A 118818-nucleotide genomic window follows, 5' to 3' on the forward strand; every position below is an offset into this window, starting at 1 on the left:
TTCCAGTACTGATACTTAAATATAGCAAAAAATATAAGGTTGCCAAATGTCTTACCATACATGGGTTTTGAATATCAAAAAAGCCCAGTAGAATTCCTCCAGCTTGAAGCAGCTAATAAAATTAACTTCTTAAAATATGTGCAATCCTGCTGCACTCATGGGTGATTACTGAGCACCTACGTGAACTGGACTGGTTTCCACTTGATCCCAGCAATGATGGCTTAAGTCATCACCATCTCGTCCTTTAAAAGTTGCTTAACATTTTAAGAGATTTAATACAACCCTCAGGAACTCACAAATCTTAAAAATTTTAAGTGCTTTCTGGTTCTATAACTGTCCACTTAACCAAATCACAGTTCAGAAGTGTTTATATGCATGTGTAGTCCTTGCTTGAACTCAGCGAGGTTTCACTACATATTTAAAACATAAGCACTGTCCTGAATAGCTAAGGACAGGAGTTCCAGTTTAGAAAAACATTTGTACATATGGTTAAACACTTCATTTTAACCACATGTCCTCATTCTGGCCTCTCTGGAACTGCTTCTGAGATGAAAGCCAATTGCTGAGGAAAAGATAAGTGTGTATGCATATATGTTTCCAAAATTTGGGCTCCACTGAAATCAATGAAACATGATGTTGACTTCAAAGGCCACCCAATTTTACCTCAGGTGTTTTTTGGCTTTAGAGAACTGCATATCCCTGTCAAATATGTTAATTGCATACTTTATTTATTTAGCTGTTATTGTTTCCTCTTATAGTAAATTTCATGCAGTCTAGGGAATTAATTCACTTAACCATATCTCCTTCATTATTCTTGTATCCCTCATCTCTGTGTGCTTCTTCAACTTCAAACCATGCTGGAAGGAAATAGTTTTAAGACTCATACAGCACTTTATCTCTCAGTGGAGCCTGTGATGGTATGTTCAGTTCCTACTAGCTTTTATAAAGTTCTTACAGTGATACATCAAAGCTTAGGGGGGGAAGTTCTTGATTATGAACCTCTCTTTCAACCTTGTGTGGTCACAAAATTAATTTCTTAGGATTAGTTTAAATTTTAATGTAACTCTTAAAAAATGCTTAAAATTTGAAACTCTTCAGTCCAGATCAACACAAAAGGGATGAATTAAAATGATAGATACATACATATATGTTAGTTCCCTAAGAACAGCTACCTTGAGAATGTTGGTGTCCTGGATCTTTAGGGATTTTGGGTTTCTGATAACCCTGTGTTTTACCAGGTTCTTGCTGTCCCCTTTACTCCTTTGTTACCAATTCTTGAAGGCAATGTACCTACTCCTATTTGTCTCCTGGCACGGTTCCCTCTCGTCACTCGCTGCAGCCCTTTCCAACTTCCGTAGTATTTTTTCAGAGCATCACATGACCTTTTCATTGACTGAAGGTCATAAGCAACTTGGAGAACAGATGGAGTGTGGAGGAATGAACCTTTGCCACCTGCTGAGCATTAACACCTGCTTATTTGTTATATCTGTCCACTGCAGCTCAGAGGCTCCTGAAGATTTTACCCAAAAGATTTAGGACTTGCTATTGGGCTGAGTGCAAATGCAGTCTGTGAAAGAGGTGTTGTTTTTACCTTTTTACTCAGGCTGCACATTCTGTGGGCTTTGGATGGCAATTTACTCCAGATGCTTAGACTCTAAAAGGCATTATGAATGTGTTGAAATGCTGCTGCAATAAATTTTTTTTAAAAGAGCAACATTGAGACAGCTCTGAATGCAAAACATGAATGTTTTAAAGGCACAGATATATTTAGGATTTCCATTTATTTCATACAACAGTGCATTTTCTCACCCATGAGACTAAGTGCACATAGCATAGCTTTCTTTGGGACTTCCAGAGAAGGTGGAATAAGAATAGTTTGTCTTCATCTCACCAGCTCCAAGTGAAGGGCATTTCAACCACACAGTCAGTGGGGAATGACCCTTTTTTTCCTGCCCTCTGTTCGTGGTGAGAGACCTGTGTCTTGTCTTTCTGCAGTAGCTCTTAGATGCTTACTGGGGACTGATGTGACACTATATCAGGAGTTATTCCTGTGTTTCTCTAGAATCTCCCCTGGATTTAGGTACTTGTATTTGGAGTAGTGGCCAGCTGTATTTCAGCAAGAAATAAGGAAATTCATTATTATACTGCTCTAGATCAGGAAACAGAAGAATGGTATTATGTACCTTGAAGAAAAAAGCAGGAAATGAATAGATGGTTTGCTTGTATCAGCTGAATCTGAGCAGAATATGCAATATAATTATCCTTGTTACCATGCATTTAAAATTAGAAACATGGGTTTTAACTTTATGGAACATAGTTCATTGGCCTGATCCAAGGTTTAGTGACGAGGGAGAGTGCTGTGAACTTTCTTTAGGGCTTGTGCCCTCAAGGACAAAATTCAAGAAGAGTAGTTTAGAGAAATATTTTCTTGTGCTGTGTATATTAATCCTAAATATGATGTCATGATGTTCTAAACAGTACAAATGGAAAATTATGTGTATGTGCATTTCTTTCTCTATTCATCAAGAATGTGCTGAGCATCCTTGTTGCAATCAGGAAGGGTGGACAAATCACAGGAGAACTTTTGTTCAGAAGCCGATCTCTATTCCATGTGTGTCCTTAATGATGTAGAGTAACTGGCTCATGCCATAAAAAGCCAGCCAGATCTGGTCATGATGACATATTTCCACCTTTATTTCAAGTTCTGCAAAATGATGACTCTGCTAGGATATAACCAAGGTTCCTTTCTGGTTTCCTGCAGGCTGAGACACAGCAATTCTAAAGACATGCATCGGAGGCACGCGACCCTTCGGGAGAAGGGCCGGCGCCAGGCCATCCGCGGCCCTGCCTACATGTTCAACGAGAAAGGCACCAGCCTCACGGCAGAGGAGGAACATTTCCTCGACTCTGCAGAATATGGCAACATTCCCGTCGTGCGAAAAATGCTGGAGGAATCCAAAACCTTGAACTTCAATTGTGTCGATTACATGGGACAAAACGCCCTCCAGTTGGCAGTAGGGAATGAGCACCTGGAAGTGACAGAGCTGCTCCTCAAGAAGGAGAATCTTGCTCGAGTCGGGGACGCGCTTTTGTTGGCCATCAGTAAAGGATACGTGCGCATTGTAGAAGCAATACTGAACCACCCAGCCTTCGCACAAGGACAGCGCCTCACACTCAGCCCTCTCGAGCAGGAACTGAGGGATGATGATTTTTATGCTTACGATGAAGATGGAACTCGGTTCTCCCATGACATTACCCCCATCATACTTGCTGCCCACTGCCAGGAGTATGAAATTGTTCATATCTTACTTCTAAAAGGCGCACGGATTGAAAGGCCACATGACTATTTTTGCAAGTGCAATGAATGTATGGAAAAGCAGAGGAAAGACTCCTTTAGTCACTCTCGCTCAAGAATGAATGCCTACAAAGGATTAGCCAGTGCTGCTTATTTGTCTCTGTCCAGTGAAGACCCTGTCCTTACTGCTCTAGAGCTTAGCAATGAATTGGCCAGGCTAGCCAACATTGAAACTGAATTTAAGGTAACTCACCACTGTGCCTTTTTCCTTGGGCTGAGTGTTCAGCCTATTGTGTAATTTACATGTTTGATCAAATTTTGGGTTGCTGTTTGAGGGGTGGGGAGTAAGACTGGCAGAGAGACTGCCAGATGTGTTAGCTATGCCTAGATTCAGATCACTGTCATTCTCCAGTTAATAAATGCTTGGAACTGAGCATTGTGTATTACAGCAGAAGCTTAAGTTTCTGTGTTGCACACTGTGATTGCTTAGAATCTCTAGTTTGCAGCAGGAATAAAAATTAGATTATTCAAAAAATGGAGACTCATTTTTTGTAAGAAAGGTAAGTCTTTTAATTGAGCAATCTATTTTAGAGGCAGAGTTCTAGAGACTGTTTTAGGAACCCAGTACATCTAGTTCTGCCGCAATGATGAAAGGTATAAATCAAGAATTTTTGGTCCTCTGTAAAATAATTTAAACTGCATTGCATCTTAATGGTTTGGTGCTGCATCTATACATGATGAATTTCATGAAAAAGGAAAAGAGAAACAATCAATAAATTGTTATGAAGTTTATCATCATGCCAAATGTAAGACTAGAGCTTGTGGAAGTCTTAAAGTTATTTGAGATTTCCATTATCATAATGACTTTGTAAATGTCCAATGCCATTTGCAGTATTTCTCTAAGTCATTTACATGACATAAAGAGCATTTTCTCCCTTTCTAATATAAATTCATCACTGAACCCCTCATTTTCAGTGGCTCAGCCATCATCATAAGACTTTTTTCTGACTTATGGCTATTGTGCAGCTACAACCATGATCAGACTCTAGGGTAATAAAGTCTACATTGTGAGTGCACTGCAGCAGGATGCTCACCAGGAATCCATTGTTTTAATTTAGAAAATTATTCATGTGTTAAAGCATCTGTTTCAGGATTTGTAGCTCTATCCTGCAGAGGACTAGGGAGATCATCCCCCTGCACCAGGCACTGGTGAGGCCACCTTGAATCAGTTTTGAGCCCCTCACTCCAAGAAAGTCATGGAGGTTCTAGGGCAGGTCTAGAGAAGAGCAACAGAGGTGGGGTTGGATCTGGAACAGAAGTTTGATGAGGAGCACCTGAGGGAGATGGAGGGGCTGAGCCTTGAGAAAGGAGATTCAGGGGGCACCTTCTCACTCCCTAAAACTCCCTGAGGGGGGTTGTAGCCAGGTGGGGATTGGTCTTTTCTCCCAAACAACAAGCAACAGGAGGAACAGCCTCAAGTTGTGCTAGGGGAGGTTTAGGTTGGATATTGAGAAAAATATCTTCACAGAGAAGAGGGTGAAGCCCTGGAAGAGGTTCCCCAGAGAAGTGGCTGTCACCATCTCTGAAGGGATTTAAGGGATGTGTAGATGTGTGGGACACTGGGGACATGGTTTAGTGGTGGCTTTGGCAATGCTGGGTTTAAAGCTGGATCTTAGAGGGCTTTTCTGACCTAAATGACCCTATGAATCTATGCTTTCCAATTTAAAAGTAAGAAGAAAACATATTCTCAGGCTTTGCAACCATTTAATAACTCTAACAGGAAAAACTTCCCACTGAGATCACTTGGGCAATAAAAACAGGGTAAAATTTTGCAAACTCTTTTCCCTCATGTGCATCAGACTGCAAGAACACAATAATGTGAAGGGAAAGTTTTATTTTCATTCAGTCTGACTGAAGCAACCTCTGTGGGCTCAGTGAATCTGACTGAGAGAGGGCTGCTCCAGTGTGAAAGCAGTGGCGGCTCATGCCACACTTAACAACATTAATATCTCATTAATGCTCCAGCTTCTTTTCACAGAAAGCTGCATGTTGAGGGCAGCGTGAGCAGCCTCAGCATTGCATGCCTGTCAGTCCTGATAAGTGTCTTGCTGCAGAAGAGTAAATATATTTCTACCAGAATCTGTCCTTTTACTCCTGGAGCTGCCAGCAGGATCTAAACTGGCACTGGCAGCTACACCAATCTTCCAGGAGCAAACCAACAATCAAATGTTGAAGAGTTTCATGGTGGCTATAGCTCTGCTCTGGCAAATGGATGGGGATAAATCAATACCAGGAAAAAACCCAAAACATTAGAAACCATTTGCCAAATGACTGCATTTCCAGGTTTCTCAAGTTCATTGTGTTATTGGAAGGGCCTGTGCAGCACACATCCATATATGTTAGTGAAGTACCCACCCATACCATTAGTTTGCTTCAAAGATTTCACATTCTTTAAGTATATTAATTCATCCAGAAATAAGAAATTTCTCAAGATTCTAATGTATTCTCACTGTAACAGAAAAACCCCCAGAGATATGTATTTATGTAAAAATATTTATTCTTATTAACATAATCAGTGTGATGTGAAATAGGGTATTAATAAAACAGTGGGGGGTTTTTCACAGAACATGACAATTTAAGGATTTATTTTGAGGAAAGAACACAATTGCTGAAAATGTATTTAAGAGGCCCAAAAATGAAGAAAATTTTTGAAATTAGACAAGTTCTAGAGAGCTTTTTTTGTGACTAAAATAGTACTTTTCCAGAATCTTAATTTGTTTGATTCCTAAAGTTCTATAATTAAATTGGCACTCAACAGATTTATAAAATTATCATTTGGGATTATTTAAGAACATTATTTAAAAATTATGTGCAATTGCAGAAATGCAGTTTTCAGGAGGTACAAAGAGTCCTTGAAATTTTTAATAATGTAGGTGGACAAATAATAATTTAGTAACCTCTGAAAAAACTGCTAGGATGAGCTAATTAAAATATAAATGCAGTGCCTCTTGCCTGCTGCTTGCTGCCCCAAATCTCTTATGCAATAGCACCTTTCAGCACATCAAAATGAGAAGCCAGTACATGTGCTATTTTTTTAGAGAACATGAAATTTTTTAAGCAAGTTGCCTCTTTGTGTAGAGAAATGTGAAACAAAACAGCCACATGGATCACTTTAAAGAAGAAAACTTGTGTTACCTGTGGTAGGCCAGTTTTTTTGGCTTTTATTGTGGCAGAAACTGAATAGACTTTTTATCCCCCTAAATTGCTGAGATTCAGTAATATGCTGCAAATCGGATGAAACAGCTTTGCAAAATGTTGCCAAAAATAAAGTTTTCTTATTAACTGTAGAAGAAAAAATGCCATGAAATATGTAGTCTATTAGTCTAGAAATAAATAAGGGTCCTTCCCCAAAGTAAAATGGAAAATATGGAACCAGCTGTTTCTATGAAAATTCATGTAGAAATGGGGTGGGTGGGAAACCCCTAAGAGATGGATTTCAGAAAAGAGAGAAGTAAACTTCAGAGTCCCTGTGTATGTTTGCAGGTCTTTATGCAATGATATTCTCCTGTAGTGGAGGCAGCCCAAGCTGAAAAAAGATAACCTTAATTAATTGCTTTACCATTTTTGTAATCCCACTTGAAAGCTCAGAATTAAGAACCAGTTCATAACTTCCTCTCTTCTTCCAGTTTTAATTTTGTGTTTTAAAAAACCAAACCAACACCAACTGGAGCAAAGGCAGTACAGACTGGGGGCTCATTTAGTCCAGTGGATGGGCTGCCCTTGGAAGCACAGAGAAAGAGAGGATCCTGTGTGGACTGAAGGGTTCCAAGTGATCATGCTTCTGAAGAGTGTAGGGAAAACTGAGTAGGAAACTGAGGGACACAGCAATTACAAATAAAAAGTACAATTAAAACAGAAATCTAGGACAAAGTTACTATGCTTTGCCAGTTTTCCACAAAGGGTGGAAAACAGACATTAGGCTAATGATTAGTATGTGAAGCTGTTTTGAGGGAAAAAGCATTTCTTGTCAACCTAGCAGAGCTAGGATCCCTCTACTCCACACAGGAAGAATTCTCCCATCTCATTTCTCCCTTTTTTACTCAAAAAACCCATCTGTACTTTCCAATTTCTTTAAAAGCTTGCAGGTATTGGACCTCAGTCATAAAGCAAATAATCTTTCTGCCATCTACAGGAGAATCCTGTTTGTTTTGCTCATATAAATTAGTCTGATGTCACTTGCAGTCTGAATAACATGGCCAGGATTTGTCTGTCTGATCCAGCGATCACCCCTGGGCCAGGCTGATGAGAATTGCTCTCCTCTCTGTCCAGAGAAATCCATCTCCCTCGTGGCAGCGTGGTGTGAAAGCATATGCAGATGATGCAGTTACCAGCTGTTCACAGCCAGGTGACTCATTTCTAATACTCAAATATTAAAAGCAGAGTCAACAGAAGAGTTTTTATATGTCCATCAAAAGCCTTAGGAGATCGAATTTCTAGCAAACAGCCTGCAGGAAATGCCTTTGCAGCTGTCTTTAATAGCAGCATCAGCTTAATATAACTGTCCACACTGTGGAAACTGAGTGAAGCCCAGAATAATAGTTGTGTTTACTTTTCCTAAGGCAGTGACTGTGTACTCCTTTTTCTGGTGAGATCCCACTCCACAGCCAGGACTGTTTTACAGCCTTGCATGCTCTCAAATTAGACCACATGCTTGTGTATGTCAGGAAGCATCCTTGTGATGAAGTAAATCAGGCAAATCATTCCATTTAGCAATCCAGACAAATCAAATTAGAGACTTGTAAAGGAGGCTTAGGAAAGATCTCACCAACCATAAACGGTAAATCAGATCTCAGCTCCTCTTGATTAAAATGTTACTAAGAGCAAGATCAAAATCACCACCTGGAAGACATATGGTGTGTGGTCTTTGTTTGCTGCTCCCACCAACACTGTCAGTGTGTTTACTGCAGCGTAACACGTTTCATTTCTCACTGATATGTTTCTTATTGTCTCTTTTCCTCTAAAACACTTCCTCTAAAAGCTGTTTGAATCCAAAAGCACGTCCTGGCAGTGAGCCTGCTCTCATGTGCAGGTCCTGAGCATCTGTCCAGGCTTATCTGGCTGAGGGACTGTGAGTGGCTGTGGGATGGGGGCTGGTGAGGCAGCAGTTCAAACCTGCAGGGATGAACCTGCTGGAACTGTTCCATGGGGCTGCAGCCGTGCAAAGCAGCTGAGGCTCAAATCCCTCCATTCTCAAGAGGTTTGAAAAAGTAACAAAACAGAGTTATGAGTAATGACTTGTAGCTGTTAGGGATGATCTGACATTCCTCTTGCCACAGTAAGACAGCTCAAACTTTCATTCTACCTAACTATAGATTGTTAACTTCACAGGATATGGTTAACTTAAACTTTTTGTCCATTTTCTCAGTATTTCTGGCTCCATGGCCCAGGGAGTTTAAAAAATCATTATTAGACTCTTGGTCCTTTGAAATGAGTGATAAAAAAAGATAGAAAATGGCATAAAACATTGAAGAGTGAAATAGTAGGAAGGGGAAATACTTTGAGAGAATGGAGGATAGCAGTGAACTTGGAAAGAGGAAAAACACTTGAAAACCCTCAGACTGTAAACCAGCAAGGCTGCACTTAGAAACTCTGCTTCCTACCCAAGCTGAACAGACTGTGGGATTTGTTTGTTCTCAGGACTGACTAATGGGAGCCAGTGCCTGCAACTTATCTCCCACTGAAACCAGAAACTGGAGTGGGAACCTCCCTAACTAGCCCCATGAACATTCTTGTAAATCCATCACTTAATATTTCCGCTCTGACATATTCTTCCTTGAGAGATCTTTTAATCTTTTCTTAATCTCTGCCCTCAACATATTCTCTGTCAGACATCTTGCTTCTGTTTGAGAATACTTTTTATTACTCATATTTATTCTTTCATCAATCTGCACTTAAAGGCTTTAATGTGTTTGTATGACATTTGTTTAAGTTTTCATTTAATTTATCAGACATTCTGTTCTTTTCTTTATTTTTCTTCCAGACAGGATTTGCATATTTTAAAGAGATGTATTTTTCACTCAAGCAGCTTTCATTTTTTTTCCTCATGTTTCAGTTTGCTGGGTTTTAAGAAGAGAAGGCAGAAGGGAACTTCAGAAATTTGGTCTGGTAGGCAGAATGTATTAATTCCCTTTTACTACTGTTTTTATTTTCTCTTGCACAGATCTCAATCTTACCTAGTGCCTTTTTTGAAAATGAAGCATCACCAACACAGATATTTATGAATATATGAAAAGTCACTATTCCCAAGTGGTTGTTTTTTGATATTAATTTTTCTAGGTCAATCTTTAGTGAGAATATTATTTTTTTCTGAGGGATGGAGTCAGGGATGGGGTTTGGTGGTTTTTAACCTTTAAAAAGAACTGATCCTTTTTTCCCCCCTCTCATCTATAAGCCTGTTTTCCCCACTGCCATGACAGCATGCACATTTAGAACCTATGACTTTTTTATTTTAATTTTCACTTGTGGAAAGCAAATGCATAAACAGATACAACCAATTACCCAGCTCATAATACAGGAAAGAATCAAGTCCCAGTAAAGCAGGAAAACAAATTTCCTATTGCTAGAAGTTTAACTTCTTGTTGGAACAAATTAGGTATTAAAATAAGAGAGGAAATTAAAAGCCATAATAGAAATAGCCTGGGAGAAGGAGAATATATTTAAACCTTGTAGTGAAATTAGTGTTTGGCTCACTGAGTGGGACTCGGTCCGTGCAGAAGGAACTCATTCTCTTTGCTGATCTTTTTCTGAGACATATTCACCAATAATAAATGCTACACCAGCTTTGTCTCGAGAGCTAAATTAATTAATTGCAGTTACATTTTTCCATGGATATGTAGCAGAGACTGTGGAAAAAGGATATATATAGTCTTTCTGGCCTTAAAACCCAGCAAATTTGTGAATCTCGTGTTGCTCTCTTTAAATATTTATAAATTAAGAAATATCATTTATATTTTGAGAGCTGTTATGGTAAGTGCTTTTTTTAGGTTCTGTGATTAAATCATTTTTTGCCTGGCACATTGCCCAAGAAAAATGGTTTTAAAATGTTGCATGTGAAGAAAATCTTCAAAGCTTTTCAGAGGGGTGTAGAACCGCTGCCAAAGCTGTGATGTCTAGAGATGTCTGGAGAGATCCAGATTTGTATCTCTGTGTCTGGAGGTGTGTTATCATCTGTCTGTGTCTGCTCACAGTCAAGCAGAGTAGTAGGTGCTGTGATTCATAGTGAAGGGTATAACTCATTCATCTACAAACCACACCTGTACCTGGAAAAATTAAGACCATTTTTCATGGAAGTTGTAACTCTGTTGGCAGCACAAGCCACTGAGCAGTCACATAAAATTGAGTAGTGTCCACTGCCCATGAGGTTATTTCACCTCCCTTAGGAATGACATTGCTGCTAAAATCTCCTAGCTAAAAGAAAACCTCTTTAAAGTTATCAAAATACCTTATAGGCAGGAAAAGGTTTTCTTGGCTTTCCTGGGGAACCAACCCATTCTCTCTTTTGAAAGAGTGAAAGGGGAAAAAAGGACTCTTTCTACAAATCAAAGCATAGACAATGCACCAGTGTAAGAAAATGTAACATTTGAATTAATGCCTCAAGGATTTTGCTCCCCTAAAAAAAATCTCCAAAAATTGAAGGAAACTTTCAGCATTTGAGGATGACAAGACAAGTGCAACCCTGGAAATATTTGACTCTCCCAGAGAGTATAGATGGGATACTTTTGTTTCCCATGATGCTTCTGCAAGTGAGATTTTTGGCAATGCCAGTGAGCACAGCATCAGTGCAATGTTTATTACCCTTTACAGCTCCCTGGGAAGTGATTTTTAGTCCTACTCAGTTAAGGATGAGCAACATTGCAACTGCAGCACTTACATCTAACTGCTTCCAGCCTGATTGAACACATCCCTGGAGCAGGATTTTAGTTTAGGTGAGCAACACTCATGGTCATAAAAATATAAAATAACATGGAATCCTTGTATAATCTTTAATGGCAGAAAACATCTGAGAAGTAGAAACCAGTAAAAAAGCATCATATAAGGAAGTAGCACAGCAGTTTCCTAACCACTGCCAAACAATTTAGAAGCATTTTTACATATTTTTAGCTTTTAAGCCAAACACTGCGATGCTTTAGCCAAACAGGTTGAAAAATAAGTGTAAAATCTGGAACCATTTGAAATTGCTTTAAGGTAATCTTACTCCTGGGATTTCAGTGTTTCCTTACAAATTGCTGTGTTTAGGGGGGACCTGTGAAGGCAAGGTTAAATACATTTATATTAATTTGTGTTACTATGGTATAAAGGAAGTGAAATAAGGTCAAATTAAATTAATATAATGTCGTGTGTTGTGGAGTCATGTTTACAACATATGGCTGAGCAAAGGTCAGTAGGTCACTGTGTGAAGATTTAAGTGGCATTTAACTGGTTAATGGGAGCTCTTGTAGCAGAAGTGATGCTGATACCTGTTCCTCAGCCAGTTTCTGCTTCTTAGAGACAAGGAATCAAGAAAATTCTTTGGTTTTAGAGATTATTTTGAGTTTAGGAATGATGACCTACCTGCATTGTGTTTTTTGTGTGCAAGCACTGCTCTGCAGCAGATTTTGAGTACAGATGCTTGGAAGGTTGACTCTAACAGATGCAATGACCATCACAAACCCAGCAGAGAAGAAACAAATAATTTAGAAATACTTTCAAAATTTAAACAAAAAACTTCAGCTCACCACAATCTTATTATTGTCACATTTTGATATTTATAACAGTTTTAACATGGGAGAAAAACTCAGTAGCTGGCAAAATCATGACCCATTTGACAATTGAGTCATCTTCAGATTTGCTGAAGCCATGATTTCATCCTCACCCTTTGAAAGAATGAGGTGCAGTGAAGAAGTGGGGTGACAAGCAGGTCTGAGGCTGACCCCTGCTCATGGATTCCTCTCTTTATACAAATGAGAAACAACATATCACATCTCAGAACAACATATCACATCGAGGTGTGATCGGCTGGTGTATCAGTAGGTGGGATTTATCCCTACCACAATCTCTCGCAATAATCTGGATTTTCCCACAGAATGAACCCTTGTCTCTCCAGTCTCTAAGCAATAAAGGTGAGACAAAGTCCTCTGTGCCACCTGCTGCTGCTCCTTTGGCTGCCCTGTCCCAGTGCTGGGGCCTTTCTGTGGTGCTCAGCCGGACCCTCGCAGCCGCTCCAGGGCGGAGCATCCCTCATTTCCCTGCCAGCTCTGCTGCCAGATGCTCAGAGAGCTCTGATCAGTAGGGAGAACGATTTGGCCACTTGCCTATGTTTAGTTAACAGTGACAGAGTGTTTTCCTTTCCTGCCCACTGAGTGTGGAAGCCCAGATGAGTCCTGGTGCTCAAACTGGTGCATGCACTCGATGGCAGTGCAGTGAGGAGGGCTCCTGCTGCCCTGAGCTGGCTGTTGGAAAGGAAAGACTTATTGGGCCTTTCCATCCCAGTCTCTGGGCCCTCTGCAGGGAGTACAGAGCTTGTCTGACTTTGAGCTTGCCCTTACACACTCACCATTCATCTGAGAGAATTTTCTCAGCGCACTTACTGATGTGAAATTACACAGCAACACAGTTTCCCTTCTTCTTCCTCCCCTCAGCAATGAGTGGCACCAGGAGGGTCCACCTTAGAGCACCAAAGATGAAGATATTTTTTAGAAAGCCGAAATCCAATTCTTGTTGAGGAAAACAGACAGAAAAGGCTGTGATGACTACTGTAATATCAGTCCAATACAACATTGGTAAGCTTTGCATTTAATTAGAACCACCAAATGGCCAAGCATTCAGCTGGTATCAGCACTGGGGCTTTGGGAATAGTTAGGAGCCGGGAGGTTTATTATGAGCAAGATGACTGCTTTCCAAAGAGTGCTGCTCATTATTCACGTTGGGAAGGGATATCTACTGGAACTACAAATGAGAGTAATTAGGATGATTGCTCCGAATAGAATAATGATGTTAGATCAGCAGATGGGAGAATGCAGTCAGGTACGTTTATCCAGGGCACTGTAGGGAATCAATATCATATTAATGAATGTAAACGAAGTAACACATTCTGAGGATCTCAAGTCTGACATCAAATAGGATGCAGATGGGAAGTGATTTAGTTTATCCCTCATTATGTTGTTAATTGTTGTTATTGTGGATAATTATGATGAACTTATCCTCACCGAGTCCAGGCAGACTATTCAGAGAGTTGTGGATAAACAGTAAGGGTATACAAACAACTTCATATTGCTTTAAAATGGTGCTAGGTACTGTAGTATCTATGGGTTTTTTGGCATTTCCATGATCAAAAATGGCAATTTTCAATATCATTTGTTGCAGGGAAATTGTCACCAGTGCAGCATGGAAACAGCTCATTGCCCACTGGGTGTCATTTCATTCTCACTGTCCAAACCCCAGGATCTGAACTCATTTCAGAACAAAGAGATATAGTTATTCACTTCTTATATTCATACTTCTGCTCAAGAAGGTTCTGCAGCACGACTTCTAAGTCTGCTCTTCTTAGAGAGAGGACAATTTCCATATGGTCAAGAGTGCTCTGTGCCAGGACTCAGCAGCTGGGATCACATTTTTCCAAAGTGCTTGGTTGCTGCTTGAGCTGTGGGAACCAGAATTTCACTCACTCTGATGCTTGTGACCAGTTTTATAAGAGGCTCTCCTTGCTGGACATTGAGAACTGTGGTAGTTGTCTGCTTGAGACCTTGAAAACATAAGGTTATTTTAATTATGAATATCACTTGCATTGTGGCTCACAGTTAAGTCACCATTCACTTGCAGGATGGATTTAGGAGGAGCCTTTTCTTTTCAGCCTTTCTTGACCTGCATGTGCTGCTTGTAGCCAAAATTCCTATGAGAGGAGAGACTCATAGCACCTTTGAACATATAGGTGTGCTCCTTAAGCAAGTTGAAGGTGCCAAAGTTACCCCAGCCTAAGGGATAAATGAAGCTGTCTTGAGCAAATAATTAATTGTTTTGAATTTAAATCCATTATTTTCTCATTTTTTTCCCAGCTGATTTTCAGGAAACACAGAGATTTCAAGCAGCTGAGATCAAAGCCATACAATTGAGGGAGAGCAGCTAATTCTTTTAGTGCAAGGAAGCTATGTCATCTCAGATTGTATAGGAAATAGAAATCTTCCCCAGTGAAGTTTGAAAATACATCAGGAATATAATATACATGGGAAAATGTCAGAGAGAAAAAGTATGGATGGCATGAGGAATGAGAAGCTTGGCCCAGAGGTAACTTTGTGTTTTGATAAATCTCTCACATCAGAGCTGCAGAATGACCTGAAAGGAGGTTGTGGTGAGGTGGGAATTGGCTTTTTCTCCCAGGTAACCAGTGATCCTCAGTGTCACATCCCCACACAGGGAGCAATAAATATCTGAATGTCGTGCAGAGGTTTTGAAGCGTTGCTCTGCATCATCATGAGCTTGGTTTTACTGCTGATGTGAAGAGATCTTAAAGTCTTCTTTAACCAGAAAATTATCAGAGTATTATTTTGAAATATATAGTTTGCATTTAAGGAGAAGCTGTTGACAGGACACAGGAGAGAGACCCTCTCCTTGGCCAAATTTGTGTATTCCCCACATTTGGCATGCACATTTCATTAATACCTGTCTAGCCTGCCCTGTTTATGTGACATCCAGGGACTTGACAGTTTATCTTCTGAAAACAGATGTTTCAGCATAAACATTCAAATGAGCAAGGGAAAATCTGCAAGAAAAAAAACACCTTTCACCTAGTTGAGGAATCAAAAGCTGTGGCTTATTTGTGATGTGTGTTTGAAAACAAGCTGAGGTGACAGGAAAAAGAAGTACCTCAAGCATCAAATGCCATCTTATGTTGAAAAGCTGCTATGCCAACCTTGAGACTTAAAATATTCTCATTTTTTTAAAAAATTGTAAACCAATATAATTTCTGTTCTAGGTTAATTAAATATTTTCAGAGACTTGGAGTGGGGTGTTAGATCTCTGCTGAATAGCACTGATGTTCCTGAGCAGGGATGCTCAGTAATGGTACCTGTCAGGCTGAAGGTGACTTTGGGGAAAGGAGGAGGAGAGATGGAGGTGTTTTTCTGGCAAGTCACTAGGTATGAAAAGAAAAACTGTATTCAGGGTGAGAACTTTGTCATCCATTAGTTTCAGTGTAGAGGGAGTTCACACATACAGGAAAATTATTTTAAGTTTCATATAGTAAAGAAAATCAATAGAAGTCATAAAAAAGGCTGAGAGTGGACTGATTCTGAAATTTCTTATGCAAGGGAATCTAAAACTTTGGTTGAAGAGTCAGGAATTGTGCTCAATCTCTGTCCTTAACTTCCTTTAAAGATTATGTTTGATTCCTGCCTTTGCTTCCCCAAATAATCCATCCCCTAATTTTCGATTAAAAAAAAGCACCCAGACACCTTTAAAAGGAATTGTTCCAAGGGGAAGTCAAAGTAAAGTATTTTTCCTTTTCTAATGTTTTTATTGATAGAAAAGTGGCTTCCAAAATTTATTCATTAGTTTTGGTCCCAGAGAAGCTCCATTTATCCAAAATATGAATACATTCCCAGAAGAAATTATTAGTAGAATTGGTAAATTTTTAAGAGCTAGAGCAGAAAAGAGCTGAAGTGAAAAAGAGTAGGAACAAATCAGGGAGGTGCAAACCTGTCCTTTCTGCTGCTTTTGACAGCTCACACTTCAGAGTTCTTGGAATGTTATTGCTGAAGATTAAACATATACCTGGACCTGCAAATGATGTTGCAAAAGCATGGTAACAAATTCTAAAGGATTTTCAACTCCACAACTAGAATCATTACCACCATCTCATTTAGATTCTTTAAGGATTTGATGTATCTACCAGCCAATAGCTATAAGGTGAAATCCAAAGTCTGTGGTTTGCTTGATTCCTTACTGCTCTATCTCCTCAGTGGAGGGATGTGCTCTCTTAGAGATGAGTTTTGGCAGTGTAGATGAAGAGATGAGGAGAATAAAGAGACACCCCAAAAAAACAGTCTTATTTTAAATCAGTCAGTGCAACTGCCATTGAAATCCTTGTAATGATGCAAGGGATGTTATTTCCATGGCTTCTTGGAAGTCAAAAAATATTTGGTCCTCAATCAAATGATCCTGTTGTTTTCTGGGCTTTTTTGGAGAAGAATAATGTCAGCACAAACAGCACTCTGTTTTGTCCTTGGGTTCTTCTATTGGCCACATCTCTTAGTGTCTCCCGGCATAATCTAAAATCCTCCTCTGCCTGGAGGCCCCTCTGCTCTGCCATGCTGCAACCTGGCACTGCTCAGAGGACAAACCACGGCCAGGTTTGTCTTGGTTCCATTTAGAAGGGTCTAAATTGCTTGGAAAGCAACAGAGTCACACTTCTGAAATGTCAAACTCTTGTATATGAACAGATTGCTTATTATATTATGCTCCCTGGAGATTAAGAAGTCAAGGTCTGGATCATTTTAAAAATGAACTGGGACATCTGTTCCTACCTCTAGAAACATTTAGCAATCTGCACCTGAGTAGGGAAATGTTTTAAATGAGCACTGGACTTTAAATTCAGAGACATGCCCACGGGTATGGCACAATATACGCAGAGCTCCAATAATTCTCTGATGTGCTGCCACTTCAGAAGCAAGAGAACATAAACAAACTGAATGTGCTTTCTGGAAAATTAACTGTACAGCCTTGGCATACAGCCTGTGCATGTAGGCATTCCGTCTGCAAACAATAAGAATGCACTCAACTGTATTCAAAAGTGTCAGCACTTGGCAAAGCTCTTTGGGAGGGGTGCTCAGTGCATTTTAAAGGATAACAAAGTTACATGGTCAGGATCAGGGCAGGGCCCTTCCTCAGCATCTTCTCTCATCACCTTCCCTCCCACAGGCCTTGTGCTTCTTCTCAATCCCAAACATATGGCCAGCCAAAGACACTGTAAATACCCAGAAGGAAATCTGTCCCACAGCTTTTCTGTACAGGTTTGTGCATATTTCACATGGTATCTAATTGGTAAATATTTATAAGCATTTTGAATATTTGACATGATGGTTTATTTAAAAATTTCATTTCAAATCTTGCATGAAATATTTCTGCTTTTTGTCCCCCCTCCTTTCTCTCAGCTTTGTTTTCTTTCTACAATAATCTTTACTTGGGGGAGTTTTCTGTTCGTATTTACAGAATTATCTCTCCATTTTTTTTCTGCTGTCCCTTCTCAAAATGCTAATCTAAGCAATGTAATATTTCTCTCTTTGATATATGTTTATGTGTGATGGAGATTAAATACAAAGAGCCAAGAGCTCAAAGAAACGTAAAAAGAGACTCCATGCAATATGCCTACAGCTTTCACTTGTACAGCAAATTTAATGCTACCCAGAAATGCCAGATAGGTCTCTGGACTTAGTTTTTCTCATTTCACTTAACTTTTTACTCAAACTCCATCTCTCTGACCTGAAACAGCTTTTTTCTGAAAAAATCTGGTTGGTTTTGAACAGATGTGGAGACATGACAGAGTTCATTTAGAACATAATCAACAGATAATAATAGGGTACTCAGAGAAATTGCAGTGAATGACAAGTACCATCAGCCTTTTCAAAACAGCAAAATTAGAAATTTTTAACTCCACATGCACAACAGGGTTAGAAGAAGCAGGAAATGACTAATTTGGAATACTTTTATTATGTTCTAGTTTTTAAAAAATGATATTGTCACATTCTCAGGCATTATCCTGATCCCTCTGTGCTCACCGCCTCTATTGGAAATAAAATTCTCTTCCATGTGTCATTTGAAACAGGATGGCTCTCTTGCCTACTTTTATCCCTCATCTTCCTCCCTGAGGCTTGACAGCGCTCAGCCTGTCAGGATGAGGCCCCAGCATCTCTCATGTGTGATTTGCAATTTTCATTACTGTAAAAATCCATCTGGTTTATGAGCCTCATAATCCTCAGACTTCCATAATACAGCACCTAATTGGGGTGCTTGGGAAGGTTTGGGATGTTGTCATTGCCCATGTCTGCTTCTGCTGCACTGCCAGGAGAACTGAGCTGGATTTTGTGTCTCCAGCCCTGAGTTTCTTGCTGTGGTGCAAGTCTGATCTCACTTGCTCCCACTGCCTGTCCAGGATGGTTCTCCACAAAATTCACTTTGACAGGAGGGCCATGGCATGCCTGGTTTAGGGGTCAAACCTGGCTGGCAGGGCCGTGGTGAAGTGCAGACTGTCCCTTTGCACCCCAAGACACAGTGGCCATCTGCCCCTCGGTGTTCTGGCAGAGTCATGGGGGTCCTCAGGGCTATGATCTTCAAAAACCTTGGTACAACAATCACAGAGAATCACAGAATGGTCTGAGTTTGAAGGGGCCCACACAGACCATCAAAGCCCAGATCCTGGCCCTGCACAGAACAGCCCCAAGAATACCATCATGTTCCTGAGAGTGTTGAGCTCCCTGAGCTCTGTCAGGTTTGGTGCTGTGCCACTGCTCTGGGGAGCCTTTTCCAGTGCCCAACCACTCTCTGGGTGAAGAATATTTTTCTAATATCGAAACTAAACCTCTCTTGACCCAGCTTCAGGTCATTTCCTCAAGTGCTGGAACTGCTCACCAGTGTCTGGAAGTACCTAGAAATGCATCCTTGTTGTCCTTCACCTCTTCCTCCCACCCCTTGCTAATCTCTGCCCTGGGGTGCAGCTTTCCAGCCACTGTCCCAGCACTCCTTCCTGCAGGGAATGCAGCATCTTGGATGCTTCCAAATGTGTGCAATACAGGCAAACGTGTGAAATATGTGGTGCTGGCACAAACACCAGTAGAGCTTGGATGCTGCTTGTAAATAAATCTTCTTGTCTTCCTTGGGATTTTTCCTGTGCGTCAGAACTCACAGGACAGGATTTTAGGTGCAGGTACAGAATTTCTGCTTGCGTCACCAGAACTGTGCTTTGCAAGCCAGGATCAGGAGAAGCTTGGCTGTCAGACCTCTGTTAATCTCAGTTTTAAATACAGAATAATATGTGCTTGAGAGAAATACCCTGACATGAGGAGAGTCATTGAGTGTGTTCTCACCACCAGGGTGATCAGGATTTTCTATGATGACTGTGAGCATTAAGGAAGCCAGAACAAAGATGACAAATGGTTTTGTAAAAGGGATCATCAGAAGACACAGCGGGTTCAGTGATCTTTGAGACTTGTTTTAACAGATGAGCAGTCTCCTGAGAGATGTAATCTGCCCTCCTGCCTGGCTGCAAAATTGCTGGAGGGCAATTTATTTTATTTTATTTTATTTTATTTTATTTTATTTTATTTTATTTTATTTTATTTTATTTTATTTTATTTTATTTTATTTTATTTTATTTTATTTTATTTTATTTTATTTTATTTTTATTCTATTTTATTTTATTTTATTTTATATGATTTTATTTTATTTTATTTTATTTTATTTTATTTTATTCTATTCTATTCTATTCTATTCTTTCTACAGCATGTATCTTGGATAGGATGTATGGCTGCTTGTGTCTACTTAAAAATCAGAGTAAAAAGCTTTGAATGAGGAAAACATCCATAGTTTCTACATATGTACAGAACCAGTAAAAACATTAAGCTTGGAGTTGTGCATAAAGCTGGGTCTTGACAGAGTTTGCCAGCTGGGAACTTGCCATTTGCAGATGCTTTGGAAGCACTTTTCTAGCTGCTACCAAATGTCTTTCCTTAAAGAAAGGAGAAGAGGGAAAAGAATCTAATCTAATCTAATCTAATCTAATCTAATCTAATCTAATCTAATCTAATCTAATCTAAACTAATCCAATCCAAACTAGTTGTTCAGATGATGTGGAAGTGGTGATGAGAATTACCTAAAATGTGCTGGTTAAGAGGTAAGCTTGTGAACTTTGCAAACATCACATAGAGAATGGTATTAAAGCTCAGCAGAGTTCTCAACCTTGGTTATTTTAAAGCTGCTGGGTTTATTAAGCATCTCCATTACCTGTAGCAGCAAAGCATTTTATTCCCACCCTACTCATGTTTTCAGATCTATCTGTATTTGCTGCCCTTCACTATTTCTGTAGTTATTTTGAGGCTGATACTTTTGTTTTGCCATCTATTCTCTCAGTGAAGAGGCAAGCTTTCAATTTATTGAAATTCATCTTGTGGGGAAGATTAAAGCATGGAATTGATTTGAGAGGAGTGCTTTGAAGCCATAAAGTGCAATCTGTCTTTCATTTACATTTCCGACCTTACCTCACCCTGTATTTGAAAACATTTACTCCACAAATCCTATCTATCTCCACAAAATGCTCAGGTACTACATTTAGATGTAAATGGACCATCATTTTCTGCCCAAGACATGAGGACATCTTAAATCTTAGTTCTCTAGCTTGGCACATTTATGGAAGTCTTGGTGCCCCAGCTTCTGCAATGGGGCATTCACCCCGATAAAGATCTGTTTGTTGTACTCCTGTCTCCTCTAAATGAACATTTGAAGTTCTTGCTCCTCTCCATTAACAACACAATTAGAACACCTGGTCTGATTACAACACTCAAGGACAAAAAGAGGAACTCGGTTCTAAACTTGTTTGATACATAAGAGGACATAAACATACAAGTTTCACCTTGCAGAAGGTGTCAGCAGTAAAATCCCTGCTATTCCCCAGCTGTCTTCAGCCCCTTCTAAACACAGATCAGAAAAGACTTCTTCCCTTTCCTGTGAGCATGCCCCACTTGGAGCCTTGAGGGGCTTTCTGGTTCCCTGTGATTATTGCATTATTCTGTGCTCATCCCAGCTCTTCCCTGCATGAAAAGTGAAGCTGGGACACACACACATTCATGGGAGAAGTAACCTCAAACCTATGACAAAGTCATTAAACCAACTGGTTTAAGAAATTCATTATAATTTCAGTTCTGAAGGGGAAAAACTGGCCAAAGAAGTTAAGCTACCTCTAATTACGTATTTTAGACAGTGCTGTTCTAACTACTTAATGAATGTTTGTACAGTGCTTTGAGATCTTTGTGTAACAAGGAAGGCTAATATGTTGCTATGTGTAAATGATAGAATTGATAATTTAGGAAATACAGAAGCACAAAGCCAGGTTACCCTTCTCATTTCATCAAAGTCAGGTCTAACTATCTTATTCTTTTGGCTGCTGGCTTAATTAGATAAGGTACTGAATTTAATTAACTCATCAAACCTAATTTGAAAAGATCTCTCAAGTCAGTTAGAGCCTGTCTTATGCTTATCATTCCTATTTGTTGCATAAAGCCTTTAATATCACCTTTTTTTTATATTAATGGTAACCTTAATTGTGTTCTAATTTACAACATTTACTTAGATGGTGGCACTTTCCTCGTTTTTTAAGTGTCTTCATGTGAAAATCGATCACAATTTAATTTAAGGCAGGGAAATTGCTCTTCTAGCCCTCTGTCAAGTCAGGTACAGGTTATCTCTTTCCCCACAAGTGTAATTTGGGTTTGCAAAGTGAAATTATATCACAGGAAATCATGTTGAGTTTCTGAAGTTCCATGTCTTGGAGAGGTGCTGTGACAATAATGATCTGGATGCTCTTTGAGGAATGTTTAACTAAATTCTAAGATTTGAGGCTGAAGTTGGTATTATAACTATATAATTAATTTGAACACATCTGTGTGATGCTCCAGCTCTTTGTAGCAAAATGAAACTTCTTAAAAGTTATGAAAGATAGAATTAGTAGGACAGAACCTAAACTGAAAATTTGCTGTATATTTTTACCAGTTAGCAGGACCATTTTTTTTGGCCATATTTTTACATTCCTAGAGATACACCATGCAGATTGCTTAAAATCAAAATTTCCCTGGAAATTATTTACTTGTTCTGTAAAACTTGTTCTATTGCCATGCAAACTCTGCTGCTGATAGAGACATTGCTAATTAAGTCTGGAGGAGTTCCTGTACTTTTGTGAAAAGCCATTGACATGCTGTGTAAATCAAATGCTTTTCCAGGCAGTAGTTTTGCAGAAGTAATAACCTTTCTCACAACTGCTCTCTCTTCCTTTTTTCATTTGCCTGTTTGCAGCCCAGCTCTCAGTGCACAATAAAACACCTTTTCTCTGTTTTTCCTCAGAACGACTATAGGAAGCTATCTATGCAATGCAAGGATTTTGTGGTGGGGGTGCTGGACCTGTGCAGAGACACAGAAGAAGTGGAGGCTATTCTGAATGGAGATGTGAACATCCACTTGTGCCCTGAGCACCACCGGCCAAGTTTGAGCAGGATTAAACTTGCTATTAAATACGAGGTCAAAAAGGTAAGCTCTTCCTTTGGGTCCCTGGGGCATATGGCTTCACATTTAATTATGCTTCCTTGATGCCACCTGAAAAATAAACAAAATATGGATTTCAGTGGGACCAGGACTGTCCCTAGAATTTTAGCTACTCGTGGCTTGATTTGCATTTTCTCACACCCTTTAATACGGAGAAGGTTATCTGCAAAATGAAAAATAAATTCTTCTAGAAGTATTTGAAACAACTATTCAGCCTTACAGAAGTGTGTTGTGTGAATGGAAAATGTTATTCTGGCAGATTCTAGGCCTGGGTGGTCCCAATTAATTGCTCCTACAATATGCATTGATGGAAACTGGGCTCCTGCTACGGGACTTGAAGAGTGTTCCAAATTTTCAAGCTAACATCTGCTCTCTCTTTCCCCTCCCAAACCCACCACCTGCTTCATTTTGCCTCTTGACTGTGCTGCTGCGCTGGCTGGAGAAGGTCTTTTCCTGTTATGAAAGCCATTAATTAAAGAGAATCTTAAAACATATTTGAAATTAAATGTCTTCATGCAGGAGCACGTAGTATGGAGCCAAATATTTCCTCCTAGGATGTTGTGTCTCTTCTTTGTTCCGTCACCAAAACCAAGCTGAACATCTCAGTTCACTCTCAGTCAGATGTTCAACAAGCTGGGTCAAGTTTAGTTATTGAAACTATTACTTTGGTGACAGGAGGCCAAGCTTGCTCAGGTGTTCTTTCAGAAAAGGAACGAATCTAACAGACACAGATAGTACCTCATCATGGACCAGTGCCCAGTGATCCATGGCCTGAGAATCATCAGTCACAGAATCACAGAACATTCTGAATTGCAAGGGACCTCTGACAGATCCTCAAGCCTTTTCAGTGTGTGAATTCTCCCGTGCTACTTTGCTCACTTATCATTCCAAAAATTTGTGTCATCCCTCTGATACCAAGACCATGAGCTGGAGCTGCTGTGCCACTCTGAGCACTTCCCCCTGGCTTACCTGGCTCCAGAGGGACATTCCCCCATTTCTTACCATTTATATGTGAAACTTTGCACAATGCATGAACATTGACCTAAGGCACCCGAGGGAGGTCATGTACAGTTGATCTTTCAGTGTGTAAATATCTTCCTAAGCCCAGGAAACCTGAGCATCCTTTCTGGATGTCCTTTCATAACCTGTTGCACACTGGTAATGACTGTTAAACTAATTACAGGATGTGAACCCGAGCACTCAGCAGTCTCATGATGACTCTCAGCTCAGCAGTTTTCAGCACATTCTTTTCAGCAGCCGGTGTGTGTCTATGTGTAAGATGAGTATTTAACTGCTAATTCAAAAACAAGATAGTTCAGTCTGTGGGAGAGAGAGGCACGCTCAGATAAATGGCTTTGGGCTTTGGCAGTGACATGATAACAGGCTGATATTGGTCACACTGACTGAACAAAGACATCATGATATGGTAACAGGGTAGTTAATTCCTTAAGAGGCAAAGCATTTCAGGTGCAAGCTTTTTATACACTTGACAGACAGATATTTAGGTTTATGTGTACAAATCCTGTGCTTTGAAATCCATTTTCATTTTAAGGAAATCCTATAATAGAGAGGGTATAGTATTATGCATATTTAATAAACTGATTCTTGGACAGATTCTGTAAATTTCAAGTCACTTTTTCAAAGCTAATGACTCATCCTGACTAGACCTTGTCCAGTTCTGAGCTCCTCAGTACAATAGAGATGTGCAGCTCCTGTAAGGGGTTCAGCAGAGAATAAAGATAATTAGGGGACCAGAGAATCTTTCTTCTGGGGAAAGGCTGAGGGAGCTGTGCCTGCGCAGAGCTGAGAGGAGAGCTCATCAACACCTGTCAGTGTCTGCAGGGAGGGTGTCCAGAGGATGCACAGGCTCTGCTCAGTGCTCCAGGCAGCAGGACAAGAGACATCTGACAGAAACTGAAGCCCAGGACGTTCTGCCTGGATAGGAGGAAGAATTTCTTGACTGTTCATGTGCCCTAGCACTGGAATAGATTGAGAGTGTGGAGTCTCCCTCACTGGGGATATTCAAGAACTGTCCAAACATAATCCTGTGTCAAGTGCTCTGGGATGACCCTGCTTGCACAGGAGTTTTATACAAAACAACTTCAGGGACTTCAGAATGGTCTGACAAATGAAAAAAAAAAAAATAAATGTTAGTGGTTATGAGTTATTTTTTCATTAAGTTCATATCCAGACTAAATATTTGCACTCACATGGGAAATTTTAAGAAATATTTGATGTTTAAAAAATCTATTTCTAGCATTAGCTTCTTAATTCACATTTCCATACTAATACTCAGTGCCTACAATAGGCTTTGCTTGATGAAATATTGCAGAGAACCATGAAACACACTGGAAATTATTATTTAATATCCATTATTTTACTTTTACAGAGGCTGATGCAGTCTGTATTTCATCACATTTTTATTTCTAGAGTCTGGGAAAGGTGTCAAGGACTCCCACCCTCAGACAGAAGAGCAATTGCATCTGCAGAGTTTCATCAGACCTTTGCAAAATCTTTTAAAATCTTCTTTGTTCTTCTAAATTTCTTTGTTACTTCACTGTCCTCATACAGTGCAGTCACTGCAGTCACAGCTATCTGAGGAAAATCTTGTGTTTACATCAGGGCTGAAGCCTTCTTACCTCTTCTGCTCAGTTATGCTGCAGCTGGCACCTACAGCAAGTTTTTGTCCATGCCCTAAGTGATCCGTCTCTGCATTTTTCCTTCTGTGCTTCCAATTAAAGTCCCCTGTTACCTCATTCATTTTCAACTTCAAAAAAGCAATTCTCTGTTCAAGTGAAAGGACACAGTTTTATAGATCATTATCTTTTTTCCCAATTTATAAAGTTTGAGATGAATCTTGTAAAGTCATTCAAGAAAGCAGCAAAATTTACAGGCTTCACTTGTTGGTCTCTTTGTTCCTTTTTTTCTGCAAAGCATGTTACAGACACATATGAGATGAGGTTGAGAAGCTTAAGGTTCTAATTCAAAGACTTTATAAAAAGATATTTGAAGAATTAAGAAACTCTGCTTTTACATATTTTTGCAGCAAGGAGAAACCTAAAATTACAGTAGTTTACAAAGCTGTTTATAAAAATGTTGTATTGCTGTTATTCTTCTCGTTTTCTGAAAGAACTAAATAATCACTCTGTGTCTCAGGATTTTTGAAAAAAAATCACTCAAATGTCCTCTGCCCACGTTTTCCAGATTTAGATCAGCTGTCTTAATGAATCCTTGAAAATTATTAAAATGGAAACAGTTCATCAAGAGCAAAACAAACAATTTTCAACCACTTAAGCATTTACTGAGTCCTGGATTCTTTCCAAGAACTAAACTTTTAACCCATGTTATGGGAATGTTGCAAATTTACCGTTGTCTCCCCTGGTTTATTTAGTGATGCTTTGCACTTGCACTCTTCAGCCAATAAGAGATTTCTGTCTCTCCCAGCACTGCAGGGGCACAGGCAGGAGGAGGGTTGGGTGCAGGGAGGGCAGCCAAGCACTCTGATGATGCTGCAGCCAGACTGTTCAGGTGTTCACTTGGACCCTGGAGCACAGGCTGGGAGCTCTCACAGTGACAGCAAACTTCAGGAGTCCAGCAGCTGCTCACAGAAGTGGCAAAATAAAGAGCAGCATTGAGGTGGAACAGGTGGCTTTGGTGGATTATAACCAAAAGTCACTTGAGTTGCTATGTTCAAGTTCTGATGCCAAGGACCATGAGCTCTGTGGGCCATGGATACCCTCAGCTGCTCCTCATGGAGGTTTACAACATCTGAAAACCTACGGTGTTCTTGACTAAAAATTTTATATTAATGCTTTTTCTCTTTTCTTGAAACATTCAAACCAATTTGTTTTCACCCAGATACTTGAAATATAAGGGTAGCGCACATTTTTTCTGTGTGTGAACTCATTTCTAATTAAGCCAGAATATGATTTCTGAGAGGTACAGACTTGTACAGCCAACAGTGAGAAAAATAAAGTTTTAATGTCCCACAACAAAACCATTTTGCAGCTGTATATCAGCTGCACAGATGCCTTTATATTTTATGTTCTCATTTTAGTCTGTACCAATATGATACTTTCTTGTCTCTCTTTAATGTTGGCAGGGGTCTTGTGTCAACATTTACCTTTAGGTGTAAAGCTGTGGCTTCTCTGTAGGTGTAAAGCTGTTGCTCCTCTGCAGGAGGTGACATTCATTTCCCTTCTTTCCCAATTGCAAAATTGTCATTGCTCTGTTCTTTTAATTGCAAATGTTGAGTGCCCATCTCAGTCTTCTCAGCAGCTCTGTTCATAACCACCACAAAGCAAGAGCTCTTTTAATTTAATTAACAGTAAGACACATAAATTGGGTTGGTGGAAAAAAAGAAAAAAAAAAAGAATTGAACAGAATACCAGATGGCTGTGTAAATCCTGTTTAAAAGAGAGCTGGAACAGGAACTTTTTTCATAACTATATTATTAATAATTACCATATGGAGGATGCTCTGAACAGAATACTCATGGATGCATTAGATTATAACTTTTCACTGCATTGGTCACACGACTCAGATCCTTGAGGGCATGAGAAGTCCCAGCTCTCATGAACTGCTGCAAAAGCCTGAATGGGAGCTGAAGGTTAGTCCCTGAATGAACAAGAGAACCAGCCCTGCCTGTGAGGGTTTTTTGCGCCCCTAAACGTGCAGGAACAGGCACTTGCCCCAAACATAGCTCCACTGGAGCATCCTTAGGAAGGTTACCTGGGACAGCTTGGGTTTTGCCCAGGAAGCACAGGAAAATCAGGTGGAGAACAGAAGGCAGGAGAAACCCAGAACTGACAAGGAGTTCTGGCCAAGGAGAGCAAGGAGAGTGTCTGTGCCAGGTGCCATGGTGAGTGAGATGTGTTTGTGCTTCCACCTTGCAGCTATCCTGCAGAATTCTGCTGGGAGTGCCCTGGGGAGGGAATCCTGCAGGGAAAGGGGAGAGGGCACACCAGGGCCCGGCCCACAGCCTGCACACCAGCCTTAACACCAAGGGAAAACTACATTTGGGTAACCCACATGAGATGATTCACATCCACAGCTTTAGTTTAGGGATTTCTCACAGGACAAACATTGATCTTTCAGTGCCTCAGTGGCTGTAAAACACACAGATATGGCCTGGAACAGGACAGGGTTATGGTTTAGCATCTGATGAGAAGCCACAAGGATATCTCCTCAATCAAAAAAGGGCTTTCATAAAGTTGAATTTTTGTTTCTGCAATCCCTCATTGATTTTCTTGCCCACCTTTTAGTTTCAGGAGTATTTAACTGAGGTCTTGTGAAGTCATTGGTGGTTTGGACAGTGGTGGTGGGCAGAAAATTATCTCTTGCTTCTGTCAGAAGAGAGTCAGTCAATACTGTAAAATGTAATTTAATGTCAGTGGAAACACTGTGGTCATTCTGGACTCTAAAACTTATCCATGTAATTTTTCTTTTTACATTTTTAATTGCATGTTGCAGATGTTTTGACAGAGATTGTAAAGGGAAGGAGTTACTTCCCTTCCCCACAGAATGCATTTCTATATCTGAGTATTTCATTAGCAAGGTTCATTCCTCCCACTAAAATCTGACTCTGATTATTTCCTTTTTCCCAGATGTTTTCATTTTTTTTCCTTGACAAATCTCATTTTGTTATTTCCTGCACATCCATCCATCCATCCATCCATCCTCTTAAGGTTTCAGTGAATCATTTCTCCATCCTGAATATTGTTTGCAATATTCCCAGTTAACTGTAATATGCAGACTGAAGTATTTTCATTTACAAAGTGTCACAGGGTCATAAATGTCTGTCAAGATACAGACAAGTGAGCACAAGAACACATCAGAACCTCTGCGTGGATGTACATCTCAGAGGAAAGGGTTTAAAATTACCTTTATTAATAATTAATAATAAAATTCCCAGAGAAAAGAGCAATTAATATTGTTTGCTACAAACCTGACCTTAGCTGACTGCAATTTTGACTTTGCCTAATTCCCCATAGGCAACAGACCTGTAAAGGTGCATTTGGGATGAAAACTCAGATATGGATGAGTAGAACCCTTAACATAAATATAAATGAATCAGTATTTCAAGTTATTGAGGGTCTTTTCCCAAGTGGTGTTCAAATGGATGTGCATGGACACTGTCCCAGGGTGAGGCTCTCCTGTGTCAGCTTCTTGTCACACGCCTGTGATGTTTGCATTAGGGCACATTTTAGGGACTCTCTACCTGATGGAGAGGGGAGTCTCATCCTACGAGCCAGTCTGCCTCCCCATCAGCCCTGCTGGGAATAAATCCATCTGCACTTGAGGCATTGGAGCTCCAGTGCCAACCCAGTTCCTTCACCATGTAGCCAAGGGAAAATAGTTCCTGGCTCTCCTGGGGGAGGAAGAGCTATGGCATTTTAAATCTTTCCTTACGTGCCCTCTGTGGCTGTTTTTTTCAGATTCTGAAGGGACATTGTTGTTGGGTAATTTTTTATTGTGGCATGTTTTCAGATGAATAATTCAATAATAAGGATTTTCAAGCGGTTTTGATTTTGCACAGATATGAAAATCCTGGAATGTTAAAGGCTGGGACTTGCAATTCAGTTTCTTGTTTTCAGATAAATAATTCAGTGATAAGATTTATTCATATATGTAAAATGAGAAATCAGACTGTAACAATAAATCTCTTCAGAAAACATGCAGCTCACTAGAAGAAGAAATTGAAGTTTTCCAAAGAGTCAACCACCTTATTCCCTACCCTAGAGAAGAATTCTGAGCCCAAAAAATCCCTATCTTTGTCTCAGGAAAGTGAAATTATAAAGAAACTTAAGGCAGAGAAAGGAATAAACTGAACCAATCAAAGAACTTGTGGAAACTCTGTGTTTTCTAGATACACATATCAAACATACCAGACTTGTCTTTTCGTTTCATATGGTATAAAATTAACTGCAGAACAACAAAAGTCCCTTCCACTATGATTATTAATTTTGCCTTTCCAGTCAGCACTGAAGAACATTAGTGTCAATGGGTAAATTGCATTTGCAGTGGTCTTGGCAGTTTTATTTACCCTATTATTTTTGTTTTCTATTAGACTAATTTGTTTTTATTGGGTTTTAAGCTGTGCCTGGTCAAAGCCTGTTTCCACCCACGTCACTCATCCTAACAGGATCATGCCATGCCCTTCCCAGAGCTGAGTCCCACGGGGGCTCTGGGGCAGTCACAGCAGCCCTGGGATGGCCCTCACTGCCCTGCTTCTGTCCCCTGTCACATTTGCAAGGGGAGATCCCAGTCCTCTTAATGCACTCTGATTTGGCAGGGAGCAGATCTGCCCCAAGCACTCCTGGTTTTACAGAGCAGAATGAGCCACAGGAAGGAGATGTGCCTGTAAACCAGCTATGTGAAGGTTTTAACTGTTCAGAATTATAATTCTGTGCTGGATAACTCAGGTCAACCAGCAAGTGGATCCAGATACTGGATTTTAATAAAACTGGGGAATGTCTGAGTGTCCTGGGTTGTGAAGTATTTGCCCTCTGCCAAATGGCTCTAATAAAAAAGGTGTTTTGGTTCAGAAGGAAACAATGTGAAAGATTTTGTGAGAGGTGCAATTTATTACTAAAACTGTACTAAATACTTGTGGGTTTATGCCCAAAAAGTAAGTCAGAGACTGAAGCTGGACAATTATTTGGGTTTTTTTCCCTGATAACCCTAACTCATCTGGGCCTTGCCCAAACCTTTTCCCTTTGCTACAGGTTTAAAAATGCTGAAGTTATACTCCAGATAGCAAGACTGAATATTCACCAAGCCTGTCACATAGCTCATATGCAGGATGAGCAAGAATCTCATGAATATTTGTGTGATGCCATTAGACAGTCAAATGAACCCCAGGGACAGAGGGAAAGCTGCAGCAATCCTCAGGGCAGGGACATTTCCTTGTTCTCTGGGTGTCTGTGGCAATATCTCAGAGGACTTTTGTCATGTAGTGTTTCCTTTTATGCTGTGGTTAGATCCCATGGAAACGAGACTTGATCAGATGAATTTTCTTTCATCCACGAAAATCTTTCTTTTGCAGCTGGGCAAAGGAATTTGGACCTGTTTTTACTCTCTCTTGTAAGGTTAGTCTGGTGCGAAGTATTTCTAAAGCAGGGCCCGTGGCCAAGGATAGAATTTAACTATAATTAGAGCAGGTCTTTTTTTGTGAAACGGTCCCAGTGTCACAGCATGGGTCTTTGGAATAGAACTTGTTATTTTTAATTCATTAGCAGTAGGGCATGTACTTTTCTGTTTCTTTCTTAAACTGTCTGCAGTTTTATTTGCCTCTCTCGCAGCCACAACAGCAAAGAGTGAACCAAGTTACAGCCGTATTTACCCTCTGACAATTTCAGCTCTCAGAATTTAATAGCATTTGCTAAAGGCAAATTTTTTCACACTCCAGAGCATGAAATAAATACATAGTATCAGATAGAATATCCCACCTGCTTCTGCTAAGGTCTCAGAACAGTTTCTGCAAAACAAAGGGCTCATTGTTCACTTGGAGGTTCACAGAGCAGAGTACAATGTGGAGATAAGGAAAGGCTTCTGCCTGGGCTGGTCTTTCCCTGAACTGCATATTTTCCAGCAAACTTCAGTAATTCCCACTGAGCTCTGTCTTCTTCTGCTCTGCATCAAGTGAAACAAGTCTGTAATGGGACTTGTACTGGATTAAAAAAAAGTTTTGACACATTTTCCACCTTTTTTTCCGCCCCCAAAAAAGTATGTTTCACTTCAAGAAAAGTATTTGATTCAGTGTAAATGCAGACCCTTTATTTAGGCTTCAAGTCTCAAAAATGCCTAAAATAGCAAAAGAATCTGCAAAAGGGAAAAGTGTGATGAAAGCAAAGAAACTATGTTTTGTTTTAATACATTCATTGATTTTTTTCCCCCTGTCATTTGCATGTGGGCATATGTTTATATCTTAATTCATCTGATCCTCTTTGGTGAAATGGCAGTGTATTTTTCACCCTTCAGGGGAAGAGCAGTAATATCCTGCTTTGACCTTTCCCTCAGTTTTTTTCCACCCCTGCCAATGTTTGCTGATACTCCCACAGTTTTCAGTGACCTGCTGGAAAAGGATGGCTTCATTTCTCCTTTGGTGAAGGCTCTGCTGGGAGAACAGCACAGCCTATGCAGCAAGCCCAGCTTCCCCTCCCTCCCTCAGGTTTTGCTCAAGCACAGCAAAGCTGCCAAGGAAACCTCAATTCCCCATCCAGAGCAGCCCTGGCTTTGGTGCTGCTGGGAACACGAGCTCAGCTCGGGCTGTGTTTGTCTGTGAGGTGTCAGGAAATCTTCATGATAATTCTGGTGTACTTTTAACTTTGCAGAGCACGCAATGTGTGTGGTTCAGACCCCACCTGGTTTTTCTGATGTGTGGACCCCTGCAGGAGCAATGCTCCTCTGCTCCTGACAGCACCCTCCTGCCATGGGAAGGGCTGGAAAAATGGGAAAAGCCATGTATGCAACCCATTTGCTGCCCCCTTCTTTTTCACTTGTAATTCAGGGACACGAGGTGACAATTGGAACCCTTTGGATGACTCGAGTCAGCATTATTCCTCAGATTTTTGGCATTTGAAGCATTACACACCCAGCCCAGGGTTCCTGTGAGCAGGTGCTGCAGCCTAAAATGTGTTAATAAATGTAGGGCTGCAGAAGCAAAGAGCTACATCAAAAGATAAATGCTTAATAATGAACCCAGAAAGGTTGTTCCAAGGACATGAATGCAGCTACATGATAGAAAGAGAAATTGCTCATCCCTGCCCCTGCCAGTGTCTCTTGACATCCCCAATGTTCTCCTGAAAGTCTATTTATGCAGCTCCTTTTCAGCTTGCACTCAGTGATTAAACACACCAAAGTTTGCCATGAGGCTGACAGGGAGGGCACAAGCTGAGAGGACACGACAGGAGCACCTCAGGACTTTATAGTCACAGGTTCATGTTGTTAGTTCTGATACGCAGGGTTTTATCTGCTTTCACTGCTTCACTGATGAGTTTTGCCTTCCTACCACAGCCCCTGGCTATTCAGTGGAGGATACATTATCAAAGTGAGATGATCCTGTCTGAGTGGTTAATTCTTTTGCCTCAGTGGTAGATTTCTGTACTTTTAAGGGAAATAGAATTATTTCAGTAATAAAAGAGATACTGGCTTCTTTCTACACAATTAATTCCAATCATCTGAGGCTGACCTCTATCTTTTAGCTGTCTTGCTGTAGGTTTCCTTATTTCTGCTGACACCATTTTTCAGTCCTCTCCTCTCCTCTCCTCTCCTCTCCTCTCCTCTCCTCTCCTCTCCTCTCCTCTCCTCTCCTCTCCTCTCCTCTCCTCTCCTCTCCTCTCCTCTCCTCTCCTCTCCTCTCCTCTCCTCTCCTCTCCTCTCCTCTCCTCTCCTCTCCTCTCCTCTCCTCTCCTCTCCTCTCCTCTCCTCTCCTATAAAATAAAATAAAATAAAATAAAATAAAATAAAATAAAATAAAATAAAATAAAATAAAATAAAATAAAAGTCTCTCTATTACACTGTTCTTTATCAGAAGTAACTTTCTATATGTTTATGAAAGTACTTTATCATCTGTGGAGTGAAACTCCTACTTTTATGAACAACTATGCTAAGGAAAATCTCTCATTCTGTCATAAGACAAAAATGTTTCCCCATAATGCATATAACACATCAAGCTACCAGAAAGAGCTGTCACACATCAAATTAGATAGAAATGTTGAAAAGTGATCACAATATGGTATCCACAGTGGTCTCTGAAACACCCTCTTTATTCCTATATGTAAAACTCTTCCTTTGGGTCCTTTCAACACCCACTGAAGTCTTTGAGAAACTTTTTTCCATATTCCAGGTAAATATTCATGTCTCTCATTTAATCCCCTGTAGCACATGACAGGGGCTTTTGGATGTGTCAATACCTTCCTAAGTCATTCACTGCCTCTCAAAAATGCTACCTTGGTGGCTTCATTATTTGAGCTGATTGATATGTGATTTTATTATGGGTTTTTTAGCCTTTTTTAACTAAAAAAGCTGTGTGACTGATCGTCTGGAGGGAAGAACAATTTCCTTCCTCTATCAAGAGGTATGCACGGTATCAGGAAAAACCACTGCCATCTACTGGGATCGCAGGGCCATGGGAGCAGCAAAGCTCCCACCGTGGTTTCTGAATGCAGGAGCACTGGAAAACATTTTGCTTGAGCTCGCAGATCCTGATGCATTACCTTACTGACTCTGCTCGGGAGATAAAGCACTCAATGCTTTTAAGTGGCTGGTTTTGGAGCCAGGCAATCCCCTCCACTGCCAGTGCTTCCATTTCAATCAGAGATATCCTGCCCTTCTGCACAGCCCTGGCCACACCACTCTTTCTTGTCTGCAGCACAGGAGCATCCACAGTTTGTCCCTAAAAGCCTCCTCGCCTCATTTTCCAGCACTGAAGAAAGGAAAATAACGTTTAATGGGAACATTGAAAAAGCACTGCAGCATTCAGTCCTCTGAAATTCAATATCACACATCACCATTTGTCATTATGCTTTGAAGCATTCTGCCTTGACGCTTTTGTCTTCAGCTCTGTTCTCCTCCGTGCCTAAGTCACTAACCAAAGCATTAGTGTAATCTTTAACTTGGTGTCAGTGCCCATTCCCAGGGAAGAGAGAAAGTTAAATGGCTCTGTAACATCTCTGAGGAGATCTTAGATCAGTTTCTGAAATGTTGATAGAGAGAGGGCTGGCAGTGCCCAAGGGTCACTGTGTGTTTCATTAATGCCTGATAGAGAAAAGAATGAAAACTGTACTGCTTGCTGTAAACAAATAACAGATCAAAACTCATTCATGCTCTGATCTTTCTGACCCTTAACTTATCTTTCCCTTATTTTTGTAATAATCAGAGTAAGATGATGCCCTGGGGTGACTTTATGATGCTGAATTGTATCCCCATTCATCTGTTTAGCCCAGAAATAAGTTTTGAGCCTTTAAAATTCGATCCAAGAGGGAAGGGGGGAGAAGAAAAAGCAGTGGGGTTTTTTTGCATCTGTATTCAAAAACATAAGAGATAGGAGCTTCAGCTCTCTCTCTCTCTCAGACTGTGTTGTCTGCAGCACAGTCAGGGAGCAGCAGAGAGCTCTCCTTTGATTTTAGTTAGGTTGGTTTTAGTTAGCTGAGGCCAGAAGTTTTTTTTGGAGCTGTTCAGCTCTTGTTCAGTCTGGGAACACCAGCACTGTGCTCTGGGGCCCTCCAAGCTGTGCTGACCCAACCCCTGGAGAGACTGAGCAAAACCTGAGGCCACCCCCACAAAAAGGACTCTTTCCCATCCACAGAAGGACTGGCTGAATTTGCCATCTCCTCAGAACAACGAGAGGTTCCATTATTACAAGAATGAGAATATTCCATTATTCATTTTTTCATGTTTGTGAGTACTTTTCTTATTATATAAACATTTTTCAGTTTTCTCCAAGGAAATCCTTCCCAAACCAGCTGGGGGAGGGGCCACTTGAATTTGCTTTCTAGAGGGACCCCATTTGGAGGTTTCCTCCCAAATTTGCCCTAAACCAGGACAAATACTTTTTGGTGCCCAATGTGGAGCTTGAGAAAGTGGAAAAAGCCTGTACTGATTTCATTTGGTTTCACTTACTCTGTATTGGGATAAAGCAGTCACATCCATGCTGCTTGAACTCATAATGTCTCTCTGAGTAGAGGCCTTCATGTGTCTCTGGTCCCTAGGCTACTTTGAGGTTTTAAGACCTTTCTAGTCCCGAGGCTTCTTTTCTCACCTGGAGATAGCTCCAGTATTGTCTCAAACACGTAGCTTTTACAGAAGAGGGGCAGAGTAGCTATGTTGCTGGGCGTGGTGATAATGATTTATAGGGAGTTTACAAAGGTCCTGGAGTATGTTCAAGACATGTATGGTCTGTGGTTTCTTTGTCCTACCCTGCCTCCCAGTCCCAGTAGCAAGTTTTGGGGGTTTATTAGTAACTCCACCCAGTTTGGTAGAGGAGGAGCAAGGGATGAAGCTTTCCAGCCTTTCCTTCCCTTCTTCTTTGAATTTGTTCAACTTTTTGAGAATGTTCAGTTTTCCCTGAGTGTTAAGGATACCACTTTCCTGGTTTCCATCTGGTAAGCTTCCTCTGTAGGGCCTGGAGTGTGTCTAGAGTGGGGGCTGAGATGTCCAGAGGAGCTGATGAGACCCCTGACCCAGGAGCAGGCCTGGGAGTGCAAAATCCTGACTGGTGTGGGGAATGGGAGGATATGGGCCAAACAGATGGCAGATGAACACCCTCTAGGCTCTACGGCCCTCTGCCTGTCTTTATTGCCTTGTACAAAATAAATTGTTCCACTGAACTGGGTTTTATGGCAATTCCTTCTCAAATTTCCTATATTTGTATTTTCATTGTAGCTGTTTCCAGACCAAGTGAAAAAACGGACAGATTAAAATGTCTGATGAAGTCTCTGAAATGCCAACCAGAAGTCTTTGGCTGTCTCATTGCCAAGGACAACTGGATTTCTTTGTTTGAATCAATTCTCATAATGCAGTGATCAATTGCAACAGGAGGAGGAAGTTTGGATATTGCTCAGGCCCTTCATCCCAGAAGCCTGCACACTCACCAGTGTCATTCCCCTTTCCATGAGTCACTACAAGTGTTGTTGAATTCATGATATCTGAAAATAAAATTTGCAAAAGGGATCAATTCTCTACTGAGCTTCCTTCCATTTCATGTTTCTGTCCCTTTGCCAGGAAGATAACAAGCCCAAGCAACGCTAGGACAAACATAAACACCGGGCATTAGGAAGGTAATGCCTCCTTGTAATACTCCTGTCATCACCTCAGCCTTAAATTTTAAATGCTCAGAAGGACTAGGACTCATGACTTATAATAATCTTTTTTTGAAAGCCCTCTTTTTCATGAAAGCAGATTACAAAAAAGCATATTAAAATGTTAATATTTCCAGGAAAATATTCTAAAGATAAAGGAGGTTAAACGTACCCATCAATTTTCTTAGTTCTGATTGATTTATTCAGTGGAAGGTGTAGAGTCTCTTTGTTTTTTTTTCTTTTTGAGAAATGTAGACCCCAAAGTCTAATTCATCTCAAAAGCATATTTTAAACAGCTGCTAATGTGCTCTTAATGAAGGAAAAGTGTTACTCCAGAGTAATCCTAATTACTTTGCAACTGTATTTCCTCCTGAACAATAACAGTTTTGTTATGCAAACATCTCAAAAAGAGTCCATTAAGTTCCCAAATCGGTTCACAGATAGTGAAGATGAGAGCACAGTTAGAATTTTCTCTGCTTTTCAGTCCCAAGAAAACTACAGATGACAGCTGAAATCCTCCAGCTGGGTGAAGCTTAAAGGGCTGTTCGAGGGCAAGGGGCAGCTGCCAGGCATGGTCCCTCCGCTTTCCTCCTCTCATTTTTTTCTTGACCCACTTCATCCTCCCCTTCACCTCCAGAAAGTTCTGCTCTTTGAAAGAGTAGAGCATTTTACATTTCCCTCCTAGGAGCATTTATTCAGTTACTGAACTAATAAATGGAACCCTTGGTTCTACTAATGCAATTAGCTGCATCAACAACATAACTTCTTTTTCATTTTTTCTTTCTGTTATTTTGCATTTTAATTATCCTTCTTTGTGATTAAAAATAGCCACATTCTAAATTCAATCACCTCAAAGAACAATATGAACTAAAGAAATTCAAACTTTTATTATAAGACTGTTTAGGTAGGATCTGGTGGTGCTGTAATTTTACCATCAAGAAATTGCCCTTTTCACTTTTCTGCTGCTCATCTTTTCTTTTACCTCTTTTTTTTACTTCTGAACAGTAAACTGAAGAGTCTCAGTTACAGGGTACAAAACAGGTACTTTCTGTACCAGAGCACCACAGCTTTTCCTTCGGCTTTTGAATTTGTCCTTTTGTCCTATCAGTAAAGAATGAGCTGTCATATTTTGAAAGGTACTCTGAGATAAAGCATTTAAAGCAGCAAAACACCAGCCAGATCTCATAACTTGCAGGAGAGCCCTGCAGAATGGCTCCCTTTTGGTCTTTACAAAGTGAATAGAACAATATAATATTAGCACTGTGTTAAGCTGCTGTGTCAAAGGCCTCTGTCCTTAACAAAGTCATCATGGTGTTTTTCAGCTTGACTCCTGAGCACCTCTGTGTCTTTTCTGAATCTCAGGGTACACTGTCTTACCCCAAGACGTAACTTAGAGGCATTTTGTCAGTGCTGACCACTGATGGATTTTGGGATTTGGCTCAGACATTCTGCTTTTTAATCATATAAAAATAGCTTTTCTCTAGAGGAGACAGGGAGCAGAAGCAATGCACATTCTGCCAGTACCTGGGGGTCCTGTGTGCCTGGTTTGCAGGTTTCTGTTTCTGTGTTGGACAACAAAGACATGACCTGTCATGTTCCATGGGCAAGTTCAGAAGGTTATTCCCTGCAATCTCAACCTCTTCAGACAATGCTATTGATGTCCCTATTTCTGTTTTTTTTACAGTTTGTTGCTCACCCCAACTGCCAGCAGCAACTGCTCACCATGTGGTATGAAAACCTCTCAGGCTTACGGCAGCAATCCATAGCTGTGAAGTTCTTGGCTGTCTTTGGGGTCTCCATCGGGCTGCCCTTCCTCGCCATAGCGTACTGGATCGCTCCCTGCAGCAAGGTACAAATTCCTGGTGGTGTGCAGGGTTCATTGGTTCATTCCAGGCATTTTTACCCAGCACTTGGAATGTATCAACACAAGGCCTCTCATTTTTCATGGGTACCAGACAGGACTCCAGAGGTGCTCACAGAGCAGTGCATGTGAGAGCCAGGTTGTGCTGCTGGAGGATTTGGCTGGATCGTGGCAGGAATTGTTGTGTGGAATTACCACCTCGATTCCCTCATGTCAGAGCACAGTCTAGCAGGAGTTTATGAAGCTGTTTAATTTCCTTCACCTCTGTTGAACGTGTTGGGAGTGGGCACACCAGCCAACAGCAACACTTGTGGTGCAGTCTCAGAATTACAGAAGCCACATTTGAAGAGAGCAATATCTGGGAAGAACAATTAGACTAGAAATAAGTGGAGAATTTAAAAGAGAAACATAAAAACTGAAGGGAAAGAAATTTAGGAGACAACCTCCCCCCCCAAAACTAAAACTAAAAAAACTAAAACTAAAATTAAAAACTAAAACTAAAACAGTTTTACAGCAGCAGTAAGAAATTATTGAGAAAGTTACTTGGTTTTAATTTCTTGAGGGAGGTATATTAAAATTTAAAAAGGGGAGGAGTCCTGGGGTGACTTTATGATGCTCGTACCCCCCAGGACAGACAATGGGACACAGCTCTCCTGTGCTTGCAGTCAGATCTCAGAGAGCTGAGGCACAGAAGTCCCCCAGACTGGATTTTCCCCCGCTTTTTCCTTGGATCTGTTCAAACCTGCTCTGGACTGCAACCCCAGACAGACCCCAGGAGCTCACCCCTGTGGCCCAGCGGGGCCTGGGCCTCGGCACTTTCCAGAGCAGGAGGCTCTGATAAGAGACTGAGCAGGCCGAGCTACACCCCATGAAAAGGACTATTCTGGATTTGCCATCTCTTCAAACAGTGAAAAGTTTTATTGTTTATTATTCAATTTCTGTTAGATAAACAGTTTTTTCCACTTTTCTCCAAGGAAATCTCTTCCCAAACCAGATGGGGGAGGAACTGCTTGAATTTGCTTTCTGGAAGGACCTCATTCAGAGGTTTCCTCTCAAATTTGCCCTAAACCAGGACAGGAGGAAAGATACTTTTCATCAGCTTTGATTTCATTATCCTGAACCTTTCATACATTCTCATTTTTCAATGTTCCTTCCTTTTCACCCCACTAGACTGTGAAAAGCCACATGTAACCTTCTAGCACAAAGTCCAATTGAAATTTCTTTCAGGCAGGTACTGTCTTTTAATGCATGCATTTACCTTGATCAGAACAATGTATTCTTGATTTTTGATTGGGGCCTGTGATAGAAATAACTGAATAACAAACGCAATTTTTTCCCTAAGAATTGGTACTTCACCCAAAATCATCACTGTTAATTTCAGGAGCTGCAGGTTGATCCAAGAGCCTGATATCCTCTCACAGTGTTTTGCAGAAAATTCTACACAGGCAGTGTCGCCACTCTGAGCAGCCCAGTTTTGTCCTGGTCAACTTTACAAGTGTTTTATTTGGCTTTTTACTGATGGAGACAATCTTGATGTTACACAACTGGGCAAAGAAATATTTTTTTCCATAGTAATAATCAGTTAAGATTAAAATGATATCACACAATATATTTTTGCTTTGACATGAATGTATGTTTCATTATTTTTCTATCATAGAGATACGATACTAAGTCATGAAATGATCTACTCTCTTAAGAGTGAACCTTTGTATTCACACACTGTCAGTGTTTCTATCTTAGTAGTAACAGCCAGACACTACCCTGAAATCCTGGTTTGATGAAGGGTGGTATTTTGATTTTCTAAAAAATCAAGAAAGTGATACACTCATGCAGTTATGCACCTTGAGTTTAGCTGTATCATGTTGTTTGAAAAATCTTATTGTCATAAAGCATTAGACTGGATGGAGGAATTGACACTTCATTAATTTTTTATGGAATATTTTAGTCAACACCTGTAGCTCTTAGCTAAAAATCAGATTTCTGAGAAGATATAAAAAGCATCAGCTCAAGAAAATAGTGGTAAGCTTTCTGCAGTAATAAATGGGACAAATGGCTGATGTAACGCTAACTAAATGCAGATTTCTGTTAAAACATGAGAGAAGTAAAGGAAATTACCCATGGAATTCATTTGGTTCTGTAATACATGGGATTATTTCTCTGATAACTGAGACTATGCTACTTTAATCTAAGGTCTTTCTTTTTTACACTTCTACAGACTGCAGAAAAAGTGTAATTATGTGGAGAGGATTCATGATGCAATAGGTAGTGCTTTTTCTCTTTCAGTGAATTCAGGGTAGAAATGAGTCTCATAGAGATTGCAAATGCAGTTTCTTAAAAACTTCTTGCTAAGGATCCATGGCTGTTGTTCCACTTTACTCTTGAAATCTGAACTCTCTCAGGTCACAGGAGGAAAACATCTGAGATTATTACTGTGGGGGACATTTTTCAGACCTGTCCCATCACCCCATCAGCTCAGTACTGGAATTATAAATTCTACTACAAAGCATAAATCTACACAACATCAACCATAAAAAACTGTTGAGAACTACACTAATGGTGACCTCACTGCAGGTGTTGAGACTGGTTTTGACACTCTTCATTCACTCCTATGTCTGCCTAGACAAGATTAAATAAACCTGGATTTCAAATCAGTGCAATATCTACCAAATTAAACATATCCTTATTGGACTCAGATAACATTAATAAGAACCTTGGGAAAGAGCAGATATTTTAATTTTCTTTAATGAAAAGTCTCTCCAGTATTTAGAAACATGCACATCTTCCAACAGGATTTCCCATTCTGTCAATTTTATAACATATTTTATTGACATTTTAAAAACTCTAATCAGAAAAAGAAATAAACCCCTGAATCCTAGGACTTCCTTTGAATTTCTGCTAGACCTAGAGACTTCTTTTGAAATATTTCCTGTTCTGCCATAAGCAGAGACCAGGGCTCCTTGGAATTAATCTGCTATTGGAGATAAATACGAAAACAAGTAATTTCCTTTTTACGTCCTTTTTCCTATGAAGTTTTATTATCAAATCTGTGGATATTAATAAAAAATGGATGATACCTTGGCATCAAGGGGAATGAATCCATGAGTAATATACTGAAAAAAAAATCCAATTGGCTTTGAGGGGAGTTTGGAAAGGCCCCATCCAGGCCAGCTTTTCCATTGCTCCTGTTGTGTCCAACACTACAGGCTTCAGCCCTAGTGCTCCTGAAAATGCTTCTACTCTTTCTGTCTTTCTGGAGTAATGTTTTCTTGGTTCACAGAAAATGTAAAATTAAAAGAGTGATATTTAAATTCATTAACGAAGGAAGCTTTTCAAGAAGAACAGAACAATTATCTGTAGTGAAGAGACCTGCTGCTCTTGTTCTTGGCTTAGTGTCTTGAAATAAATCCTTGTGTTCTGGGAGTAATTCTCCAGCTTTTGTACTAATTATGAGAGAAGACTATCATAGCAAAGCATATGAAAAGCATTACTAAAGAATATTTAAACAGAAGGTTATTTCTAGCACATTGATAATGAATGAGGAATTCACAATTAATAAACGATCCTAGCATATAACAATGATTTAAGGATGACAATTGTGTCCATCATTAGAATTTATATTGACACACTAGTGCATTCATATAACACAGACACAAGCAAACATCTCTCTCTTAAAAATGCCCTGTCTCTTCATTTTCCACTCTCCATATGGCCAGGACAATGAGATACTGCATGTGGGTTTAAAGGGGCATTGTAACACATTGCCATGCATAGAAAATTACCCAATGCATAATGTCTAGTAATAGCAAATAACAACTTGAACAAATCTCAACCCTATTTAGCTAATGATCCAGAATCAATTACTGAATCCTTTTCACCGTAGGCAAAAGGTTTCAGATTTTTAGAATGAAAAAACTTCTAGGAGGTGTTTTCATAAAAAACCTTATGACTGTGTATGTTCCATTGCAGCTGGGACGTACCCTTCGGAGTCCTTTCATGAAGTTTGTGGCTCATGCAGTTTCTTTCACAATCTTCCTTGGACTGTTAGTAGTGAACGCTTCAGATCGGTTTGAAGGAGTCAAAAATCTCCCCAACGAGACCATCACAGATCATCCAAAACAAATATTCAGGGTCAAAACAACCCAGTTCTCATGGACAGAACTGCTGATCATGAAGTGGGTATTGGGTAAGTAAAACCAAAATGTCTACAAGTCCTCTGTGGAAATTCAACCTCATTAGGAATATCATGATACATAGTGACAAGACAAAGAAAAAAAAATTAAAAAACCAACCAACCAACCAACCAACCAACCAACCAAAAAAAAACCCCAAGCTAAACAAACAAAAAACCCAAACCAAGAAAACTCCCCAAAACTGAAACATCCCACTATGAGTCTAGAGATTGATGTCAAGAGTTTTGATTAAAAGAGGAGCAAAGAAGACTTTGATCTTGGTCACCACTTTTGAAATCATTGCATGATGCTTAGCAAATTCTCATTTACCTGAATTTTCCACTTTCCATAGTAAATGCTATAGATGTTGCCTATTGAGCTCTGTTGGTTTAAACATTACATCTTAAAGAAGGTAATATTGTAATAGAAACTTGTGGCTTCACTCTGGGACAAAGTGAGCAGAAAGAAGTGTGGTGAGTCTGATTAATTAACCTGCCATGGGATCCCACTGTAATTCACTGAACCTCAGTGTCTTTGTCTGCAAAATGAGTATAATGTCATTTGCTTTTTTTGTAATGCACTCCAAGATCTAGTGATGAAACCTGCTAGGCAAGTAAGAGCTGGATTTTATGAAATTCCTAGTATGATATTTTTGCTGGTGAGAATGGACAGTGCAGTGCTCAAATCTTATAAAAGAAATTAAGTTATTCAACAATTACAAAGTAAGGATTCATGTGGGTGAACCCTTTGAGTGCAAAAGTGCGCCACATGCACAGGTTAAATTTCTAAGGAGTTTCAGACAAATTCAGATGTCTCACTTTTCCTTCAGGCATCATTTACTCATGGCAGGTCACTTAGTTTGAACCACTAATCTAAACAAGTTTGGGAGAATTTATCAGGAAATTGAGCTTATCAACTCTGTTGAATCTTTTTCTACCTCCTCTATAGCTATTTTTGCTCACCACCATGATTTTCATTCTTTTCTTGCAGCAAGTAATTCCACTGTTCCATAAGTACTGATGGCATTAAATTCCCCTGAAAAATAGGATATGGCTGCTCTATCTGATGACTTCCTGGCCAATGTTTCTTTGTCCCCTGTCCCCTCAATAATCAGAATCCCATACAGGATATTAGGCTAGAAAATACTGAATAGATGCCAGACTGGATAGAGTAAGACTGTAAGATATATTTTTAAAATTATAATAAAGCAGTTGGACAAGATGATTAGATTTTAAACTAGGTATTTTTTTTTTCTTATGGGCAGTAGGTATCTGTCTGCTTGTTGAGTTCCTGAGAGATGAAGAAAAAACCATTTCATTTAAAGTGAAGGTTTTCACTTTTCTGGGAGAAGAAAGGTGATTCATTGTACAGACTCCTGGATATAATGAGATTTTCTAATGACTGCCTACATCTGCACTGACAGTCTTCTCTGGCCATTTTACCTGCTTGTCTCCTTAAAGCTTCAAGTAATGTTTCAGCAATACTGAGGTGAAAGTTTGGTGCACATGGCCTGCAGACATCTGCACTTGTTGGGCCCTGTGTGTGACCCTGGACCTGTAGAAGCACTAAGGGTAGCAATTTCTGGTGCTAAAATCTTATAGGCACTATAAATACCTATATGCAAGTAGAAATATAATTAAAGTGGCCAACATAGACCTACTTAGTGGCCTTTTCTGATGTAGTGACTGTGTAAGTGCACAAGGGCAGGCTGCAGATGTCATTTAACTGGATTTCTGTAAAGCCTTTGACATGGATCCCCACAACATCCTTCTCTCTAAACCAGAGAGATGGATTTGATGGGTGATAGATGGATAAGAAGCACTTTGTGTTGTGGAGCCACTCTCCACTGATGGACGCCAGTGACAAGTGGTGTCCCTCAGGGCTCTGTACTGAGAGCAGTGTTATTTAATACAGCCTTAATGACACAGGCAGGGGGCTCAAGTGCACCCTTAGTGAGATGGCAGACGGTAAATGCTGGGGCTGACACACCTGAAGGATGGGATGCATCATCCAGACAAGTTTAAGGAACCATGGGGGTCTCATGAGGTTAAACAAGACCAACATCCCTTTGTACATGGTGCACAGCAGCTTTGGCTCATGCATCCAGGGCTCATTACATGCTTTGGCTGCCTCTTCCCTGTGGCCAGGTCTTCCCATCTCTTGCCTTCAAATGAGGAAGGCTGGCCTTTTCCTCGTGGGCAGTAGGGGCAGAAATGTGCACTGAAAGCAAGGGGGTTTATTTCTAAATCCCCACTGCAAAAGCAGCAGTTAAAGTCTGGGTAGATGCAATCTGAACACTCTTAATCTCTTAATCCAACAGCCTATGGTGGGCCCAGGAAGGCTCAAAGGCAACTCTGCAACATCAGCTGCTCCTGATTTATGTACCAGGCCAGAGGATATAAAAATCTGTCAAACTGTTCCTTTTTGTGCACAGGTGGTGAGCAGCACTTCTTGCACACTCCCATTTTTCTTCCAGATGGACTGTGCCTGTATCTTGACTCTCCTTCCCCTTCTGAAACCAGAATTGCCCATCAAGGTGACATTTCTGATTATCCCTGCTGTGGGAACAAGAGACATGCAGAAGCTGGATCCAGGAGCTGCTCATATCCCGCATCTCTGAGCATCAAACTCAGGGAAATGACCCCTGCCAGAGCCACTGGGGGCCTCAGGAACCACACTGGAATATAATCACATCCTGGCAGAGCTGCTTTGTCTAACTGCTTCTCCTTATTTCTTACACCTCATCTTATGTCCCATCCCCTGCATTTTACCTGATTTTTCCCTTCTCAATACTTTTATTAAGGAGAAGCTTTGAATTACTCTCTCACAAGGTATATTCAATTACCCAGCAGTACTGACCAAGTAATTACTATAACTTTTCTACTTGGCCTGAATAGACATTTTTTAAAAATTATTGCCACAAAGCTGGGGAAAAGAACAGTGGAAATTATAAGCCAGTAGCATCTTACTTTTACAGAGGGATTCTAATTTTAGTCAGACTTCTCAGTTTTAAGCACTTCTTACTTCATTAATCTGTGATTTAGGTATATTAGGTGAGCAAAATTAGAAATAAATTTGGATGGGAGTAATTTCTGGTCATTGGTGAGCAAGTGCTTTGTTGGGCAATGCTACCACGCATGTGTTATTTCCTTAAGTGCTTTAGTACCTTCATAAAGCACACATGTGTAATGCACAGGGATAATGGCTCCTATCCATCATTTCTGGAATGGTTTTTATTCAAAGTAGAAATGTTTCTTTAATATTTCATCCTTGCTCCAGGAAAATTCCTGAGAAACCAATTTTCCCACCTTCTCCCTTAGGCTATTTTATTAAGTCTCACTCGCCTCTGCTCAGCATTCTGCAGATCTCAGGCTCTCTCCCAGACAGACCAATACTGGGCATAACCTGTATCAGGGTAGATCTCCAGGGAGATTCCAGGGCTGTGGAGGTCGTGGGCTCTCTGTGACCTTGGCTGATGGTGCTATGGATAACCCAGCTTTCCTTTTTCTCTTTAAATCCTTCCCCATGCACAAGGAGTGACAGCAGCAGTTCTCCACTCCTCCAGCCTCCGGCTAAATTCCCACTGACCTGTTTCCCTCCCTGTAACCCGGCTTCCCAGAGCATCTCTGGAGACACCCTGTGCTTCCAGGAGGTTCAGAAGTAGCCAAGCAAATGCATTTACATGCCACACCACCAGAGCTTCCAGCAGAGAGGATGAAAGGAGTTCACAGAAAGGAGAAGATTGCAGGAGGTCACATGGAAATTGGCAGGCGCTGCTCCTTCTTGATTAAAAGTGAATTTTGCTGCTGCTATGGAAACAGGACTGGGTAGAGCACAGGAAATATTTATCAGTGGGTTAAATATTCCAGCACTTTAGCTATTCAGGAGTAAGATTTCAGCCCTGGAGTCCTGCTGGTGCTGAAATTTGGGAAAATTGGTGAACCTGGCCTGAGCTCTTTGACTGAATTCACTTGTCCACCCCAGATCTTCCCAGCAGGATGTCAAATACTTGAATTCACTGGGTTTGGCATTTAGTAAGTTGGCATTTGTAAGTCTGTTGTCAGAAATCATTAATTTGGGCTAAATTCAGTGTTTCCAAAGTGGTAGATCAGACTTTAATATATGGAAATTCATTATTTAATACAGAAAGCCTTATGAAATTGGATGGGTAGAACTTCTGTCTTACCCTTTTTCAATCATACTAAACTTATTCTTGAACTGTTCTGTTTGCATTCTTAAAATGGACACACACACTCTTTTAGGGAAGGAGGAAAAGAGCAGCAGAGCAGGCAGTGCCATCTTCAGTGCAATGGTGTAGGAAGGTCATTTTGGGGACAAGAGAGGAAATCTGCATTTTTTCTGACTGTATCAGCAGTAGAATTTTCTAGTGTCATCAGAATTTCTGAACGGTGCTTTTCCTGTCATCATCAGAAATCAGCTTTCCCATTGACTTATATAGTGACATTTTGAGATTTCTGCTTCATAAGCATGGAAGGACACACTTCAACTAAAAGGTTGTATTACTTTTTAAGAAAAGGTGACATTCTCAATAAATTTGTTTAATTAAAGAGTCTTGCTTCGGTCTTAGAAGCCACTGCAAACAGGAAACAGATCTGTGTGAATACAAAAACACCTTCTGTGTTTGCCAGTTACAGATGCTCTGATCCCTCCACAGGTATGATATGGTCAGAGTGCAAGGAGATCTGGGAGGAGGGTCCACGTGAGTACGTGGTGCATCTCTGGAATCTGCTGGACTTTGGGATGCTGTCCATCTTCGTAGCATCATTCACTGCCAGGTTCATGGCTTTTCTTAAAGCGTCCGAGGCACAACAGTACGTAGATCAGTACGTTCAAGATGATGACCTCAATAATGTCACCCTTCCCCCTGAAGTTGCTTACTTTACCTATGGTAAGATACTTTTTGCTATCTAATACTTCCTGTTCTGTTAGGTTAATGTGTGGCACTACTGAAAGCTATTTATTTCTGCTATTTATATAGTTTTTTCCTAAACAAACCAAATTATTTTCCCTAGATCTACCCATTCCAGCCATCTTTCTAAGCAGTCAGAAAGGATCTGAACCTCATTCAGCCTCTGCTCTTGTGCTACAGCTACTTTCAGGTCAATCACATCCTGAAAATTTACCTTGAGCAACAGATAATCATCATCTCAGAGTGAGCAGAATTACAGATTAATTAATCTGTTTGGTTTTTCCAAATGAGAGAGGCAGGAGTTGTGTGAACAAATACAGAATCTGAGGCTGCAGTAACTCTGCATTTCTGTTACATCCAACACCTCTATAAAAATAAATAAAAATAGCAATAAAAATAGCTGCTGCTCGTCAAAACCTACATTTTTGTGGAGCCTGTATCACCTATAAGTGCTGACATTAGGAAATGCAAGCCACATCAGTGCCTTGAAAATGTTATTTTGGATGGCTGAAATGGTTTTCCTTTGCTGTACAAAAATGAATAGAGCTTCACACGTGTGTGGGGAGACATTGCAGAGTTCTGCAAGCTCTGGATGGCACCCTGGGCAGAATCCATGGGGATTTTTGCTCACAGGGGGGCTGCAGGAGCTCCAGACTGAGCACCAAGGAGCTCCACCTGTTCCCTAGGGCTGTGTGGTGGTTGTTCTAGCGCTGTGCTTGGGCTAGAGAACAGACCTGAGGCAGCATTTCCCCCACTGCAGACAAGTCCCACACACACAGCCCCAGAGCCACGTGCCTGACCCACAGCAGCTCCAGAGCCACGGGGTCTGGGTGGCCCCACCAGCTCAGCCTCTTGCATCCCTCTCTGCCCATGCAAGCAAGAGGCCACAGAGATGGTGTTGTGGCTTTTCCCTCTCTGGCTTTCTGCTCACCCATTTAAAGTGAGTTCATGATACAAAGGTGCAAGGGGTCCAGAACAGAATATCCCAGTGAGATCCTGTGAATTCCTCCATCTGTTGCTTTTCCTTTGGCTCAAATTACTGCAAATAATGCCTAAGTGTACTGCTGTGGCCCTGAAGATGTCACATGTTCTAACTGTGAGTCACAATCTTTCCATCAAGAACCTCAGTTGATGCAAGGACACTTATAAGCCATATTAATATAAATATTTACTTTTTAGCAGATTAGGTAAATTATGCATATCTGGGGCTCTCTAAAGTAAAAATATTAGAGTAACTAGAGTTCAGAAACTGGTTTTAATATAGAGGTAACATGAAAATGGTACACAATGTTTATGCCTGCTTTATCTGAACAAATCCTAACTTTCTTATTTAAAGATCTTGGTCTCCCTAATGCTTCCTTTCCAAATACTGACACAGTGCCCTGTATCCAAATCTACAGCTACACTCCACTGTGTTGTGGTTTTGGTTCTCCATCTCAAAAGCATCAAATGGAGAAGGCACAGCAGAATTGATATTCAATTAGGAAACAGAAAATATCAATTTTGTTTAAAACCATGCTGGTTTTTTCACTGCATGGCTTCAGTAAATCCCTGTGACTTGGTGATTTCCCACCTTTATCATATGAAAAATGCAACTAATTCACTTTGTACAGCGTGTTGTGGTCCAGTGAACAGTTGCTCCAAAGTTGTTTTTTTCTCTTTAACTCCCACCCAAATGCAAGATTGAGTCTGGAAAAGGGTCATGTATCATAGTAGCTTCCATCTAACCCTTTTTGTTACTAACACCTAGTGTACATGTATTGTTTTAGCCAGGAACAAGTGGCTCCCCTCGGATCCTCAGATCATTTCAGAAGGCCTGTATGCCATAGCTGTGGTACTCAGCTTCTCCCGCATTGCTTACATTCTTCCAGCCAACGAAAGCTTCGGCCCCCTGCAGATCTCTCTGGGGAGGACTGTGAAGGATATCTTCAAGTTCATGGTCATCTTCATCATGGTGTTCCTAGCCTTCATGATTGGGATGTTCAACCTTTACTCTTACTACCTTGGTGCAAAGTACAACCCTGCGTTTACAACGTGAGTAGCCACGGGAAGGAGCCCGTTCTCTCAGCCCCTTCTGGCCTGCTGCTGATGCAAGGTCTGCTCAGGTAGTTTCTGCTGCAGCTGTGTGGGGAAATCACACCCAGGTTTTGACAGGGAAACTTGTACCACAGCCTGCAGCCCTGGCAGGGGATCTAGGCCTGAGTGTAGGGACAGGAGCAGTTCAGGACTGGCTATTTCTGGAAATCAAAACAGCAGATCGGGGAAATGTTTTGTGAGATGTTCAGTTCAATGTGTCAAGAGAAACAGTGGAGAAGTTAAAATTGAGATTACTGTTCTTGAACCTGTAAGATGAAATGTATGTAAAACAAGGAAGGCTTTTGCTTCTTCGAGAGCAAACATTGTGGGTTCAATTCCCGTCTGAGCCATTAATTTAAGAGTTGGACTCAATGAGTTGGACTTGGTCCGTGTGGTCCCTTCCAACTCAGAATATTCTGTGTTTGTGTGACGTGTTTCAGGACATTATCTGAGTGCAGCTGTGATTATTGGGTGCCCTTCTTCAGAGCCACCTGCTGGTCATGGTGCTGAAAACAGCAAAACCACCCAGGGTTCTTGGGATGTGAGGTTTAAGTCCTGGCCAGGAGCTTTTCCCATGCAAAAGCTGCACAGAGCATCACAGCAGGCTCCTCTCCACAGTGGGTCTGCCTGGGCCATGCTCACCTGCCAGCACCCACAGCCCTGCAGAGCTGTCTGTGCTTGGCTGTCCCTCCTTCACCTTGTCAGGGATTTTGGGAAGAGAAAGAGCTTGGCAAATGCCAGTGGAATGAGGTTCAGAGTGAGGCTGCTTTTGGATTTACAGCCCTTTGGTGGCAGGACAAAATGCAGTCTTGATTCTCCAGGACCCCAGGAAGACAAGTCCCAGTCCTGTGGGGGAGAGTTGGGGTCCTGAAGGAGTTTTCAGAGCAGGGGGCAGTCCTGCTAAGTAAGAGGGATGTGTCCCATGCATCCAGGGCAAAGCTTCCTCCCTTGCACTGCAATGTAGCAGCAGCATAGCTCTGGGACTGTCAGTTTTGTGTCTCACAAATCCACCTTGCCTTGCCTTAGGGACACAGGGTGGGGCTTTCCTTCCCACACACCTGTCTGCAGGAAGCTTGTCATGTTTTCCCCTTGCTGTGAGCTGACTTGCAGGAAGCCACTCCAAAGACACAGTGCCTGGGTCCACAGGGGCTACTGTGTGCACAGCAGACATTTGATGCTGCATTTAATGTGTCAATTCTGGAACGTGTTACACAGTGAGCCTGGAGCTAAGCTCATCACTCCTCTTGGAGTAATGACCTTTCCAGCATCCTTTCTGTCCTGCAAGTGGCTGTTGTCTTCCAGTTTTACGCACCGCCCTCTTGAGCGACATGTAACCTGTAACATAATGTTTATTTTCCCTTGTTGAGCCATATTTGCCTTCTAGACCTCTCCTAGAGTCTCAGGGTACATTTTAGTGGAAGGATTTGTGAGACAGATGCATTTACATCTATCTGTGCTCAGTCATTTGGGAGAAGAGAACTGAGTGTTTCTCACTTGATGTGAGATGTGGGATGTGACTTGCTTCAGATTTGAAAAGAAGAAGATGCCCTTGAAGCACAAGACTTAATGAGAATCAAGTCAGTACCATCCCTGACTGCCTGGTGGCACAGCAGCCCTCGCTTATGGCATCCCCCGGGCACATCCCTGGAGAACAGCACTGACAAATTCCAGTCACTGGTGCAATTCAGCACAGTAGCTCTCTTATTAGCACTCATTATCTAAGTGCATCTTTCAGTAGTTACTGTCTTCTGATTGAAATAATGATCAAACATTCACTAAAGTGATGACTCCTCACTAGAGTAAAGATTGCTTTAAATGCCCAAGGGATATTTGGACTGGGGAGAGATCCTCCTTAACTTCAGCCTGCTGACTACTTATCCTGGAGGGACTTCATATTGTTACAAAGCAAATTTTCCATGAGCATAAATTTCCCTTTCAAGAATTTGGAAGAGACTTTAAAAATACTTACTTTCTTCTGATTATTTAAACACACAGGAGTGACAAATGATGATCAGTGAAAATGAGCCTTTTCATCATGTGAAACAAAGAGAATAGATTTACATTCATCCTGAAAATCCTTCTTAGACATTCCATACAACAAACTAGAAGCCCTGAGGTAGACAGTCTCAAACAATTTTAATAAGCTAATTACAAGGTTATTTTGGCAGATGGGCAGAAAACAGTGGTAGCAATGCTTCCTGCTCTTTTTTTTTGTGGCTGCTTGTTGGCCTTGCTGAAGGTGGTGGTCTCTGGTTGCCATTAACTTAGTCATGGAAAGGAGGAAGATTTTAGTATTAGAGCTGGATACAGAGCTCAGCTGTTCATTCACTGAAAAATCACTGGGGCAAAACGGGGTAATGCTTACCTTGGTGTCCTCATAACGCTTCTGTGCCTTCAGCAACTCACAGCAGGCATTTCCTGGGGGCATGTTTGTGAATTCTAATGAGGATGGGTGAAATTTTGCAGCAAGTTTTGTAGTCAGAAATGTGACTATTTAACTGTGGGACCTGATTCTCAGAGGTCACTTGGACGGTTGTGACAGAAAAAGACCCATTGGATTTGTGCAGGTAACTGACTGTGGCCAGCTCCAAAGAGCATTGACAGCTCCCTGGATTGCCTCAGTGGGAAACCTTAAACAAAGAGCTGCATACTAAAATAACTCCAAATTACACATTTAAGAAAAACACACCTTCCCGGGGCAGTATGTAAGCAGAAATAAAGAGTGTATGATGAGGGAATTGCTTGCTTAGTTCTAGTGATAATAGTGAATGTTTGGTTTAACTTTCACCCTCCCTTGCTACTGTACTTTGAAATTGTGTACTCAATTTCTCCTCTGTTGTCATCTACAGAGCAAGCACATAGCACCCCAGCGGCCTCTGATTTGAGTTATTATACAAAGTTTCTGTCATTTCTTTCATTTTGATGTTCTTGAAGCAAAGGAAATAATGCAGTTGTCTTTACTCCACACAGTTAAATATAGAGATTATTTAACTAACCATACTTTCAAAATTTTTTGGAAGTTCTTCAGTGCTGAAGAGCAGATAATTTCCACAGCAGTTGCCACCACGCCAGCTATGTTTATCTGTTTATCAGAGGCTGTGTACAGCACACAGCTCTTGAAACAGCCTGTAATTAAGAACATGCTATGCAAACAAAATCAAAATGGAGGCAAGGCTGATTGTGTTCATCTTGCTTTCTGCATCAGAAATCAGGCTGAAGGCTACAAGGCAAGGTTTTCTGTCTGTCTCCCCAAAGGGGAATGTGACTCACTGTTCAATGCCAAAGCTACTTTGAGGCTTGAGGGTTTTTTCCTACTTGTTTTGTTTTGTCAAAATGTGATAGTTTTGCAGATTACATTGACTGCATTGCATTTTTTTGGCAGAGTTAGTTCTCAAAATCATTTAAGGAGATAAATCTGAAAGGATGCCTTAAGTTTTCTTAAATAAGAGGGCACAAGACTGATATGAAATGAGAGCCTTGCCATGATCCTTTTTGATGAACAGCACACTGATGTTTACAAAAGAGAGGAAAATCTGCAGAGATAAATGGCCATGGTTTGTTAGGAAGCATCACCTTCCTCGATACAAAATCTTTAAATTTTACTGAAATAAGTGTCATGAAACAAAACAAAAAAATCTCTGTGGTCTCCCCAGTGCAGCAGTCAGTTCTACCACAGTCAAGAGGGCGACTGCTGCATACCCACCTCCACAAGGAACATCAGCCAATCTGTCACTGACAGACCCCCCTGCTGCCAGGAGCTGTCAGTCTGGGCAGGATTCCTGACTTCCTAAATCCTTCATTTGTTTGCCTTTGAGAAGGATAAAACACCTGCTGACCTTGCAGGAAGGGGGTAAATTGCTTAGCTGGCAACAAGGGGACACACTGGCATCTTGGAATCTTTGAGAATTTGGCTCCCAATGCCCCGCTCATGTTTTAGTGAGAAGCTCTTGAAAAAAACCAGAGAGCCCAACTGATGTTCCCTGCAGCCTGTGCCAGATCTCGTGCAATCTGGCAGCAATCTAAAAGAGAGAAGGAAAGAGTCCTCCAGCCTTTTTGAAGGGTAACGATGGACTAGAACAAGTTCTCCTTAAATCATTTCCTCTGGCAGAGGGAGACCTGCATCTGCCTGGGGGCACTGCCAGACATCGTTTTGGTGCTACAGGTTAGGCCAACCTCTCCAGCAGCCTCCCAGTCCCACCACCACGGCCACCGGTCCCTTGTGTGACCCTGGAAATAAGGTTTATGGACACTCCAGAGGAACCGGGCACCCCCGCCCTTACGTCTGGGTGGTCAAGGCTGCTTGCAGCTCTCACTGCTCATTAACTTTTCCAGGAGAATCTGGCACTGCTCCAGAAAAGAGGTTTATGTTTAAGCTGCAGAAAAGGAGCAGAGCTGACACATTGTATTAAAATCTGCCGGCAGGGTGGAAAACTGAGCGGACCTTCTAAATTAAAAAGGAAAGTTAATAGCAGGGGGCAGCTGGGCTCAAGGCTGAGGGTTATAGTTTTTATTAGTGTGGGTTTCAGTGCCAGAGATCACTGGTGTAATATGTGTTCCTTAACTGGAAAGCACAACATCTATCGAAGAAGATTGCCTCTGTAGAGTGCAGGGAGTCTGACACATTAATGCCAGGTCAGCTCGGCTGCAGATGAGGGCAGCAGAAAACAGGAGAGGAAATGCACAGCATGTGGAGCAGTGATGGCACCTGAGTGCAGCACGGTTAGAGATCATCCCCCAAAGGTATCTCTGCAGCCACACAGAGCAACAGGGGTCAGGGAGTGTGGATCAGTAGCTCTGGGGAACAATAAAGCTGTGCAACAATTATTTGAAACATGACTCAAGGTTACTCCCCAAAAGACAAAATATAGCCTAAGTATTGTACTCTTTACTGTAGTTTTACTACTACTTGTAAATGAAATGGAGTACCACAAATTATGAAGGGAATTAAAAACCCGTTTGTTTCAGGAGAAAGGAACTGTCCAGGAATCTGCACCAGCTTTTCCAAGTGTTGAAATTAATTTCCCTTGCTTTAATGAATGGTATAATTGATGCTGGAATTGATTTGAAATTTATTTTTCTTGTTGAATATGCCATGGTTTGTGTCTATAAGATGTTTTTGTAAACAGATTTAGCAGGATTAGTCTGCCATCCTAGCAAAAAACATTTCATCAAAATTATCTTCCATGGCATTGTTTCATTTGAAGGTGTTACCTCCTAGCACGCAGGAGGATAAAGGAGGCAATTAACTGTTAATGGGCTAAGGATAGCTCGGCAAAGGCAAAATGCCTTCCAAGTTAAATATTAGGCAAAATGCTTTTAAAATGTGCCAGCATCCCTCCTCTTCCTCCTCCTCCTCCTTCTGTCCTTTTCAGCTGTGGCTGCTCCCCTCCCCTTTTACAGCCCCAACTCCTTGGATGTGACTCTCCTTTTGACCTGTTAGTCTGGCCACATTCTTCTTTGTCATTGGTTTATTCCCCTTTTCCCTATCTTTCAACCTTTTAATTTTCCTCTTTTTCTCTTCTACTTTCAAGCAAGGATAATAATCAAATCAAAATGCCTCTCTGCAACATCTTCTACCACTCCTTAAATCCATTTTTTGTCCTACAAATGCTTGGGTGTCTGATATGTTTGCAGTCCCAAAGCAGAATGGGAAGAAAATCAGACTATGGTCTGACTATATTTGCACTCTGTGTTCTTTATATTAATGCCACAAAGCAGAACTTTTCAATCTCTTCTCCTGGGTAAAAGACTTCTCTTCTGCCCTGGAAACTGCATAGAAGGAGGTCAGACTTGGTTCTATCTTCTCAGGATGAAAAAAGAGTGAGTGTGTAGAAGCAAAAGCCCTACATAAAAGGTTTCAAACTGCAAGTTGCCCATGGATTTGTTATCCCTATTAGGGACACAAAATCCAAGTGTAATGCACCTGATAAGAATAGATGGAGCAAATCAAGGCACACTGTAACTTTGTAGTATTAATCAGAAATCATATTTCTTTATCAAATCAGGAAATATGATTTGGCACATCCCTGGGTGATGGATAATGGGTTGCAATAACTATGCCAAGACATATTTATATTTGTGAATTGCTGCTTTTTTTATTAGCATCTGGCCTGGCTAACCCGATGTCAACTCTATAAACTGGTTGTTTGTTTTATTTCTAGGGTAGAAGAAAGTTTTAAAACCTTATTCTGGTCAATATTTGGCTTATCTGAAGTGATATCTGTGGTGCTGAAGTACGACCATAAATTCATTGAGAATATTGGATATGTACTCTATGGAGTATATAACGTGACTATGGTGGTTGTGCTGCTTAATATGCTAATAGCCATGATCAACAACTCCTATCAGGAAATTGAGGTAAGATAAATCAGATTACAAACTCAATGTGCTTAATTGTTACTGATAATGAAAATGCTAAAAACCCAAGTAGGCCGTAGCTTACTCGACATCCAAGGTTAGAATCCTGGAAACATCTTACATGGTTTAAGAGTTAAGGCTGAGTCTGTCCCCAAATTATGATTGACTTAATAACCAAAAATGAATAATTTCAATACCTATTTCAGCTTCCTTGTTTTCTAATGAACCTCTGTGAGTAAATCAAATTTCCCCTATATATATTTAATGGAAGTGGTTTGTGATATTTTTCAATCCCTTTGTTAGTTAGGATAATTTATCCATGTGTGTTGCCTTGGCTGCATTGCTTACTTATGACAGAGTAATATTTCTTCTGATTTTTTACCCTGCTTTCTACTGCTTAAACACTCCAGCCCACGTAGATCTGAAGCTCATATGCATTCATAAAAACGTTTAGAAATTCCATATTTTCCAATTACCAGGCATAAAATTTGATACAATTTTTTTGAGGAGTCTCTGGGGTCTGCAAAACATGATTTGTGGACATTTACAAAAAACATCTTTTAAAGTATATAAACAGAGCCCTCAAGGAATATCAATAGATTTATGCAGAAAGGCATTTGCAGGGTTTACCCAGCCCTGCTCAGTAGTGTGGCTATTAGCAGAGTGGATTTGCTAAATGCTTTAGACATAAACAATTCCCTGCTACTCTAAATAAAGGCAGAAAAAAATACATTATTTGGATAATGTTAATGTTGAGTCACCTTTTACTTCTAATTTGTTAAATGTCAAACTTCTGCAGTTGGGTTTGTATTAATTACTTGTCCTAATCTCCCCTCAGAACCTGACATTGAAAAAGGCCAGGGCTGAAAATATTTTCTCACTGTAATGTCTGATTCATCCATGAACTGTAGTACAAATATAACTCTATTCTGTGCATGCTGTAACTCAGTCTAAATGTCAGAGAGACCTTACATATGCTCTCTGTCCCAGAATCTTTCAGGACTGCAGAAAGCAGAGTCATTTCTCCAAAGGTTTCTAATCACTTAGGATCAAGCAATTCCCTGAATCCTATTCAACTGAAACAAGCTTTGCTTCAGAAGGGGTCTCAACTCTTACTGCATTTTCTTGTTTATTGTAGTAGACAGATATGCTCTTGAAGAAAAAAAGATATCTGAAAATATCTGAATAGATGTCCTATATTAACTTTCCAGTTTAAACTTTGTGATGGCCATTTTCTTGGCAAATTACTTTATCATCCTTCTTGATTGCATGGAAATTTTCAAAATTTTATTAAAGATTACTTGTAAGTATCAGCAAGAGAAACAAGTGTGGGCTCTTTGGCCCAGATCCTCCTAATAGAAGAAAAACGAATTCTTCTCATATTGATTCAGTTCAGTACTCACTAGAAGTGAGATTAAAGAGAGTCATAGAATCAGAGTCACGTAGGTTGGAAAAAACCTGTAAGATCATCGACTCCAACCATTCATCCAGTACTGCCAAAGCCACCACCAAACCGTGTCCCCAAGTGCCACATCCACACATCTTTCAATATCCCCAGGGATTGTGATGATTGCAGAGAAAGTGCCTATTGCCAAAGTGTTTATCTGACCAGAGCAATGTGAATAAGGTCCTAGGATGGGCATTACTTAGGAATTAAATTCCTTTATGGTCAGTGGGCAGATGGTTTATTATCAGTTGGAGTGACAAGACTGTATTTTCCTGCCTTCCATTTAACATCTCTCTTCAGGTGCTTCTGGTTCTCTTTTGTTTATCAAAATACTATCAGGTATTGGTTCTTCCTGACAAATTTGGATTTATGGAAAAAAGTCCTTTTGCTAGCCATGAAAGAGAACTGCTCCCATCAGTAGTACTTTTAACTGCTTAACAGAAAGGCATTAGAACTGTTCACTAGTGGTTTATTCTGTAATTCACCTGAAGGATTCTGTGAGGTGCAATCCCAAACCGTGAGAACAGGAGATGGCAGAAGTGAATGCTGCTGCTCTGGTGAAGACACATTGCTGTAACTGTGGCAGAAATCATCTCCATGGTGTCATGCCAGTTCCTGACCAGGTTCTAGAGGTACAGGGTAATCAGAGGTTATGAATTCCAGCAGAACACAGATGTACACGAGTACAGGGAGCTGGCAGATCCACACCTCTGTTGCTGCTTCTGCCCTCCATGTAAACCAGTGAACACAGTACAGCAGCTGTATCTCATTCTTTTGTCTGCCTGATAAATGCTCCTGATACATGGCCCTGATCATCCTGCTGTATAAATGCCAAGTGAATGATTTCCTCCATAAAATATTTCCTAGCCTTGCCCTTGTTACTTGGAAGTGATCCTGGCCCACTTTGACATTCATAAAGGAGATTCACAGACACTGAATGATGGAGCTTTTCTCCACCTTCATCAGTGGCAGGAGGTGAATAGTAGGAGAATTAAGGTGTGTAGGGATACACGATGGTGAATGCAGACAGGATCTAAGAGGAAATCAGCTGATGATAGAAAAAGCAGCGTCTGAGCCTCCCTAAGGGGATTCCTGGCCAAGGACGGTAACAATCTTGTAACAGATGACACAGAGCCTTGCAGTTCATCTCAGTCTTTGCTGTTGCTGTGCTCATGAAAGTTTCTTCTTCTTTCCATGTCTCTATGTTCTGACACATTCAATTATCAGCATAGCAAAAAAACCCCAGATTGTTACTGAGACAACCCCTTTGATATACAAGGAAACAGTCTAATATTTGGAAGGCACATATGCTCTGTTTCTGCATCACAGTTTAAATTTTCCTTGTTTTGAGATTATCACAGAGCAGCCTACAAATACACATTTTGTGCAGGGGCCTTGTTCTGGCAGGCAGAATCTGGTTGTAATTAACTCCTACATGTATGTTTGTCCTGGTCATAGCTAAATTCCTTTCTATTTCCTAATTTGGGTTTTGATTTGTTTTTCCTTCTTCCCTTCCCAAGGAGGATGCGGATGTGGAGTGGAAGTTTGCACGTGCCAAGCTCTGGCTATCCTACTTTGATGAAGGAAGGACTTTACCTGCTCCTTTTAATCTAGTGCCAAGCCCTAAATCATTTTATTATCTCATACTGAGAATAAAAATGTGCCTCATAAAACTCTGCAAATCTAAGGCCAAAAACTGTGAAAATGACCTTGAGATGGGGATGCTGAATTCCAAAAAACGGGTATGTTTTATCTCCACTGTTCAGCTTCTTCGTGGAAAGGATTCATTCCAGGGAGCTTCTGGAGGGGGTTGCATGGCACACAGGGACCTCAGGGACAGCACAGCTGCTCACAGGACCTCATCATTGCATGCTGTTCACAGGCCTCATCATTGCATGCTGTTCACAGGCCTCATCATTGCACATTGTTCACAGGCCTCATCATTACACGCTGTTCACAGGCCTCATCATTGCATGCTGTTCACAGGCCTCATCATTGCATGTTGTTCACAGGCCTCATCATTGCATGCTGTTCACAGGCCTCATCATTGCACGTTGTTCACAGGCCTCATCATTGCATGTTGTTCACAGGCCTCATCATTGCACGTTGTTCACAGGCCTCATCATTGCACGTTGTTCACAGGCCTCATCATTGCACGTTGTTCACAGGCCTCATCATTGCATGTTGTTCACAGGACTCGTTATTGCAAGCAGAAGGTCCTCCCAAAGGAGTGGCCTCATTGCACCAGGCACAAGGAAAAGGGCAATCTTTATAAAAGCAGGCATTCTTTAAACTTTTGTAAAAGCAGGCACTCCAAGGCCAAATGAGCAAGGTGAAAGAGAGGGGCAGAAGCCGAGGCACAAACAGGCTCACGGCTTGTCTGGCTCAGGCCCCTTGTTGCAGGCTCTCCCAGCAGAGCTGCGTGATGCTGACCTGGGAGGGGAGAAATGGGGACACTCTCCTGTGTGCAGGCCACCATCAGCTGTGACCTTGAAAGACAGACTGAGGAGAAGGGAAGGGAAGTTGCAGAGTTTGCCTTTGGGACATGCAGGCTGCTTTAAGGTCTGCCTGGATCTCTTAGAGGAGCAAACAACTGAGCTGTCCAGCTCCAGGCAAAGCCGATGGCCTCCAAGGAGGATGGCTCATCCTCCCAGGAGTTTGAGAGAACTGCTCAGGTCTGGTGCTCACCCAGTCTCTGCCAGTACCTAAACTGAAAAGAGAAATCTGTCCATGGGGTTTACTCTGTATTATCAAATAATTCAACTACCAACATGGGGAGCATTGCCAAGATAGACAAGCATGTCTACAAACGCATTTAACACTGCTATTGATTACTGGAAGAACCACTAGAACAGTGGAGTCTCAAAATGAAAGAAGTGTTTCTCCTTCAACTACCTCAAATAATGATTTAAAAATGTTTTTTAAATGTTATTTGAATCAGACCTCACTAAGCTGACTTTGTTTGAAATTTAATTTCTGCTTCAAAGCCTAAAACAAAGTAATAAAATTTTCTCTAAGCCTCTCCTTCCCCAAGCCAGATGAGTGAAAATGTCTGGCTTGCCCTTTTTCATGGAACTCATGCAAAATTCATATCTTCCATGGCTTTAGCATAAACAGTTAAGAGTATCAGACATTTCTCGCTTGCCTGTTGATTTTGTTCACATATCATCTTCAAGAGTCTCTGTAAGCTAATGGCACACCTGTAAGTAAGAAAGAAATTTTTTTAAAAATTACATTATTACTTCAGACTTTTAATCTAATAATTATAAACATCCTGATTTGGAAGAAAAAAAATAATTGGGATCTCTGGTTCAACTGGGGAAGAAAAGCCCTTACCCAGGGGCCTCCCCTCTACATAGAATTCCATATAGGTGCACAAGTCTATGATATTTATTCCTCTGAATAAGTGATTTTTTTTTAAATTTTTTTTTTGTTAGTCTTGGACCAAAAACCTCAGAGGTGGATTACAGTCAAAGAAACCTCCAACAAATATTGTGTGTAGTGTCCAGAAAACTTTCCTTGGAAGCTTCTACAGCTGTGATGCCTCTGATAAAAATAAAATAGTCTATTTAAAAAAAATACATATTTTTCTTGAGCCAAAAGAAGTAGCAAAGAGCACTGCTGTTTTAAAAGGACCAGTGGAAATTGATTGTGTTTCAGAATTTGGTTTTGTACCACAGTCTTGTTCATTCCAAATAGAAGTAATCTTTCTTGTGTTCTAAATTGATAAGCATCAGCCTCATTATGATAAAAGTATTTTGTGACTCTTAACACCTTGTTGTCTAAAACTTTTGTGTGAATACCATTCCTGCCCAGATAATTTAGAATCTAGATTTTTTCATTAATTTGTGTGGTTTTTATATTCTTTTCTGTCTTCCAAATTTTTTTTTTTTTTGCCTCAATGTTCTGGCTTTTACTGTACATCAAACCATTTCGTAATGTTTTCCTAAAGCTTCGTTTGGGGCTGTCTGGGTATGAGAAGCTATCATTGATTTAATCATATCATGATGTTTTATAATTTCAGAAAGTTCGTTTTCACTCTAGCATTCAAAACACAGAGAGTTTTTCTGGGAAGAACGCTTATAACAAGCCCACAAGATACCAGGTAATCACAGCATGAAAGCAAGAGCCAGGGGAGAGGTCTGCAAGGGTCACGTTTGCCTTCTCGCAGAGGCTGCCACCCTGGGATGTGCCAGGCTGGGCATTGGCACAGGGCTGGGCTGGGGTATTTCAGAGACAAAGGCAGCCTCTCACCCCCGGAAATATGCACGTTAGCATTTGTCATGCTAATTAATTCCACTCGAGGGTGTTGAACTTAATACAGGATACATCACCCAACCTTACTCCTCGCATCTTGTATTGACAGCATTTCATTTCCCAGGGCTCAGAGTCATCTCTCCAGCTGCTGCATTACCATTTGCATGTGCTTCCTCTGGCTCATCCTGCAAAGCTAAACCTGCAATGTGCTATGGTTCAGAACCCCTGTGGCTGCAGAGGTGGCACAGGGAGCCACAGGTGTCTGTCCAGCAGGAGTGTTGTGCCAGCAGATGTGTTATTTCTTGTGCAAACCTGTGCTAGGCAATAAAGTAAACAGACTGTGCCCCCCAGGAGTTTTGCCTTCTTTTTTAACATAAAGTGAAAAAGAATCTGATGACAAGTGATGTGTCTGAAGGGACAGACATTAAAGACAGATGAGGAAAATCATAGTTAAATTGGCTAAAATGTGCGGTGGCAGTTCTAGAAGTGGTTTGTCTTGTGTTGGTACAGCTTCCAGCATAATGGGCTCCCAAACTGTTTAGGAGACCAGTAAGAAATTTCTAGTGGTTTTAAAATATTTTCAGACTTTTCTGCAACAATAGGAGGGGTGTCTAAAAATCTAAGCTAGAAATGGGATACATTCACTCTGATATCTGGAGTTAGTTGGCTTGATTCCATCAAAGGAAAAGGGTTTGTGTCCTGCTCAAAGTAGCATTTCAGTTCTTCTGACACATTCCCATTGTTCAAACCCACAGGTGATGTGTCAGGCTCTTTTCCTGTAGCTATTATTTCTCAATGAGACCACCTAGTGTTTGTGGTAAATTAGACCCTTATTTACAACACTGAAAAAGCCAAAGGCGGCTGTGAAAGATAAATAGAAAAATAAGTACCTGTTATTTTGTTTTTAAAATGCCAGGTTCTTCTTCAAACTACCTTAGAACATCTTGTTTGGTGCAGGAAGAAATTGCCCAAATAGTATAAGGAGAGTATAATAGTCTTGATTATCTAAACATAAAGAAGAAGGAACAGTGTGGTAATCTGGCTGGCAAGTTTTTCTTCTACAACTGGGAAAACCTTTGAAAACCTTCTTGCTGAACTGTTTTCTGCAGCATTTATCATTCTCCAGTGTTTATCAAGTGATGTGTCTGCAGCCTGTGCAGTCTGTGTATTTAAGACTACATATGGACAGTGCTCTAGAAGAATAACAAAAATATACAGAATTTAAACATTTTGAAAAGCATGAGAAACAAGTCAACACAGCTGCCATGATCTGGGAATAAACTAGTCTAGGGAAAACTATACCTTTGTCAAAGAGAATATGGGAACTGGCATAAAGAGAGGTGATACATCATTTTTTTTCCAGGTAATAAGAGCCTGTGTTCTGAGTCATTGTTTTAGTCTAAATTTCTTCTGACTTTTGCTCTTGAAAAAAAATTACTTAGTTTTGGATCCAGGATTTCCCTACTTTCCCCAAACATTACTTCATTTATGTTTTCTCAGGTGACAGCCCTACTTCCCTCTGGATTCTGCTACCTTGGCCATCTCCAACACACCGTACGTGCACTGTGCCTCATCTCTGTTGCCTTAGTGACTCACCTGCTTAGCCAGATGCCTCTGACATACAAGGACAGTTTTAGTCATCCCATATTCCATGGCTGAATGGCATATACAAATGACTGGATCCTTCTTTGATCTTCACGAGCCTTTTGCACTGCTATAATCCTTATTTGGCTACTCAGAAAAAAGAGCAGGTGTACTATTTCCTTAATCCTTCACACCCTACGTAGCATTTTTAAGTGATGTTCCAAGCAGAGATCTGATTGCTCTGTGAAGAAGTGAGTCCATGCTGTCAAAGGCTTTTTCCTTAATACTGGACATCTGGTCAATCAAACATACTGAGCTCTCCTGTGTTTGCAGAGGATGGATCTAAATATCTGTCTCTGAGAGAGCAGCTCTTTTTATGTTTATATATTTTTATATCTTTTTTCCTTCATAGGTTTTTATATTTTTCCCCCACTGGGGTGTCTTTTCTGCAGTGAAGATGTGGCTGTCAGCTGTACCCCAGTGTGCAGCCCACAACTGCCAAAGTTACTTTCCTTGTAGATAAATGGAACTTAGACATTCTTGGAACAATTGCACATTGCAAGCTCATATCCATAACCATCATCTAATTCCATATGTACTCTTCCTAACAGTCATCTTCCATTTTGTAAGTTTACATGGCTCTATATTTTTCACTATATATGTCTCTTAAAATCCACCATTTCTGTAAGAAACTTTTCACATTTGAGCCAAGTTCCCCACCTTCATTCAGCCTCTCTTTTCTCTGTCCTTCTCTAAATTTATTTTCTCTTAAAAACCCAATGACAAGGCTAGCAGTCTTTCTGTGAACCTCAGGTCAGCTGCACTGTGAATGAGTTTGCTAACATCATTAATTAACCACTTATTTCTTCCTGTAAAGTACTATTAGACACCAACATGCTAAAAGAAGGCTCTGGAACCTATTTCCTTAGCTTTCCATTGGATCATCTGTGTTTTCTTTCTGTCTGTGGGACATGCTCTACATTCACATGCATCCCACAAAGTACCCCAAAGTGCTTCATATGTGGAGTCGTGATGGAATGGCTGTCAATCAGCTACTGTAGTACAATGTTCACAATATAAAATGGGAAATAAATGGGAAATAATAATAATAATAATAATAATAATAATAATAATAATAATAATAATAATAATATCCCTAGTGAAAGCAGATGTTTGAATTTCTCATAATAAGTCTGGAATGTGGACAGTCTGCCACTAAAGGAGTGTTTCTGTTCTCCTTTCAGAAGATAATGAAGCGTCTGATTAAGCGCTATGTGCTGAAGGCTCAGGTTGACCGGGAAAATGACGAGGTCAATGAAGGCAAGTGGAATTTTATAATTGACCCACTAACAAGCATGTGCTATTACTGCTGCTGATCTGGCCTGTACGAGGGTTGAGCTTAGTTAAGATCCTCTGTAGTGAGAGCTTGCTCGTGCTCACTGCTCAGGTGAGCAGTGCTGACTCTGGGCCACCCTTGTGCCCTTGAAATTCCAGGTCCTTTTTTTCCCTTAGCAGAACACACATCTCACAGGATCTTCACCCAGCCCTGCTCACCCCTGTAGCTCTAACTCTCCCTCCTTTACAATACCAGGGTATTGCCAATACCCAGCATCACCTTGGTGTCTATGTAAAGCATTTTCTGACTGCACTGCCCAGGCCTGCCCCAAGGACACTGTTTTGAATGGGATCCAGATTCATATTGCTGTGGTGGTGTGTGGAATTTGTGTGCAGATGGAAAAGAACCTCTAACACCTCTTAAATGCTACCCTCCTGCAAATACCCTATGTAGGTGGAGACCAATTTGTGGAGAGAGACCAAAAAATGAGAAAGTATGAACTCTCCACACAGGTTTGCTGTTGCTGTTGGTACCACTACTGGAAGTAGAGGTGATTCCTTATAACTACAGATATTCAGAGTGTTATGCAGGGAGATCAAATGCAGCTCCACACACATTCCTGACCAAACACACTGAAATTATTACTTTCTTTGGTCTTGGAAACAGAGTGACTTGGTTCAGTATGGCTAACAAGAACATTTTCCTCTTTCAGGAGAACTTAAAGAAATCAAACAAGATATTTCCAGTCTCCGCTATGAACTCCTAGAGGAAAAGTCCCAAGCTACTGGTGAGCTGGCAAAACTAATACAGCAGCTGAGTGACAAGTTTGGGAAGACCTTAAATAAGGACATTTGATGGTGAATACAGAGAAAGACAACTTGTTTTCTAAACATTGTTCATTCTCAACCAGCATCTTAGGAGGGCAAAAAACATGTGAAAGATGGGTACAGCACACTCAGCTTCTGCTGACAAGCAAGTGTGAGGAGTGTCAGGAGCACTTTGCGTTTCTCCTGCACTTGGAGAGTGACCAGTTAAATCTTTTCTGACACAAAAGTGACTTAATGGTAAAAATCTATGCCCCTTGACATCAGAAACATATGTACCATAGAGAAGGCACCTCCAATTAAAGGCAAAAAAAAGTCAGATCTTCATTCATCTAACTCCAGAGAAGACAATGTAACTGTGCTCATTAACACCAACAGTCTGTACTGACCACAAATGAGTGAAGTCTGAAGAAAAAATGTGCCAAGCATATACCTGCAAAAATTTTACAATTCCTTTTCTTGGGTGTGTACTTTCCTTTTATGTTTACATTGGCAACCTTGAATATAACTTTAATGAGCACTGTGGCTAATGAGAAACTAATGAGAAACCATCTGTTGAAGTGACCAAGGCAGTGAATAACAACTAGACACTGACAACACTGGAAAAATGAAATCAAGATTGTGGGGTAAAATATCCTTTAACCTAATGAAAGGATTTCCAGCCAAACACTCCCGTCCACCTCTTCAGCTGTATTAGCTAGTCTGCTGATGGATATGGTCTCTTTGTATGCACTTAGCCTCTCTTTTATCCTTAGTCGATCCCATCTCCGACAACAGTGTACTGAGATACTCGTAATGATGTGAAACTCACTTCCCAGGAATACCCAGAGATAAAATACCTTTTCCTAATGTGTTCAGCTCAAAGAACAGCATTAATCCAGAGACAGCAATGCAACTGAGCTCAGCTTTCAGATTCCAGAGGTCAAACTGCAAGCCATAGGGAGAGATCAATCATGAAGAACATTGCCCAGTAGTTTCCAGCCTTGAAATTAATACAAAAAGGCTTTAATTGAACATTCTGACCAAAAAAAAAAAAAAAAAAAAAAAAAAAAAGAAGAAAATAAAGGAAAAATCATTGTAGAAATTGTTGTCATGTTTTTGGCTCTTACAGAGGATGAGAAAGGGATTCAAACTGTTCTAAGGCTGTGGTAATACAAGGATCACACTTTTTCAACAGGAAAGTTGTAAGTCTGTGCAACACAACTGCAAACATGGATGGCTTGGGTTTTCATGGTTGGCTACAAGATTTCAACTACTTAAAGCACACCTTACTACTTGGGAACCATGGAACTGGATTGTTTGTTTACATGAGACACCTATAAAATGAACATAACATCTAGGTTTCAGCTGAGACAAACAAGCAGAGCCAGAAGGTGACCTGTGATCAGTTCTTAAGTGCCAGATGAGAATACATATAGCCTATTAGAATAATAGTTATATTTGTACAAAAATAAAAGAAAACAAAATAAAAAAGTGTACTGTACGTAGTTCTGTTTAGAAAAAACTGTATTTTTACCTTTAATAAAATTATCTTGTATACTGTAATATTTTTACCTAAAAATGGAAAAAAAATAAAATTACCTCATAATATTTTGTTGTACACTGAGTGAAATATTTGCTTGATCTTTTGACTGTCCTCATAAGAAGAAAGAATATATTTCATGGCAATACTACTTGCTCCCTACTCACTTTTCCAGCCACTGTGTAAAACTTTTTTTCCATTTGAAAAACCAACGCTATTGTCACAGCACTGTCTTAAAATTTAATCTTATTACAGGTCTACATCTGGCTCCTGATCAAAGTATTCCTTCACCCTTCCCATTTCCTGTTTCAGGGGTTTAAGGAAAATTGTCTTAGGTAGAACTTACAAGGACCAATGTAATTTAAATTTCTCATTATATTGAATGCAAGTCCTGCAAAAAGATTTAGCTGAAGTCCTAAGATGCACTTATATTTTGTATATTTAAATGCAGCTCAGCAAAATGCCTGATCTACAGTACAGCAACACCTACAGGAATATTGTTCTCCTGATAAATATTGCATTCAGTGCATGCTCTGGTCAGCACAAAGAACACCCTACTGTGGATAACTGCTGAATTTTTGGCTCCCAGGTGAAGGTACAGCTGTGCCCATCAGTTTCTGTCCTTCCAGCCTCTGCACAGGTGAAGCAGTGCAGTCCTGCCACAGGGAGTTAGTGTGCTGCTCTCACTCAGGAATCTGCCAAGAAAGAGCACAATATTCACTAGGACTTCAAAAGTAGACTAAAAGATGCATTTATATATATATATATAAAAAAAAAAGCTTCCTCCCCTTTTGCATTTACATTCTTGAAAGTATCAAAGTACAGAGACTTTATATAAATATTCATGACAAGCAAAATCCCACTACATCAGAGCACTTTTCTCACCTGGTCCCAGTAACACACCCAAGGAAGTTGCTCACTGTGTATTAATGGCCTGTCGGCAGAAACAGAGTTATTCTCCAAGGTCATAAGAAGTTAAAATTAAGAAGCTTCACTGAAAGAGAATCCTGACAGAATTTAGAGTTTGAAGCAGAAAAATCAAGGTAGGTGAGCCCCAGATTGGATTAGACCTGAGACATGTGGGCTCCCATTTCCCATCTCCAGGGGCACCTCCAGGCCGTGCAGTGTCACATCAGCCACCTGCTGGGCTGAATTTGATCCAGTCTATAACACCTCTGACCTGTAGCTTTGTAATGTAGGTTTTAGTATCCCTTGGACAAATTCATACTGTGAAGGGATGGAACTTTGCCCAAATCATTTGTACATACAGAATTATAACTTTTTATGGGAAATAAGAGAGGTCACATAAAAATGAAACTAATCTGAAGTCATCCACACAAAGGTGAATATTCTCCTAGAGATTGTTGTAATTCTGCAAATACCACAAGCCAATCAAACTGGAACTTAAATAGACACCCTGAGGAAGATCAGAACAAAGTCATTCACTAGCCAGTATTGATTTATTAACTGCACAAGTCTCTAGACAGTTGTTCCACACCTTGCAAAGGCCAAACCAAGTCAGCTGCTGCTAACAGAGAGGAAGAAACAGCAGGAAGAATTAACAGGACTTGGTATTTCATGGGGTTGAACTGCCTGGTGTTAAACCTCTGCTCCCCAGAGGTGCAAGTCCCAAAACAAAGGAGCTGCCCAAGGACATCTGGCACTGTGCCCCTGCTTTCAGCAGCAAGGGATGGGCTGTGCAGCCACAGGGCAGATGTGATGCTTCATGCACATCTTTGCTCTCCAGCTGGATTAATTTTGCCTGTAACTTTGTGGAGAATGACTAACAAATACTGTCCTCGGTTCCCAAAAAACATAGTTTAAAAACATAGTTTAAAAGTAAATATTAAGAAGAATGGTGTCATGAAAAGTGGCTTACAAGACTGCTTGCATCCTGACCAGAGCTCATATTAAATTGTCAGAGCTAGGCTTTATTTTTAATTAATCTGTGTGAGGAAAGCTTTTCCAGCAGGCCAAAAGAAATTGCCCTAATTAAAAGACACAAGAAATGAATGATCACTCAGTAAAGACAAGCCAGGACACAGTCCATCACCACAAAGGCAGGAGAGCTGAGCAGCACGGACAGGGTTCCAAACACAGCTCCAGCTGAGAGCAGATCTCTGCTGTACCATGGCCGGGTCTGGGCTGCAGCCCTGGGCTGCAGGGATGAGCCAGGACCAGCCCTGCACGGTGGGCAGCACCTGCCACACAACCCCTCTGCTGCCTGCCAGGCCCAGGAGGAGCCTGACATTTCATTCCTCAGGTGCCATTCAGGGCATTTCATTCCTCAGGTGCCGTTCAGGGCATTTCATTCCTCAGCTGGATTCCCTCACTGAACAACAGGCAGGGAAAGGAAAGCCACAGCTTCATAGCCCAGGCTGGCAGGCTGGGCTCAGATGGGCAGGGTAGGTGTTTCCTCTCTCCAGACACTATAAATACTTTCCTTGTGACCTGAAAAACAGTTCTGCCCCTGCTTTGGCCACAGATCTCTCACCACTCCAGTGTTGGATGCTGCAGGCAGCAGGTCCCGTTACTCCTATTTCACCTTGGCTGTGGCTGGGCTGTAAACCCTGCAGGGAGCAGAGCTGTGCTGGACAGCAGCCTGCACAAACTACTGCCTCAAGAACTTACATTTTAATTGAGAAAGGATGATGATTGCACAGGGGACATGAAATGGCCTTAGCTTCCAGTGAAGGAATGCAGATGCAGAGAAATTCAGTGATTTCCCTTAATGACCTGAAATGAAGGGGACAAAATTGGGGCTGTAGTTCTGAATCTTACTAGAGTGAAAATATACTCATTAGCTCTGCCTTCTCTTAGTCCATGTTCTTTGTAGGGCATATACTCCTCAGTGAGGGATGAGATCTGCCAATGCCTGATGCTGGCAGCACAAGAGCAACAGGAAAAAAAGAAAAGATGATTGCCTCAGTGATCATATATAATTTTGGGAAATCATTGCCTTCCATCCTTGGGAGATTTTCATGGCTCTATATCAATCATATGTCTTCACTGTTGTTGAATTTAAATCAAGTCACATAGAAGGGAAGATTATAACCAAAGGAGCAAAATAACTAAACTGGTTCTGGAATTTGTGATGCTTTTACAACAGGTGAAAGGACACTTACTTCAGGTCATTTGAGACAGATATTTAATACAAACCTGCCGTGTGACAAAGGGGATTTTGAAGAGCTTAAACAGCTAATGAACAGCTAATGATCCTGTTAATATATGACTAATGTTTACTGTAATGCAGACTAATATTTAATTCCCTTACTAATAATTAATTCTTGCGCTGCAAGGTTTTAGGTTTTAGGCTTACACAGCAGGAGCATGGGGGATGTGTTGAGGAGATGAATTTGTGTGTGAAGTCACAGCCCTGAGTTCAGGCTGTTGTGAAAGCAGTGGGCACGGCTCTGGCAGCACAGCACGCCCGTGTGGAGAGGGAGCAGGAGGTGAGGGTTATTCCCTGGTACATCCCGGTGGGTGGCACACAGACTCCATAGCAGGTTGCTTTTGCAAACAAGCCCATAGAAACCTGTCCCTGTGCTCCACCAGCTGAGAGCATCCTGCACTGTGCTCTGCTCTCCCCTTGGAGCAGGCTCCCGTCTCATTGTGCTGGTACCCAGCATCCTTCTGATCCCTTCAAGGAGTCTGGAGCAGGGATTGCAGTAACTCACTCCAAAATTTTCATTTGAAGATGAAAACTCCCATGAAATTAAAAAGCTGGTTTCATGCAAAAGTGCTTTCTGTACAATAACATGCTTTGGGCCAAATCTTCATCGTGATTCCCAAACAGAATTAAAAAATTGAGCTCATCCTAAAAAGAAGCTTGTTGGGCTCATGTGTTTAGAAGCAGCACTGACTGGTTTTGTCTGTTATTCCTGCAGGCAGCTGGGACAGACAGACAGGGATTCAGCAAGCTACTCAGAAGACCACACTCCTATTCCCAACTCTGTGTTTGCAGCCAGCCAAGTGAGGCCATAGTTTAGGGACTTTTATTTTTGTCACAGACCTCAGGCAAGCATTTGGGTGACTGGAGGCCAGCAGGCTTGTTGGAGGGGCAGCCTCTAAGCACACCTAGGAGCCGTACTCCAGCTCCCAGCTTTCAGGCAAAGCCTTAGTGAGATCAAAGTATGACAGGGAATGAGTAACAGACACCTCATCAGAGGCAACATTCACTGCAGAGTGAAAAGACACAACTAGAAGGAGACTTTTGTGCTTATTAAACACTCCTAAGCTTGTGCTGTGTCCCTGGGAACGCCTGGCTCGGTCCCTGCTGCCATCTAGGCATCGCACCAGAGCCACACTTGTGGTGATGCCCCAGAGCCACCATTCCTGCTGTGACAGGAGTCCTTGTGGGAAACACAGGGGAGGGAATGCTGGCAGAGGCAGCCCAGCACAGGCACAGGAGCTGCAGAGAGCAGCAGGGTCTTGAGGCAAAACTGCTGCCACTTTCCTCCAGGGTAGGATGGAAGGGATGATATTATAGACTTGAACCACAAACTTACAGCAGGTTTTGCTTTCAGAGCAGAACAAGGTGGGAGCAGGTGTCTGCAGGCAGGAGAAGAATGAGGGAGGAAATTTGCACTCATGGCAGCTGAGCTGTAGCATGGAGACTGAGCTGTGCCTCATTGCCCTTTAGGGTGAATTACAGTCCATGCACTCTGAGTTTTACTGCTGGATTTCTTCAAATATTTAGAAAAATATGGAGGGGAGGGGTGGTGCTCATGTTCTGCATCCATCCTAAAGTGAAAATGATGAGAAGGGAAAGGTGCAACTAAAAATATAATTAAAGGAGAGGAAAAAAAGGATGTCAGCAGGCATAAGAGAAAATAATAACCCTTTCTCCACTGGAGTTACAGCCACTAGTAGGAACTGCTGCCTGTGAACTCCTTCACCCAAGCTGTGGTGGCTCAGAGCCAAGCCCTGGGGACAAACAAAGCATGGATACACATACAGAGTCTGCCAAAAGCCACCCTTGACCCCAGACCCTGGCTATGACTCAGAGACAGCATCATAATGGGATGGGAATAATTGTGCCTGTCAATCTCAATTGATGCCACAGGCTGCAGTAAGCCCTCAGTCCCTGAAGCCCCCAAGTACCTGACACTCTGAAAGAAGAGAAACTGCTGTTTGTTTGTTTGTTTGATTGGTTTTTTCAGAAGTTTTTTTCCTGGCTTTTAACTGTTTGAAAGCTCCTGTACATACAGCGAGCTGTGAGGAGCTTCCCCATATTTTCTCCATGCTTTAGAATAAGCTGTGGGTGTCTCATAGGGATTTCAGTGGGAATGTGCATTCACAGGGGGAAAACACAATCCAGGGCACTCCCAAACACAAACTGCTCTGGATGGAAGAGAAGGGAGATGGAGCAGTGTCTCTTGCTGCTGGTTGCAGTAGGAGCCAGCAGGTTGTGCTCATGAACAAGAAATCCACAGCTCAGTCTCGGATGCTCCACAGTAAAAACAAAGCTACAGGAAAAATAATTCCTCTTTCTGCAGGGTTTCTCTCCAGCTCGTTATAGCAGCCTGCCTCATGGTTTAACAGCCTGTAAAGCTACAAGGATCTGGCACTTATTAAACTCTGCTATTAAAAAAATGTTGAACTGATGATTTCTTGTTAGAAAGTCAATATATCTTCAGCTAATTTTGAAACACTCAGAGAAGTTTTCTGCTTTTTACTGTCTTACTCTTTTTTGTTGTTGGTGTTGTCTCCCAGGGGACAACAGCTTTCAGTATCTCTCATTTGTACCTGTACAAAACATAGAGAGCTCCAGAAGAAAATTCCCTCTTCAGCTGAATTTTGTGTGTAGGACCTACTGTGGCCAGAGCTGCTGCTTCCATAAGGTAAGGATTCTGCTATTTAAACTCATTTAAAAATGTAAAAGTTAGGTTCTTTTCTAATCTGTGCCTACATAAGCCAACGCCAAACTGATTTAAATTACAAAATAAAAACGTGTTTCTGCTATCATCTCATATGCAGGGTTTCCTTCATTCATTCTTCCAATTTTAGTAGTATTTCTAACAAAATGTGGACAATTTTTACGTCTGAGGTACCAAGATATTTGTGATAGCAGAATGACTGACAGTTTTTTCCAAAATCTGATGGGGAATCCCTCCAGCATTCATCCTTCTTGGAGCTGGAATTAAGCCTTAATCCTCTTGTTCCCCTTTCGAGGCACAGAGTCCATCCTTGATTAAAGACAGCACTTCAGTCATAACCTGAATTCCATAAGTGCTTTATTCCTTTTTTCAAGAAACAATTGAACTTCTTTGACTGGGCCAAATAGAATAAACTATAAATAAAATAAATATTTTATATATATAATTATAATATATATAACATCATATTATATATATTATATAATTATATACTAAATATTATCTGCAATTAATTATTATGATATATTGTTAATAATTATATTAATATATTAATAATTATACATAATATGTTTATATATTATATATTATGTATTTATATTATATATAAATATAATATAAATTAAATAAAATAAATAGAAGGAATAAAGCAGACATAAAAGCACGCTGTAACTGAATTAGTGAAGATCACAAAAATCCAAAAGGTCTATCAAGAGCTCTGTGTGTCAGTGCCACTGCTCCTCGTGCTTCCCACAGCCCTGAATGGGGCACCTGGAGCCACCCCCACGCCAGGGCCCCCCCAAATGCTCAGCCTGAAGCACAGCCTGCATCTTGCTCGGGCACAGGGCTGTGGCTCAGAAACATATTGTTATCTAAGTCAATCCTCTCAGCCAACCAGTTCCAGCAACTCACTTTGAAAACACCACCCACGTTCTGTAAAAATTCAGATTTGCAGAGATGCAGCCCACAGAGATTAATGAGGGTTTGAATTTATGCCTCCAGAGCTTCCAATGGCTTGATTTTTCTGCTATACCATTATAATCTTCCTATGCATGAAGGCTGCTCACATTCTTCCAGAAAGGGCTTGATTTCACAGCTAATAAAAATTGCATTCCGGAAAATTAAATAAATAAAGCAGTTGCTGTTACTCAGGCTGTGTTTTAGCACAAGGTCTGGTGATGCAAATTAGGGTGCAGTGGCCAAACTGAGTTTCAGGTGGTATTTTTCTCAGCTGAAGCTCTGCTGTGTGCAGGTGGGCCCCATGAAAGGGACCCAGTGGGGCAGAGGCTCTGCATGGCCCCTCCACCTGTCCTGGCACTGGGGGGCACTTTCCAGCAGCCCCCAGAACATGATGGGGGTGTTCCCTGTGGAGAGCTTTTCACTCCAGGTTTGAGGAATAGCAGAAGCAAAAAAACCCTTCCAGTGTTCCTCAGCCTAGTGACAATTCCTCACCACTTAGCACAGATGCTGCTGGAAGCCATCCCACTGAGTGCACCCATAAAAAGCAATCAAGCACAGCCCTGCAGAGCACCAGAGTTTTGCCTTTCTGTGTGAGTGTTGCTTTTCAGATTTCATTTTTATCAAGTCTGAATTGAATTCTAGGGTAAAGGAGGGGCAAGGATCCCAGTACTGGCTGAAAAGCCAAATAACCTTGTTCACACAGAGTATCAGAAAATCTCTCTCCTGTCCACCTCTCCCAGAAAGGACAGAGACAACAGTTACCTTTTCTTAGCACTATCTCCTCATACATATTTCTGAGTGATCCAGGAACCTATAGAGCTGTAGGAAAGAAAAGACATTCTTCTCTACACATTACATGTGAGACACTCTGAAATAGCTCTCAGGATTGTCCCACAGACCAAGCCCAAAATGACAATGTGAACCACCACTGTCTGTCACTTGTGATATTCCTGCTTCTGCATCCGTTTGAGCCTCATTGTGCACAATCCAGCACAACTGTACACATTTCATGGTTAATGTACTCAAAATAAGCATTACTCAGACTGATGACTAGGTCTTCCCTTACAGCCATCTGGATGGTTTATTTTAGAAAGTGATTTGGAAAACAGTGCTTATTCATAATTATTCTGAGGGTTCCATCAGAACACAGGGGCTGTGGTGATCCAGCTCCTGCCTGGGTCCTGCTTTTCTCTCACTGGCCTCCTTCACATCCCCCTTAGTAGTTGCCACAGTTTTTGAAGGAGGAAAACCACATTTATCATTAACCACAGCTTGTCATCAGACTTTGAACTGCAACACCATGCAGGTCCCAGAGATGACCCACCATAAACTCACTGGCCCAGAGCCACCACACACACCTCTAGAACATGTCACCTTGCACTGGGCTGCAGCCACTTGACAGAGCTGCACTTTACATAAACGCAAATTAACATTCAAATTGCTCACTCAGGCCTTTGCTGGCATTGCTGCCTTTCAGTGTGTGTCACTTGCTGCACTGGAGCTATGATGGGCAGTGGCAGGTTCAGGATGCCACCAACACAGATCCCAGAGGCTGATGCCATCCTGACATGCAGAAAGGGAGAGGCTCTTGAAATTTAGGAGGGGTTCTTGTGTGTCTCATCCAAGCCTCATGGTGCCTAAATTATTTATCGTGCATTTGCTGCATTATTTATTGAGTCCCTTTTGCCCATACATGCAAGGAACATGAGCCAGTGGCTCTGCCACAGATTTCATACCCCATCCTAGTCCAGCAGTTCCTGCCCATTCTCCTCCAAAGGACAGATTACCATGCTATTTTCAAGGTAAATATGCTTTCCTCGGGTGCAGAGTTCTCCTTGGGTGTAAAGGTCCCAGCCAAGCTCTGGAGAGGCAGGATCTTGCTCAGCAGCTGTGACAAAATGAGCTGAAATTATCCCAAAAATCACAGAAGGAGTTTTTCTGTAAATGTAGCTCTGGTCAGTGTGAATAAGGAGCTATCTTTCTACCCCAGGATTCACAAGCCCTGGAGGGCACTGCTGTCCCTCCTGCTGTGGCCTGTGAAGAGGCCAGCCCAAGCCTGGAGCATCTCCCTTGTTTGAGCTGCTGGGTCTGGCATGAAGCTGTGTCAGGGGAGGTTTAGGTTGGGTATCCTCACCCAGAGGGTGGCTGGGCTCTGGAACAGGCTCTCAGGACAGTGGTCACAGCACCAAGCCTGTCAGAGCTCAGTGGGTGCCTGGACAACCCTCCCAGGGACAGGGTGAGGTCTTTGGAGCTGTCCTGTGCAGGGACAGGAGCTGGAATCAATGACCCTTGTGGTTCCCTCCCAGTTCAGGATATGCTGTGATTCCATGACTGGCTTTGCTCTCCCACATCAGGGCGAAACTTCTGTCTGCTGTTTCACCAAAGCCAAGGCTGCCTTTTCAGGGAACATTTCCATCTGTAATTACTGCACAATGGGACAAAGTGAGGGTGCTTTGATCACACATTCATGATATCTCCCCTGCTTTGAAGATAACTCTGCAGAGTGACAGCAGCTGTTTTAATCTCCCAGGTGGTGCCAATAAATGCAGGAACTGGTAGTTTAACACAGCGCTATCCGTGTTCTCATATTCCTCCAATATCTAATAATAGAACAAAACTGTGAAATATAGCAATGATCCCACAGCTGCAAATACCTATTTAACCAAGACAAGACATGTAAAGGATGGCTGTTAGCACCCTCCAAGCCAGGGAATCGTCAAATGCCCTCCCATCTGCAGAAAGGATTGCAGATTTCATTTTTTTCTCCAAAACCTGTAAGAGCAGAAGAAAAATAAGGATATTTTAAAAGGGTATCAAATATCATCACTGTCTGGAAGAGGATGGAACCTCTTAAATTGTCAGATTTCACAGCAGAGTCTGCATGACATTTCTGCAGGTCTTTCATAATCCTGCCCTGTCAGAAGGTTATAGGCTGCTTGAAATTTGATCTCTAAAGTAATTGCTAGCTGGGACAAATAAGCAAGACCATTCATTATATTTCACAAAGGACATAACAAAACACAAAAATAACAAGATAGAGGATAGATTTGGCTTGTTGAAACAGATGGATACTCCCTCAACTGCATTTCAAGGGCAGGAAGATGCACCAGTCTCTTTCCCACTGTGGGTTTTTAATAAAAGAAGCAGAAGCAAACAAGGAGGGTTGATACCATGAGGCTGCAAAGGCAGCTGCAGTCTCGAGAGAGGCAATTTTGCCTACAGTTCGTGCTGTGTGGTCTCTGGAGATGTATTTGCTGGCATTAATTGGCATGGAAAATCAATACAGCCATGTGCATAAGCTGCAGTTGTTGCCTGGGTCTGTCTTTCCTTCCCCTCCAATCTGAGATGTGCTGTATATTGTAATATATAAATTGCTCCTTGGGATGGTATGTGCCAACTCCACAGTGCCTCAAGTAAACTCATTTCTCTATAATCCCCTCTGGTGCAGAGGCTTATGAAGGCAGTTGTGATTCCTGGATCTCTGCCTTTGGCTACACCTGTGATTAATGGCATTCCCCAAGTCTTGCAGATTTGGGATTTTGAGAATATGGTGGGAGAAAATTTGAATTTGTCGGGCCCCAGGAGTCTAAAGTGTTTTGTGTCAAATCTTCCCTATGTGGGATTAGATTATTCCCATTTACACGTTATTTTATCCAGACTTTGCATTTCAAATAGCGATTCTTTAGGGGTCCCTTGAATCCATTTTTTGTTAAAGATGAAGAAACACACTCAAGATTTTTTGCTGCTCTTTCCCTTGAGACTCCATCTATTTTTAGCTATACTGTCCTGCATATTCTTCTCTTATTTAAACATGAACAGCTTACTCTTCTTTTTCATTTCTACTCAAGTTTTTACTGTTTTATTATTGGTTTTTGCATTTCTCTGGTGCTGGTGTGACATCCCAGAGAGGGCAGGATGGATGCCACACAGTCCCAACAGATATGTCTGCTCTTTCTGAATCTCTTGGACTGAGTGCCATTCCTTGCTCTTTACTGGAGATCTGCTAAGGGCTGAAATGACAATAAATAAATAAATTTAGAGACCACACTGTACACAGTTATGGGGGAGTTAAGCTGGCTGCTGGTTTTCCCTCTCAGTGGCTTTATCTGCAGACCAATGTCAGATATTTGCTTGACAGCAGCCAAGCAGATAGGAACCTACTGTTCAGATACACAATTAAACAGGGAAACAAATAATTACATGGATTGCATTTACACAGGAATGAGAGCAGTAACAGAGGTGTGGCCAGAATGGTACAACTCCACAAAAAAAAGTTTGCAAGTGTCCTGAGGAAGGGATTTTCTATTCAAAACCTTCTGTTTTCCCAGAATTATCATCTGGTCTAGCAAAAGGCTCTGCCTTTCCCTGAGGATTTGGTGTCAGTTGTAGATGGCACTCGATGCCAGGATGAGTGTTAGTGCTCAGCTCTCCCTGTGTGGAAGGCTGCCCCTGTTGGTGTCCCCACAGACATGGGCCAGAGGAGGAACCTGTGAGGCTGAGACAACTGGGGCTGCTCAGTGTGGATAGGGAAAGCTCTGGGGTGGCCTTTTTGTGGCCTTTGAGTGTCTGAAGGGGCTACAGGAAATCTGCAGAGAGGCTGTTTACAAGGGCTTGTAGTGCTAGGACAAGGGGGAATGGCCTCAAACTGAAGGAGAGCAGGTTTAGATTGGATATTATGAGGAAATTTTTGCCTACAGGGGTGGTGAGGCCCTGGCACAGGGTGCCCAGAGGAGCTGGGGCTGCCCCATCCCTGGAAGTGCCCATGGCCGGGTTGGATGGGGCTTGGAGCAGCCTGGGGGAGTGGAAGATGTCCCTGCCCGTGGCAGAGGGTTTGGAACAAGATATCTTTGAGGTCCCTTCCAACCCAAACCACTCTGATTCTATGTCCAGGCCTGACTCTTTGACACTGAAAAACAAGGACAAAATGAATCCAACTTTGTGGTGCTTTTCAAAAAGGAATTGCTCATATCTCTGAGGATTTAAATTATTCTGTTAGACATTGCTGCTGGCATGAACTGTTGGCATGGAGACTGATGCGGAATTTAATACAACATAAATAAAATATTAATGACATAGGAGAAACCAGTAGTGATTTAAAGAGATACTGAGCTGCCAACCAAGCTATGGTTTGGAGTTCATCATATGATCAACAGGGAAAACAGTGATTAAAGCTACAAAGGGCAGTAAGAAACAACCTCATTCTGCCAAAGTCTTCTGACCATCAAAAGCACTCAGAAAGGTCTGATTTGGTGGAGGGATGAAATGAAAAACTTTTTAAATTTTTTTCTTTTTCCCCAACAGAAATTAATGGAAGGTCCCTGCATCAGAAGTAACAAGGCCAGGCCAGCAGGCTGTGGGACGTGGCTGAGAGTGCACCAGATACTTCACAGCACTCACTGAGGGCAGAAAAACTCTTGCCTCAGTCTTGGGCTGCCTTTGCAAGAAGGCAAATACCCAGAGGAGAGAAGAAAGGATATTGCTAGAGTGCAGTGCCCAGAGCAAGGAAGTATGGCTGATAATATTAGCATGGGTATAGTCTGAGAGATTAAGGCTAAAATCCCTGTTTCAATAATAAAATTGTTCCAATAGGTTCAGCTGATTCAGATACCAACCCAGATGTGCAAAGGTCAAGTTAGAGTGTTTACTGGAGGCAGTTTGAAAAATGTATCCTGTTCTCCAATACCCTGAGCAATCACCTTTCCCACTGCAATTGTTGGATTTAGTGTTGTATTGTCAGTTTGAGAACTCTTTTTCTTCTGCAAAGCTATTTCATTGAAAAATTCCAACAATCCCTCATTCTGAATACTCACACTAAGTTATATTTGTAGTCACATGCTTCCAAAACACCCAAAGATAATGAGCACTGAGTATAACCTAGAGCATGATGGAAAACACTAAATGAAATCAGATACTTATATGAGCTTTTCACAGGCTCAGGTAATGGAAAAGCTGTTGGTAAACTGTCAGAGGGAGTCAGCAGAGAGGCAGGAATAATCAGAACATGTCCTGAGCTGCTGCAACCAACACAGAGCTCAGAGTCAGACCAACTTTATTGAAATAGCTGGTCTCAGTGGACATGGAGGCAGAATTTCATCCCAAAATAGCATGTCTATTATTTATTAATGTCTAAATGAGTGGGAAGTAAGTCCTCTCTCCTCACATCTTTTCTCTTTACAAGACTCTGTTATCCACATCCCTCAGTCCAGATCCTGTTATTGATTGTATGTAAACAATATTAAAACATAAATAAATTTTCTGAAGCCTGATAATTTTCCATTCACATAAATATAAAAATTTCTGCTGTGTGCATTGGAAGACAAAGGCTGAGTGGTTTGGGAGCAATGTAAGCATATCTGAGCTAAATATCTGAGAGAGAGCTGGAGATGAAAGACTCCCAGATACCATGTATTAGTCATAATTTAAAAGCCCTGTCTCCAGGAGATAAAATTGTCCCAAGTAACTACTGTAAGTGCTGACTTTCTAATACAGAACTGGCAGCACTTTGTATTGAATTCCCTGTGCATCACAGAGCATCATCACAAAGAGCCACAGGAGGACATTTTGTTGGGTCAATGGAGACCAGAGCGTAATCACTGGGGATTTGTGCTCTATCATTAACTTACTATTCAAAATGAACCAGAGAAAACAAGATACACACATCCTCCAGAGCCACAGGGTAACAAATTCAAGGGCCCTTTTCTGTTTGCAGGTGCAGATCAATCAAGTGGGCATTTGTGCATGTGCAAAAATTGTCACAGTGCCTCTTGCACAAATGAGTACAATTGTATCTGAAATATTTTAAGTATAATCTCATTGTAGGAAGCTTACACAGGCACAAGGATTAGTGGGAATAGTCACTGAGACAATACACACGGCACAAAATCACACCTCCATCAATTATTCAGTGAATGAGAGCTGATGTTCAGGCTGGTCCGTGGCTGTATCAGCTTATTGCACACTATCTAGAAAGCTGCATGAGGTGCTTATTGACTCATGGGGATGCAGGGAAATGCAGGAGAATGGTGTGGAAGTGCTCATTAAAGTGTTTAGCACATGCACCTATTGTGCTTGTTTTCCTTCTATTGTCTCTTGGGCAAGCCAGGAGGCTGGGCCAGCTCCCAGAGAGGATGTCTGAAGTCAACATCAAAAATGTTTTCCTGGGAAGTGGATACTGATTTATAAACAAAAGCACTCCCAGGCAGAGGCCAGATGTCCTCGTTGCCTGGTTAACATCACCTCTGCACCTTCCATGGTCCCTCTGAATCCGTGCCACAGAGGAAAACCCTCCCGCCCTACCTGCTGGGAAGGGGCATCTGCAAAGGGCTGTGCCCTGCACCAGTGATGCTGAATCCCTGCTCCTCTGCACCTTCTCTACAGAACTCCCCTCTAAGGACTCTGCTTCTAGACTGGAACCCTCTTTATTCTGCAATAACTACCCTGCAATTTTCATGTCATCTTAGGAGAAAAAGACAGGGAAAACCAGGATGCCTTATTCAGTCACTTGGAAAAAAAAATGGTTTCTTTCTATTAGTGGCCATGACCCCCATAGCCTGACAATGCTTCTAAAAAAGGGTTCTGGTCTCCTGGTGTCCTCATTCTCCCCTTCTCCACATCTCTACCATCTCCCTTCTCCCCATGCCCCTTGCCTGTCCACACTTTAGAGCAGCTCTTTGCACTGAGAGCTCCTAACTACACACCCACAATTGGGATCTTGGTGTTAATCTCTCTCAGATCAGTCCTTTTGGTGGTGGTATCATGCAATCGTGTCACATTACATTTTCATTACTATAACCTCAGGTGTTACTTTAGTGACAGTAACTGCTAACAAAATCGTTTGTGAAAGTACTTGCAATTAGGTAAATATAAACACATTAATAGTAACTCACCTAGAAGCAGAGCATTAGGCTGCTCAGGAAAAGCTCATTTCCAGGCAAATAGGTTTTAACATCAGTTCCTTCCCACTGCGGAAGGTGAGGGTGATTAGAGATGGATACCTGGGAGGAATGATCCCAGCTCTGCTCCCAGCATGAACCCCTGTCTCCCAACCTCGGTGAAGGTTGTGGACAGCCAGCAGAGAGGGCAGCACCTCCACTGCTGACCCTGGGAGCTCGTACAGCCCTGGGATGTCTTTTTCTGGAGCAGGGTCTCACAGGAGTGTGTTTTCCTGGCTACCATCTGCTGTACTGGGCAGAGTATCAATGGCATACATCAGAGGGGCTGTTGATAAAAATCAGCAATAAGACACAGGATTAGCACTGGAAGAGAAAATCAGCAAATATTCAGTTTTAAACAAAGCCAGAGTACGTGAGAGGTGCAATTTTTCTTATTTTTTTAACATCATGCAAAAGCAAGATCTTTCAGAAGCCCTACCAGAAAATATTCCCTAGGCTGCCTGCTGAGCAAACCTCAGAGACCCAGGAAACTCACAGGACTCAGCTGCCACCTACATCCCAAACAGCAGAGGTGCTGCTCTCTTCAGGCATTCACCGTTGTGCTGCTTTTAAAAGATGACTAAAACACCTTAAAAGCATCCATGTTATGTCAGATTTTCCCAGAGGAGACTTGCCTAGAGGAATTTAAGAAGTTGTATGAGTGCCCTCCTTCCACCCCAGCCCTAGGGCTGTTTGCTGTTACCTGGAGAAGCGGGCTCTGCCTGCACACCTTCCCCCCTCCCACCCCCTCTGTCCTAGCTCAGCTCACAGGGTTTGATCACTACTTGTACCAACGGAGGTGGTTAAAATAAACCAGCTGATTTTCTGCAGAAAAGTAGCCTTTATGTAATTTTTGTCAACTTTGGCTGTGACAGTGGTTATTAGCAGCTGAGTCGTGAGCATCAAGTGGAGAGGTTTTCTGCAGCTGCTTCAGCAAGATCACGGCTGACCTCCTGGTGCCATTTAAATGCTTCTCCCATTGCACATTCAAAAGCTGAAGGACTCAGACACATTCTTTGCCCCTCATTTCATCACAGCTGACCCAATAACACACAAAGGGAGCTGATTTGCCTTTGGAATGCCAGATTTTGCAACCATGGATACGTAAATGTGTTTCCCTTCCCCCTTCTGATGGAAACGAGCTGAAGTACAAAAGCCCAGGAAGGGAGAAGTTTGCCTGCCCAGTGGATCTGGAGTGAGCAGGCAGTGTCAGCCGGGAGGGACTCGTGCCCAAAGTCCCACACAAGGGTCTGACAGCTTGAGACATTCATACATGTTAATCTACTTAGCTGAATTTGCTACAAGCTTGGCCCAGCTTTTAAGGTTTGCTATAAGCTACCAAACAACCCTGTCTGATTAGTTTTAGTCATTCCAGCACAACTTTCTGAGTCAGAAGGATTTAGTGTTTCTATGGCAGACAATGATAAGTTATGCCTGGACAAAGCTTGTAGGCAAGGAAGTTCAGAGCCTGAGAGGAACCTCAATGTAATTTTCACCTTGAATATTCTCTGAATTTCATGGGTTTATTTTCTTCTATTAGAAAATACAGATACTTCAACAGATGCACAGCAGAACAAAATATTCCCCCCTTTAGTGAAACATGCTCGTGTAGCCTGTGGCTCACTTTGGATGCTCATCTCACTGGTGATTCCTGCCCTAATCTTGTCACACGCCATTTCTCTGGGTGATTGCAGCCTATTTTCCAAAGGAAATGAAAAAGTCTCCTTGAGACTTGAGACAAAATCCCTGCAGCTAAATAGGAAAAAGCTTTCCCGGCTGCCTTGTGGCTGCTCTCCAGCCTTTCCTTTAGCCGGGCTGGTTGTGCTGTGACCAAGAGCCGCTCTTTGCTGGAGCTGCTCCTGCCGTGCAGCATCCCTCGCTCCCACTCCCAGCCTCTCCGCTGGCTGTATTTATTTTCCTGCTGCGGAAGCAGGCTGCAGACGTGTGGATAGCGGGGGGCAGAGCAGATGCTGGGCTTCACCCCCAGCTCCGAGGGAACGAGCAGCTTGGCCCCGCTCCCATCCCTCCCCACCCAGCGAAGGTGAAGCCGGTGGCTCTCCTGCCCTGCTTTAGTCATCACGGCAGAAAGCATTTCCTTCTCCCCGTCCCCGCCGGGAATAGCTGCAGGAACACGCTGGCAGCATCCTGTTGCTCTGAACGAGAACTGCCCCACAAGTGCTTTCCCATGTTACCTCACCCCTTCGCTATCCACAGCGTCCGTCTGTCCTGAGCAGGACACACAGCAGGGCCCTGGGCACAGGGCTCAGCCACACTCGCCTCTGCTCCTCTTGGGCCGCCGGGCACATCCCTGTGAGAGGAATGACAGTCTCTCCCTTTATTCGAATAAAGTAAAAGGACTCCTCTCTCTCCTTTCTTTGGACACAAACCTCTGGTGTTTGTGGATTAATTTTCCTGATACCTGGCTGACAGAACACCCTGTATTACAGGAGGTTTTACTGGAGGTTTGCAGAGGATGCCTGGCTCTTGCACAGGTGAATGTAGGAATTGTGCTCTCCCATCTCTCCCACTGACACCAGCCTGCTCTCCTGTACCAGCCCCTTCCCCACCGTATGGACCCCAAACTTCCCAAACCCACAAACCCAATTTAATAATGAGGTGTTTAAATTCACTAACACACTCTTACATGCAGAAGCAGCTGTTGCTAATAGAAACAGATGCTCCATTTCTATAGAGCACTTTACTCAGAAATTGATGCCAACACAGGGCCTCATCCTGCACGGTGCTGCAGCTCAAGGAGAGCAGAGAACCACGTAAGAGATGCTGAACATCTTTCCATAAGCACCTCCTTGAAAACAGGCAGTGTCTGTAGCTGTTTGGAAAGCAGATTTTGATTTCCCAATGGTGTGAAATATTTACAGGAGGAAGGAAAACATTCCCTCATCAGCAGGACATCTGAGCAAATGCTCTGAAAGTAGTCACTAGTTTAGAGCACATAAGCAGTGCCACACCTCTGATCTCACATTTGATATTGTGGTGACTCTGCTACTGTTGCCCATTAGTTTCAACACCAAAGACTAGAAACCTCATGGGAGTTAAACACTGTTCAGGAATTTATCCAAGAATTTATCAAATGACATGTGAGACACATGGCTCAGGCTGTGAACACAGGCTCTGCCTCCTGTGTGAACTGGCAAGAGACCCAGGAGAAGATCTGACCTGTAAAATCTCCACCTGCAGTCCCTGTGGGTGAGGGGAGGGCAGGCACGGGGGGCCATGGGATGTCTGAGCACAACCAGAGCTGGAGGAGACCTCCAGGGTCCTCTCATCCACCTCCACCTCAGAGAGCAAGGACCACACCAACATCACGCCTGGCAAATCCTTCCCCAGCCTGCCCTTGGAGACCCCAGGGACAATGTCTCCAAACCCACTCCACAGCTTCATAGCTGTGCTGTCACCCCCTCCAGTCACTCAGCCGTCTTGTGCCACCCTCCCTCCCAATCAATCACATTTTGTCTGTCTTCTTTGGTTTTGTTCTGCTTCTTTTTCTGTTCCCTCCCTGCCTGTTCTTTCTCTAATTTCTGACATTGATTTCAACACCTTTTGTTCTTCCTTTCCCAGATCCTCTTTGTGCCTGTCTCAAGCACAGTCCAGGCTGTGCAAAGTAATCAGCTCTGAAACCCTTTCCAAACTATATTTTCCTTCTTGGAAAGAATCTCAAAACCAAATAATAGATGTTTATTTTAATTAATGATAGACCACAGCCTAGTATTAAAATCACCTTCTGCTGACAGAATGCACTTAACTGACTCCTGGTTTGCTCAGTCAATGGGGCTGCTGGATTCTTTCATTAATTCCAGCAGAGAAAAGTGTCCCACAGCAGACTTGGCTCTGCACATAAACAGCACTGTAATTATGGAGCACATCTGTAGTTAAGGTTAAGGCAGTCTGCTTCTGCAACCTGTGATTTTCCAGGCTTCTAACCCAGCAATGATGGGACCTGCTGAACCAAAACTTCTGCACTTTGCTCCTTGGTGTCTCATTGCAGCAGTGCTCCAGAGAGGCAGAAATGCACTAATCCATATAAACTGATAATTGAGAACCCTTCCCACCTTTCACGTTAGTCCTCCCATTAGATAACTGCAGTGAATGAGGGAGCTCAAGCCCTCAGCCCTGTGAGTCCTGTGTAGTCACATCCCTGAGACTGAAAGAAGTCCTTCCCTGATGTCTGGATAAACAGAATATCTCTGTCAGGGTCTGTCTCAGACTTCTTCCAGGGACAAAAATCAATTATGACCCAACTGAATTTTCTTAGGCTCTCTAGGGCAGGACAACTCACTTGTTTAACCTTTGCAAGCATCTTCTCTTCGTAACAGTACTTCATAGAACTGTAGAATCACAGAGTGCTTTGGGTTGAGAAGAACCTGAAAGATCATCTTGTTCTAATTCCCCTGCCATGGGCAGGGACACCTTCCAGTATCCCAGGATGCTCCAAGGCCCATCCAACCTGGCCTTGGACACTTCCAGGGATGGGGCAGCCACAGCTTCTCTGGGCAGCCTGTGCCAGGGCCTCATCTTCCTAATACCTAATCTAAAGCTATTCCCTTTCCCTCCTATTACTACATGCCCTTAGAAATTCCTTGGTTTTCCAACGAAGGTTTTCTGATTGTTTGGAAGGGGATTTATTGAGGTAAATTTGTAAATAATATTTTACAGTGAGAATTGAGTTAATGGCTGTCAATATCAGCACATGGCTTCCCCCTCTGCCTGGATAAACACACCAATATAAGTTCCCAGAGGTAGGTAGGTGTCTGGAGTGCCTCACTTGCCATCCCCATGTCACATTCCTGCTGGTGACCTTTGTCATGCCACAGCCATCTCCACGTCCTCTGAGCAAGGGTGGACTTCTAGGTGAGGTGCTGAGCAATTGTTGCTGCCAGTTCCAGGTGTTACCCAGGAAATCTCCATCCAGCCCTTCATGCTTGTCTCTGAGGGCATGGGGAAACAGGATTCATTGACTGGATCTGATCCAAGAGGAGACACAGCCCTGGACTGGGAAAAGCAGGCAGACTTGCTTCACTGCAGGGTACTGTGTGCTGCAGCTGCCAAAATCCCCGAGGGGAGATGACCCCTGCAGATTCATCTTCAAGCCTGGCAGAGCCTGGACCTGGGGAGGTGCTGGGTGAGAGCTGGGCATGGGGCCAACCCCTCTGGCAGTGCTCACACAGCAGCTGCTCCTTGCAGCCCTCGCTGGGACGAGCCCAGGAAAGGAGCTGGGTTGTGTCACTGAACCTGCCCCAGGTTGTGTCACTGAACCTGCCCCGTGCTACCCCAGGGGTCATCCTGCCTGAAACACCTCCAGTGATACCCCTCAAAACAGCTTTTCCAGACAGTGTTTGCAATACACCCACTCGTAAAACAGGTGATGCTGCTTTTGGCAGGACTGCTGCAGGCTCACATCATGCTGCAGGAAACCTGCTCACAGGCACAAAAGTTTCTAACCTGTCTATTAAAGGGTTGAAGAGAGACTTAAATATCCTTCCCTCCCCACAAATTTGTTTAAATTACATGTCAGGAACACACACTTTTGACATCCCAATTTCATGTTAATATTTTTCCTTTTTTAAGACAAAAAGCCTGGATCTGAGACATCAGCCAGCCTTCTGCTGGCTGATACATCCCTAGTGAGGCTACGAAAGAAGAACAGAACTCTTTAGTAAAAAAAATATTTTAAAATATAAGCAGGTTTTTCACAGTGAGCTGCTCTCAAAATCAAGTGCCAAATTTCTATTACAAATTAAACCTTTAAACCAAACACAAGTCAGGTCCCAGCTGCTTGCTGGGGAAGCCATCACTCTCAAGAATCAGCAGAGAAAAGTCTGCAGCCACTCAGCCACACGCTCCCAGGGAAGGAGAAGGATTTGTTTGCAGCTTGCCTTTCCTCCAGCCAGGCACCAGGTAACATTTGGGAGCCAACAACTGTCAGGCTGAAACCTCTGCTGCTGACAAGCTGCTCAGGAAAGGTCAGTGCCTTATTAATGAAGCCATAGGCACAGTGAGAGAACACAAACGCCAGCCAGTGCTGGGAAGCAGCGGCCGCTGCGCTGCCCGTGCTGCTGGAGCTGTCAGCAACAGCCCCGCGTTTTAATTTGCCCCGTGCCCCAGAGAAGAGAATCAGAAATCAGGGAGTCAGGATGGGAAACCATCTGTCCATGTTTCTTCTGTTCCAAACCAGAACCATAGGTGAGGCTCTCTAGGAAAAGGTTCACAGTCTGAAGCCACTGAGCTTCCACCCTGCCCTGGAAACTGGGGCACACACCCAAGGCTGTGCCTTCCCCTCCCCACATTGCTGTCTCTGATTTCAGCCCCTTCTTGTCCATGGATTGCCAGGAACAAAGCATCTCCCCATTTCTTGTGAGCCAGAGGTAATCCTCTTAAGAAGCAAATGCTGTGATGACACATTCCTGAAGATGGCACACACTGTCCCACAGGGATAGTGCCACTTGTCACCTTGCAGCAGGTACTGCTGTGCTGTCTATCCATGGCTGTGATGGACCTGTGCAGATCTTAGATGGATCAAGCATCACTCCATGAATTATTTCTCTCCTGATAAACATATCTATATACATATGTGTGTGTATATATAAATAAACATATCTATATACATGTGTGTGTGTGTGTATATAAATAAATATATACATATCTTCATACATTATACAAAAATACAAGACCTATTGTATAAAATAACTGATAGCATTGGACATGAGGATTAGTTGAATACCCTTGAATACCTGGAAAAATCAAAGAAGGCAACAATTATTTTTTTTTCCCTCTACAGGAGAAGGGTATTTAATAAAATTATAATTTAAACATTATTAATAGGGTAACCTTGTCACCAAAGCCTCTTGCACTGGAAATAAATTAGGGCTCATCCATCAAGAGCAAATGCTGCTGTTCCAGTCTGCTCTGGTGCAGTTTCAAACCAGACTAAGCAACTTCCCAGCATTTCACCAAGCACCTGGAGCTGATCCGATCTCGGCTGCCTTGGGCCATGCTCGGCTGAGTGGTTAATCACCCTTTCTCAGGAGCCCTCCAGATGAAGTCAGCACCACATTAAAGTAATCTGGAGCTGCCTAATTCAGATAAAAAAAGTCACATCCCCAGGGCTTTCCTCCCCTGAGAAACGATATGAAACAGCCAGGATGTGAATTACCAGGATGTGAATTATCAGTGCCGCAAGCGTTTGCCTGAAGTCCTTCTCCTCCCCACCAAAATTAGTATCTCCCTGCTCAGCCTAGCCCAGTTACCACAGCAAACTGGGTTAAGTGACCTGAAGGTAATTTCAGACTGGAGGGAAGGGGTGGTGATGGAAATCAGTATAAAAAGCTGCAACTCAGAAGTATCAGCTCTGCTGCTCCTTCAGACATTCCAGGTGGGTCTTTGGACATCTTTCCATTTGGAGGTAGGAGAGTCATCTTCTTCACTTCCTACCCCTCTCATTATAAGTAAAGAATCATGTTTTACTTTTCCCTCTTTTTGAGTCCTTCAAAGTTCCAGACTTCTGCAATATCAGCCACAAATAACCTCTGCTGCTATGAAATGTTATTTTGTCATTGTTAAGTGTCATTTGTCATACAAGAATGACACTTCTGATTTCTTAAAATGTTCCCCGTGTGACAGACCTTGTTTTCCCCCTACTTAGCAAATTCCTTTCTGATGTTCAGAAATAAACATTACACTCTGAAATTTCAGGATTAACTGGAGGTCACATCCAGCACGGCTGTGAACTGCCTGAACCATGAAAGAGGTGAGAGGACCATGGACAGTGTTGAATCATTTTTTGTCAGAGAAAGATGATTTTGTGGACTTTTATAATAGAGCACAAGACCTTGGAAATTATTTCTGTTTGAGAAAATGTCAGGGAAAAGCAAAGCATCAAACCCGAGTGCCCCAGAGCTGCTGCCACAGAGCAGCATGCAGGATGTCCTTCAGCTGACAGCAGTTTCATCAGCAGCCAGGCACACTGCATTTGCTCCAAGGTGTCCAAAACACACCAGGCTGACAGCCCTTCAGTTGCTTCATTTGGCTTGTTAGCAAGAGGAGCAGGGAATCAATTAGCAGACCGGCTAATTAGGTTGTATGCAACAGTGTGGACAAACATCCCAAAGCAACTCTCAGCCTGCTGTGGATGCTGGACCAGCAGCCCATCACCCTGAGGCTGCAGGAGCTTTAAGTGAGAAGTCAGAGACAAACAAGGACAAATTTGGGCAAATTGTGTGAGATGCTGCTCCACTGTGCAGACAGAGCCATTAAATCCAGTCTGTCCCATCGAGGAGGGATTTGCTGTGGGGCAGCTCTACCCACAGCCAGCTGCCAGGACTCATATTCCAGCCCCCCACCTCATCCTCACATTTTTTAAGGTTCTTCCCTGGTGTGAAAAACCTATTTGGACTTGGGGGAGAGAGAGTTTTCTAGTTGAATCCTATCAGTAAAGCGCCTTTCACATGCAGCAAATTACTGTCCAGCATAAAAAATATGAAAACCCAGGAGGAAAGAGAAGGTAGGAAATCCAGGAAAATAATCACCCACTTGGCCAGAGTGAAAACAGCAGATTGTTTTGCAACCTTATCCAGACATTGTGCAAGTATCCAAGACTTTTCCCTTTTAACTATAAAGTAATCGATACCTCCCCACTTGTGAACTTTAGTGAAAATTATGAACTGGCACATATTTGTAGCAAAAGTCACGGCACATTAGGTATTCCAAAGGACTTATGTAAGCGTCACTTTCTTTAATACAGCTTTAGAGAAAATGCTTTAAGAAGCTTTATCAGCATAAAACATATTTTGAATTTAATGGAAATTAATAATTGGCATGGCAAAGTCAAAGCCATCTGAGTGGGATGACTTAACCCTGTTGGACAGTATTTTTCACTAACTATAATGGTTATTCTGCCAGTTGAAAGGGGAAAATTCTCTTGTATTGTCAAATGCTGCGAAACAAAGGAGGAAATTTCTGCAGCTGATGGGGACCTGTGGAAATAAATGAAATATGGTAAGTTCTATGGAATTAGCTACATTCTTCAAAATAAATCAAATTAACCCTAGATTGATGAAACTGAGTCAGAGCAATGTCCCTGTGACTAAACTAAGCACTGGGGTTTAGTGTGGCCTCAGCCTCTGTCCCCTGAGCAGGTATTTTCTTCTGACCAGGCCTGAGGGTGCTGGTGTGAATTTCCCACTGAAGTCCTCTGCTCTGCAATATCTGCACCTTTTTCACACCCATTCACTGTCTGACTCCAAAATACATTTTCTATGCAAATGGCAGAGCCTAAGGCTTGGATTTCTTTTCAGGAGTTGGTAGCAGAGTCCAGGGCAGCCTAGTCCTGCGTTGTTACATATTCCTGAACTTGTTCAATTACATGTATGAATTAAACATACATCTACACATGGAAAAGCCTGACAAGGTTTTGTGGAGTTTAATTTATACCCTGAAATTCATTGAGCTTTGTGTCTTACCCTGCATTATTGCAAAGAACACCCAACCCCACTGTACTGCAGCAGATGAATATAGAAGCCCCTCTTTCTTGGGTCTCAGGATAATATCGTCACTTTTGGGAGTTAAGGACACTTCAGTTTTAGGATGCAAGCCATCTGCTGGCACTCATTGCTTCACAAATTCACTCCCTGCTATCATCAATTATATCCCTATTAACTGGAAATGATGCTCCCTTAAAAAAAAAATAAATAAAAATCCCACAAACCAACAAAAGAACCCAATTTTTGCTTAAAACCAGCAATGTACCCTCAAACTCCCTCCTACCAAAGACATCTGGAGACTCTTATTTATCCTAAATTCAGCCAACCTGTGGATGCTGGGCTGACTACAGCCTCCTCCTGGCCAATCCTTCTTGCTGACTCCTGCTGCTCCCTTAGACTGCAATGGTGTTATAAAGGCTCTCTGCAGCTATTTAAAAATAGATCATTTTTTATTACAAAGCTTTGCCTGAATTCTTCTCTTTGCCGGCACTTATCACTTGCTGAATTTTTGGATTCTTCATTGGAAGCAGCAACCATATCAAAGCAAGAGTGGTTACCAAGGATTGTCAAGTTCCAAATGAAAGTTCAGATCCCACAGGAGTTAGAACAGTGAAGATTTGTAGCCTACTAAAATCTAAGATCTAATGAAATCTCCAGCATCCCTATGCCACTAAAATGAATCACTTCCCTTCAACAAAATGGAACTGCCACACCTCCAAGGTTTTCTTGTAGTGCACTCAGCCAACTGTAATTTCTACTTTACATATATATAATTTGCTTTTGTTATAAAACTCTGAACTCTGAGAAACGTATTGTCCACTTGTCACTGTCTTCCAGAACCTCCAGCACTGAACTGATAATGCAACCTTTCATAGAAATACTCCTTATACTCCACTGTAAACTCCTTGGGGCAAGAAATTATTTTTCCCCTCTTTTTGTGTGTTGTGCCTGACACAGCAGGGGCCAGAGTCACATTAAGCAGCACATAATAGGATCTACAGCATAATGAGTGATAACAAGCAGAGTGGTAAATGATGTCATTTAGTGGATACTGTCCCTGTGGTTCCCTGTTGGCAGTTTTTTTATTGAACAGGCTTTTCTTCACAGTTTCTTACCGATTTAAAAGTCTATCTCTATCATTATGCCTGTCTGGGTCTCTATTTAATGCTTTCCTGCTGCAGCTTCTCTTTTCCAGTCCCTCCTTCTCAGCCTGTTTCAGGGAGCTGGAGACTCTTTTCCTGTGTATCCTTTTCTTTTCCTTTTCCTTTATTTGCCAGTTTCACTTCCCAACTTGGTAAGCAATATGGACAATCAAGTGCTTCTGAAGGCCACAGTGGGACTGCTACCAGAGAGAAGCAGATTTGTCCCTAAGCCAGAGATGATCCTCACAATCCCACATTTCAGAGCATGCAGCAGGATCTAATACAAGGCTGCTTAGTATATTTCTATTAATCATCTTACTCTCATCCCATCTTCCACCTCTTTGCTTTGGTCTGCCTCACCCAGCTCCCAGTTTTATAGCACTCAGTGCAGAAGAGCAAATCAAATCTCTCAGCAGAACTTCCAGCATCTGCTGTTCCATATTGGGATCCCAGCACAGGCTGCTCAGTCCCAGCCTCATCTCTCTATTTTGTACCACAGGTCCCATTAGACCAAATGAAGAACACATTAAATAATTTGTACCTGAACTTGGAAGTTTCACATGCTTTGTTAGAAATAATCAAAATAGCTCTGCTCTGTGTGGAAACACCTTTTGACTGTGTCTTCTCATTATTTGCAGGACAGCAAAGCCAGGAGCCCCAGCTCACTCTGGGAGCTCATCTCTGCAGGTCAGAAGCAAGTGAGAGATGCAGGTGAATAAATGGAGGGATGGAAAGCAAAACAGGGAAAGACAGGAAAAATTCCATGTGTTCCTTTGAGTAACACTTATATGAGTGTGGTTTTCATTATTAACACTTTTTAAAAGTTAGTGAAATTTAAGCAGAAGTAAATAATCAGAGCAGTGTGTTTACCTCCATCAGTCTTACCTGTTTTTAATAATAACATTTCTCAACAGTTCATAAGTTTTAAGGAAGATACATTTAAAATCATAGCCACTATGTTTGATTTATCCCAGGTACTGAGGCCAGACTGTTTTCTGCACAAGGGCCAGTTCAGGAGGCCAGGGCAGCAGGAGGCAGCACTGGAGTCAGGCAGTTCCAAGCACTGCCTGATGAAGATGGTGGAGTCCCAACAGCCCCAAGCTGCCCTTGGATACCACAGTCAGAGTTTTGTCCATGTGTTTCCCCCTGAGGAATGCCTTGTCCTGCGTGCCTCTCTCTGCATTGGCCATCCATGGATTTCAGCAGGCAGTTGTGCACAGCAGATCTCTAAACGAGACAAGCTTGTCCTTTTTGTACCAAAATCAACTCAGTGAAATGATGAGCCTGGGTAAACTAATGAGAAACCTAATATCCACCAGCCCAGTTCCACTTCTGCTTTCTTTTGTAGGATGGTACCTCAGGCATTCACTTATTTGACATTCACTACATTTTCTGGAGCCCAGCTGCATTGTCTCTACCCCTCATTTCTTTTCTCCTCAGTGCAATTCATTCTGACGCCTGCATAGCTCTGAAACAAAGCAGCCATTTCTTCCTGCTCTGCTCAGCCTGGTCCTTCTGCTGGAGATAATTCATGTGCCTACTGTTCTCATCCATCCCTGCAAAGGGGGAGGGCTGGGCTATGTTTAATAAAAAATATCTTCCACTGTTTACTGACCAAAGAGTTGTTCGACAGATGCTCCATTCTTAGCCATGCTTAAATTATTCCCTAAGCAAACAATACAAACTGCACACTTCATCTTAGCCAACACAAAAATAAACAGAACACGCAAAATATATGGTTCTGGTTTAAGTTCCCATATAAAGAACACTGATTTCTACTTTGCTTAAATGTTTCTTCATAATGTTTGCTTGATAATTTATTCTTTTACTGGCTACAACAAATTAAATGTCAAAACCTGTTTATTTTATGAATTTTTAAGACTAATAGTGAGCGTCCTATTTCAGCTTAAATAATGTTGTTGATGAGATACCTCTTGATGGATTGTATAAATAAAGCCAGATACATAGATTAAAAAAAAACAAAAGCTAGATTTTTTTCCCTCATTTTTCTTAGTTTACCAAAGAGGCAAGTAAACAAAGAGAACAGCCCTATTTTGCCTAGAACTTCTCAGGTGTTTGGGTGTCTTGTAGAGGTAAGAAAAGACTCTACCTGCAAGATCACTGCAGATCTGCTTTGCTGCTGTGGGTCCTTCCTACCTCATGCCACTGTGTCCTTTCTCGGATGCAGCCTGGAGGGGATGGGGTGAGGCTGGAGCTGGGGTGTCCCAGGGCAGGGGGAACAGCCCCAGCATGGCCCAGGCTCTGAGGGCCCCTGGGGAACCAGACTGGGAGCCACTGAGGCAGGTCCAAGCCACAGAGCTCCTGTTCCTTCCAGCCAGGGCTGTCCCCTGATGGGCTCTGCCCATCCTCAGACACACCAACACACCCAGTCCAGCCCCCAGCCTGTTCCTGCACAGCATGCAGACACTGCCATGAAGATGGATAAAAATCACCCTGACCTTTGAAATAGGGAGCTGTGTCAGACATACCAGACACCAGATCTCATCTGGAGTGAAAATGTCCAAGGAAGGATTTGAGCCATCGTGGCCCTTTATCCTGGCCTCACTCTGGGCTCTCCAGGGCTTCACATAGCTTGGAACAAGATCCTGGCTGAAGTATTCACATGCACTTAGTATAAATATTTCCCACTAATTAAACAATTTGCTCACAAGCTGTAAATGGATTAAGCCTGGCAAAGACATTTTGTATCTCTAAAACCACCTTATGTTAATTCAAAAACAAATTATACCAATTTATTTCACACGAGAAGGCAGAGGGAGTAAGAATCAATTTAGAAACACCATGGCACTGCCAGGAGCTTCCTATAATTTTCACTGCAAAAGCAGATGTTGGGCTGTTCTCTTGCTCAAAGCTAAAAACCAAAGCCATGTGTAACACAGGTCTCCAAAGCCCCAGAGCTGCTGTCCACCTGCTGCCAGCAGCTCCTGCCAATTGCCATGGGCTTGGAGCCCACCTGGGATGAATTTTTGTATCAAGACTTTTGTAACAGGGTCAGGGACCAGCTCCTGCCTTGCTTTCACTACTGACAGACTTAAAACTGTCAGCAGCAAGGAGCACAGGGGTTGACAGGGCCCAGTGTGTGTGTGTAAGCCACATGCTGCAGCAGGGCTTCCCCTGGGGACATGTCAATACTGGCTTTTTGGATCTGTCTCACCATGTCACTTCCCACCAAATATATATAAAGAGAAGTCAAACAAAAGAATAAAACATCAGGGAACTAATGGGTCTGATTCATGGGGGTGTTTCTCCAGATTTAGGCAATTCCACCCAAAACTCTGCTTCAGAAATGCAGAAAAACTGAAAGCAGAGACCGAGAGTAGGAGCAGAGCAATTTCTGTGAGTTGTGATGCAGGAGCAGTGACACAGCCCTTGAGGGAAATGAAGGATGCAGGTGGCAAGAGAAGAAAGGAGATTGCCTCAGTTTATCAGTTACTAGTGCAATGAACAGATTAAAAAAATTGGGGAAGGGGTAAAGAAATAATGTTCTGGCTGCTGCTGAGCTCTGCTGCTCCTGCTGGGATCAAGTGGCAGCCACCGTGGGTCATGCAGGGGTGCTGGGTTCTCAGCAGTGGTACAGGAGGGATGGCTGGACAGGAGAAGAGATGCTCTCAAGGAGGGATCAAAAGTGCAGCTCTTCAGATAACTGGGATGTTTCTCTGGCTCTAGGTGAGGATGGGCCAGTGACAAATCCATTTGTTTATGCTTTCAGCCTGAGGATGAAAGGGCATTTTTGGACACTGAAGGGGCAGCAGGGACGCCACTGACACCTTCCCAAGGAAGACAGACACAAAACAACTGTTTCTCTCATCAAAGAATTATTAGACTCCACCATCATATTGTACCAGTGGGTATTCCCAAAGCAAGTGGAGAAATATTGGGCTGATTTCTCTCCATAGCCAGGGGAGTGCTTGTCCTGACTTGGCAGCAGGGATGAGACAGCTGGGCACAGAGTGTTTCTTCTGTCTGCCCAACGCTCCTGGGCAAATCCCACCTGCAAAACTCGGAGGGCTGGATCCTGACACTCTCAGGAACCTGCCCAAGTGGCCACTCTCAAATGAGATGTAGGTCAGAGGAGTGTTAAAGAGCACAGAATCATACAAGGGTTTGGGTTGGAAGGGGTCTCACAGATCACCCTGTTCCAACCCCCTGTCATGGGCAGGGACACCTCCCACTGGACCAGTTTGATCAGAAATGGTAACAAAGCTGACAGGATCCATGCAAAATGGCTCCTTCATTTAAATACTTCTACCAAAGTTTATTTCTTATGCAGCTGCAATGCTAAGAGGGAGGGAACATCTCTTGGAGTTTCTGCTCACTAAGAAATTCCAAACTCAAGAGAAAAGGCCTGTAACTGAGACAAAGAGGATTTACTTCAGTTCTTTTTGTATCCATGTAGGTTGCTGAGTCTTTTCTCAGTGAATTACAATAGATCACTCAGCTCAGGATCTCTTTACAGTCTTCTGGAATTAGTTCCAATAACAAGTGATGGAAATATTCCATTCAGGCAAAGGATTAGAAGAAGATACGCACACTTGGTGTGAAAATTAGCAGCTCATAAGAACAAAATTATTATTTCCTCTCCATCCTGCCACCAAATCTGCAGCCAGTAGTGAGTTCAACCAGCTGAAACTAAAGGCTGTTTCATGTATTATGGGAGCTGAAGGAGTCACCCACTCTGCCCATCATCTGTTTGGGGTCAGACCAGATGCTGAGAAGACCTCAAGGCACGTGTAGGGGCTGGGATCCCAGCAGGAGGTGGCTGCAGCCCTTGGGAAGGAGCTGAGGTCCAGCCTCCCCTGTCAGAGCACAGTTCTGCTGTGCCTGCCCCAGCCCCACACACAGCCTAAGGAAACAGTGGGATCCTGCAGGAATGGCTCTTTTGTACTTCTCTGCTCCTGGGAGGGGCGAGCTGGGCTCACTCTGTCACTCCTGTGCCTTGGTCACTCCCAAGTGAATGTGCTCTCCACCGATGGACTGAGCTGTGTGACAGCAGCTGCCAAACACTGCCTGAGGGTCACAGGTACCATCCAGGCAAGGGCCACAGGCAGGGCTGCTTCACTGGGACTCAGATAGAAAATCAGAATGCACTGAATGGAAATATAGATCAGTAGAAGAAATAGATCATAAAATGACTCTTCAAACATTACTGAAAATGGACCCAGTATCACAAATACTTTTGTGGCGTGCTGGCTTGAGAAAGAGACTGTGAAAGGCATTATTCTGTAAATAAAGGTATATTTTCTTCTGCAGGATGATACAGCATCAGTGCAGGCCCCAAGGCTGGAGCAACCCAGATTATCTTGAATGTCAAAATGTACAATCATGCATTGTTGGCAAAGGCAAAAAGACCACTTGGTATTGGGCAACTACAGCCTCATTATCATTGTAACTTAATTATTATTTTTACTTTGAAGCTTTTTCCCACTGTCAGACCACAGTCATCTCTAAGTAAGAGGTTTATATTACTCTTCCTGTAAATCAAACTTGGAACAAATAAAATTTTGTGAAATTTTGCTGACCTCCTGCTGTTGCCTTTGCATTAGCCTGCCCCAGCCAAATCCCTGTGTGTCCTCTCAGACAAACAGTTCAACCCCTTCCACCAAAATTACACACTAAGTTTGCAGACCCCTTGGTTTTCACTATTCCATTAGAGAATAGAAACAGCGTAAGATTTATATAAAGAGTGACCCCAAAACATGAGAAACTTGCAACCTCTGCACAGATCATCTCTGAACTTGAAAAAGGACTCAGTTATTTGGCTAACAGAAATATTTACCCAGCTAGAGGGAAAATACTCAGCCATAGATTTTTATCTAACCGTGTCTCTAGTGATAGCTTAACATGGAATTTGTACTCAAAGGGGTAATTTAACTTCAACAAGCTTTTCCTACAAAGAACACTGAAAATTGCACTTTCTCTGGTCGATAGATGCCTTCATTGTTTCTGTTATAATGTTCTCTCAGCGTATAGAAGATTACTCATATTTTGTTACTCATATTATTTACAGACATAGGTCTCAACACATACACAGGTATTGTGTGTACCACTGAGGTGTTGGAAAGAAAAACTGCTGAGATTTCCACCTCTCCAAGAGAGAGAGAGGTCTGAACCAGTTCCCAGATGTCACATGACAGTTAAAATAGAACTATACTCATGTTTTTATTCAAATAACGACTCTAAAATTACAAAAGATAAGTACTACCTTTCAGCATGAATAAACTTGAATACATGCTAAAAATAATCCCACATTAACTCCTGAAGTCACTGCCTTATGGAAGGTGTAAACGGATAGAGTTTGCTATTAGATGTTTTACATAACCATATGTCAAAAACTTCAATAGAATGAAAAATGCATATCTGAAAAGTGAATCTGCAGCATTTTGAGAGATAGTGTCACTTATTTTTTTTTTTTAAACAGCAACTCAAATCTCTTATCTAAGATGAAGATTTTTGACGAAAATAGTTTTTTTTACTCTGGTGGCATAAAACTTTTAGGGGATGGACAGAGAGGTCTGAAACAGTCTAAGGCTTAAGGTAAAATTCTCTCAGCCTCATTTAGAACTGTTTGTACTTAAGAGTGTGAGTAGCCCTGATGAAATCAATGAACTCCACTGCAGAGAAAATCCACTGCAAAGACAACTCAAAATGAAGAGGGCAAGCAGTGTCTGAGCCACTCGTAATAAATGTCCTCCAGCAGCAGACTGTGGTTTCAGCTACAAACCAGTATCCTCTCCTTTTTTTTTTTTTTGCATATTTTTACCTCAGCCAGCTGGTAAGAACAGCACAGGACATCACCTTCTGGCTCTGCTGCCACAGAAGATCCTGAGGCTCCTGCAAGCTCAGAGAGGAGTTATTTACTCTATGTCACTATTTCTGATAAAGTTCTCTCGACACAGTGTGTGGCACGGGGTAGAGGGGCAGCACAGCAACGCTTCAACAGCTGCCTGGGAGTTTCCTGAGGAAAGGCAGTGCTGGGCTGTGTGGGTTTCTCATAACTCAGAGGACAATTTTCATCCTTGATTCAGGCATTGTTTTCAGAAAGCAGAGCTGCTGAGCTTCACCAGGAGAATGTCTGGAATGGGGAATAATAAAAGATGTATTAACCCAAGTACACACATTACAAGATACAGCACAAACAGCTTCTTTCTATATGCAAGGGTGACTTCTGTAAATCCAAGTAAAGCAATACTGTAAGTAGGAAAAATACAATACAGAATGGATTTGTAAGTGCTAAGCAAAGAGTTTGAGAACTACTGCAAATGGCAACTTCTGAGCATTAAAAACGTGGAAGATTATGCCTTACTGGAAAAGAATTATTCAGGATTCATCATTTGGGCTGTAGCATCAAACACAGGATCTCTAAATACCTTGGCCTTCACTCTGGCACTTTTGCACACATCTTAATTACAAAGACACATGTTTTCAAAAATAATGGTTTATATTATTATAAAACAGTCCTTCTTCCCAACAGTATAGTGGGAAATCCAAATTTCAAGCTGATAAATGAGCAGTAAGACTCCTTAATGTTACTCAAAGTTCCAGGGTTAGGGAGGAAATTACATACTGGACCAGTTCCCAGAGAGAGTTTGTAAATTCATTCAGGGTCCCTAAACACTGTGCATGTGAGATGGTTTTCCAATATGTTACTGGACAGCATTGAATAATTTTGGGGAAAGAAATTCCCTGTAGAAATCCCAGGAGTGGCTAGCCTTTCCAACACGGAGTCTTTCCCTGTCCAACTCAACATCCATAATTGGTAGGACAGGCTGACTTAATTTTTCGTTACTGAGATCAATTCAGCACAAAACTTCACAGTTCTCCCTGCTCTAAGTTGGTTCTGCTCTGATGACTTCACCCTCTGGAAGTATAAATGCCTGCCTCATTTGGACATCAAATACCACGCACTGGGGGTGGGAGGGTTTTCAAAGTCCACAGCTTACCCTTCTATCTTCTGACACGCATCAGAAATTTTCCCTACTCCTACTGGAGCACAGAAATCCCAGCACAAGCTTTCTTTCACAGCCAGTCCCTGCAATCATACATTTATACATCATTCTCAGCTGTGGATATTTATGATTCAAACATCTCTTCTTTTATCAATAAACATCCTCCAAAGCCAAGCCTTTGCTCTGTAACAAACTTGAATTCAGCAAGCAAATTTTAGGCATTTTTTAAGATCCAAACAATATGAATGTATAGTTAAGAATCTTTATCTTTGCAATCAGTCATTTGCCATAATTTTCCTTCTCTCTACTTTCAAGTTTTTGCAGAGCTGCATGATATTATGTCTTACATAATTCAGACTGGATAATTACCAAATGTCCCATATGTTGTAGGTCATTTCCACAGCTGTTGATGCTTAAACTCTTGCCTCCTCTTTCTCCATGAGAAGGCATCCTACCAAGTTTTGATGCACACAATAGATTGGATAGAGAAAAAGGGTTCCTTTCCATTAACAAAAGAGGAAAAGGAAAAAAAAAGGAAAAGATTTTTTTTTTTTAACTACCAGAGCAAAACATTTTAATTAGGCTGATAAAAAAATCAGTCCAAAAAAATACCAGAATCTTTCATGAGATGACAAAATTTATCCAGCTGTGAATTTGAGGAGTGGATGCTGAGGGCAGCCTGGAGTCTGGAGCAGAGACAAGAAATGAAACAGCTTTATTTTATTTACATGAGATACAATAAGCAGCATGGCCCCTGACACAGGGATTCACAAGGAAATCCACATTGCAGGACTGTTAATGACTGACACTTTGGGTCTGGAGGTACAGAATTCCTGAGCCTTGTGTTTGGTTGGGGGAAGGTAATGAGAGCATTTTGTGAGCAAAGTAGGTCATGGCTCAGCGGGAGAGGCACGTTGTCACGTCAAACTATGAAGATGCACAGCTTCCAGAAGGGTTTCTTTTCTTCCTGCAGTTGTTTTGTTTGGCCAAGTATAATCTGTACTTTAAGGCAAACAAGATGGTGGTAACTGATGGGTCACCTCATTCTCTTGCAAGGGCTTTGTGAAAGGGGAAAGTGATTGCTGCCTCACCAGAAAAGATGGTGATTTGAGTAAGTAAGCTCAATTGTCTGAACAATATTCTGCAAACGAGTGAAAAAAATTGTGTCAGAGAACAAAGGATGAGTCACACAGAATTACTCAATAAGAAACAGCAAGTCAACCTTCGTAGGATTTGGGTGATGTGGATACCTCCTGAAATTATGCTTCACTGCAGCATCAGTCATGATGGAAACAAGACACACACAGCAGTGAAAATACCCTGTCGTTCCATAAGTGGAAAATTTCAGGTGACAAAAACCAAAGCAAAAGGCAGTCACACTGTATTTCTGATAACTCATGTAAACTCTGCAAAGTGAGCCCAGAAATCTCCCAAAGAAGTCTGAGGAGCAGTGACGTTTTACCCGCTATCCCATCAGGAACAAGAGACTGATGACAGGAATGATTGAGGCTGGATTTTGACACTTGAGCATACATAGAGTAGGTGTAGAGAAGATTACAGTTATGCACACAGATGGAAGAAGTAGATCACTGGAGAACAGAAGTGTGACAGTATTAAGACAGATAAAGTAATTTATTTTATAGGAAACGATTATACAGTTGAGAATCGTGGGGTGCTTTCTTTTCCATCAGAGTGAAAAGGAAAGAATATCTGATTTTATTCCACATGATCCACAAGATGTGTCATGTGCTTCTGACGGAATCAGACATAAAATGGTTTAGAGAGTGGGTGAACATTTGGATTTCTACCTGATTGACAATGTGCAAGTCAGGGAATTGGCCCAGCATCAATGAGTACCTCATTAATTTTGGCATTAAATACTGTCAACACTGAGGGAAGAAAGTCATGTAACAGGTTCAGAATCAAGACATTGCCCTATATTTGAAGAATCAGCATTGAAATTAATATAATTTTACTAATTCCCTGTCCCAGGCTTTACCTTGTGGAAGCTGGAACTTATGTTTAGGAGTGTGGTTTTTTTTAACCAGTGTTTCTTGGTGTCCATTTAATCTAGTGACCAAACATAAAAAACCCCCAAACTCTGCTGGCAGTCACCCACTGGGAGTTGCCTTGATGCCAGCAAGAACTTCCACCCAAATCTGGCAAAAATATGGTCTTCTGCTCAGAATTTCAGGATTTTGTACTGTTTTGCAGCAGTGACACTGTGCAGAGATCAGAAAATATTCTGCATTTAAGTGCCAATGCTTCTGTCTCGTGCCCCAGGTAAGATGTGCACAAAGCAGGACTGGTTCCTAGCAGCAGAATGGTTTGTATTCTTTGTGTTCTGGCATGCTGAGGCCAAATTCTCCCTTACAGACAACCCAGGAGTTCTACAGAAATTAAAATATAAAGTCTGAAATTCTGCTTGAACAGGATGGAAGAAAACGAGTCTTTAAGGAGGAGAAACAATTTGAAGTAACTCAAAATTATTTCAGATATTAATTGACTTTGAAATAATTGGCAATGCTATCTAGGCACCAGGTAGGCAATTATTTATTTTATAAAGTTAGAGTTCTAAGGGATGTTGAAATTGGAGAGCAGAATACTTGTATAAAATATTTGTTTTTTCCTGCTAGTTTCCCATGTTATCTGTAAAACACACTCAGACAGTACAAAGGCATCAGAGTCTTTCAAAGCCTTTTCCATATTCTTCCTCTGCACATTAGAGAGGGAGATATTAAGAGTTGAGCAAACCATCAAGAGAAATGTCTGTGACTAAATTCTCTTTGCTTGAGTAGACTACATATTTTCTGAGGATCTGAGTCCAGAGACACCAGATGGTTGTTTTTTCTCAGATATTTAGGCACCTACACATGCAAATAGGTGCCCAGCAGTATTTTCAACATGTCCAAACACTTCATTCTCTAAATAACCATTAAAAATATTGATGAAACATTTTCATCCTACGATTTTTTTTCTAAAATATCAAAGGGAAAAAAAAATACTTCTGTAGGAATTTGTAACTGAAGAGATGAGCACCCCCAGGCTACAGATTGGGGACCACACAGATCTGGGATATTTCTGCCCAATGCAACACCAGACAGCGAAAAGCCATGGCAGCAGCTCTAGAAACAACCTGGCACTGGAGGAGTTAAAAACTGCAGTTAAAGAGAGATTGAAAAGTACAGCCAAATTTAGTTGTGTTGTGACCATGTAGTTAAACATCTCTGTCCCTCCCTACCTTCCAGGTTTCCCCAAAACTGAACGAGGACACAAAAATACACTTGGGAGGGGTGACTTGAAGGCGTTCAGCTGGCATTTACCCTACAAAAATTCAGCAAAGAGTCCTGAACCCCAAAAAGAGAGGATGGAGGCAGCTCAGGGAAGGGAAGATGAGAATTATAAACACAAAACAAAAATACCAAATTTATTCCCCCTTTTCTAGGGACATGGATCTTGTGTAGCTGAATGCCAACAGAGCTCTCTGGTAGCCTGTGCTGGGTTCTGCTGAAGAGGAATAGGGTGTTACTTCTATTCCTAAAAAGAATATATGCTAAGAAGAATATATGATGCTTCGTCCTAGAGATACATTTTTTATATTCCTAACACTTCAGTAAATTAGTTTATAGCAAGATACAAAGGAAGATGGTCTTGGGGAACAATTAGAGAGTTTTAAAATGCAACAAAAAGTTACAGGGAAAAATCTCTTTGCTATAATTGATATTTGTCTCAAAGGGAATTAATGGAATTTTATGACTTTGATCTTCTAAAGAATGAGGTTCTTAACTTCATTAGTCATTTTGCTTCAGTTTCAGTATGGATGCCACAAGAGAGAAGCCCCCAGCCTTTTAAAAGGGGCAATCCTCCTACATTGGTCACAGCTGCCCTGCTGAAGTTTGGTTCAAGAGATCAGTTAAAGAGATTTTGTGGCAGAAAATCCATTATAATTAATGAGCATTCATAATTAATAGCTGGCCTGATGTAGCCTTTGAGAAGGATCACAGCTTTTCTCCTTATGATCTTAATGCAATAATTTCACTTTATGATCACAACCTTTCTCTCTACTTAAAAACTTAGCAATGGCTTAAATGATAGCAGGAGTTAGACAATTCCACTATTAAACAATGTTAATAAAGCTCTTTAGTTTGCTGTTCTCAGAGACTGTACTAACTGTTCTGATTATAAAACATGAATTTTAATAACAATACTGTACTGTACTCTTCACCTGCATAGGTTTAGAACTAATTAAAATACAGCAGGAATGTATCTGCTTCTATCTAGGCAAGGAACATGACTGAGTAACATCTTCTTCCATCACCTCATAAGAACCATCTCTTGCTAACACTGCTTTCTTCTGCAAAGTTAAAAATCAGGTGAAGTTTTTACTTTACTAATGGGAGAAATTAGTTGCAAATATTTCTATTGGTTTTATATTTCATGCAGCTTTATGAGCACTGTTACAGGTGGGAAAAAGAAAATATTGCTTTTCTAACTGATAGTGGAGTCTGAGTTTATCAAATTAATTTCCATGAAATTATGACAATGAAGTTAAAACAAATTTTCTTGCCCCATGAATGAGCAGATGTTCCAGAAGCAATAAGGTTTCAGATTATTAAAATAACCCTTGTCACACCCTGATAGATTTTATTTCCAGGGACATTGAACAAGCACAAGCTGCAGACCTCAGGGATGCTCAGGGATGAGCCGTGGCCCTGCCATGGAGCATTTCCCCAAGGCTTCCCCAGGCACAGGCTGCTCCAGCACGCTGCACTCCCTTCCCCTCTGGCAGCGTGGGCAGGCACCTTGCCTTGATTCCTGATAATTACAGGAATCTCAGGCAGAGCCAGCCCAGAGCTGGCAGGGCTGGCAGGAGGACACAGAGGACACAGAGGACTCACAAGGGTAAACTGTGCCAAGCACGGGGGTGAGGAAGGGTGGATTCTCTCCTGCTGGGCTTCCCACTCCCAGGGCTTCTTTTCCATCTCGCCATGGACAGCTGGGCTTTCTTCTCTTCTGACTCTCCCCAAAGGTCTGAACAGCAAACTCTCACAGACACAAGGAGAGGGTGCTCCAAGGTTTGTGGAGAGACTTAGAAATCTAGATCACCAGAAAAATTTCATCTGATCCAAGGCTGGGTCTGCTCAGGGAGGGTCAATGTACTGTCACTTCTATAATAAAATGTATATGAAATATACAGTGCTGACAGTATGTATCAAATCCTTCTCTGGGATTCACTCTCCACCACAGAACAAGGAATAAACAGACACAGAAACCTGATTTACAGGTCTGAGAGCCTTTTGGGTGAGTGTCTTCAGCGAACAGCTCAAATCTTTCAGATCAGCTCTTCTGTAGGAATGGAAATGACAAATTTACCCATTCCTTGTATGTCTGCAGGTGTTTTTAGAGAGCAGAAAAATAGGGAAGAGGCTGCTTTTCTCAATTAAGGCTTTCATAAAAAGAAATCAAAACAAAGTTTTTGTTCTGCCATTCTACAGATAATTTACTTCAGTTTGGGACACAAACAAGATTTCAGCTGATGGAAACTTTGTCTCTGCTGAGGACAGAACATCAGCTGCTATGGCCAGGACCTGTTTTCAAAGCTCTGTGTGTTTTAGAAAAGGTTTCTATCATAACACCAAAAAGACCCTGGAGTTAAAAACAAGCAATGTGATGATTTCTTGAGTCACACTATTCTGAATGACAAATCAGAAACCACAAAACTGTTTATCAAGCAGCACACAAGCAATCAGATTCCCCAATCCCTGGCCTGCTGGGGAACGCTGTGTTCAATTTTCCTTTTATTTTTTCAGATTCATAGATGGAAATAGGTTTTAAAGCAGTAGCCAGCCACACTGAGGGACTGATACTTCAGTGGGATGTTGGTTTAACTTTCCAGAGAATGTCAATACCTTATTAAGATTTCAGCTTCATCACCCCCAGGGTTCAGCTCTATCTTCCATCTTCCTGTTTTAGTTGGTTCTTTAGTATTTTTTTTTTTTTAATTTTTTAACCACACCAGAGCATCTTGTCACCTTTACTGATTAATCCCAAGGTCCCTGCAGGGTAAGGAAGTACTACCAAGTCTTTTTCAAACTAAGGAGGAGTTTGAAAACTAAGATATTGCAAAATAGTCATCTTGTTGCACAGAACATGACCAGAGATATCCAGACATGGCATGCATGCAGGGAGGCAGGAACATCCCTGGTTTGTACAAATAATTCCATCTGAATGTCTAGGGGATCACCCTGGTTTAATAACTCACCTTATTACTTAGTGTTGACTCCCCTCAGAATTTACAATTAATATCAACCCTAAGGAAAACAGAGCAAAAATCAATAAGCAGAGAAGAAAGAGGAACCCCATCTGCCCATGCTGTCACCTGCTGCCTGACAGGCACAGCCACACTGACAGACCCTGCCCTAGGGTCAGAAAGAGAGGAGCAAAAATTTCTGACACCAGAGAGATGAGTTGTACCAGCAAGAAGCCATAAGCAAAGAAAGATTCTGGTAATAAAAGAACCCTGTGATGGTCTGTGAAGCTTCATGAACAATCCTTGGCTCATCCCAAATACCTGATACTGGCAAAATCAATGTAGGGAGAAGGAGGGCAATGACAGAGGATTTCTAGCTGAGAGTTCAACACTTTTTCAAGAGATGATGGGGACCCCCAGCCACTTCTGATCTGAATTCCCTACAATGAAGTTAACATTACAGTTTAATAGGAAGTTTTGTAGCACACCAGTGGAACAGGCAGGAGGAAGGTCATACACACAGGTGGGATGGGTTTTGTACAGCAGCCTGGAGAAAAACTCCTTTTAATCATTTGGAGAAGAGGCATGAATAGGAGAGAGATGAGAAGCACAAATTTCCACAGCCTCCCCAGATCTCCTTCTGATCCCCAGAGGATCTGTTCAGGATGGGACTGACATTTCCTTTAATCCATATTGCAAGTTGGTGAGGAACTGCTAACACCAGAAGCAAACCGCATTCAAAACAGAAACCTTGCAGTGAGTTGTAATCCTTCATCCTTTCTTCCTTAACTAAAATTCAAGCCCCAATAGTTGGGGTTAAACACTGGGAATACAGACACAGTGACCAGCACACAGCCTTGTCCTTGAACGTGCCCCCTGTCCAAGAGAGCACCAGGCTGGGCCAGAACCAGCCCCAGGGAGCATCCTTGTGCTGCAGGGACAGGACTAACGTGGTCCTCAGCAAACACAGGCAGGCAGCCTGCAGAGCAGCACTGCTGTGTCCATCCCAGGACTGAGCTGACACCCCTGACCTGGGTGAAGCTCTCCTCCTGCCCAGAGCTGGGCTGCTGCAGAGCCCAGCACAGCATCCATGGCCCCTTTTGTTCCCAGCTCAGCTGACAAACCAGTGCTGCTTGGCTTGAGATCAGTTCAAGTGTAAAGGAGTTACCTGTCTCTCCAATTAAACCTTTTTCTTTTCTTCCAGAGCACCTCCTGCTTGTGTTCTGCATGTGTGGATGTATGGAAGCTGCATCCCCAGGAGCGTCACTGGATGCCCACCCACATCTCCTGGCTGTATGAAACCAGCGAGCTTTGCTTTGCCTTCTGAACACACCAAGAAGGCGACTGCACAGAGAAAATTACAATTTTTGTCAGGACCCAGGGAATCCATGCATGACCACACACGACCTTTCACCAAGAGTGATGCTCTTCACCCTGCGGAACGCCCCGGAATCCACGTGGAGCTGCTGGAGCTGCCCACTGTGCTGGATCACTGAAGGCAGGGCAGGGAGGCTGGGGTGCTCCCACCATCCAAGAACAGCCAGGGCTTCCCTACATCCACTGGAGCAGCAGCAAAGCTTTCTGGGATGGAGGGAGGTATGTGGTGCTTGCTGCCCATCCGATGCCTGGATGAATCACAACGCTGCTCCCAGCCTAGAGAAGAACAAAGGATCTGGATGCACTACTGACCAAATGCACACAAGCTCCCTTTTACAGAATCATAGAATGGTTTGGGCTGGAAGGGACCTTAAGATCATCCAGTTCCAGCCCCACTGCCTCAGACTTCTCTGGAAACTCCCTAAATGCTCCTCCTCCAGCTGGTGCAAACACGTCTGGAGAAACCTGATGGTAGAAGTTAGTAGGAAATAGCACACACAAACTCTCCTGAAACAAAACATTTTCAAGGCTTCTCTGCACTTGAGCCAATTTCTTCAGGCATCCTGCCCCATGTTTAAGAACCAAAGGCAAGATCCCCACATTAGGTGTCTAGTGCTAAGTTTTATGGCCCTGCACTTAAAAAACATGTTCCTAAATATCTGAATCCCAGGCACCTGGAAATAAGCATTTGCCTTTGAAGCGAACAAAAAGGGAAATAATCTCTGTATATAATTTTAATTTTCTTTCCTTTATTTGGTTTTAAGCTGCTTTTATGCAGCACTGGAAAGTTATAGCCCATGATTTGTTGCATTCTGGTCTGCTAATAGAAACATCCCCCTGACTGCTGCTCACTGTGCAGAGCAGAAGGATCGTAAGGCAGATTGTAAATGGTTGCATTACGGAGAAAGATAATGTTTCTTTCCACTTTCATTTCCCCTGGTTGGTGTTTATCATGGTAGGGGTTGTGTAAACATATGAGAGAGAGATCATGCATTATTTACCAGGCTGGAACTGGGGAAAGGCTCCAGCCTTGCAGAGTGTGGATGAACGCCCAGCAATTCCCACCCGCTAAGATTTGTGCTGTGTTTGGTGGGAGCTTGGCTGAAGGATTGTTAAAGCAAATAGGATGGTCCTGCCAGCCTGGAGAGTGGCACTGGATAGGGCTGAGGGTCACAGGCTCTGTGTCCCTCCTTTCAGCTCTGGACATTATTTATTGTCACTATTATTTATATGTCATTATTTATTTCACACCTTGACAAGACTGGATCAGAACTGCCACTGAGTCAGCACAACCATCAACCAATTCCTTCAGGTCTGCTGGGGCTCCAACACATCTGAACAAAATTTCTTGCTTTTGAATGTAGCTGAGGGCAGACAAACCCAGAGATGAGGGAGACACAGGAGGAAGCAGAAGCCTTTCCAGCTTCAGGATTGTCCCCACAATGCCACTGGGGCCAGCAGTGCTGACCCAGTTTCTAAACGGTTGCAACACTCTAAGGTTTATTATCATTAAACTCTAGACAGTGGCAGAAGCTCTGTGTTTGTCCTTGCAGTACTAAGGCAGTGCACATAAAAACTAACAAAATAAGCCACTAAATTCTGGCAGCCTTGGGAAAGAATTAAAAAAATCTGAAAAACCAGGAAACAAACCCAGTGAAACTACTAAATAAGGAATAAGTTAATGAGGAAAAATTACAAGGAGCTGAAGACTTTAAATGCTCTTCCAAATTAAGGAGAATAAAGGGAAAGGATCAGCTCTTATTTCTGAAATTAAGGTGTTATTTATGGCAATTAAGCTGCTTTAAGATTAAGCCTGGATACAGTGCCACAGAAAATACATCTGATTTACTCCCAAGGCTTCTCATCAGTTTCTATATGAGCAACAGCCAGCCAAAAAGCAAGAGGAGTTCTGAACTTCCTGTGTGCACACACAGCACCTGTAAAACCCCTGGGGATTTATCCCCAAGCTGGCAGCTGCACTGGACCATTGGGAGCAATCCTCAGCCCACAGCACTGGCACTGGAGCTGAGCTCTGGCACCTTCGGGGCAGGAATCTTACAAGAATGAGAACATTTTGTAGCAGCAAAAGAGAAAAAAAAATAAAGATTCTGTTTCTGTGTCTGCAAGCAACCTGCATGTGAAGAGGGGTGGAAGGAGGGTGCAGGGAAGGGACACAGCCCAGGAGCCCGTTTGGAGGCACTCACCAGGCAGAGCAAAGAGCACCTTTGCCCTGTCCCAGCAGCGAGGGAACCATCCCATCCACGGGACTGTGCCATCCCCCTCCAGGGACACATCCTTTGGCTCGGAGAACACTCTCCACGGGCTCAAGGGAGGGAGGGAGGGAGGTGAAAGATGCCAAGGAGCCCCTGGCAGAGCCCCTTCTTCTGCACCACACTTCTATGCAGGGAGGAAACACATCAGTGACCATAACACCCCTATACACCTCTGTAGTATCTTCCCCCTATTACAGAGTTGGTAACATTTGCAGAGAACCTGTTAAACATTAAGACTGCACACACTATTTGTAGGATTCAGCCCCAGAAGCCTTCTTGTTTTTCCTATATATTAACAAAACAATAAAGGAAATAAATAAAAAAGGATAAAGCTTTGTTAAACTCAAAAACAGTTCAGAGAGGAGAGAGAGCTGAAGATGGGATGGTGCTGGGAAGACATTCAGCCTTGCCATGCTGCTGTTCACAGACTCCCCTCTTTGAAGGAGACATGAAAGGAGACATTGCAACACGACACTCGCAAACTCTGTTGATCTGTGGCTCTGTTGATTTTTCCAGCCCCCTTGGCTGCCTGCTTCAGCGTCCTGTGCTTTGAACCCGCAGAGTAAATAGGTGTGACTCGTGTGGCTCTGCGGGCAGGAGATGTGTTCCCAGGAGGAGCCCTGGGGGCAGGCAGGAAAAGCCTCCGCTGCCACCCTGGAGAGCAGCATGAGGCAGTCAGAGCAGCTGGCCTGAAAACCTGGGGAAAGAGAGAAGAACAAGAATCAAGAAAACCTTCCATAGAGGAAGATGTCCCTGTGAATGAAGGGGTCCCCAGGACTCGTAAGTAAACACGCAGGTAATGTTTTTTCTGAGGCTGGATGCACGAGGAAGTGAACAGGAATATGTTGGCTTTCTACCACCCCAGCAGAGCTGCTGGAGGCACGATGGGTTTAACTGGAGCACCTGGAGCTTGGCAGGAGATGAGGAACATGCTGACGAGGGGCTCAGAGGGTCTTGATTTGATTTGATTCAAATCGAACTGGCCAGAAGATTTCCCTCCATTTGCCCTCTCTCAGCAGAAATATTTATTATGCTAAATGAAATGTTTAACCACTGGCACTGTTGGCTGCAACAGCTCAGCACAAGCAGCTTTAGCAGTTGCTGGGATCAGCACCCTGGGGCTGAAGATGTTTTCCTCTGCCCAGTTACTCATCCTCGCTCCTCTCGCCTCCAGCTCTGTCCCCCGCCCGCTTTACAAGTTGCAATGCGTTAAAATAAAAGTATTAACGGCGCTTATCTGATGCATGGGAGATTGTGAGAGCAAGCTGGCAAGCAGCCAGGAGCTAATAGCAGCATAAAGCAATTTGCTGGAAAAAAAAGAATTAACATGCTAATTGTCAGGCTGGAGAGGGTGCTGGGGATCACAGAGAAGTGGAAAAAAAAAAGGGGGGAGGTCATTGATTACTCTAGATTTAAACAATAAAGGACTGGGAAGGAGAGAAAGAAAGCAAGAAAGGTTTTGAGGCAATTTTCTTCTTTTTTTTTGTCCCATTCTCTGCTACCCTCCCCCTGCTCCAAACCTCCAGCCAGAGCCTCAGGCACTCGCGGGAATTTATCCGAAGATCTCTTCCTTTTTAGCACGGTGTGGCTGGCAGCTGCAGCCCGGGCTGCGGAGCGCTCGGCACCGGCAGCAGCTCTGCCCTGCCCACGGGGCGAGCGCCGGGGAGCGGCTGCCGGGGCTCGGAGCCCCCGGTCCGGCACAGCCCCGGTCCGGCACAGCCCCGGCACAGCCCCGGTCCGGCACAGCCCCGGTCCGGCACAGCCCCGGTCCGGCACAGCCCCGGTCCGGCACAGCCCGGCACAGCCCCGGTCCGGCACAGCCCCGGCCCGGCACAGCCCCAGCCCCAGCTCCGCTCAGCCCAGCCAGCCGAACAGCCGACCCGACCCTCGCCCCTTCCCAGGGAAGCTTTTTTTTTTTTTTGGTGTTTCTTTCTTGAACAAAGAGACGTCGCTGTTTTTTTTTAATTATTATTTTTTAAATTTTATTTTTCCTCAAAGCCATGAAAGGAGTGCCTGGAAAGCTCAAGCAGAAAGCCCAGCCTCAGCGCTGGCTCCACAGAGCGCCTTTAACTGGGATTAAGAAAGTCAACTAATGCTTCCCAGCACCAGGATTTCAGCAGCACGGAGCCTCCCGAGGCAGAGAACCGCGACGGCAAATCCAGCAGGATCTCCAGGCAGCAGCTGCCTCTCCGTGCAGATGCCGTTCGAGCCCGGATTTATGTGCATCCCACTCCTGCAAACCAGCTGCGAACCCACCGCGCCTCCCGTTCCCGGACAGTGAGCGCTGCCAAGCCGTGGCTGCTCCCTGCCTGGGGCCAGCACCGGCGCTGCGAGAGCCTCTTCCTCACCCCATGCAGGTGGAGCGGTGGCACGGCGCTCCCGGCACATTCCCAGAGCTCCCGGCACATCCCCAGAGCTCCCGGCACATCCCCAGAGCTCCCGGCACATTCCCAGAGCCCCCGGCACATTCCCAGAGCTCCCGGCACATCCCGGCTGACCAGCAGATGAGCCAGCGCATCTCCCCAAACGAGGCGTGCTGGGGGAACAAGGGCCAGGACTCGAGGTACCTGTATCATTTTTGATTAATACTTGTGGATAAATGCTGTAAATATGAGCCAAGAAGACTTAAAAGAAAGTCGCTGAGCCATGCAAGTGACTTAATTTGTGTTAGACAACATGCGGCTGGGTTGCAGCCTCTTACAAGCAGGAACATTATTTCTTTCCTATGCCAAAGACTGACTGCGTTTGCCCTCCTGCTTTACTTCTGCCGTGGAGGAAATTTAAGCAAGAACATGTACAGTGAATTTCTCAATTCAACCAGTGCCACTGAAGCTCACCTAATGATTCAGACCAACACTCCCTACCTGAGCAGCACTCCAAGACCCGTGAGCTCCTCCGCTCTTTACATGTCGACAGCCAGGGTGTTAAAAGAAGGGGAAATAAATAAGCCAGACCTGGTGACTTACATAATTCTGTTTTTCTTTCTGTTCTTGACTGTGACATTCATTGTGTTCTTCATAAACTGCCAGCTGAAAAATTCTTTTTTTGCTACTCTTCCTTACGACAGATCGCTCAGGGAGGCGAGGAACCCGTGGAGGACACAAGCTGTCTGACACTTCTCATTCCAGCAGGAGCAGGCACCAGGAACCCTGTGCAATAAGGTGTTAGTGCCATGTGCATGGATGTGACCCCCTTTGGAGCAATGGGCAGGAGGAGATTGCTGAAAATTACGCTGTATGCCAATCTGAGTAGCTGTAAATAAAAAGCTCTGTTAACAACAGAGGAAAATGCTTTAGCAAATTGATAAGAGTTTTTGTAAAAAATTGCCCCGTGATTCCAGATTAAGCTCTGTGTGTATGCAAATGTCATCATCCACCTATTCAGTGTCCATAAAAGGATAATTGTATTAACAGCAATCTCTGATTTGGGCATCTGGTGGAGCTTGTTCCCCCATGTTTATGAAACCAAGCATCAAATGTAAAAAACCCAGTGTATTTACCTAACAGCTCCACTCTGAGATGAGTTTACTTTCCAGACCCGTTTCTCCCAACTGCTGGAACTGCATGGTGATGCCGTGGGAGGCCTGCCAGGCAGGAGGAGAAAATGAAAAATGTTTATTTAGGCTTTTGATTGTCATTCTGTTCAGGGTGTTTTTGATGTTTGAATGCGTCATCGATCAAGTCTTAAGTTACTACTTATGTGAAACACTTATTACCTACGGAATTTATTTTCAACTCTCATAAGCTGCAAAGGAAATTATTTGCCACAGCATGAAACCAAAATAATCAAGATGGGGAGAAGTGGGTAAAGAAAATGCATATATTTAATATTATGCAAACTAATGAAAGGGGTGAAGTGAATTCTCCAAGTTTGGCACACAAAGTGGATAAGTTCTGAAAGCCATAAAACACAGCTTTATAGGAATAGTTGCTTTACTGCACAGTATCCCCACTCCTTGCTCTTCATCTAAAACTAGCCCAATTAGAAGCATGAATTATTAATATGGCAACAGCTTGATTGAACACTGGTCACTGGCAACCTCCACCATTTCAAACTACTAACTATCCAATTTTGTTCTAAAATCAGAACAAATAAAAGCTTCTGTATAACACTGGTAGCTGACGAGCTATTTTGGAGATGCTGATTTCTTGTAAACTTGCAGTTACAGCAGAATTCCAGATCAAGCTGCATGAACCCATGAAGAGTGTCCATAATTCCCACAAAAAGTGGGAAAAGGGATTTTTTTTTTCTTTTCCTTTTTTCTTTATGGCTCAACATACAGGAGAATTGCAGATATCCAGAAACACCCAGTCCCAAATCCTATTCTAGCTGCTGTTTTGGGTACTGGATCATCTGAAATGGGGTTCAAAGTGTTTTAAGATGCTGCTCCTAACCCTGTTCTTGACCTGCAGAGTACACCAGAGGCATTGCATGTAAATATGTGTACATAACTTATTTCATCCAAATGAGGAGATTTTACAATACAATTACACACACACATACAGGCTTGCACTTGAGAACACAGACAAAATGTGTATATGTGGAAGTCAGTTTGCAAGCTTTTTCTTTTTTAACCCAAAAATTTAACAGTTGATAACACTTCCATGTCATTGTCTTTGCTACCATGTTTTATTTTGCTCAAATAAGCTGAACTACTACCTAAGAGATTTCAGTATTTTATTCCGTGTTATGTGGCCAATACTTCCTCTGAACCAAATTTAACTGGTGTAATTCCAAGCAGTTACTCTAATGCAGAAAGCAACAATAAATCCAAGTGTATTTCTCTCAGCCCTTTTTGAATAAATCAACTTTTATCAAATCAGGCATTTCTTATTTATTTTTAAGCAATGACAGCTTGTTTTCAGCTACCAGCCATAATGAGTTTGGTCTAAGAATTTCTGCTGGCAAAAGCCTCAGAACCTGACAGAGCACATGTTGCTTTGCATTCTTTATTTAAACATTCAAGAATAGCTCCAGAATAATCCTATTTTTCTCCATAACTTGGTTGGAGTAATAGCACAGAAGAACCTGTCATGCTGAGGGTGTTAACTGATTTTCTGGGAACACTTTTATCCATGCCCTGTGTTGCTCTCATTGATATCCAGCATCATTTCTATTGCAGAAGAAAGTTCTATTAATGATACTCAGACTCGTAGAATCCCACAACAGTTTGGGTTGGAAAGGACCTTAAAGATCATCCAGTACCACCCCCCTGTCATGGGCAGGGTCATTTTTCAATGCCAAGTTGCTCCAAGCCCCTTCCAATCCAGCTTTGAGCACTTCCAGGGATGGGGCACCACCACAATTTTAGCCAATGTACAAAACCTATGTGTAGAAAACATTCTGTTTCACCAGGCCCAGAATTCAAGCTGGCCAAAAAATCCACTTTCCAACCACAGGCACACCAGGGAGGCACTGACAGGCCTTGCTTCATTTTCTGGAACAGTTTTATTAGATGTATGACGCGTGGGGTCCCACATGGATTCTCCCTTTCCCTCACTCTCCGCCAGTCACAGCCCTGCCCCTGACACAAACACACCATTCCCTGTGTCTTTTACCAAATCCCATTTTCTCAATGTGCCTTTTGAAAGAGCCTCTGATCACAGCCCTGCAGCAGCCTCCCCCTCCTGATGGCTTTTCTTCAAGGCAGACTGGAGGTCAATACACTGCCAGATGAAAGGTGAGTGAAACTCCAGGAATCTGGGGCACGAGGCTGTGAGAAGCAGAGCGGTCCCCATTCAGAGAAATTCTCAGTAATCGGCTTTGCTTTCAAAAGAGAAGCAGCTCCTGTAACACCCTGAGGAGAATCTGTAGCCTTCACATCCATAGCTAAGTGCTCTGCTGAATCAGGAGCTGTGTGTTGAAGAAGGCTCTAACTCTCCCTCTGGGCCAGGGAAAGAACTCATCACTTCCACCTGGAAGCAGTGAGACACTTTGAAGCTGATGCCACCCTTTGAATGGATTATTATTATTATTATTATTGTGCTATTACATTCTGTTGTGAATGAATCACAACATTATTAGTTGTGGATGGTTTTGAATGCAGCTGCCCAAGCCTTTGGCACAGGCAGTGCCCACAGGGAGTTTGCCACAGCCCTGTACTGAGGAACCAAGGAGGAACCACCAGCTCCGTGCTCCTCTGTGAGAGCTTCCCATAACTGGGAGCTTGCTCATCCCATTGCTCTGCCTGAACACTGTGTTTGTTAACATTTTGGACCAGCAGGACACATCTTTCTTCTCACATTTCCTGCTGTAGGTGGGCTTCCCCATGAGCATTTGACCTCCTGTACTTGCCTTTCCCCTGATAAAAATCAGAAGCTGAGGGTTTTCTATACCCCATGCCACGTGGCCATGACAACTTCTGCCTGGAAAGAACTCACCTGTAGGACTCACAAATCAAACTGCACAGCAAGACAACAGGCAAAGAATAAATCCTAAAAGCTAAATATTCTGTGTCTGTCTGAGGTGTCAGCCTGGTAACTAACCCTGTGCTGCATGATCACACTCTCCAAACCTGTATCAAACCACTGGAGCCACTGCAATTTGTAACTCACTTGCTTCAAGGAGATTTCTTCCAGCACGTTCAAGCTCTGATGTCCTGGTGACAAGCAGCTGCCCTACTCCTACACAGCAGAGTGTGGCAGACCTGACCCCAGCAGATCAAAAGGTTCAGTTCAGCCCTGCCAATGCACAGCTCTGCCCATGGTCCTTGCTCTCCTACACGTTTTGAGAACCAGGAGCTTTACCTACCTGGTATTTGAAATATTTAAAACAATGGAAGATATATCAGTCTGAGATGGTGAAAGGAAAAGAGACCTGATAGTGCTCACAGCACATTTGTGTTTAGGAGGTTCTTCCAGAAACTACATGTGTATAGAAAAGTTTGCTGTAATTAATCCATTAATCCATACAGAAAATCTCCCAGGCAACAAGGTACATACACAGTTACATCAAGTTTTTTTTTTTTTCCTCTTCTTGCCTTCCTTTTTGCCCTCCTGGTATCATAAAATTCTTCCCTGCAGGGCTGAGCATCTGCATAGGGCACCACTGGTGAATTCTATTCAGGGACACAACCTGGTCACTCCTAAATTTGCACTTTTAATATACTGTATTTGCCTTAATTTATTAGAGGAAACTTAAGAATTCCTTCTATTAAAATCTTTTTGTGACACTGCTCACCAGAGACCTGAAATTTCAGAAAAAATAGTCTCCATTTGGCTCTTACAGAACAGAGCCTGTTTTGTCTGTTTTGTGTCTGAAGTCAAAGTCACACACACAGCTCAAAGCAAGTGGCTCCTGAGTTGGCCATCAGCAGTTTCTCTATGAGACTTCAGAAAATCAGGACTTGAAGGAGTGACTGGGTTACACAGCACTTCTAATTTAGTCCTGGAAATAAATTCTGTTATTGCAAACAACAGTTATTTCAAAAAAAGAGAATAGAAAAAACAAAAAAAATATTTATAAACAACAAAGTAAAACTGGCCTTAGAAGAGAAAAGCTTTAAAAGGTGTGGGGTTTTTCTTCCAATGTCTTGTGGAAAAAAGGAGTCCTGCAAGAAGCTGGAACACAGAATGGCTGGAGATGACCCAACAGCTTCTACCCCCCAGAATGTCACCCTTCAACACCCTCACCTCACATCTCCATGGAAGTGGCTTTACAGCATTTGTCATTGGGGAGGGAAATGTTATCTAAGTACACTTATTTCTGAACACAGGTTGGAAGCTTATTTTCAAGACCTAAGTCTGAAAAAAAGATTGATTTCCCATTAATCTGCTGGTGTGTATAAACAGCACCTGTCATTTTGTCATTATGAGAATTCTCCCTTGCCCTCGCTGTCCCACATCGCCTGTAGCAGGAACACTTTGGTGCCACGGTCCCCATCTGTGCAAATCCCACTCACAGTGCAGCAGCTCAGTCCCTGCTGACTCTGAGCATCCCTTTGGTGACAGCCAAGGCAGCCCCTGTATGGGGCAGGAGCTGCAGGTGGTGACAGGGACACGCCTGCCCAGGACACCTCTGGTGTGCTGCCCCTGCTGCTCCCTCCAGCACAGCACGGGCAACTCCAACAGCAACACAGCTCAGCAATTCCATACGGAACTGGCAGAAACCTGCTCTGTCCTCCAGGACAAGGATTGCTCCTGTCACAGGGTATGGGACAGCCCATGTTTAATTACTTTAAATGACACTGAGGTATTTGCTTTTCACATAGCGGTGAACAGAAGCTGTGTCTGACTTATTTAACACACAGTGAAGGTTGGAGAGGGGGTGGAAGAGGGGTGTTTCACCCAAAACCCTTCTTCCATCTGTAAAAATCCCATGAATAAAGAATTTCAGAGATTACTTTGGCTACCTGCTCCTGGAGTTGTTACTGTACCTCCAAATTCCCCAAAAAGACCAGTAAGATTATTTAAAACTTTTAATAATCAAAGTATTTTGTTTTCTTGATTTTTACTTAAAATTCCAGCTTCTGGAAAGCCAATAAACCACTGAAACTTCATCTGAGATCTTGCTCACAAATTAGGCTGTATAATCTGTGTAATACTATCACAGTAAATCTTCCAGGGATTTTCATCACAATCATTGTTTTGGAAGCAAGCCCATAAAAATAGTACAATATCAAGTTTAATTAAAAATACAGGTTTTTTACCTGGGTGATTGGATTTTTCATTCAGGAATTTTCAACCTCTATTTCTGTAGTATTTTGGTAAAAAAGGGGAAAATTGCCTTCCCCTCAATCTTTAAAAATAAGC

The 118818-nt window shown here is 42.3% G+C and overlaps 2 protein-coding genes across 3 annotated transcripts; both read left to right on the forward strand.

The window, feature by feature from the left end:
- The first annotated feature begins 2786 nt into the window (after positions 1–2786).
- On the forward strand, positions 2787–65304 carry TRPC7 (transient receptor potential cation channel subfamily C member 7). Its single transcript, XM_014253054.2, has 12 exons — positions 2787–3539; positions 22433–22615; positions 38117–38281; positions 42260–42476; positions 47138–47371; positions 49162–49426; positions 55630–55825; positions 58793–59014; positions 61297–61377; positions 63030–63083; positions 64358–64433; positions 65162–65304. Exons 1-12 carry the CDS (start codon positions 2787–2789, stop codon positions 65302–65304), a joined length of 2589 nt encoding a protein of 862 aa, XP_014108529.1.
- Positions 65305–110567: 45263 nt separating this feature from the next.
- SMIM32 (small integral membrane protein 32) lies at positions 110568–114844 on the forward strand. Of its 2 annotated transcripts, none has more exons than XM_088063601.1 (3): positions 110568–110864; positions 112067–112631; positions 112803–114844. In XM_088063601.1, exons 2-3 carry the CDS (start codon positions 112420–112422, stop codon positions 113179–113181), a joined length of 591 nt encoding a protein of 196 aa, XP_087919727.1. In that variant the 5' UTR covers positions 110568–110864; positions 112067–112419; the 3' UTR covers positions 113182–114844. The 2 variants fall into 2 exon arrangements, with proteins under 2 accessions (XP_087919727.1, XP_087919728.1); XM_088063602.1 differs by having other exon boundaries at positions 110568–110848.
- Positions 114845–118818: the final 3974 nt, after the last annotated feature.

This window comes from Pseudopodoces humilis, chromosome 17, assembly GCF_049639895.1.
Source record: "Pseudopodoces humilis isolate 2021_Gansu_Grassland_sample_001 chromosome 17, ASM4963989v1, whole genome shotgun sequence".
Taxonomy (NCBI): Eukaryota; Metazoa; Chordata; class Aves; order Passeriformes; family Paridae; genus Pseudopodoces; species Pseudopodoces humilis.

What these genes read in the sequence shown, in the direction of transcription:
- TRPC7 (XM_014253054.2), top strand. Translation starts at nt 2,787, where the DNA reads ATGCATCGGAGGCACGCGACCCTTCGGGAGAAGGGCCGGCGCCAGGCC. An exon ending in GATCATGAAGTGGGTATTGG is followed by an intron (nt 42,477 to 47,137) that starts GTAAGTAAAACC and finishes ATCCCTCCACAG; the next exon opens with GTATGATATGGTCAGAGTGC. An exon ending in ACAAGCCCACAAGATACCAG is followed by an intron (nt 61,378 to 63,029) that starts GTAATCACAGCA and finishes ATGTTTTCTCAG; the next exon opens with GTGACAGCCCTACTTCCCTC.
- SMIM32 (XM_088063601.1), top strand. Translation starts at nt 112,420, where the DNA reads ATGCAGGTGGAGCGGTGGCACGGCGCTCCCGGCACATTCCCAGAGCTC. An exon ending in AACAAGGGCCAGGACTCGAG is followed by an intron (nt 112,632 to 112,802) that starts GTACCTGTATCA and finishes CCTATGCCAAAG; the next exon opens with ACTGACTGCGTTTGCCCTCC.